Source organism: Hoplias malabaricus, chromosome Y (assembly GCF_029633855.1).
Source record: "Hoplias malabaricus isolate fHopMal1 chromosome Y, fHopMal1.hap1, whole genome shotgun sequence".
NCBI classification, from domain to species: Eukaryota; Metazoa; Chordata; class Actinopteri; order Characiformes; family Erythrinidae; genus Hoplias; species Hoplias malabaricus.
In genome coordinates this window covers 73,141,006-73,285,184 of record NC_089820.1, presented here as the reverse complement: position 1 = coordinate 73,285,184, position 144,179 = coordinate 73,141,006, and the positions used below count along the sequence as shown (strand labels likewise).

Here is a 144,179-nt window from a genome sequence, read left to right as displayed (position 1 = left end):
AGTCATTAAAGTGCAAGGCATCCCCCCTTTATCCCTTTCTCAGGGACCCCCTGAAAGAGCGGCGGATGATGTCCTGCTGTTAATGAGCGGGCAGTTTTCTCTGCCCCACCTCTCTTCACACTCTCTCCCCCTCTTTCTCTGCTCTTGGTGTTGGATTAATCCTTGTCTCTCATTCAGAATTGGATCCTGTTACATAACTCACCTGTTGACACTAGCTGATGCCATTAAAGGGTCCGTCAGTTTTTTTTTTAAGGCTGAGGGTCACCCTGCTGCGAATTGTGGGAAGGAGATGGATGTGACTTGTGCTTTTCTCAGTTCAAACTGGTTCCGACAGAAAAGTAGAGGATGTCCTCTTGGCTGCGGGACTCGGAACAAAGGGCCACAAACCAACTCCCGTAAACAAGACAACCATGCTCATCCAGGCTTGAGTCTGCAGTGTATCGGCCCTTTAATCTAAGGCGGAGGGACCTGTAAACCTGAATCCGGGTCATTAATGAAGTTAAGCCTGGTTTACACTGTGCGATACGAACAGAATTATAAGATTAGTACATGGCACACACTACTAATAAATATCTCTAAAGTGTTCATATAGTAAGTAAAGGCAATGTTTCTGTTTAAAAAAATGAGTTCTCTATAGAAACATCTGCATCCTGAACTGGGCCGGGTTAGATAGATGGTAGAGTGAGCATCACACTGAACACTCTCTCTCCTTGAAGATGATCTTGACACTAAGATGTCTTTGTGGAAACTGGGCCTTAGTTCTTCAGACTGACAGAGAATGTGTTTTAAATTTACCTTTTCCACTTTTTGAAAATGGTTATATCCATAAAATGTCTTTGGATCAGAAGTTTGCTTCTTCGAGCCGCAGGACCAGCAGGAGAAATGGGGGCGGGGGGTTAAAGGAAAGTGCTCTCTCCTCAGTAAACACACACCACCTCAGCACCTGTCAGGTACCTTGCTCAATGGGCACTTCACCCGTGGATGTGTGTGTGTGTTCACTCACCTTAATCACTAGTGTGTACATGTGCGTTTGTGTTCAACATTGAGGTTTAAAGCAGACTCCAATTTTTATTGTGCTGCTGTGTAATGAGGTTTAAATCATATTTTAATGAAAGCACACTTCACATATTATAAATGTCGGACAATATATGTTGACGTAAAGTGAACACACGCACTCCTCCACTGTGTTTCATGCTACCTTGCTTTGTTCTGGTTCAGTATTGTTTGAGACTCATGTCGTGTCAACCGTGAGACTGTGAGCCTGTGTGTGTTACACTTACTAATGATCCCATTTCCATGGATTTACGCAGAAGTATAAACCGGTTTGAACAAGTTTTCTCATTTTCTTACAATCAGACATGCTTCTTTTCAAACTTCATCATTAAAGCTCAACACACCTGGATAAGAACACCAACTGCTCAGGTCGTATATTAGCCAGCACACAGTGACTGGGAGTGATTTACACCTGTCATTACCTCTTTACATTATCATTTCCTTTATCTGATTCCCTATTTGCTGGATTATTTCTTGTTATGTAACTTTAAATTTGATCATAAATATTGGAAAGCGTATCTTTTAAATTCCTTTTCTTTTATTTCGGAAGCATCTGGAGTCAACTTGTGTGAAATGGGTCACAGGAACTACAGAAACATGTCTTGTCATTTTCACTCAGAGTAAGACAGGGTCGTCCCAGTAAAGCGTGGTCATCAGACGGAGGATAAACCCTGCAGTGCGGTGTGTTTTCTGCTCGCCTGCACTGGTTGGAGATGGATGTGGAGAACAGAGTTGAACCGGTTTGATGCAGTCTGTTCTGAAGACCTTAAATGTGTCACTGTACCGTTTTAGCGAAGACCGTGACTCCCCCTGGCGGCGGAGAGGAGAAGCGCAGCTTGTTTACTGCTCTCTCTCTTTCTCTCTCTCTCTCTCTATCATACACACACACACACACACACACACACACACGTGTTTGTTTCCATGCATCGTAAGGACATTACATTAACTTACAGTCATTAGGAGACCTCCCCTTACCTAAATCATCCACCTTAAAATGTATTAGGTCTACAATTAAGGTTTGAGGTGGTTTTGTGTAAGATATAATTGTAATTAAAACGTTCTCCCACTCGTTTGTCATTTTATGGTAACTGTTTTGTAATTAAAATTGACTATTGTCATTTTATTCAACTAATCATATGCCATATTTACAATCGCTAACATCGAAATCCCCATCTTTAATTTGTCTAAACTAAAACTCACACAAATGTTTGGACATGCTATTATTAATTAAGGTTAAATGTTGGTTAAAGGTTAAGTTTAAATGCCCTCCAGGATTAAAAGTAAGGCCGCTAGGAGCAGCCCACCTGTAATCACACATTTAGCCTAAATTCAGACAACTATTAATAGCCATGTACAGTGTGTTACAAGGCTGCCCACCTTTATCTGACACAGGCAGCCCATCTGGGTCCCATTATCAGCTCCTGTACCCACACCCCACACAGACCCTGTACACACAAGACAAGATATTTAATGTTCAATCAGATATAATGTATGTTTTTTTGGCAAATATTCACTCATTTTGAATTTGAGGCCTGCAACACGTTCCAAAAGAGCTGGGACTGGGGCAACATAAGACTGGGAGAGTTGGGGAACGCTCAAAAAGCATGTTTGGAACATTCCACAGGTGAACAGGTTAATTGGACACAGGCAAGTTTCATGATTGGGTTTAAAGGGAGCATCCTCGAAGGGCTTAGTCATTCACAAGCAAGGATGGGGTAAGGTTCACCACTTTGTGGACAACTACATGAGCAACCAGTCCAACAGTTTAAGAACAACATTTCTCAACGTACAATTGCAAGGAATTTAAGGATTTCATTATCTATAGTCAATAATATCATCAAACAATTCAAAGAATCTGAAGAAATTTCTGCAAGTAAGCAGCAAGACCGAAAACCAACATTTAATGCAAGTGACCTCCGATCCCTAAGGTGCCACTGCATTAAAAACCAGCATCATTCTCTAACCATCTCGGAGGGTATGGAGGTGTGTTAGTGCCCATGGCATGGGTAACTTGCACATCTGTGAAGGCACTATTAATGTTGAAAGGTACATACAGGTTTTGGAGCAACATATGCTGCCATCCAAGCAACGTCTTTTTCAGGGACGTCCCTGCTTATTTCAGCAAGACAATGCCAAGCCATGTTCTGCATGTGTTACAACAGCGTGGCTTCGTAGTAAAAGATTGCAGGTACTAGACTGGCCTGCCTGCAGTCCAGACCTGTCTCCCATTGAAAATGTGTGGCGCATTATGAAGCACAAAATACAACAAACGAGATCCTGGACTGAAGTTGTACATCAAGCAAGAATGGGAAAAAATTCCACCTACAAAGCTTCAACAATTAGTGTCCTCAGTTCCCAAATGCTTACTGAGTGTTGTTAAAAGGAAAGGTGATGTAACACAGTGGTGAACTTGCCCCTGTCCCACCTTTTTTGAAACGTGTTGCAGGCCTCAAATTTAAAATCAGTGAATATTTGCAAAAAAGTTTAAAGAAAGTGTATCTGTTTGAACATTAAATAACTTTTTTTTGTAGTTTATTCAATTGAATATGGGTTGAAATGATTTGTAAATCATCATATTCTGTTTTTATATATGTTTTACATACAATCCCAACTTCATTGGAATTGGGGTTGTAAAACGTGCCTGTAAATAGGAATACTGGGTAGAGTTATGAGCATTTCACTCTCTGAAATGGTAAACAAACAAGAGTGGTCCAAAAACAAACACACAATTAAAGTCTATAAACATGGACTTTGTGTTTATGATTGAGTTCTGAGCCAGACATGTAGATACAGAGCCATTGGATCTGTTTCAGGCTTAAGCTCCTCATCGATTGAGCTCAAACTTTAAAAAGACAAGGAGTGATCAATCCCGGAAAACCCATTAGCACAGCTCCAGCCAAAGAGCATCGATCAGTTAAATACAGGAACATCCTATTGATATGAAAGAGCCCCCAATATCTCCATAGGTTACACACAGCCAATAGACTTAAAATTCCTTTCATATTTTGACACCTTTAACTTGTCCATATGAGGATAATATTCTAAAATATTTTTTTAAATATATAAAACTGCAAAAATGTATCTTATTATCTCTTAAATAAATAAATAATAAATAATGTATAATATTTACATTTGATTAATTCTGCACTTTTGATTATTTTAGACATGTAATTTCATTATATCCTGCTGGGGTTTGTGTGTTCTCTTTAGAAATTTCAAATACATACATACATACATACATACATACATAAATAAATACACCTGTGTTTATTAAGCCCCCTGCTGGAGAAACATCAGACTTCTATAAGTGAGCAGACAATCATACGTTCTCCATAAAAGTAGCCTACCAGGATGGGCTCCCACGTATTTAATGCTGATTCCTCATTCTGTGCATATTAAAAATGAGCCGCTTTTCCATTTTAAATTAGGGACACACTGAGATTCAGCTAAACATGCCCAGAACATTTTATTTAATTTCATCTAAACCATTCAGATATGGTTAATAAAATGTATGGAAAATCCTGGGAAATTTCCTTACATTGTACTGCAATATCAGAAACCCACAAACTTACTAAAGCTCTGTAATATTATAGACATTATATTTAACATTAAAAGGGAAAATACAGCATGTACATGTTATTTAGGACTGTTTATCATGTTACTTTACTTTAAATTACCTTCTCTAGTTCTTTTTCAGTCCTCTTTCCCTTGCTTTTGTAGAATCAAAATGATTTGATTACTAATCAATCATTGGCAATATCTCATTATCTATCACCTGACATGAGTTTCATGAGGATGATTTAAGGTGATCTAGTGCAATAAATCAGTAATACAGTCTCCATATCCTAAAGAAAGACGTGTGTGTGTATGTGTGTGTGTGTGTGTTTGCAATCAAAATGGTATCATTTTGCATGGGTGAGTCCCTACAAGTATAGTTTACAAGCCAGTGAGCACCCCTGCTTCATATAGAAGAGAGAGAAAGGGTGATTACGCAACAGCCGGTCATTTGTGTAACTCTGTGGTCACTATAAGCTTGAGAGAGGTTAGAGGTCAGCGTGATGTTTTGTTTTGTGGTCATTTGTATTCTACTGAGTTCAGAGAAACTCACTGTGAATTTTATATAGAAACCCTGCAGACATTAGCATAAAAACAAGCCAAACATAAATGTAGTTTATAGTGTTGCGCAAACCCTTCTCACTTTTTGTTTGTTTGTTTGTTATTTTTGGACATTATTAAAATCTTTTTTTAAAAAACAACTGGTCTTTACACTGTGTTAAAGTTTATAAACTACATGTTCTTTAAAAAACAAAAACAAAAACAAATACACATTAACAACGTTTCCTTCTCCTGGAAGGACATTTTATAATTTAATATGATGTGGATCCCCATTCGTGAATTCAGAACAGCTCTGACCCGCTGAGGCATGGACTTGAGACCTCCGAAGTTGTTCTGTAGTCTCTGGCAACAAGTCATTACCAGCAGATCCTTTAAGTCCTGTAAGATATGAAGTGGATGTGGGGCTGCTATGGATTGGACTTGGTTTCCATCCCACAGACAGTGAAGCATGTTCTTAGACCCTGTTCTATTGTGGTTACGAGGGAGTTAAGTAGGGACTAATCAGTGACGTGTAAACATCAACGTCTTCACTCTACGCCACACAGTGCAGACATCCAGCACAAACTCGCCATCTGTAAAATCTACAGCCACAGCAGAGATCACATTAGTTTTTATACGATCCACAACTGCAGCTCGTAATATTACAGTGCGGCCGTTTGAAGAATTCCAATACTCCTTGAATCAGTGGCTGACGAAAGATTTCAGTGAGAGCATACTACAATTCGGAATGGAAATCCAACCCATACCAGGGACTAAACAGTAGGAAGATACATCTCCCCCATCTTGTGGTCAAAGTGTCAATGCTTTTCATGGCTTTCTGGGGTTTTAATGTTCTGGTAAACTGGTGTAGGTTTGATGCAGAGATTTATTTGAGTTGTCAGGGTAAAGAGAACTTTGATCTTTGTTTTGCAGCTGTTTTCTTCTGCTTACGATATTTCTGACGAAAGAATATCTGCACTGAGGAACATTACTACTGGAGTACATCACGCAGACAGAATACATATCTCCCTATCTCATGTTCTCTATCTCTTTCTCTCAATCACTTTTCTTTTCCACTGCCTTTCACTCTTTGCATCCCATTGCATTGTTTTACTTGCTCACTCTCCCTGTCTCTGAAATGGGCCATGGTTATGTAAGAGCTGTCTGCTTGTATAGATCTCCAGGAGCTTGTCTTCTCTTTAATCTCTTCTGCTTGATTACTCTCTCTCTCTCTCACTCACACTCTCTCTCTCTCTGTCCGGATCAGAGCGGATCTCACAGGTTTGGGTCGTTCAAGAAGGGATTTGAGACAAGAGATTCACATCATTATGATTCTGATTCTCTCTCTCTCTCTCTCTCTCTCTCTCTCTCTCTCTCTCTCTCTCACACACACACACACACACACACACACACACATATAGGAGTATGTGAACTGTGTTCTCTGGGGTGATGGAGCTCCGTCCTGTACTTGTATGACAAGTTGGAGTGATAGTTATAATCAAAACCAATCATCCAAAATCATTACCTGACCTCCCTGTTTGTTTATGTGACCCAGTGACATCAAATCAAATAAGACTTCACACTCTGTACTGAAACACTGCTGTTAAGATTTGATGACCCTCTTTTCACTTTATATCCCTCTAGTCCACACTTGGCACTGGGAATGATGATCTTAGGCTGTGAGGGTACATTGGACGAACATTAACACAGCTGCATTCACTAGTTATAAAGGGTGACATACACACATCTGGACAAAGAGTGAATTTATTAAACACAGGCTAATGCTAATTACAACTGATATAAAGTTGGCAGAGCAGAGATGGCTCAAACCAGCTTTAATTTCGAACTCCAGTGAGTTACAGCAGGCCTTTGACCGTTGACCCATGCGCGGTATGTGAGGAGTTAATTGTCGTTTTCCCGCATCCCTGCTCCCCGTGTTCAGTAAATCATTAGCAAAAGCAATGAGATGCTGTTCATAAGCCTGGCACGAGTTACACACATTTATAACACACGCCTCATTACTCCGGAGTAAATCTGTGTTTATCTGTTGGCCCTGAGCCTTGAACAGGTGAGAGCTCGGGAGCAATGGGTCTGATGTAGCCTGTGTTGTTCTTCTTCATCGGGTGTCTAACTATAGAAAGAGGATCTAGGCTACTTTCCTGGTTGAACAAACCATATTGTTTCCATGTGCATATTAATTTCTCAGGAAATGTTTCAGAGATGAGATGCAGGATAATCTCCACAAGCAGGAGAACATCAAATAAATAAATAAATAAATAAATAAATAAGAAATGAAAGAATAAGAGCCAAAAATTGCTTAAAAGTTTAAAGAAAGTGAAACTCTGGTGTCTTCACTCAACAGCTGTGCTCCTCAAATAAACAGCACATAAAGGTGACATTTACTATTATAATCAATAAACACTTTTTATAAAATTCAGAAGACGTTTCCTCAGCATTTGCTGCCCCCCAGTCAGTTTGTGTTGGAAACCAGTCTAATGTGTTTATGAAGCTTCTCTGTCTGCAAATGGCTAAAAAAACAAAGTCCAATATGCTAGGCTTTCTCCCTCTGAAAAGGCATCTGGAGTTTGTTAAAGAACAACGAGAACACCTAACACTGAAAAGCACGAACTGGGATGAGGATATTGCTCCATTCCTGTTCCAAAGGTGGGTAATATTTACTTATTTTTGCTGTTTCAGATCACTTAAGGTAGAAATGTCTCCAAATTCAGGAGACAGCTAACAGCATTATTGAAAGTGCTACAAAACTAAACAGCTTGAGTTACAAATGTGTTTCTGTGGTAATTCAAACACGGAAACACATTTGTAACATAACTTAACTTCATCCACGTACAAACAACCTTAGGGCGACCAGACGTCCTCTTTTACCCGGACATGTCCTCTTTTTTAGACTTAAAAAAATGAACTTGTGGAATTTCACAAACGTCCGGGATTTAGTTTTTCTAGAACTTACATAGAATTTCGAGAAGCGTTTGGTTCACAAACTAGTCCCGCCCTCCCCTACTCAGATTGTTTCGTTTGAGTGAGAAGGGGGAGTGGTGAAGTAGCCTAAATCTTCTGATTGCACGGACTGACTGCAGAGCTACCGTTATTGGTCGATAACCTTCTCTGTAAACATTTAATTGGTCAGTCTGCACGTCAGTAGTCCATGTTTACGTCAGGCAAAGCTCATGTACCCATCCTCATCTGGAGCAGCTATGCTGAAACGTAAATGTAAGTTCTCAGATGAATTAAAAAATAAATTCCCATGTTTTGTGTAGCAAATAAAGGTGTAAAGGACCTAAAAGCACATATAGGTTCAGCTAACGTGTCCTCTTTTTCACCATCTCAGATCTGGTCACCCTAAACAACCATCATTATTTCTCAAACACACCATTCCCCCTTAAAGACGCAGAGCTTCTGAACGTAAACAAACCAGAGAGAACAGCATTTCTCTAGATTTACAGATGCCTTTAAAGCTTTGAGAGGGAGGAGAACATTAAGCTCCACTCTTAATTCAGATCTGCATACATCCACAGCTGTCTGTCAATCCTTCCTTCTACTGTAAGAAAAAAAAAACACCCAGGATTTGGAGCTGGAGAGAAGAAGAAACTCACACTGAGAAAAGGAAAGACACAAAAGAAGAAAGTCTATCAAAGAAGCCACTGCTGTTTCTCCAAAAAGTGGACTGACCGCCCCAGAGCCCCGACTTCAACATCACTAAATACGTTTGGGAGTTACATGGATCCTGCAAACAATTTTGAAGACTCAACTGTGGAGAAATTGAAAGTGAGTCTGCTGAAGAGAATGGAAGCTGGATTTTGGTAAACAGAGACAAATTAGCATTATATTCAGTTGTAATTTTTTTAAGTTTTAATTGAAGTAAGTTGTAAGTCTGAAAAGCTGAATCTGGATCTTCAGGTAGTCTTTGTATCAGAGGAGATAAAGATAATGTGAGTGAAAGCCAATCAGATAAGTCTCAGGGGAAACTGGGATATGTTCCAAATACAGAGCACTGTGACACAGACACTTACACTTCAGATAAAAACTGATGAAATCAGCACAGATACAGAGCGGAGTATCTGCTCACATCAGTGAGAAATGTTTACATACATGAGATTTCAGCAGTCTGTATGAATTACCTCTCCACTCAGCACTTTGATAAAAATCGGCCCTCCACACAGCAGACTATAGGGTTCTATTCCCAACTTAGACAAACAGAGCGCTATTTCTACATCGACATCGGTAGCAGAGTACACACATGCAGGGGATAGTGGAGTATAAATGCTGTTTATAAGTACTTTTAAAATATGAATTAGCCTAGAGTTTATTCACCATTGTTTAATTCACCATTGTTCTTTTTTTTAAGAGTTTACTCAAATTTTTCTAGAGTTATTCTCCTTTATTCCTGTTAATTCATAATCATTCTCACATATTGTGACATTTATTTGAATTAAAAATAAATTCAAAAATAACAGTAGGTCTAACTGGACACATGTACGGCTCTAGAGAGTTAATTGGAACATCATCAACTTTGGTTAAAACATCCTGCCCCTCTGTTCTTAAGCTTGAAGCTATACAATTCCACATTAAGATTCCACCTAGTCTAACTTCTTAAAGGCAAGGCAAGTTTATTTATAGGGCACCTTTCGTACACAATGGCAGTTCAAAGTACTTTACAGAGCGATAAAGGAAAATTGCAGTAGAAGAATAAAAAAAAATAAAAGAAGGTGAAAACAATTAAGAGAAAAGTAGAATTAAAACCAAATATATATTCCAAAAATAAATAAGTAAATAAAAACCATTAAAAAGCTATTCAAGTAGAATTTAAAACCAATTAAAATATAAAAGGAAATAAAACAGAGTAATAAAAGAAAGGACGTATGAAAATAGTACTAAAAATAAAATAAATATATCTACATCTCTAATTCAATCTAATTGCAACGCTACACAAAGGCACAGGAGAGTAGGAAGGTCTTTAATCTAGATTTGAAGATTTGAAGTAACATTTGAGGCAAATCTGATGTCTCCTTGGTGTCTGCTCCAGGTGCAGACAGAATAGTGACCGAAAGCTGCCTCCTCCTGTGTGTTTCTGACCCGGGGCACCACTAGCTGACCAGTCCAGAGTGATCTGAGGGGCCTACTGGGTTCATACACTTCTAGCAGATATGAAATATATTTTGGTCCGAGGCAGTTTATTGATTTATAAATAATTAAAAGCATTTTAAAATCAATCCTGTCTTTAATTGGCAGCCAGTGCAGTAACCTGAGGACAGAAGTGATGTGCTCGGTTCTCTTGGTTCTGGTAAGAGTTCTAGCTGCTGCATTTTGGATAAGCTTCAGCTGCCTAACTGTGGACCTGGAAAATCCAGTAAGTAGGCCATTGCCGTAGTCCAGCCTGCTAGACACGTACCCTTTGAATTTTGATATGTTCTTGAGGCGGTAAAAGGCAGATTTTGTTATTGAATATATTTGGCCATTAAAGTTCAGATCTGAGTCCAGGATTACGCCAAAATTTCTGACCTGGCCTTTAGGCTTCAGAGCTCTGTTGTTAAGCTGAGCAGTGACCTCATGTCTCCTTGCTGCCAAACACAATCACCTCTGTCTTATCTTTGTTTATTTGAAAGGAGCTGTCCCTCATCCAGTTATTTACTAATTCTCTAGAGAGTGTCAATGGGACTATAGTCCCCTAGTGACAGAGCTAAATAGATCTGAGTGTCATCTGCATAACTATCAGAGGCTATTTTATTATTTTTAAGGATTTATCCAAGTGGTAACACATACAGGTTAAACAGTAGAGGCCCAAGAATGGATCCTTGTGGAACCCCGCAGGTCAACGATGTTCGTTTTGATACATAGTTACCGATAGCAATAAAATAATTTCATCATAGTTCACTTTCAACATAGTTCACTTCACTTCATCATAAGTCATCATAATAACAGTGTTCATTTAAACATTTGCTGAGCTGAATAAAATTAATTACTGCAGTTTTTACTGCTTGAGGGAAAATCCCTGACGTAAAGACCCATTTACTATTTGCAGTATGTCCTCAGATAGGCAACAGAAGACTTCCTTCATAAAGTAAAAGGCAACCCGTCTGCATGTGGATGGTTTTAGATGCTGGACAGTTTTCTCTAGAGTTTTCTGATCAATAGCAGTGAATTCAGACAGGGTACATTTCAGATTAACTCTACTGTCAAAAGACATATTGAAGATCGCTTGCCGAATGTTTAGAATTTTATTGCTGAAGAAAGCTGCAAATTCATTATATTTTTCCACAGTTCTGGATTTATCTTGGTGGTGGATTTATCAGCCTTTCAAATATTGTGAATATTGAGCAGAGCTGGCATTGTTAGAGCTTTTACTGATGATCTCAGAGAAGTGATGTTCTCAGTATAATATCTTTTCTTCACACAGAAGTGGTCGCAGATCCTTAAATCTTTCACAGCTATAGATGAAATATTCAGCCCTTTGATAATGACCAAGTCCAGTGTGTGCCCGTGTCTGTGGGTTAGGTCCATTCACATGCTGGGCCAGACCAAATACATCAAGTAAAGCATAAAGTTCCTTAGTAGTTTTGTCCAAGTCATTATCTATGTGGACATTAAAATCTCCTGAGATGACAAAGTAATCAAAGTCAGTTGCAATGACTGTTAGCAGCTCAGTAAATTCATCAATAAACATGTAGAGAATTTGGGTGGTCTATAAATAGTAAGTTTTAAAATCTGATGTGCACCTTTTAGCACAGTGCTTAGATACCAAACGCTGCATGCCTTCTTTGAAATATATTTTTAAACAGGGCGGCTATGCCACCACCTTTTCTGTTTTCTCTACCTTCACTGTTAAAATTGTAGTCTGTGGGAGCGGATTCTAAAAGGACAGCAGAATTGGTGCTGTTTTCTAGCCAGGTTTCTGTTAAAAGCAGAAAATCTAAATTGTGCGAGGTGATAAATTCACTGATTATAAATGATTTATTTGTAAGTGACATAATATTAAGAAGAGCTAGTTTTAAAGCAAAGGACTTGGGTTCCATATCTGACTGATGTCTAAGGACATACATTAGGTTGGAAACATTTACACTATCTGTTCTGTACTTCCTGTTTTTTCTGTTTCTGATAAGTACCGGAATGGGAGACATTACAGACTCACAGGGTCCAAGCTTGTTTTGAAAACATGGACTGCTGACATTATCACTGTAGCCACAATAACCCAATAAATATCCATCTGTCTGATTACTGGAGGTGGCCTCTTCACTTTCATTGGAGGAAGGTGGGTGGAGCTTCTGTTGACGATGAGATAGAGAGCGAAGTTGGTTGATGGTTTTTGGAGCTTGCCTTTTTCTTAAAATCTCCTGTAAAGAGGCCTATAATCTGTGTTAGGAGATTATTATCTAAAGTTTGAAAAAATAAATTAAAGTAAAACATGGCCTATATTGTATGTTGTTTGGTTTCATAAACATAAGCTCTAGCTTATCTGCTAGCATTAGTATATAAACCGCTAGCCACTGGCTAACCACTTCAATAACAACAGAGGGAAATCAGGAGAAATGAATAACGGTGTTTTAGTGCTGTATGGCAGTGCAGTTTTGGTTTATTTATTTTGGTTTATTATTTTTATTTGAATGTAAATTAGCATTTATGTTTTTAGACATGAGGGTTTAGCCACCTTTTAACCACAGCAAACATTTCCATGGTTTTATATGTAGTGTAGATGAGTTCACAATATAGACATATCTTTATGTGTGGAGCATTTAGAGACAGATGTCTATTCACCACCACTATCAATTATCAAGAAGCATTTCACACCAAGCCCACTCTTCGTCATTATGTTTATGTCGTAGGCATTTAATTACAAAGTGTTGAATGCCTTATTAAAGTTTAAAAACTTTCTCAAAGCTTTATAAACTGTGAAACTAGAAACTAAAGATTCAATGAAAAACAAAAGGCATTCAAATTAATGGAAAAAAAGAAAAATCACAGACAAGATGCTGCCACAACGTACATGTGCACTTTGATTCAACGCACATTAAATTAATTGTATTTTAGCTTGTTTACAATGTTAGAAAATTAGTGTTTTCTGTAAAAGTTCAGTCATGTTTAGTGGTGGGCAGTCAGGAACCTCATGTTTGATCACATTTCATTCTGGACACAGTGATATCTGTTTTATTTTTAGGCCTCTGTTTTGTTGATTTTGTGGTATGTTTGGGTTCAGGAGTGGAGAGTTCTCAGAGGAAGGCCTGGGTTTTGCTCAGAATTTCAGATTTCTGAGAAAAATTACAATTCCTCTGCGATAAAAAAAGAATGTCCAAGAAAAACAACTCAAAACATTTTACATGCTTCCCCCACTGGCATACTTAACTCTTCATTACTCACAACAGAACAATAAAACAAGAGTGTATTACTGGTAACATACAACCTCAAATGTTCTGTTCTGAACAAGAAAAAAACTGTATTCATAGAATTCACTCATTCGTTCATTTTCACACACTCACAACCTGTGGACAGTTTCACACTCTGACCCAGTCACACACTCACACCTCTGGACAAATTCACATACACACCCAGTAAGAGCAGGGGAACTGTGTTCCCTGCAACACCTTTGAGATGAGTCGTAGTGATGAGTGTAATCAACAATTAATCCCCAACATCAGCGGCTGATTTCACTATTGTCTCTTGGCTGCCAACAAATCCTCACAGCAACATGGCTGCAATAAATAAACACTGCCCAGCAGCCCTGGCTGAGGTGTTTATGCTGAAAATGAGCAGTTACTGCCCTCTCGTGGCCAAGAGATGCAATACATATAGAAAACATTAGCCCTAAACATATATAAATGTATGGCCGAATAATCATTTGATATACAATATTGTAATAGCGTGTGTGCAGCATGCAAATAAGGTTTAACGACGTTATAAAGGGTGGTGTTTCTAATCAAGTGGTCAGGGAGTTCAAGTTGAAACAAAAAATATTGAAATTAAAGGTTTTTGTTGTCCTTGCACAGCTTTAAAATTTAACACAACCCCCCACCCCCAACCACAGAGAGAGAGAGAGAGAGAGAGAGAGAGAGAGAGAGAGAGAGAGAGAGAGAGAGAGAGAGAGAGAGAGAGAGAGAGCAACCAGCATTTCTGGGTGTTAGTAATGTGGGTGAGACATGGTTTTATTTATCATAATTTCATAGGATGCTGAAAAATAGGTGTTTCAAAATACTGATGTTATTGGTTAATACAAGTGTATGTCTTTTTTATTTTGTAATGTATTTATGCACAATAAATTACAATATGGGAGTACGTAAATAAATAAAACATAATAAACTAAACAGTGCGCGGAATGTACAAAAAAGCCTGACACGAACCAGCCCCAGAACCACGCTCAATTCTCATTTTACATTGACGTTAATGTTTGCTGGTTCTAATTAAGTGGCCACTAGGTGGCAGTACAAAGTAGATATTTTCAATAAAGTAGCCAGCAATAACTAATGTGACTAAAGCAATATTAACTTATGCACCAGCCATTATATTGAAACCTAGTGGTCTGGAGGCGTCAGAAAGTCTGTACCCTCTCTGTGGAGCATACAGGGGTTCATTCAGGGACAACCAAGTAGAATCTAATAAAAGTAATAGCAATAAATAATAATTAGTAAGTAATCTCTGTTATAAATCTTTCTTACTACTTTGTGGTGATAAAGGTTACTGATTGCTCCTTTAAATTATACAATATACAAGATCAAACCTGGCCCATACATCTGAACAGGCCTTTTATAGCGCTGCCTGGTGGTGAAGATGAAGAGGATGAAGGATTCTTTTGTGAGTGATTTCTGTTTTCCTTTCCACCAAGAGACGTTTTGATTCTGGACAGATGTTGCTTTGTTATGCACAACCTTAAAGTGTGTGACATCCATAATGCATGAAGACTGAGGTAACTTCTGTCTCTGAGGATGTAACATGATATATGTCAAAAAGTTTGGGGCCAGCTCTTATACTTAGTGTAGTCACCTACTTTAAAGGGGGCATATTATGAAAAACTCGGTGCAAACTCTTATTCGGTGCATATTCACATTAATGTGTAGATCTGGACTCCACCAACCCACACACTGTGAAACAAGACCACCTAGTCAGATCTCTGTGTTAGAAAACATGGGATAAATTGAGCCGTTCTGATTCTGCCCCGCCCCCTCGCCTGAGTCCCCCTCCTGGACCTGCATTTATGTGGGAGTGCAAAGACAAGGTTAAAGGCAACAAAACAGACCCAACAAGCACAGAGAAATAAGGGCACTGAGTAAAAACTGAGAAAATGAGAAGGGAGAAGAAAGAGAACTGAAGGAAAACAGCTGAAATCCAGAGCTTCTACTCCTCGCTGCTATGCGCTTGGATTGTGGTGAACAGCGAGTGGCTCATTATCATTTAAAGGAACAGGCACTTTTAAAGGAAGAAGGCCGTTTAGACAGGGGGAGAACACTGCTGTGGGGCTTGTGCAGTTTTGAACTTGTGGAAGAAGTTATAATAAATCTCCTTTAAAGTTCATCCACTGTAGAAACACACCTTTTATAACTTTCAGAGGAAATCATGAAACAATTATGATTCTGGATGCCAAACATTGGGCTTTGTCACTTTAGAGAACACGGTTCCTGCTTCTCAGCCCAGGGATCTTATTCCCCAAGACTTGGCTTTGTGAATGGTTACCACTGATGTCGCTCTGAAAATGACGTAGCGCCTGTGTTTTTGCAACATCACTGCCTACGTTTCATGTGGTACTGTGGCAATGGAAAGGCGACCAGGGACCAGGTTTTAGAACCGTGCCGCGCCGAGTCGAGTAGAGCCGGGACACTTTTCACAATGCAACGGAAGCGTGAGCTGCATTCTGAGTGTTGCTGCAAGGGGCGCTACAGCGAGAGTCAACTGTCATGGTGGACCAACTCTCCAGAGTCAGGAGTCATTGTAGAATTGGTTCCTCATTCAAATTCCACCAAGAACGATTCAGAGAGCACACACCCCAACTTCTACTGAGTATTAATCATTGGGCGCAAGGCAGGAATACACCCTGGAGGGGGCGCCAGTCCTTCACAGGGCAGCACAGACACACATTCACTCACACCTACGGACACTTCTGAGTCGCCAATCCACCTGCAACGTGTGTTTTTGGACTGTGGGAGGAAACCGGAGCACCCGGAGGAAACTCACGCAGACACGGGGAGAACACACCAACTCCTCACAGACAGTCACCCGGAGCGGGAATCGAACCCACAACCTTCAGGTCCCTGGAGCTGTGTGACTGCGACACTAGCTGCTGCACCACCGTGCCGCCCTATTTATTTATTTATTATTTTAAAATCTAAATCTATTTTGTTTCTCTTTCTTCTTCTTTAAACGTATGAGGTGGTAATGTCCTAAGAATGTTTTCATCATTACTTTTTTGTGGTAAGAACATGTAATTGTTCCAGTGAAATTTTTCTTGTGAATTTGAGTAATGTGCATACTATGTGCATATGTATATATAAATGTATATATTGCATAGTAATGAACATTAGATATATTCAGTCCACATTTTTAGAAAGGTGTCCTTTGTCACAGTATGACAAAATGTTAATATTGCAATTATTATCGCAATCGATCATATAGAAAAACGTATCGTGATAACATTTTTGGCCATATCACCCAGCTCTAATCTCTACCCTTATACAAACTTTGCAGATTAAACACCTGTGTACCAGTGATGTAACTAATTATAAAGACTGTCTACACACATTTGGACACAGTGTAGTTCCTGCACATCTTTATCTTGTATTAAGCTGGAATCTGTGGGTGAACTGCTCTTAATACAAAACACCTTCGTAAATGTTTAGCTCTTTATTTTTCAGCAGTTTCTAGGTCAAGGCCCAGCTTTTCATCTGAAAGAAATCTGAGTATCCTCTCCCCCCAGGTCAAAATAAAAACACATTTCATCTTTTAATATTCAGCATCATGCCACGCTTTTAATTCAGTGTTGAATCATATTCTATTTTCATCATTTTTACACATGAGTAAAACTTTAAAAGCAAAGGATGTGAGCCCTTTCAACGAAAAGTACCATGTACCAGCGATTTCCAATTCTCAGCAGCCCTCCTTGATCATCCAGTCTCACCAGTGAAGATAATTTTCGTTTTGAGTAGAGGGCATTAAACCACATAATTTCAGGCTCCAGGTGTTCACACAGTGGCACACGTGATTCCTCGTTGCAAGGGCTCCATTTTACAACAGCTCTTAAACAAGTCAAACAATTTCAGTAAAACAGTATAGAGGGAAACATCTAGGGTTATTTCACTCATTCCAACAGAGCATATACTAATGAGTTATGGTCATCTGAGACTCTTTTGATGTACTCTTCATTTCATACATTTCCATATTCCATATTCCTTTCAGAAACTGCAAACTATACCCTAACATTTCAGCAGCACTGGAAAAGACTGCCCTGCATTTACTGGGTTCAGATATCTACATCATTTTCACACAAATAAAATATAGTCCACCTCATATCGCCATGTTAGGTTCATTCATTTATTAGCATTCATCCTGATCCAGGTTCCAGGGGGTCCAAAGCCTACTCAGGATCACTGGGCACAAGTCAGGGACAAACCCCCTCACCAGTCCATCACACACTCACACCAACACACACTCACCCTTTCACTCACACCCACTCAGCCAATTAAGATGTGGACATCTTAAAAAGACTGAAGCTGCCTTAATAAAATTAGGTTTAAAACAATTAAACAAAGAGTGTTTCATAGCTATCCTACTTTATTTATTTTTTAATCAACTGAATTCAACATATTATTCCTTCAGCGTGGAATTCTTCAAATCATCAAAAGCACGTGGCACTAAAAAACAACCAGAAAAGCCATGAAATAAACAAAAGTGAACAATCCAAACACACTGATCCCTCCCCACAGGACGTGGCGCAGTGGTGGACCGACATTAGAGTAGCCCTCAGTCGTTTGATCCTGAGATCACAGTCATTAAGGCAGAAACACTGATATGATGGACTGTGCAGTGGATATCCACAGCATCCAGACACAGGAAAATATCAGTCATTTTTTAACCATGGACAACAGTCCATTTCATGTCCAAATGTGCCCCAAATGCCCAGCAAATATGGGTCTAAATAAACTCCTCAGAACACCAGCACTAGGTTTAACAATTAACAATTAATATAACATTAAAGCAACACTAGGCAGTATATTTATCTTAATTATTCAGCTTCAAAAGCATTTTGAGTCACCACTGAGTTGTAATAGGGAGAACTGTAAACATACAGTTGCAAAAATACCAAATCTTACGTAGTGTTATTCTAAGGCCTCCCTGATTTTAAACTACTTTTCCATTTCATCAGCTTGTAGTTCAACAGTTAGACTGTAGTCCATCTATTGCTCTGCATACTTTGTTAGCCCCCTTTCACCCTGTTCTTCTATGAGCTGGTATTATTTGGGTCATAGATCATTCTCACTGCAGCAGTGACACTGACGTGGTGGTGTGTTAGTGTGTGTTGTGCTGGTATGAGTGGATCGAACATAGCAGTGCTGATGGAGCTTAAACCCCTCAGTGTCATTGCTGGACTGAGAAAAGTCCACCAACAAAAACATCCAGCATCCTGTGTCCACTGATGAAGGACTAGAGGACAACCAACACAAACTGTGCAGCGACAGATGAGCTACTGTCTTTGACATCATTACATCTACAAGGTGGACCACAGGTGAATAAATGTAGGATATGAGCCCTTTATTGCAGCCAATGGAATTTCATTAGTTATAAAATGGGAGCTTCTCTTTTGGTCCATTGTTTGTGAGAGGTCCATGAGTAGAGAGTTATTAGGGAACGTAACCAAATTGAGTTATGAGGTTTCTCTAACGGAGCTGATTTACTGCTGTTTTCCATTAGCCACCGAATGTGATGAATAATGGCTTTAATGAGAGGATGATATCTCTCCTCCGTGGCCTTTCCTCACAAGCTCAGCTTTCTTTATATCAGAGCGCTGAGGGGAAATATCTTCTGGATGCAATGGTGTGCGTTTGTGATTACTTTGTTGTTGAAGATGTTTGATGATGGACAGAATTCATAAAAAACAAAACAAAACTTGGAAATCGATTTAAAGCACAGAAAGAGGACACTTTGACACACAGAATACAACAGAAATGAGTAAAACACATAAGAGCTCAGTCACCATGTCTGCCTCCAGCTGTTTTTATGTTCATCTTGATAATAAGATCATAATCTAAATAGCTAATGGCTCATGTGCACACCCCTATCTTAACTGAGATCACTTTGCATTAAACTTCTATAAGACTGCCATAAGAAACAAAAGAATAACAGTCATATTTACGCTTGTATTTGATTACTTTCTCAGTTGGAAACTGAGCACTGTGCATTGGCGTCATGGCAGGAGTTTCTGCTTCAAATTTTAATACAGTTAGCAGAATGGATGGCGAGTTTAGATTGTTCAGTGAGTGCTTTTATGTAATCGTAATAGATTTTAAAAAGAAGAATGTAATTGGTTCATTCATTGCCTGTAACCACTTATCCAGTTCAGGGTCATGGTGGGTATGAAGTCCACCCGGAATCACTGGGTGCAAGGCAAGAACACACCCTGGAGGGGTTGCGAGTCCTTCACAGGGTGACACTTACACCTATGAACACTTGAGTCGCCAATCTACCTACCAACATGGGTTTTTAAACCATGGCAGGAAACCAGAGCACCCTGAGGAGACCCTACACTCCTCACAGTCATTCACCCGGAGTGGAACTTGAACCCACAACCCCAGGTCCCAGGAGCTGTGTGACATCAACAATACCTTTTGCACCACTGTGCTGCTCTAACAGAAGGATAGCAGCCATGTAAACTATATCTGATTACATTCATTCAATTCCAAATACACTATATTGCCCAAAGTATTGACTCACCCATCCTAATCATTGAATTCAGGTGTTCCACTCACTTCCATGACCAAGCACCTAGGCATACAGACTGCTTCTACAATCATTTGTGAAAAAATGGATCGCTCTCAGAAGCTCAGTGTCGTGAAATTTCCGCACTATTACATATTACACACTCAAATTTCAATGGTATTATAACTATGAGGAAGTGATTGGGAACGACAGCAACTCAGCCACAAAGTAACAGAGTTGGGTCAGTGGATGCTGAGGTGCATAGTGCACAGAGGTTGCCAACTTTCTGCAGAGTCAACCGCTACAGACCTCCAAAGTTCATGTGGCCTTCAGATTAGCTCCAGAATAGTGTGTATAAAACTTCATGGAATGGGATTCCATGCCTGAACAGCTGTTTGCAAGTCTTACATCACCAAGCGCAATGCAAAGAGTCAGATTCAGTGGTGGCATGCCGGCACTGGACTCTAGAGCAGTGGAAATGCATTCTCTGGTTTGACGAATCACACTTCTCCGTCTGGCAATCCAATGGATGAGTATGGGTTTGCCAGTTGCGAGGAGAACGGTACATGTCTGATTGTATTTTGCCAAGTGTAACATTTGGTGGAGGGGGATTAGAGTATGCTTTCTAGGAGGGGGGTTAAAGTATGCTTTCTAGGAGTTGGGCACGGCTGCTTAGATCCACACTCCTAAACTGACGCGTATGCACAAAGTACGATGCTTCAGGTGCTGACCAGAAGGAAATGTCCATCTGTTTCATACAAAGCACTTTCAGTTTTGAAATGTTGGAATGGGACCAGACTGGTGTTTTACTGCAGCGCTGTATCACAAAACCTCCCTTTTCTTTATTCCATATGAGCTCTTAAAAACTGAGTATTAATTAAAAACTGTGTAGAATATAAAACATGAATGGATGTTTCTTTCTATCCAAGTGCAAATTTCCCGTCTCTCAGGAACAAGAGGTCTCCAAAGAGAAGCAGACGAGTGCTGTTGTAATGAGCTTAACAGCTCAGTAATCCACATTTATACAGTTTCATACCAGAAATAGCAATTTAAAACTGATATAGAACTACTAAAAAATAAGCTCTTATCTTGTATGAACCCTATAAAAATCTCCACAAGTTTTATTTTCTCGTAAATGAGAGACAGGAACCTGGATTAAGGAGTTTCAGGTTTTTCGTTCTATATTGCATATAGATCGGATCTCAGTACCACATATGAAAGTGGCCCAAAACTGATTTAAAAAATTCCAGATTCAATGCGATTTGTGCTGTTCACACAGCCATACAAACAACACATTTGTATCACATATGACAAAACAGATCAGATTTGGGCCACTTTTACTTGCTGTGTGAATGTAGCCTTAGAGTGGATACTCGAGCCAGGCCTTCTCGTCCAACATCAGTGTCTGACCTCACAAATGGGCTTCTGGAAGAATGGTCAAAAGTTCCCATAAACAAACCCCTCAACTTTGTGGAAAGCCTTCACAGAAGAGGGATGCCACTCAAATTCATATGCATGCGAAGGTAGATGAGCAAATACTTTTGGCAATATAATGTATATCCCTAGTCCCACTGTCATAGCACCTGAACCTCAGAATACACCAATCCACTGCATCTAAGCAGCTCTGGGTCAGTAATTAGATGGGAGACCTCCTCTTACGGTGTTCAGTAAAGACGTCGGGAGCCAGTTCCTGGGACAGTTGAGCTTGATGTAACCCTGATGTCTTAAATCTGCCACTGTGGTCAATCTTGGTCCTCTTGATCATGCAATAAACCAGCTTGGCCCCTCCCTCTCATCTCCCTCTACCTAAAAACTGGTGTGTTTTGAGGGGATTGGAGCAGATCGGCTGCTAGAGCATCGTCCAGGTGGAGGCTGGAGGCAGGAATACGTTGTAGAAGTGAAAATATCATTAACAGATTCTCCCAGTTCCAAAATGTTTATTTCCAGCAAGATATAAGCTGTAGTTCCTGACCTCAGAAGTACATTACTGAGAGATGAGGGTGTCAAGAGGAGGGAATGGTTTGAGACAAAGACTCAACACAAACAGTTCAGTCTTAATCAATGAGGATGTATTAATTCGGATTGGCCAAAATGTAAAAAACTATGTAAACAAAGCCTTGAGGAGTCAGCAGAGTAATGCTTTTACAGTCCTTATCGATCAGGGAGCACGATCAGGGCTTTATTTGGCAGTGTTCGCTACACAGCGAGGACTTCTTTTGATTCCATTTGTCATTAACTCCTTAATAATCTCAATTTGGGAGTTATTACAAAACAGGAAAACCCATTTAACTATGATTGTAATGTCAACACAGCCTCAGTACTCTCTTTAGCTTATGTAATACATTTATAATGGATATTTAATGAGTGTTTTAGAGATGCATGCAGATAATCGCACAGACTGGAAAGAAAATTGGATTTCCAAGGGTTTTTTGCCCTTATTCAGCTACTGTGATGCTTAATAACTTCATGAGGATCACACTTTAGAAAACAGCAGTGCTTTTTACACAGTGTCACAGCTTATTTCACTGCAGGAAATAAGCTCTTATTCAGTGTAATTCAGGTATATATATGCAATATTCCTCAATCTGAATTTGTGGCAAGAATATTAAAGATTATTTAACCCATTTCTATGTTTTTTACTTGTTGTAAATGGTTTTATGCAGAGAACCACTCCAAAAAATTAGGCCTGAAACTAGCAAAAATATCTGCCCATGGAATAAGAATGTTTCCATTCATTTCATCCCAAATAAATCTTTCTAGAAACAGGTTGAATAATTTTAAGGTCCTTACAAAAATGCATAATGAGGAATATTACATGTATTAAATAGATATAAGATTTCAGCTGATGTGACAATATTTTTTGCAGTACTGAGATATAGACAAATATTATATCCAAATGAATTGGACAAATTGTTTTGAGTTTTGAAGAACATTTCATAACAGGACAATTAATTTCAACAAATACTGGTATGGCTGAAGTGAAACTGTACAAGATTATGAGCAAAAACATCCAAACCGTGTTCCTCAGATGCTGCTAATCTGCTCTGAGGCTGGGCAGTGACGCACTCCAAGGCTCTCCAGCCTATTTCTCACTCATTTTGGTCCGTGTCCAGAGCGCCATAACTGTGAATAATCTGAGTAACAGTGGCACAATGCGAACATGTGAAGCAGGCTGCGGAAATTTCACCTTCTCCAGACTCCTCCTTCTGTGATTTCAGAGCAAGGGACTTCCATAAAAAGCCTCTTTAAAATATTAGAGACTTACTCCAAAGCTGAGTTTCTGAATACAATTGATGATGGGCTTTCTTCCCTTGCAAAATGCTGTATTTACACTAATGTACTTAGCAGACCACGCACTTATCCAGGATCTAAGATTGCTAGGCAACTAGCATTAGGAATCTAGCCCGAGTATTCATGCTAGTTTAGCACTGAAGCAGAATATGTCTAAATCAACCACCTTTGCTCTGTGTTATCTGCTATGCCAGCCAAACTCAGTGTATCAGGCTCTTGTAAGTAACAGAAAGGCTTTTGATAGGCCTCCTAGCCTGAATAATTCCTGGTTTAGGCTAGGGTCTAGATATGTTACTCTGTAAGCTATTTTAACACTGCTACCAGTGCCCACATTAGCTCGCAGCAACATCCGAGGGCAGAGTTAGTCTCACAGCTCCCTCAGCTTCAGCAGAGGCTGAGAAAGTGGCTAATGCAGAATTAGGGCCATTAGCATCCATTGTGAAGAGTTTACAAGAACGTGAAGGAGTGTTATAATCTGGAGCTGGGATGTTCATATTAGCATTAGCGTTAGCATTAGCATTAACGGCTACGTCAGGACCTTCCGGACCCGGGCAGGAACCATGTGAAGAGATGCTTGGGGAGTTTGTGGGGCTCAGTTGGACAGCTGTAGTGTCCTGCATGGTGTGTTCACTGGTTTCGATCTCAAATGCTGCTGTGCCGCTACCGAGCCCAGTTCCACGGCCCATGAACGCCAAACCCCCGCCTCTAGCACCCCCCTTGGACCGGCGCGAGCCTTGGGGAGGCGGCAGACGGCTACACACACAACAAGCACCAAAGAAAGTGAAGGCCACCAGCAGCAGGATGGGTCCGATGATAATGGGAGGGTTCCCAGAGGGCATTAGGGTGCTAAAGGCAAAGGCACCCACCAGAGTGATGTTAATCCCTGCTAGCATGATGCACAGGCCACAGGCGCAGCACAGTGCTGGTGAGGGAAGACCCTGGGGGCGGGTTTTCCTCTTCCTCCGACTCTGAGGCTCCTTCTTAGGCACAGACGTGCCCGAACTTCTTTCGCTACACACCATCGAGTCACGGCAACAGAAAATCAAGGACGCAAACTCATCATGAGAACAGCTGAAGTCAAAACGAAATGGGCACTGTCATGTTGTCCCAAGAGATAACCTGCAAGAGATGAGATACATTTTAGAAATTGTATGTAATACCTAGTGTTAAATGTGCTTCTAGTTTAAAGACTATGTTCACAATTTTAATCAAAAAACACTTTTTATTAAATTCTGAGGATATTTCTTCACTATTTGCTGCTCTCCAGTTAGTTTGCACTGGAAACCGGTCTAATGTGTTTACAAAGCCCTAGTGTCTATAAATGGGCCATAACAAAGTGTCTCAGTCCAGCATGCTAGTCTGTATCTCTCTCTATGCTCATGGCAGAAAAACTGCATTTTGGATGTTTTTAGCCAATGGACTGACTCCAAATATTGAAAAGCATGAACCAAGATAAGGATGTTGCTCTATTCCTGCCCCATAGGTGGGTAAAATTGACTTATTTTTGCTGTTACAGTTACTTCCCCACAGTTGGAGACATTTTTAAAAATGTGTTCAATCACATGTTTTGTGGTTCAAAAAAGTTCTCTGACTACACACAACAAGGAGCTGAATCCTGTGGGAAAAGGCAGAGGGCATTTCCGAAAGACTACTTGCAAAAAATATACACATAAATAAAGCTTAATCATTTTCAAAATGTAATTCCTAGATTGATTTCAGTTACATAGTTTTATACAAAAGTTTATTTGACCCCTTGTCAAATAACTACGGCAGTTACCCATTATGGGTACTTGTGTGTTCTTACTTTTTAGAATAACCGGATATTGTTCCCAATCTACCCAAAATAAGAAGAATGCACTGGATTGTGAGTTGTCAACCAGAATGACCTGAAAGTCCAATGCACTGCAGCATCACAAATTTGGTCACTTCTCAAGAACATTTCTGTAGATGTCCATTATTTGTTCTTGGTAAATGGCTTATTATATTTTTGTTAATTCTCTGAGGCCACAACACTATGTAAAACCATACCATACCATTTATTACCATATCAGTATACAAATCTGTGCACATTTTACAGCACAGTGTATGTTTATTTATAAAGTATGTTCCCCCAGTATATTAATCAGATTTTTTTCAGATTAATGAACAGAATGTAGTATACAGTGTATATAAACTGTTACAATTTTGCAAAAAAATGGCATATAACTGTGTTCACTGTAGATTTATTTTCCATCAGAAAAATCAACAAAGCCTCATTTGGCCTGAGTTTCAATTTGATTTGTATTGATTCATACTGACTGGTACTGACTGGCACTGATAGGTGAATAATTCTGGATCAGCCCATCTCCTGCTCCAGTGCCATCTCCCTGAGTCAGAGAAAAGAGAAGCAGGAGACTGAACTGGTCTGAAGACTGCATTTGGACACAGAGAACACACTTCTCTCTGTTTTGTAAGAAGCAGCATGCAGCAAGGTCACGGCTTAGTCATGACGGCTAATGTAGGGACCTAGCAGATGCTGAACAATTAAACAACCAAATCTACAAATGACCAAACAACCAAATACGCAAATAACCATTCGTTCGTTGTCTGTTACTGCTTATCCAGTTCAGGATCGTAGTGGGTCCAGAGCCTACCCGGAATCAGTGGGAGCAAGGTGGGAACAGACCCTGGAGGGGGAGGAAATCAGAGCACCCGGAGGAAACCTATGCAGACATAGGAAGAACACGCTCCTCACAGACTGTCGCCAGGAGTAGGGCTCAGACGCATAACCTCAGGACCCTTGAGCTGTGTGACAGCACCACTTGATATCCTACGGCGCCTCCCTACACAAATCAACAAACTGCACACCACTTCCTGAATCACTGCTACTATTCACCTGCATGAATCCAAAACTTGCATAATAAATCTTATCAGCTCCAGATGAATCGAAATATCTATATATCGTTGATGTCCAATTAAAAACACGTATCTCCATTTTTGTGGATTTTTAGTTTACTACATAATTTGAACACAGCGGCTGTCCTTCACACTTGACATAAAAAATGTCATGATGAATTTTTACATTGACTTTTACTGAAATTTAAGGGGTTTTTTTTCCCCCTTCTCCTGTAAAGTTACTATTATGGGCGATGCATGTTTTTAATTGGACAGCGCATATATTCTTTTTCCTTATTGCAGTCTGAATTATAGATATACTGTAGTCTGGAATACTTGTCATTATTAATAGCAATCATAATACATATCATTAATGATGCAGATGTATCTGTACAGTTCAGTCCTGACTGATTGATCACAGGGGCATCAATAATGTAGCTTACATGTGATGTGCTCCAGTGAAAGACATATAGCAATTTGTTCCTAATGCATGATCATATGATAACTGTATCAGTACTGAATACTGAAATATCAGTAGTAAAAACTGAGATTTCAGTTTTAAAAACTGAATATATATTGTAGTCTAGAATCTAGACAAATACGTGGTGTGTACACTAGATATACTGTGATTTAAAATCTCAAAATAGTGTAGTTGGTACTCTAGATATATTCAGACCTAGGTGTATTGTATTCTGGATTACAGACTTTGATCTGGGATATAGATAATGCCTGGACTGGATTGTAGATACGCTGTAAATATAATGAAGTGTGATTCTGGATACGCTATAAATGTACTGCGAATAAACTGCTAGATATTTTACAGGCAGATTAGTATGGATTGTAGATATATTGTCGACAGAGTGTGTGTTCTAGATAATCTGTAGACATACTGTTTAGTGGGTTCTAGATATTGTATAGAGTAGTGTGCATTCTAAATATATGATCTAGATAATCTATATGTATTCTGCATTAAGGGTTCTATATATACTACTCGCAGTGTAGTATGGTTTCTAGATAAAATGTAGGCATACTTTATTCTAGATATTCTATAGACACAGAGTAGTGTGCATTCTAAATATATTGTAACTATACTGTAGTGTGGGATCTAGATATTCTCTATATATTCTGCATTGTGGATTCTAGATATTCTACTGACACAGTGTAACATGGTTCCTAAATAAAGTGCAATCATACTTTATTTAGAAATACAGATGTACTCTAATGTGAAATATAAATATTCCTTCTTTTTTTGTCTGAAAGATGGACTTAAGATGTGCAATTGATTTCTCCCCAGATTTCTGTCACAGATCTAGACGTACTGTATTCAAGATCTAGCTTATGGTAATCTGTCACATCTAATTTTCCTTGAATGTATTGGTAAATAAACAGATGAAAATATACCAGAAATTGGGTATCAGCATCAGCACACAATCCCCACATCGACACAGCCCTAACCTTCAGGCATTTATCAGATGGGATCATTTTTAAGGAGCAGATGAATGTCTCACCTTAAAAAAGGACAGTATGTGGACGTGTTCCATGCTGGAGGTCCAGAAGGTTGTGGACTGAGGTCTTGATGCTCCACAGCTGTAAAACACTGAGTCTCACACCAGACATGTTCTGAGATGAGGGCTCCCACATCAGTGGGAAATTAAAGAAAAAAGACAGAGAGCATGAAAGAGAGATGGAGAAAGGTTCCACTTCGTTCTTCAGGCTCTGGATCCGCAAACAGGTGATTATTTCTGTCTGACGCTGTGGCTAAATATCTATGTTCTTTTTACTGTGAACCTCCTCAGTGATGAAGAGTCTGCGAGGGTCAGCGTGACTGAGATATATATACGGCGAGGGGGAATGGGCGGGGCTTAGCGTTGCTGTGATTGGCTGCTTAGTCCCTGTTTCTTAGCTATGATTGGTTAAGCCGTAATTACTCACAAAGCAGCTCTTTGTTTTAAACTGTGATTCCATAGACTGGGTACGACTGACTCATTTTATAAACATACACTGGCGACAACATTAAAACCACTGGTCTGACCTGTCGAAGTATGGACTTCATAAAATTCAGTTTCCTCACCACGGTCTCAGTCCGTATTGGTCGGTCTCTCTCTCTCTCTCTCAGCCACGGACGAGAAACATCAACGGATAGCGTCTGGATGGTGGAGAGGCTCTGAACTTTGAAGCATGAAAAGAGATGAGAATGTTACACTATTCCTGCTCCAAAGATGGGTAATTATGGAATTCAGGAGAATGCTAACCACATTAAAGTAAACACAGACCGAAAGTACTACAAAATTAAACAGCTCGTTTTACAAATTAGTTTTCTGTGGTAATTCAAACAGTGAATTAAAACTTACAGACGAGTTAAACCTCGGCCACCAACAAGATACAATCACTTCTTACTCAAACACACCGTTCCACCTTAAACACACATTTTTGAGAAAGAACAGGGGCTTCTTTGTTTGATTTTCAATCTTTTGTGTCCTTTTCTCAGTGTGGGTCTTCATCTTCTCTCCATTTCTGCCTCCTTTCAGACCCATAATGCCGTTCACAAGGGAAGGATGCACACAGACAACTGTGGATGTACTGATCTGAAGCAATAACAGAACTTCATTTTCTCTCCCCTCTCTCAAAGAAAAAAAAACACAATTGGACACATTCTCAGTAGGTTTCAGTATGTGTTTATTTGTTTTTTATTCATGGAGAAAGAAATTGGTGAGTGAGAGTATCAGAATTGAAAGGTTAAATTAAACCATGATTTTTATAGTTAGTTCTGCTGCAGCTTTAGGAGGATGCTCATAAAATTCAAGCCTCAAAACACAGAGGCTGAAAACTCTCAGTAAACAAACACAATGCTGAATAATTCAGTACACACAAACACACACACCTGATTCATATTCAGGTACTGTGTTTGTGAGTATGCCGCTCCTTAAATGTGCTCAAACATCCTCAAATGCAATCGAGTCACTAATGTTTGACAGAGTGGATAGTGTGGTCCATGTAGACGTGTTATTGCGCAGATGTTTGTGCACCTCTGGTACAAGGACATGTTTCTGTTGATTTTCTGAGTGAAAAGAATGAAACACACCCTCTACAGAGAAGAGGCCATGGCTTTTAGTTCCAGTGTCTATTCATATGCGGAGTTTGTGGAGTAAATATCTAAAACCTGCCTGGTTTAGCTCAGGCCACGTTTGTTTTCAGTGTGTTCAATTCAGCACAAACAGTTGTTTTAAACCATGCCGAATTGTGTTCTCTGTAGAGGATGTAAAATATATAAAATCTCCAGAGTCTCGTCTCCAGGATCCATGCGTCTCCAAACTGACTGAGCTCAGGTTCAGGACTCAGGGAAGATCCGGTTCTGAGGGTTTGGGTTTGCGTCGACCCAAAATATCAGGGACATCAGAAGAAGGTCTAAAAACAAACAAGATAAACACAGTATTATATACTGAATACAGTTTACAAATGTGCTTTAAACTGTATTAGAGAGAGAGAGAGAGAGAGAGAGACAGAGAGAGAGAGAAGAAAGAATATAATGCAATGGAGATAAAAGAGAAACAGACTGGATACAGAGAAATAAGAGACAAGAAAGAAAGCAAAAAAGGGGAGAGGGAAAGAAAAAGGAAAAGAGGGAATGAGAGAATAGGAAAGAAATGGAAAAGAGAGATACATAGAAATGGGGAAAATAATAAAGAAAGAGTGGGAGAGGAAAAAAAGAAACAAACAAAAAGGAAGAGAGAAGAGAGAGACAAAGGTAAAGGAGAAAAAAAGAAAGGGAGAAAGAATATGCATGTGTGTGTTGAAGGATGCACATGCATGTGTGTGTGTGTGTGTGTATAGAACAGAAGTGTCTCAGTCTGCTCTTCATGCATCATAAATGACACTATGAATGAAAGCAGTGAGCATCTCCATGGCAACCGCATCCTCAGCATCTTCACTGAACAGAGTCCAGCAGCCGCAGCTGCATCACGCACTCACTGAGCTCTCGGCCAATCAGAATGAGCCTTTTCTGTGTCCAAATGCTGGACACTTCTTATAATGACTGAATTCAGCTTCTTCATACTGCAGCCACTGTGTACTTGTAGAGTTAATAATCTCTACAGAAATCCATGAAAATGCATTGGAGCAGCTGCACATGATCCTTCATTCACTGTACTCAACACCAGGCGTGGGCCAGAGCAGTGTAAAGCGCACAAGTACTGGTCTGTGGAGCTGTGTTGTCTGAAGTGATAGATCTCCAAAACCACTGAGATGAGCTAGAACCCAGAAAATTCACCCAATAACACATATGCTCTTGTTACTGAACCCTTGTTACTTAAACCCTCAGAGCAATGATGCTGCATCTAGTGTAAAGCCTTTCCAGAAGAGTAGAGACCGTATCTATGTTGGAATCTGGGTGGTCAGCAGTTGCTACCATCCGGAGATCACCAGGCCAATCCCAGGTCAATCCGCAGTGAATCCCTGGTTATGCCTCAACCGTTCGAGGCTGGGGGTCCTAGAGAGGGTGGGTGGGATGTCCGCCCATGCTACTGAAATCTGTAATAATGTCCCTGTGGTACCAGTGATTTTAAACATTATTTTGATGCATTTATAAATGGATTCATTTTGAAATGCAATTCCTAGTTCTCCAAACCTAAAACACAGGAAAAACTTCAAAAACACTAGTGGGACTGGACAGTATATAAAATGGCTGTATTCATGTCAAAGACATGACGATCACTGGTTCCAGTGGTGATAACCACCAATGTTCAATGTTCTCCACAATTAACCATTTTACACCAAACCATTCTGAACAACTTATCTGTTTACTCAGTAACTGAATTCAGGAGAAAGTTTGAAAAAGTAATTATATTTACCTTAAAATTATATTAAAAACCAAGCATTCACATAGCACCAGTGAGAAATGCTCCAGACCAAACATTTGGCAAATATAGTGTCTTCTAACATACATTTGTTTAACTAATTATAAGATAGAGCATAAAGTTCAGATGGAACTGTTGGCACTGAGCAAGCTTTAACGGTGCCAGTGGGGCTAGGTACAGCCTTTGTCACTAGGGAGGTCGTTGAAGGATGATAAGGCCGCAAAGCTAGCTTGGAGTTGGGTGGGTCTGTGATGCCCGAGTGTTCCCGGAGGTGTCGTGGGCTTATTTCAGCGAAACACTGATGGAGTTGTAGAAGGAGGTGCCTACTTCTACTGATCCCTCTGAAGAGCTAGCAATGCAGTGGCTGAGTTGGGTACACAAGGGCTCAGCCCAGTGAGTAAGCCAGTGTTAGGTGTAGCTTGTTGCTGATTGGATCATTAACAGCCACAGCAACCTCATTGGATTGGGTTAGGATTTAAATGGCCAAAGATTACAGGAATGTTGTGGGTGCCAGTAAAAATCATGTGTATGATTATTATTAAACATTAGTTAGTGTTTCACATTTACCAGAATGGAGATTAGCGTGTGAAACTGCAGTCCTCTCACTGAAGCTACAGCTGTGCAGTTTTAGAATTGCTCGCCCCCAAACTGAAATCTTTACACCTATAGGTCAGTGCTAAAACCAGCTCTGGAGCAGAGTTTTTTCTATTCCTAATGACCCACTTGAACAGAACCAATGTTGCGGCGTCACCCCAGTTCTTTTCAAAGTGCTGGCTCAAAGGCCTGCTTGCCCTAGTGGTCCCGGCAGCCCTGTGTCCACCCGTCTCCAACCATTACTAAAGCACGGTGCTGACCAGCCCAGGCATTTGTTGAGTGGCATGACAGGGCTGGACAGTCAGAGTTCTCCTGCAATTGTGTTAAACACTCCAATGGAGGCCTGAATAAACATCACCCACTTTCAGATCGCTCCCGGCCAACAGACAACTCTGGTACTTAGAAGTCCCGGGAGTCTCCTGTGAACTACATCCCAAGCGCATGTGGGAGTTTCTCACTCACTAGAGATGTAAACAAAACCGACATATGGCAGTGAAACCATAACCCACGCTCTGCCCTCTACAGTTGCTCCTGGATATTTGATAGGACTGGTTCAGCACAGACCTTTACTAAAGACCTCCACTGACTTCACAGTCGCCACCGCTGCTTCTACCTGCTGTTTTAAATTAAAACTCTATTGTTTATCATTTGTTTGACAAGAGGAGGAAGGTTCCTCGTGGGGTTCTTCCTCCATCTTCAAAGGAGATTTTCCTGCCACTGTCGCTTTTGGCTACCCACCTGTGGATATTCTAATTTTGTATCAATTCTCAGTTTCTTTAAAGCTGCTTTGTGACACCATCAGGTTGTAAAAAGTGTTATACAAATAAATTTTACTTGACAATCACAATGCCCCTGACAACACTGGGGAGTTACTGATGAGTAAAGACTGGATTATTGACTCTACACACTACAGGATCATCTGGGAAGATCACTGGTTACAATCAACAAGAGCTTTTGCGATGATCAGTAGGAGAAAACAGTAGTAGTGTGTACCAGGCATTACATGAGATTAAGAACAAGTTGTTTGTGGTCCCTGAATGAACCTATTTATGCTCCATAGAACGAGTTCCCATCTTTTAAATTTAATGCCCACTAGTTGTCAGTGTAATAGCTGTTTCTTGCATGAATAGGTGTCAGTGGACGGAATGGCTCATTGCACCTTTAAGATTTGTTTCTTTTGAAATGGTGATTGATGTTTTGAAGCTTGATGTTGTTAATTGGTGTTTAGATATTTCTCTGCTCCTGTGAATTCATTGGATGTGACTTTGCTGGTGCAGGTTATTTCTCTCTTCCTGAAGAAGCATGTTCCCTCAATTTTAAATGAAAGAATAAATAAAGGAGTGAATATAAATCCCTGTTTATTTTCCACTGCTCTGTGTGAGCGGCTCTGAGACGTTACGACACATGATGTAACAGCTCTGCGGCTGATTCTCTCCCAGAGGAAAATAAAAACACCAGTTTAATAAGAGTCTGAAATCTCAATCAATCTCTCAGAGAAATCACAATCACATTGCACTCAGGCCCCGGGATACTGAGGGTGGGAGTGGCAGAGAGAGATAGAGAGAGAAGGGAGAGAGAAAGAAGAGAGAAACTGAATAGAGAGTGCGAGAGAAATAGTGCAGAGAGGTGGAGCAATGGGAGAGAAAGAAAAAGGGGGTGGAGTGAGAGAAGGGAGAAATAGAGATAGGAGAAAGAGAGAATAGAGAGAAAGAGAAGGAAAAAGTGAAACAGAAAGAGAAGAAACATGAGAAACAGAATGAGTGATGAGAGAGAGAAAGGAACAAAGAAAAACAAAAGGAAGAGAGTGACAAAGAGGAGAGTTAAAGAAATAGGGTGAAAGGTGAGAGTGAAAGAAATGGGGGGGGGGGAGATAAACAGAGAGACAGATAGACAGAGTCTAACTGATCCATCTGACTGTCTCTGAGAGCTCGTACCCGTCGTCCTGTGACCCCTCCGCTGTAGCTGCAGCAGTCTCCACAAACGTATCCATCCGACTCTTACAGCGCTCCACAGTCAACTGGCCCTGGGTCCCTGAGAAATACAGAGAAACAGAGAGAGAGAGAAAGAGAGAGACAGAAAGAAAGAAAGAAAGAAAGAAAGAGTGAGAGAGAGAGGGAGGGCCAAGATGACCACACTTCAAAGTAATTTCCACAGTGGAGGAGTGATGCCTTTAATTAAACAGAAAAGCTCCTTCATTAGGCCCCCACCCCAGACCACCTCCTCATTACCAGAGTCTCTTGACCAGTCACTTCACTTTAGAGACACTGAATTGAGAGGCATCAAATCCTTAAACCTCCACTCCGGAGAACTTGAGCACTCTGGGAAAAGTGAGGGATCAGACAAAATTAAAATTACATTAGTGAGACCATGAAGAGTCTATAAATGTATAGGCTTGTAACCAACTCACATTTAGCAGTCGGAAGGTTTTCCATAAGGGGGCACTCTTAACAGTCTAATCTTGTGGTCATAATTACCTGTGTTGATCTATGTACATTATTCTACATGTATTATAACTTCTGACCAATGTGGAGTCAAGGGGTTTGGTCAGTGGTAGGCTCCAGTTAAAGAGCGGCTGAGGGTTTATAAAAGAGTGGGAGTTTATTGTTAGATTTACCTTCTGTGTGACATCATTTCAGTGTGCAGGCGTGTTAGAATCCTTATAGGCTACATGTAGGATTACCCTTAGTGACCTCACATATCAGAGGGTTCGGTGTAAAATGTACACAAGACAAACTGCATTGTGGGTAATTAAAAATTCAAACATTACATTTTTTGTAAGTTTATGGAAACTGTTGTGTAGTGTTAAAAATAACAATTGTCAATTTGTTCAACAACCCTGCGAAGGACTGGCGCCCCCTCCAGGGTGTGTTCCTGCCTTGTGCCCAGTGATTCCGGGGAGGTTCTGGACTCACCACGACCCTGAATTGGATAAGCAGTTTCAGACAATAAGTGAATGAATGAATGAATTTTGTGGAAAGTGGTGTGGAAATGTGGAGTGAAGAATTTATTGGTCACTGCATTTGTTATGAGCTCCATATATAGAAGGAAAACATGGCCATTCTTTGCATCATTACAGTCCTAAAACAAGGTTTAACACAACCACCTCCTTCACCTACTGCTACAATGGCAGAGCTGCTGAGAGCACCTGCCATATAAAGCACATAACTGATATTAAATTGACCTCTTCTCCTTTTTATTTATTTCAAAACGCTTATTGCCCATAAATTTTATGTTCTCACAAATGTATAATTGTGTTTAAAACATTCAGTTTAGGGCTAGTTGATTGTATTCTCTCTTTAGTAATTATTTTAGATAATGTTGTGTTAAGCATGCACATTTCAAGTAAATAAAAAGCAACAAAAACATGCAAAAATTCAAGCAAAATTTTGCCTTTTGCCCCGGAACAGAGGAAGATCCAGGGGCATACATGTTTATGTTGTAAAAATCATAGGTGGTACTTTGAGTGTAATTTTGAGAACCATTGGTTTAGATGATTCAAAGATGGGTATTTCAGTGTTAGAGATTGTGAAGATAGCACATTAATATTTCATTTTTAGGAAACGTATTTTAATAAAACATCAATGGAAAATTTTAATACTATGCAACTGTTCAAATTTTGTATTACAATTATACACTACACAAAAACATGTTTGTACGCCTCACATTTGTTTTTGAAACCATTTTTTGTCTCCCATATTGTCCAGCAGCGCTGATGATAAATTCCATTTATTTCCATCATAAAGAAATCCTGCGTATCCATGGAGTGCCTCATTTGGTGCCTCATGGGAGTAGCTTGGAAGGGTTTCTTCGCAGGTTCTTGTGTCAAACAGAACAGAAAGTGAACCTCATGAACTTCCCAAAGCTGAAATTAATAATTGCTCTGCCATTCATAAACCATTCAGAAACAAATCTGATGTGCAAATATACAGTGTGGCATAATATTAGATGATTAATTGCTCAGGAAATCAGCCCACGTCTCCTGGACCCAACTGTTAATCATGGAAAGTGGTCTGTTTCTTTTGAAGAGAGTCCAGTTTTCCACTGAAAGTGGAACAGAACATGTTTAACAGCATCTGTTTACTGAACATAAACGGAACCAGGCTGTTATACTTAATTAATTTTAATTAATTTGTTGGGCAGCAGAGTGGCGCTACAGGTGGCGTCACAGCTGCACTCTGGGTCCCAGGTGGGATCTTCTCCTCAGGTCACTGTCTGTGAGGTGTGTGGTGTGTTCTCCCTGTGTCTGCGTGGGTTTCCTCCAGGTGCTCTGCTTTCCTCCCACAATCCAAACACATGTTGGTAAAGTGGAGCACTTTTCCACCAACGAGGAACCGAAAAGGTTCCAGTTTGCAAACAAAATTTGGAACTGTCTTGCGCATTTCCACCAACATAAACTGGTTTGCGAACCAGAAATGTTCTTCCCAACTGGAACCAAAGAAGAGTAGAATTATTTATTTCTAATGCTTGTTTTGAGCCTCTAAGCTCTTTCTTGAAAAGTTTGTTCCCAACTGTTCCGTTTCCGGTTTTGTGTGTTTCTGGTGCTGTTACGCACGATACCATGTACGTTGGTCAGAGCCGCGGCTCTTGGTTACGTTTCTCCACTGTTCACAATCTCAGCAGAATGGCTCTGAACTCTGCAACATTTACACAGTATTATATCTCACTCTGGTCTGACTCCATGGTAAACAAAGAATAAATACTGAACCTGTCATGACTCTAACAGTTGTCCTTTTCTCAATAACTCGGCGAGTCGAATGTGGTGAGTTTGAATAACGAGTACAAACTGCCGAGGAAACTGTAGTCGTTATGTAATTGGAAAGCCAGCGTACTTGATGAGTCACCATTCCTGTAGCATTAAAAAAATGAATAGCGCTGAGGTTGGTACAAATGCATTTTGGGATATCTGACTCTCGCAAGTCTACAGAAGTCACATCCCAGTGCATCCTCAATATTATGGGCAGAGCAAAAACACAACCTTGTATTTGAACAGTACTTGGCTAGATGTGGACTTTTGAATGGAACAGTACTTGGGCTGAGGCTGATGACGTTTCCCAAGAACACGAGAACACAAGTACAGACAAGGGCTTTTTCTCAGTACAAGGTACATCAAGTTTGAACTGCCGTACTTGGTAGAACAAACTTGGCGAGTTCGACTCGTGAGTACAAACTGCTGAGGACGCGGTGGTCATTATGTAATTGGAACGCCGGTGTACTTGATGAGTCACCATCTCCGTGGCACGAAAAAAATTAATAGCATTGGCTAGATGTGGCTAGATGTGGACTTTTAAATGGAACAGTACTTGGGCTGAGACTGAAGACATTTCCCAAGAACATGAGAACACAAGTACAGACATTAACATGTATTGTGAAACGGCTACGAAATATTCCTGGTTCCCCTTTAAACGTGTAGAAATGCGGGCCGGTTCACTGGAAAAAAACAAGATTCCATAAATCAGGAATGAAACCGGTTCAAGAACCAGAGTTCTTTTGGTGGAAATGCACTATGAGTGACACTGTCCACTAAACAGCCTTTGTAGTTCTACAATTACAGACTGCAGTCTATATGTTCCTCTGTATACTTTGTGCCCCCTTTCGCTCTGTTCTTCAATGTTCTGGACCCCCACAGAGCAAGCATAATTTGGAAGATGGATCATTCTCAGCGCTGCAGTTACACTGACGTGGTGGGGGTGGGGGTGCTTTAGTATGTGTTGTGCTGGTACAAGTGGATCAGACACAGCAGTGCTGCTGGAGTTTTAAAACCCCTCAGTGTCACTGCAGGTTTCAGAATAGTCCACCAACTGAAAAACATCCAGCCGACAGTGTCCTGCGTCAACTGATGAAGAATTAGAGGACCACCAACACAAATTGTGCAGCGACTGATGAGCTGTTGTCTCTGACTTACATCTACATCTACAAGGTGGACCAACCAGGCAGGAGTGTCTCACAGAGTGGAGAGTGAGTGAACACACTGATTCAAATTTAAACCTGGCTGAGCTAAAAGGAAAAGCCCACCCACCTTCTCTTCTGATTGTGTCTGGGGGCTGCTCCGGGGCCAGAGGGTGAACACGGAAATTTCCTGAAGAGAAAACAGACAGTGGATATTATACATGTTATATGTCATGTGAAGATGCTTCACATGTTCAGTGACATCACAGCAATGTCTCTGATAATGTATCTTGAAGGTGGGAAGTTGTTTAAAGTACGAAAATTTTTATTACAGTGGTATAACGGTGGGTTTCAGACCACAACATTAATGTGAACATGCTCTGAATAAGTGACTTTTTCATAATATGTTTCCTATTAAATTGGCTCAATACAGAAATAGCAATGGTTTTATTCATTTTTGTAGCTGAAGTTACACTAAAGCTGGCTTGTTTTTTTATATTTGCCCATGGCATATTCGCTAGGTGTTACACTGCTTTTATTCATGTATTTTACAGATAGTTTACAAGATTACCACATTCTGCAATCTGACTGAAATTATATTCTGAAGAGGGTGGGGGGCCCCAAAAATATCCAGTTCATGGTCACGGTGGGGCCTCAAAACAAAAACAGATCTCTTTAATATATCTGTAGTTTCTCCAAACAATAATGAGATCAGATCAGAGATGTCTCATAAGTCAAATGTTGGCATAAGTCTCTTGTCTCTCAAATATGTCTCCAGACTGAGGGCTCAGTAATCGCTCACATCACATCTAAGCTGTAAATTTCAGTAATGTCACAAGCTGTGCTCCAATTTGTCTTTTATATCTCCTGTGTCTCATGTCTTTTTGTCTCTTCTGAATCATCATTATGTCTTTATAGTGTAACCTGGGAGAAATAAACATTCCCTCTGAGTGGCTTCAAATATTCTGTCATGACTGAGGTGAATACACAGACTTGTTCTGTTCCGATGGAGCTGTTAGCCGACTTAGTACCGAATTATGACCCTGTAGCCAATGCAAACCATATGCTGCTTAAAAATATAAAAGAAGACAAAGTGTCACTGTGATGAGAGGCATGCTGATCTCACCGATGTTGGGCAGGATATGATGGAAGTTGAACCATGCTCTGATGAAGGGGTAGACGGAGATGAGGAGACCTACAGAGCCAAGAGAAATAAATAAAAAGTTAAATCATGGTTTTAAAAATATATGTTTTTGGTTGGACCCTGCAAACACACCAAACACCAGACACACACTGGAGTGGGAGTGTGTGGAACTGTCCAAATGTGTGTGAGTGACTGGGTGAGTGTGAGATGCTGACCACAGGTGTGTATGAGTGACTGGGTGAGTGTATGAAACTGTCCACAGGTGTGTGTGTGTGTGAGTGACTGAGTGAGTGTGTGAAAGTGTCCACAGGTGTGAGTGTGTGAGTGATTGGGCGAATGTATGAAACTATCCACAGGTGTGTGTGTGAGCAACAGGGTGAGTGTGTGAAACTGGGTGAGTGTGTGAGTGACTGGGTAAGTGTGAGATGCTGACCACAGGTGTGTGTGTGTGTGTGTGTGTGTGTGTGTGTGTGTGTGTGTGTGCGACTGGCTGAGTGTGTGAAACTGTCCACAGGTGTGTGTGTGTGAGTGACTGGGTGAGTGTGTGAAACTGTCCTCAGGTATGTTAGAGTGAGTGTGTGAAACTCTCCACAAATGTGTGTGAGTGACTGGGTGAGTGTGTGAAACTGGCCACAGATGTGTGTGTGTGTGTGTGAGTGACTGGGTGAGTGTGAGATGCTGACCACAGGTGTGTGTGTGTGTGTGTGTGCGACTGGCTGAGTGTGTGAAACTGGCCACAGATGTGTGTGTGTGTGAGTGACTGGGTGAGTGTGTGAAACTGTCCAAAGGTGTGTGTGTGAGTGTGTGAAACTGTCCAAAGGTGTGTGTGTGTGTGTGTGTGTGAGTGACTGGGTGAGTGTGTGAAACTGTCCAAAGGTGTGTGTGTGTGAGTGTGTGAAACTGTCCAAAGGTGTGTGTGTGTGTGTGTGTGTGAGTGTGTGAAACTGTCCACAGGTGTGTGTGTGTGAGTGACTAGGTGAGTGTGTGAAACTGTCCTCAGGTGTGTTAGATTGAGTGTGTGAAACTCTCCACAAATGTGTGTGTGTGAGAGATGGGGTGAGTGTGTAATACTGACCACAGGTGTGTGTGAGTAACTGGGTGATGGAACTGAGGGGAGAGTGAGGCTGTGTTCTGATGCCTGTTTGTGTGGGAGGATTATGTACAGATTAACCGGTGGGTTGCCAGATCTGTATAAATTAATTTCCCCAAACAAAAAAATAACCAGTAGGAAAGTGTCCCCACCCTGCTTTAGGGAGATGCTAATCTTATTGACTGCAGCCTTATTGTGTTTCATCCCTCTCCTCAGACGGTGCTAAAGAGACACTATGCTCATGAAAATATCCAATATCACACATAAAATTACACATTAAACCCTCCTCTAGCTCAGCTCAGTTTAATCAGACTTTACTGCTGCACACAGCTTCAGCCTCAAACCAAACAAACACCAACTGCCAAACCAGCCGCTACACCTCGGCACAGGGCATTCGCTCTCTGCTCCCTTTCACTTTTCTTTATTTCTCTCTCTCTCCTACCCTTTCTTTCTGTCTTTTCCTCTCTCTCCTATTCTCCCTCTAATTCTTTCCCTCGCTTTCTATTTCTCTTCCTTTCTTCCTCTGTCACTATTTCTCTTTGCTCATTTCTCTATTTTGCTCTTTCCATTCTCCTTTCAGTTCATTTCTATCCTCACTTCTGTTTCACTCTGCTTCTGTTTTGTTTCTCCTTGTTCCTCTCTCTGTTCTTTCTGTTTTGCCTTTTTCACTCTCATTCTCTTTCCCTCTTCCCCATCTCTTTTTATCCATCTTCCAAGATTTCTTTCTCTCTCGTTTTTCCTTGTTTCTCCCTCTGTTCTTTCTCTTCCTTAATCTCTACCCTTCCTCAGCTTCCCCTTCTTTTCTGTCTCCAATTCATTCTCTTCTCTCACTCTCTCTTTGAAGAATGCTCCCTTCATTATTATAAATCAGAGTGTGTAATGAAGGGAGTTTCTGGAGAGCCAGAGATTTCCGATGGACTTGGCAACCTTGATGGTGTGAGTGAAACATTCCCAGGATGGTCCTGGGCTGATGTTTGCCTTTAGGGTGTTCACACTGGGGGGAACAGGGTGAAAAAAATGTAAAACAACGTGAGTGCATTGACGGAGAGGAGAAATTAGGAGCAGTGTTAAATATTCATGATATGCAAATCAGCTGTGTGCTGTAGAATTACACACTGCAGCGTATTGGCTGCAACACGGGGTGAATGTTTCTGAATCCTGGCCCAGGCTGAAGCACAATAATTCATATAAATAAATGATAAGGGTTCAGTTTTAATAGCCCAGAGTTTGCAGCTGTAAATATGAAGCTCAGGATGTTGTTAATTAACACAAGCGCCTGAGGAACGAGAGCGTCACTGGGGAAATGAATGACTGATTTAAAGGCTGTAAATTCATGTAAGTGAGATTAATTAAAGGAATACTTCAGTTAAAAAAAAAACAGATTTGCACAGTTCCCATTAAACTGGAGGCCACTGAGTTCACCATTACATTCAGTTCATTAACCTGCTAACCACTGGGTGGCGCTGTAGGGGGTGTCACTGCCAGGGGCCAATCCTCTCCTCAGGTCACTGTGTGTGAAAAGATGACTGGGTGAGTGTGTGAAACTATCCACAGGTGTGAGTGTGTGAGTGACTGGGTGAGTGTGAGAGGGGTGCTCTGTCCAGAGTGTATTCCTGCCCAGAGAAAAACAGGAAAGAGGCAGAACAGAGAGAAATTAAAGACAGGAACAGAGAGAGAGAGAGAGAGAGAGAGAAAGAGAGGAGAGTGCAAGAATAGAAAAAGAAATAGAAACAGAATGCTCAACATGCTTGGAGGAGAACACTAATGGCTCTAATTTGTGCACAACTTCATATACAAAATTTCTTCTGAAATGAAGGGCATTAATTGTGAGTGTGCTCCTCTTTCACTGTCTCTACCCTCCTCGGTTGACTTTACACTAAATGTTTTGGAATATAACTTGAAGGCAATCAACCACAGAAACAGAGTCAGCTACTGATGCTGAAGGCTCTGAATCCCAAATCACCACTACAGAGAAAACTGTTCCACTGGTCCACAACCTCAGGCCAGGACGTGTTAAGGCTCATGTGCAGCTGCTCCAGAGCATCCGCGCTCTCACCAAACAAACAAATTATAAACAAATTTATAAACACATTTAGAGATTGTAGCTACTCACCCAGACCCCCAGCCCCGAGGAAGATGCCCCCCACAGCATCTGCATCGCAGTCTTTGGACACACCGATAATGATGCAGCCCGCCACGATGCTCAGCAGGGCCGAGCCCACCCGAAGCCCATGGTACTCCCCAATACTCACAGCGTTCATTCAGCAGGTGGATGCTCCACCTGGCCACTCCACACACACACCCACACAAACACACACACACACACACACACACACACTAAGACAATACTCACACACTCCACAGATGCAGAGGAAACGAACCAGGGCTTTGACAGTAACTCTCACCACTGCTCCACTTTCTCCTTCATCTTCATCCATCTTTAATCACTCAGCTCCGGTTACCTGAGTCAGATTCAAACTCCCAGGGCTAATTCAGGCTTGATTGATGATGTCTAATCACTTTCAGTAACCCCTTCTAATGGACCATTCTCTGTTCTCCCTGGTCATACACATGGGGAAGGATCAGAGGTAACACGTTCCGATTCTATTTATTTAAAGCAACGCTTGGTAGCAATTTTACATTAAAATTCCAACTTCAAACTCATTGTTATGCTCCACTGAGCTGTAATAGAGACTCTGTCGTGACTACTCTGGGCTCAGCACTGCAGAAAACACTCTATGTAACTTTTGGAAGAGGGGAGGAAGCTACACTTACACTTATACACTAACTCTTAATTTAAAGACATTATGAATAACTTACACTCTGCAACTGTAGGGGGAGCCCAGGAATGAGTGGCATCATCTGAAATCTAATTATTGTCTCTAATATTTCTTCAATTTGTTATAATTATAAGATTAATAAATTGGTTTTACAATTTCACACACTCACCCAGTCAATCACACACTCACTTACACCTGTGGATAGTTTCACACATTCATCCAGTCAGTCAGACACACACACCTGTGGACAGTTTCACACACTCACCCAGTCAATCACACACTCACTCACACCTGTGGACAGTTTCACACATTCACCCAGTCACTCACACAGTCACTTATACCTGTGGACTATTTCACACACTCACCCATTCACTCACACCTGTGGACAGTTTCACACACTCACCCAGTCAATCACACCTGTGGACAGTTTCACATACTCACCCAGTCACTCACACATTCACACCTGTGGACAGTTTCACACATTCACCCAGTCACTTACACCTGGGGACAGTTTTACACACTCACCCAGTCACTCACACCTGTGGACAATTTCATACACTCACCCAGTCACTCACACCTGTGGGCAGTTTCATACACTCACCCAGTCACTTACACCTTTCACCCAGTCACTCACACACTCACTCACACCTGTGGACAGTTTCATACATTCACACACTCACTCACACCTGTGGGCAGTTTCATACACTCACACCTGGGGACAGTTTCACCCATTCACCCACTCACTCACACTTGGGGAAAGTTTCACACACTCACCCAGTCACTCACACCTGGGGACAGTTTCACACACTCACCCAGTCACTCACACACTCACACCTGTGGACAGTTTCACACCTGTGGACAGTTTCACACATTCACCCAGTCACTCACACCTGGGGACAGTTTCACACACTCACCCAGTCACTTACACCTGTGGTCAGTTTCACACATTCACCCAGTCACTCACACAGACACTTACACCTGTGGACAGTTTCACACATTCACCCAGTCACTCACACAGTCACTTACACCTGTGGACAGTTTCACACTTTCACCCAGTCACTCACACATTCACACCTGTGGACAGATTCACGCACTCACCCAATTTTACAATATTTTATTTTAAGCCACTCTTTAAGAAACTGAGATAATTGAAAGCTGTGAGTGAATAATCGAATAAGGGACAGCTTCAGTGCATTAATTACTGCGCCTCAGTGTTTTGACTCCATCAGCCAATATACAGCAACAGCACACACACATGCACACACACACACATACACACACACAAGTCTCTCCTTTGCTGTTAAATTATTCACATTACACGCTGTTCCACGGGTTCTCATTCCCTCCCGCTGATGAGGAGTGCTGAAGACTATCCGGTTACTTCTACAACTCATCTGCGAAAAAAGACACAACGACTCCATTATGTTCCGCATCTCTGCTGAGAAGGTTTTCAAATCTTGCCAACACACAGCAAACAAACACACAGATGATGCTGTTTTATGTCACTTGTTTCATCACTGTCAGAACAAAATCACTGGTTCGATCCCTGGTGATACCTCAGCATCCTGGAGAGCACCACAGGCCTCGCACTTTGGGTGGGTAGGATGGCCCTCCATCTCTCTGCTCATGGTGCTGGTTAGCATGGGCATCTGTCAGCTGATGTGACTGATCAGGGCAGTGTGTGTTCTCCTTCAGTTTTTAAGCTGGTCAGTGTTGCGTTAGCAGCTTTTCATCAATAAGCAGTGGTTTGGCTTTATGTGTTTCAGAGGAAGCACCAGTTTGTCCCCACCCTCCTGAGGCTGGGGGCATGGTGTGAGATCAGAGGAAGACTCACTGATGGAGGAGGGACGAGAGACGGCTGATAACTCTTGAAAAAATGCAGAAAAACATTACTTCATTAATATTCCATAACTATTTAATCAGGGTTGTAGTGGGTTCAGAGACTTCCTTGAATAATTGCCCACAAGGCAGTAGTACACACTGTACAGAGCACCACACCCTCACTTTGTCACTCACACACACACATGTGGAGAGTTTCACACACTCACCCAGTCACCACATTCACCCAGTCACTGTGGACAGTTTCACAGTTACTCCACAGCATGTGTTTGGACTGTGGGAGGAAAGCAGAGCTCCCGGAGGAAACCCACACAGACACAGGGAGAACATACCACATTCCTCATAGACAGTGACCTGAGGAGAGGATCCCACCCAGGACGCCAAGACGCTTCAGCGGAGGGGGCATAAACAAATATGTAACAAATATCAAGAGGTTAATAATAAAATTGGTGTATTTCCCTTGTAGATTATAAAGATAAGATTCAAACTGCCATTCAACATTCACAGGAGGACCAAGAGTGTAGAGAGCTGCAGGAAATGATGCAACTGAACCAGACGCACCACTGTTCCTCATTATGAAGCTTTGAGCCTTCAGCTGATTAAAATTTAACACAGACTAGCAGTCATTCCATTCACTGTTTATGCTCTGAGCAGAGGTTTACTGCAGGTTAGAGGTACATTATACCAATTTATTAGACTTAAAAACGTTTATGTGTGTAATGTATAATTGTAAATCAAATTCTCCTGCTCTTTTGTCATTCTATGGTAACTGTTGTGTATTATTAAAATCACAATTGTCATTTTACTGAAAACATAAATTGAGAATAAATTAATTCGTCTAAACCAAAACTCACGCATACTTTCAGATACAATATTATCCCCAAGAATAGAACAAATCCATCACATGCTTTTGCAGCTCTTTTTCCTGATGAATGCAGGGACCAATAAATTCTCCACTCGCCATTTTTCATTTTTAGGTTTTATTTTGTTGAATAAAATGACAGTTGTGAGTTTTAATACGACACAACAGTTACCATACAATGACAAAAGAGTGGGAGAATTTCTATATTCCTGATTCCCTTAGTTTGATGCTTAGTAGTCTCTTTACCAGTCTGGCTTGTTTTGTAATTAGATGTGATCCATGTGAGCACTCACCATAACAAATTCCTTGTGTGTCTAACATACCTGGTGAAATCAACTGATTCTGAATTGGGCAGCACTGTGGCGCTGCAGGTAGTGTCGCTGTCACACAGCTGCATGGCCCTGGGGTTGTGGATTTGTGCTCCCACTGTCTTTGGGGAGTTTGGTGTGTTCTCCCCGTGTCTGTGTGGGTTTCTTCCGGGTGATCTGGTTTCCTCCCATGGTCCAAAAACACACGTTGGTAGGTGGATTGGTGACTGTGAGTGTGTGTGTGTGTCGCCCTGTGAAGAACTGGTTTATTCTGAGGCAAATGGTCTCTTGTACTTCATAAAAATAATGGTAAAAAAATAAACCCCCACTTTTATGTCTCACATTTGTGGTAGTAGAAATTATTTATTGCACCTTTAAAACCAAATCTCACTGGCCAAACATGTACATTAAAGCATGTACTTAATTTTTTCACTATTATAAACTGAATAATGTTGTTCACATTAACCACACTGGGCAGATTCTCTCATCCATGTATTGTGCTACATTGTGGATGGTAAAAATGATTTACACATCATCATCATCTTTTCCACTTTTCCATTTCGGGGTCGCCGTGAAAAATTATTTACTACACCTTTAAATAAGGTTTCTTTATCCAGACTGTTGTTTAAAGATGTTTTTCTCTTGTCTCGTGGTGAAGGCCACTGCACAGTTCCTCTGGACGCCGAAGCCAAAGCTGAGGAAGGGAATGTGAGACGAGTGGTCCGTCGTCAGGGCCCAAGACAAAGGGCCCGGTTGCTATGGGGATGGCATCTCTATGGCAACGAGGGAGCCGGGGGTGAGTGGGATTAACACCAGGGAGAGTTGGATAACAGCTGAAGTTCACGAGCGCTGTGACACATTTCCTCCGGAGACCAGACGAGTTTATGAATGAAACACGGGTGTGTGAATGTGTACGAGCCCTGATACATACACAACCCTATAAAATATAAACAAGACACATATAGATTATGACATATCTTCACTGTTGGGGAGAATAACTTCATGGTAAATTAACAGGAGAAGAAAAACATGATTTAAAGGTACAATAGGTAATATTTTGACCTTAAAATTACAGCTTCAAAATCAGTGTGAAGCTCCACTGAGCTGTAATTGGGAGAATACAGCCTCTGGTGTTGGTATTCTGGCTCTGGCACTGCAGAAACTGCACCATGTAATATTTAGAGGATGGTAGGAAACCCACACTCCATCTTAATTTCAGGAAAGTGCTGTAAAAGTAAATAATACTCAAAATAACAAAAATACCCAATCTTACCTTGTGTTCCTTTAAAGCTGAAATCAATCAATTTCACCACCAGTTAGTAGCAACTGTATTTATAAAAGTGATTATTTCTTATTTTTATGCTACCTACTAAGTGCAACTCATAAGAGAGACTGAATTAGTTTATGCTCCATACAGTGGGTACCCCACAGTGGGGAGATCGTGTTAAAACAGGTTCCTGATGACACTAGGGGACACTAGGGGTCAGTAGTCACTCACATCAAAACCTCACAGTAAATTACAGTCTGTAAATCCTCCACAGAAGAGTGGAGACTGTTTATGAAGCAAAGAGGAGCGCAATACACACAATTACAGCACAGTAAGGGAGCGTTAGGATGGTGTGGGATGATCTGGTTAAAACTGGTGCCAGATATGATAAAGTCTTATGTGAAATAATCTTAAATATTTCTTAACTTATAATGAGATAATTTTATACTCTCAAAATTATCAGTCACTCTCAGTGACTGTTGTGGTACTCTCAAGGGTACATATTTATTACTTTTATTTAGAGAACATAATTATACCCTATTCTATACTAACTGTAGCTTTTTTAAATTGACATGATTTCATACGCCCCAATTCATCTCCAGGAATTTTCTTTTTGCTTTTATATTTATTTTATACAGCTTTAAAACTTACAAATATCCCACTCTCATGCTTGAGAAATGTAATGTACCTTTAAATAACACAACTAGACTTTAACACAACTGCTGCACCTTTAAAGGTACATTTACACTGTTTGTGCCTTTAGTGGACAATTATGTACGTGTACAGAACCTTTTCTCTGACAGTGTAGTGGCTAAACTTAGTTTTCTAAGGCAGGATGTTGGGGTCACTCTCAGTGATCCAGGAGGAGCCTGGAGTAGAACCGCTGCTCCTTCACATCGAGAGGAGCCAGTTGGGGTGATTTGGCATTTAATGCCTACTAGACGACTCCCACTGGAGGTACACCAGGCACGGCCAACTGGAAGGAGTCCCCGGGACACACTGGTGGGATTATATCTCCTGGGAATGCCTGGGGATCCTTCAGGAGGAGCTGGGGAAGTTGCGGGAGACAGAGTTGGCTGGGATTTTTGCTTGCACTGTTGCCACTGAATTGGACTCCCTGTGGAAAAGAAGATGATTTTTTTTATCAGTTAAAACAAGCAGAATTTTGTATAAATATTTTTTAAAGAAATCTTATATTGTTCCAACAACAGCATCAAAGATAAATAGTAGATGTTTTCACTTAATAAGAGGTGCTTCTAGCAGTGTAGAAATGTTGGCGAGGCCAGAACTGATGAGATTACAGCCCCCTGACAGTAATTAGCCGCTGTACCTGAGGAGGATAATTGTGGCATCCATTTAAAGCTAATACGCTCCAGACTCGCTGGCCTTTGTTCCCTGGTGAGCGATAAGTCCACACACACACACACACACACACACACACAGCCATCAGCTGTGAACTCAATTACCTCAGAGGCGAGGAAAACGCCTCTGGATCCATTTCACAGCTCCAGCAGCCTTTTATCCGAAGGCTACAAGTGCAAGACATTGGGATATTGTGTGTTAGCGCAGCATCTGTCCTGCTAACAACACACAGTAGACCTTTAATCACTGAAAGACATTCATGCAAATAGGGCCCAAGCTTGAGGCCAGTTTAAGGCCATTAAACCTGACCCCACAAGTGTTGTGTCTTTCTCATCAAGTCACTGCTCTCAGCAAACAATTCAGTAGTTTACACAAGACCAGTCCTCATCCACTCCATCTGCAGTCACAGTCATCATTAAAGACTTCCCCCTTCTGAGGAAATCCAGAGTTTAGTCCTGTCAGTATGTGTGTGTGTGTGGTGTAGCAAGTGTGTGAGTATGTGAAATTGCCCAAAGTGTGTGTGAGTGAATGTGTGGCACTCTTCAAATGTGTGAGTGACTGTGGGAGTATATGAAATTGTCCAAAGGCGAGTGTGTGAGTGACTGGGTGAGTGTGTGAAACACTTCACAGGTTTGAGTGTGTAAGTGACTGGGTGAGTGTATGTCACTGTCCACAGGTGTGAGTGTGTGAGTGACAGGGTGAGTGTATGTCACTGTCCACAGGTGTGAGTGTGTGAGTGACTTGGTGAGTGTATGTCACTGTCCACAGGTGTGAGTGTGTGAGTGACTTGGTGAGTGTATGTCACTGTCCACAGGTGTGAGTGTGTGAGTGACTTGGTGAGTGTATGTCACTGTCCACAGGTGTGAGTGTGTAAGTGACAGGGTGAGTGTATGTCACTGTCCACAGGTGTGAGTGTGTAAGTGACAGGGTGAGTGTATGTCACTGTCCACAGGTGTGAGTGTGTGAGTGACTTGGTGAGTGTGTGTCACTGTCCACAGGTGTGAGTGACTGGGTGAGTGTGTGAAACTCTCCACATGTGTGAGTGTGTGAGTGACTGGGTGAGTGTGTGAAACTCTCCACAGGTATGAGTGTGTGAGTGACTGGGTGAGTGTGTGTCACTGTCCACAGGTGTGAGTGACTTGGTGAGTGTGTGTCACTGTCCACAGGTGTGAGTGACTGGGTGAGTGTGTGAAAATCTCCACATGTGTGAGTGTGTGAGTGACTGGGTGAGTGTGTGAAACTCTCCACAGGTGTGTGTGAGTGAGTGACTGGGTGAGTGTGCGTCACTATCCACAGGTATGAGTGTGTGAGTGACTGGGTGAATATGTGTCACTGTCCACAGGTATGAGTGTGTGAGTGAGTGTCACTGTCCACAGGTGTGAGTGTGTGAGTGACTGGGTGAGTGTGTGTCACTGTCCACAGGTGTGAGTGACTGGGTGAGTGTGTGAAACTCTCCACATGTGTGAGTGTGTGAGTGACTGGGTGAGTGTGTGAAACTCTCCACAGGTATGAGTGTGTGAGTGACTGGGTGAGTGTGCGTCACTGTCCACAGGTATGAGTGTGTGAGTGACTGGGTGAGTGTGCGTCACTGTCCACAGGTATGAGTGTGTGAGTGACTGGGTGAATGTGTGTCACTGTCCACAGGTATGAGTGTGTGAGTGACTGGGTGAATGTGTGTCACTGTCCACAGGTATGAGTGTGTGAGTGACTGGGTGAATGTGTGAAACTCTCCACAGGTGTGTGTGAGTGAGTGACTGGGTGAGTGTGCGTCACTGTCCACAGGTATGAGTGTTTGAGTGACTGGGTGAATGTGTGTCACTGTCCACAGGTATGAGTGTGTGAGTGACTGGGTGAATGTGTGTCACTGTCCACAGGTATGAGTGTGAGAGTGACTGGGTGAGTGTGTGTCACTGTCCACAGGTGTGAGTGTGTGAGTGACTGGGTGAGTGTGTGTCACTGTCCACAGGTGTGAGTGTGTGAGTGACTGGGTGAGTGTGTGTCACTGTCCACAGGTGTGAGTGTGTGAGTGACTGGGTGAGTGTGAAAAACTTCACAGTTTTGAGTGTGTGAGTGACTGGCTGAGTGTATATTGCCCTGCCCAGTTATTGCACACATGCAGAAGAGGGATGAATGAATGAGTGAATGAATTAATTAATGAATAAATGATGCACATGCAAAACCACCAATCAGAAGCCTGCCTGCTGAAATAGGAAAATAAAAATAATGTTCACAGTATAGAGCCACAATTCAGGAGTATCTCCCTAGTCCCTAGTTACTCACACACTGGGTAACACTGAGGGATAATTGTAACCACACTGGAGTGGGTAAATAATGCAAACAAACTACATGTGACCCAATTTAGGACACACACACACGCAAAACAGCTGTTCCTTATTTTCTGCCCATTACAGCAGAGAATGAATAGACCCCCTGCTCCAGGTTCCCGTCCTTGTGACATTTAAACTCGATTTTCCCCAATTTTCCATTTTATTTTAATGGGCAAGAGTGGGAGAGAGTGCTCTCTTTTCCGGGCTGCTATAGCCTGGGCGGTTGCCATGGAAACCGCCTCCAGGAGCTGACAGAGATTCACAAGACCTCTGTGTGGCAATGTGTCGAGTTCAGCATCAGGTTCAATGGAGCCAGGCTCCATCAGCACATTCTCAATTGCAAATATAATGCATCCACTGAGCGTCTTGATAATAAACACACTGTGTTTACACTCATAGTCCGACCACAGGTCACCATTCAGTTCGGAAATGGAGAGACACTCTATTGTCCTTGTTGCCTGATGAGAACGGTGTTCCAGGTCAGATCTTTAAATACTACATAATGGTAAACAAACATTATGTTGTTGTGGGTTTTTAAATTATGCTTTGTAATTAAACTTTCACAGGGGTGTGGAGCCTTAGGAAGGCTGCAGTTATCCATCTGCTTGTCACACACTCATCCAGTCATTCACACACACACACACACACACACCATCACCCTATCACCCAGTCACGCACACTCATATTATCTGTGGACAGCAGATCTGATTTCCTTTTTTTTGCCAAATTATATACAATTTTGGTATATTAAAACAAGTGAGCACTGGCCAGCTGAAAAAGACCACATTTTAGAGCCTTTTCTCTACTTTAAAATCCAAACAGCAACACGTTTCACAACCACAGAAACCCATATATCGCACACAAGAAAAGCTGGGCCTATCTTAGTGGCCTTCGGTATGCAGATGTGATAAAAGCTATTCAAAGGCTGTGTGTGTGTGTGTGGGCGCACGCGTGTGTGTGTGTGTAGGGGGGGTATTTCCAATGGAAGAGAGATAATCTCATCCTAAAACAGAAACCTGATCTGTCCACACCTAGAACCCAAGCGCGTATGAATAAAGACATGCTGTCACAAATTGAGCGGTCTGTGTGTGAAGCACACCTCTCATACAAACACAACAGCTTAAATTCTCACTCTGTTTCTGCCAGTAGGATCGCAACCTAATCACATACAATCTCAAAATAACTACTTTAAATAATTTCCAACCAATGGCTCACTATAAAGTAATAACTTATTACATTAAACATTAAATATCAGTACATATTTCAGGTATATATATATATATATATATATAATATAAAACAGGTATGGTAAATATGGAAAAATATAGTCAAATGTAGTCAAAATAATAAGAAAGCATCTTTAATTGTAGCTTATTATCCCGTAATCATGAGATAATGTCATACTTATGATTTATTATGTCATAATAATGTTTAATTTAAGAGCATGAAGTTCTCAAAATTATCAATTAATCACTCATGATGGAAATATTTTCTTAAAGTTATGATTTAATATCTGAGTATTATGAGATAGCCAGGCATAGATATGGGATATTAAATATGCGATAATAATTCATAATTATGATGAGATAGTAAATCTTTTTAAGTGGTGAACACAGGCTTCTAGAAATACCTCATTATTTTGAAATAGCAAAAAAAATTAAATACACAGCAATCCACTCAAATTAAATAAATAAATAAATAAATAAATAAATAAATAAACCATAGCAGGAACCAGTAACACACTAGCAACGTTGTGCTGACCTGTGTGTTCTGACCCAGTTCTGTCAGAGCAGCGTTAACGTTTTCAGCAGTGTGTGCTCTAACCCGGTTCTATCAGAGCAGCATTAACTCTATCATCAGTCTGTGTTCTGACCCAGTTCTATCAGAGCGGCGTTAACTGTTTCAGCAGTCTGTGTTCTGACCCAGTTCTATCAGAGCAGTTTTAACTCTTTCAGCAGTGTGTGTTCTGACCCAGTTCTATCAGAGCAGTGTTAACTCTTTCAGCAGTGTGTGTTCTGAACAGGTTCTATCAGAGCTGTGTTAACTCTTTCAGCAGTGTGTGTTCTGACCCGGTTCTATCACAGTAGCGTTAACTCTTTCAGCAGTGTGTGTTCTGACCCGGTTCTATCAGAGCGGCGTTAACTATTTCAGCAGTCTGTGTTCTGACCTAGTTCTATCAGAGCAGTTTTAACTCTTTCAGCAGTGTGTGTTCTGACCCGGTTCTATCAGAGCGGCGTTAACTTTTTCAGCAATGTATGTTCTGAACAGGTTCTATCAGAGCTGTGTTAACTCTTACAGCATTGTGTGCTGCAGTACTACTTCTGATAATATTGGACCAGATGGACTCACATTCTCTCCTTCCTCAATCTGTGAGACTCTGCCTGACCCTGTCTTCGCTCCCCTCTTGTCCTTCCTCTGACCAACATCAGTTTTATCCAGGTCACATGTCTGTGGTTTTAATATTGTGGCTGATCCTAGCATATTATTTTATGTTAAACACTTGTTGCATTGTATTTCCCATAGGAATGCACTTCACCTTCTGTATCCCTGAGGCTGTGTGTGTGTGTGTGTGTGTGTGTGTGTGTGTGAATGTTTTCCCATTCCCCCTTCCTCCTCCTCCCAGCGTCTCTGAATTCCTCCAATGCTTCTCTGAGTCTCCTGCCCCTCCCGGCTGGACAAGTGCGAGACTCGAGGCCTTTCCTCCTAGAGGAGGCCACACCTTGTCTACAGCTCACCTGAGAAACGTGTCTGACCAGTACAGCTGGAATCCAGTGAAACTCACAGGGAGGGGTATAATCAGGCATCCTCACATCTTTTCACTGACCTGGGCTCAGGTTTACACCTTCTTCAGTCGGGCCTTAGATCCATATTCCAGTAGAATTATTCATACTGCTCAGAAATAATGAACACAGAACAGAAACACACTGCACAATGTGAAAACATCTCAAATCTGGTCAATATAACAAATATTTCTCATTATGAGATTACTGTGAAATATTATAAGATGTACTTTTTTCATTTTTTAAAATAATGTATCCAGTAAAAGTGCCTTATATCACTGCCAGCTAACTTCCAACAAGCAAAGTAAATTTCTCTAGCAAAGAAACAAAACTATTTCTCTAAAAAAAGTAAAATTGTCTTGTAATCGTATTCTTTCAACAGTCTCAAGAGAAAGAAATTGTATTTCAATGTAATACATATTTTCTCTAGTTAATTTGGGCAGTATAAATCTTGGTCCCTCTCTGGTCCTGTTCACACGTGTTATGGATGAACTGATCACAAAAGACTGCCAAATAATACAACCGTTTACACTAGGCAGTTTTAATATGGTTTGAGTAAACACTTGTGATAATATTTTGTAAATTACATGGTTTTGATTGTTACAGGAAGTTTTTCTTTGCTGTCGAGAACACATTATCATTCACATTACAAATGTGATGTGGTCTGTTTTGTTCTAGACCTTCTCTGAAGTTGATACGTGTGATCTTTGAGATGTATTTTACTGTGTTCACATTTGCTGGCCTCTTATGATCTGATCCCCCATGACACATTTTAACACCAGGTGTGAACAGTATGGCGCCAAAATATGACAATTACAAAATAAATGTCATTTTGTAATTGAGAAAACTGTCATTAATATTGAGAGTTATAAAAACAGTTTTGTAAACAGAATATATCGTTAATAAATATTTGATATAGTTTACCGGTGTTTGCCGGTCGGTCTTTTTCCAATCAGGGTAAGATTGCCGCGCTCTCGCTGACGCAGCCGGGTGTGCAGAATCAGCTGGGTGGGCGGGGCTTAACTTAAGCAGCCAATGACTGTCTAGATCCCAACCTCCGTCACAAGTTAAAAGCGAGAAACTTCTGGAGGCGAAAGTGAGACTGAGAGAAATGCAACCGAGAAAAGGTGGAATGAAAACGAAGACGTATTCTTCAAGAACATTAAAGTCAAAATAAACGATTACATACAGAAATGTTGGGTTTACAAACCTGTTTTTATAACTCTGAATATTAATCACAGTTTTCTCAATTACAAAATTACATTTATTGGTTATGGATTCTGTTTTTTGGTTCTCAGAAATTTAGAACCTATTTTGACGCCATAGAACAGTTCCTAGGTGGTTCCTCTTGCTTTGGGAGAGCTAGGTGTTAGATTTGTGGTTTAAATTTTATTTTTGAAAATGCTGTTCTTAAAAAGCACAAATACAAATAAAATAGAATTTAGTGTAATTAAAATGAATTATTTAGCAGAAGTAAACTCCATGAAAAATAGTCATACTGCATTACCGTGCCTCATATTTTCATTTTGCAATCCATCTTAAATGGTGTATTTTTAATAGCTCCATTTAAGGTGGAACGGGAATTTCCCAAAAAAATTACAACAGCACAGGAAGTAAATCTTGTTTTGGTGAATTCTTCAGATTCTAGTGGATTTTTAAACACACAAGTCCACTAGAGTCTGATGTTGTCATTTACACATATCTGAGTAAACACAGCTACGCACCTCTGGCCATAAAAGTAAAACTGATCGAGAGTCAGCATTTCCGCTCTGGTGTGTTTCATTAGCTCGAGCTAAAAGTGTTCACCTCTCCCTCTCGGCTTCCAGATGCCATTCAGAAACATGAGAACAAAGACAGGTTCATTCAGGTGAGTTCAGCAGCTGGTTTCACTCCCATTCAGCACAGCGCAACCGCCTTCTGCCTCAGAGCAATGCACAACTATACATCACACTAATACATTCAGCAAACTGCCTGGTATCTATCTATCTATATATCTATGAAATATTTTATAGTTGCATTTATTCATTCATTCATTATCTGTAACCCTTATCCAGTTCCGGGTCGCGGTGGGTCCAGAGCTTACCTGGAATCATTGGGCGCAAGGCAGGACTGTGTTTTTGGACTGTGGGAGGAAACCGGAGCACCCAGAGGAAACGCACGCGGACACGGGGAGAACACACCAACTCCTCACAGACAGTCACCCGGAGCGGGACTCGAATCTACAACCTCCAAGTCCCTGGAGCTGTGTGACTGTGACATTACCTGCTGCACCACCGTGCTGCCCCTAGTTGCATTTAATGCCAAGAAATTTCATAAAGTATAAGATATTTTTGTCCTAGTGCTCCATTTCTGATGCTAAAAAGTATGTTCTTTTTAACATATAAGTCTTTTGAAATCCAAACACAATTCAAATAGAACACGTTTTTTAGCATAGTCATTCTGTGACACTAAAGGAATTATTATATTAGTAAAATTATTATAATGATTATTATTATTATTATTAATAAGTATTATTATTATTATTATACATAAAAAAATTCTGTGATACTACAAATGAGATTTTTCTAGCATAAAATTGAATTCTCGTTCTGTCTGATGTTTATCATCAGTGGATAACATTGTAAAAAAAAACGTTTTTTAAATTGTTAGAATTTTTTAATTTTAGCAATAACAAAGAACACATAGTTACCTGGAGGTGCAGAAAAAATTTGAATAAAAAAAGAAAAAAAGCATGTAAAATCCATTACAAACACAAAATTATATTATTTAGATTTAAAATAAAATATGCTTTTGTCATAATACAGTACAATCAAATTTAGACTCTGCACACACACACATATGAGTTGCAGTTGGGGTCTTGCTCAAGGGCACTTCAGCCATGGATGGAGGAGTAGTGCTGTTCCTTCATTCCCCCTGCCCCCTATTTCCTGCAGGTCCAGGGCACCATTCATGTGACCTTTCTGTGCTAAACTCAATACTCTAGCATTGAGTCCATGACTGACTATGATTGAGTTTTGTGTCCAGTAGATGTCAATAAGAGGAATTTAAAAAACTTGTAGCTTTATTTTATCTCGAGTTTGAATTTTATTATTTCCCTTTCTCTGTTTTCTGTTTAGTTATTTGTGGTTTTTATCACTGTTTCTCATGTTTGCCCTGTGTGTGTGTGTCTGTCTCTCTCTCGCTTGTCCTCTCCTCAACTGACCGCTGGAGCCCAACAATGAGCTCTTTCAGTCCACTGTCTCTCTCTCCCACTTCTACAGAATAATACTACCACCCCAGCCATGCTCCTGAGGCCTGTGGGCGGAGCCAACTGACACAGGAGCCAATAGGAAGAGCCTGAGTGGGCGTGTCAAGGAGGCTAAAAAGCAGGGTGTGGTCAGAAACTGGTGGGTGTAGTCTCAATACTAACTGAAGCTCATTCTCTAGTGTTCAAGTTTAAAGTGTGAATAAGAAAAGTCAGGCAGTCTCTGGCCTGTCACTGCACACTGCAGCAGCTCTGCATTAGGATTGGACATTTAGGAGGGATTCACACAGCAGTGAGAGACTGGACAAAGCCCAGATCATAGAGTTTATCTCCCTTTAGCCTGGGGTGGGCCATCCACTCCTTTTGGAAGACAGTTTTGGATATTTTGAGAGAGTTTTAGAAGCTGGAGGGGCTCAGACAGTGAAGGAACCAGCTCTGGGCCTGAGGATCAACGCAACAGGTGAAAAAGCTTCTGAGAAATGTGACATTCTTTTATTTGTCTGTTTTCCGGTGTCAGTGTTTATGTGTGAGCTTTTCAGGCACTTGTTAAAGCAGGCTTTTAGAGCTCTGCCACCTTACGAGAGTTTAAGGTCGAAAATCTAAAGCTAAAGCTGTATTTCTTTCTGTTTTTCCTTTGTTGTTCTACTGCTTATCTGAGCTTTAATCTGTAGTTTTTCTATCATCTCTACCATCCTCTCTCTCTCTCTCTTTGTGATACTTCTACACATTTCACCTCACCAGTCTGACTGGCTTTGCTCTTAGTCATGATTCAATTTCATGGTCTAAAACCTAGGTTTAATCTCTAGATTTATGCTCAGGGTTTAAACTTCTGTCTAGACTCACAATTTAAGGCTTTGGGTTTAGTCATGGTCTACACAGCATTTTAAATAGTGATATTTTTTTCCCACTGAAAGGAGAGAACCCAGCCTCTGTATTTAAGCCCAGGGTTTAAATTAATGGTTTAAATTTAGGATATAATCTGATGGTATCAGCTTCAGGGTTAAGTTTATTGGCAGTGATTTACATTTACTTCACTTCAAAGTTTATGAGGGAGGCCTGAGATGGTTATTCTGGAGCCAAACCATAGAAGTACCTTTTTGTATAGGGGCACCATTATTTTGAAGTGTGTAGGTCAGGGCACCACTGATCTATCACCACACTAAATGGACATGCTTCCTTGAAGCACATTTGACACCCTTAAAACCAGGACTGTGATTTTGAACAACCATCTAAAGGCCTAAAAATGTGTTAAAATGATGTGTGTGGAGTTGAGGGTCACATTTCTGTCTCGTGTAATTTTGATTTTCCCCCCCTCTGCTCACCTCTGACCCACATGGTATGATGTAGTGGCAGTGCTATGTGGTTTTGTCAGCAGCAGGGTGTCCTGTTTAACATGTTTTAATGGATAAGCTGAGTCCTCACACATGGTTTTGGGATGGCCTCACGCCCTGTGACTAAGCACTCAAGACACACAAGGCTTTCAGCATCACTGAGTAACTTCAGTATCCAAGACAAGGCTTAATCCCTGTATTTAAAAACCATCCCTTTACCACTTAAAGTTAAAGTTAAAACCCAGAGAGAAATTTCTGGGTCTGAACTTGGAGTTTAAAGCCCTGGATCTAAACCTGGCTCTTAAAGCCTTGGGTCTGAGCCTGGAGCTAAAGGTCCTGAACTCAAGGGCATTAATCAGGAGTGTGCTCCTCTTTTACTGCTTTGAAAGCTAGATATACGGGTGCTCTAGATATACAGGTGCTGGTCATAAAATTAGAATATCATGAAAAAGTTTATTTATTTTAGTTGATTTATTAATTCCATTCAAAATGTGAAACTTATATACTCATTCATTACACACAGACTGATATATTTCAAGTGTTTATTTCTTTTAATTTGATGATTATAACTGACAACTAATGAAAATCCCAAATTCAGTATCTCAAATAATTAGAATATTACTTAAGACCAATACAAAAAAGTATTTTTAGAAATGCTGGCCAAATTAAAAGTGTGAACATGTACAGCACTCAATACTTAGTTGGGGCTCCTTTTGCCTGAATTAGTGCAGCAATGGGGCGTGGCATGGAGTCGATCTATCTGTGGCAATGCCCAGGTGTTATGAGAGCCCAGGTTGCTCTGATAGTGGCCTTCAGCTCTTCTGCATTGTTGAGTCTGGTGTATTGCATCTTCCTCTTCACAATACCCAGTAGATTTTCTACGGGGTTAAGGTGAGGTGAGTTTGCTGGCCAATTAAGAACAGGGATACCATGGTCCTTAAACCAGGTACTGGTAGCTTTGTCACTGTGTGCCAATGTGCCAAGTTCTGTTGGAAAATGAAATCTGCATCTCCATAAAGTTGGTCAGCAGCAGGAAGCATGAAGTGCTCTAAAACATCCTGGTAGACAGCTGCTTTGACCTTGGACCTCAGAAAACACAGTGGACCAACACCAGCAGATGACATGGCACCCCAAACCATCACTGACTGTGGAAACTTTACACTGGACCTCAAGCAACATGGATTCTGTGCTTCTCTCTTCCTCCAGACTCTGGGACCTTGATTACCAAAGGAAATGCAAAATTGACTTTCATCAGAAAACATAACTTTGGACCACTTAGCAGCAGTCCAGTCCTTTTTGTCTTTAGCCCAGGTGAGATGCTTCTGACACTGTCTCTTGTTCAAGAGTGGCTGGAGACAAGGAATGCGACAGCTGAAAGACATGTTTTGGATACGTCTGTGTGTGGGGGTTCTTGAAGCACCAACTCCAGTTGCAGTCCAGTCTTTGTGAATCTCCCCCACATTTTTGAATGGGTTTTGTTTCACAATCCTCTCCAGGGTGTGGTTATCCCTATTGCTTTTACACTTTTTTTTCTACCACATCTTTTCCTTCCCTTCACCTCTCTATTAATGTGCTTGGACACAGCTCTGTGAACAGCCAGCCTCTTTTGCAATGACTTTTGTGTCTTTCCCTGCTTGTGTACGGTGTCAATGGTCGTCTTTTGGACAACTGTCCATTCAGCAGTCTTCCCCATGATTGTGTAACCTACAGAACTAGACTGAGAGACCATTTAAAGCCTTTGCATGTGTTCTGAGTTATTTAGCCGATTACAGTGTGGCACCAGGTGTCTTCAATATTGAACCTTTTCACAATGTTCAGTTTTCGGAGATACTGAATTTGGCATAATGTGTGAGTGTGTGTGTGTTGCCCTGTGAAGGACTGGCGCCCCCTCCAGGGTGTATTCCTACCTTGTGCCCAATGATTCCAGGTAGGCTCTGGACCCACCGCGACCCTGAACTGGATAAGCGGTTACAGAAAATGAATGAATGAATTAATTTTAATTAGTTGTCAGTTATAATCATCAAATACAAAGAACACTTGAAATATATCAGTCTGTGTGTAATGAATGAGTATAATATACAAGTTTCACTTTTTGAATGGAATTGCTGAAATTTATCAACTTTTTCATGATATTCTAATTTTATGACCAGAACCTGTAAGCGTGTTGTGGTTGATTTGTAGAATTTCTTTCCAGTTTTGGTGAATGGAACCAGGTGTATTAATATCTATAACACAGATAAAGATGATGATGATAAAGAATAGTGAGAATCCATTTGATGACTGAGTATAATCACTTTCTGTGAGATGCATTTAGAGGCAAATATCTTGTTCCATTCACCACCACTGTGCACAATTCTCATTATTAAGTTTCTCTAGAAATGAAAATAACCATAAAGTTTTTAAGTTTTGCATTAGCTTGAGTGTTTTATCTCTCTCTCTCTCTCTCTCTAGCTTTTCAGTATTATCCTCTGCACCTGGCCAGGTGTTTCCTGTTTACTTTAATGTTTCACTGTCAGTGTTTACTCAGACATGCTGCTGTGTCCCCGATAAAATAAATCCACATCAGCCACTAAGCAGCTATAATCTGTTCACTATACACGCAGCTCTAACACATGTCCATCTGCTCTTCTGCAGGTTTATTGGCCGTCTGAACTGAAAGAAGGAAGGATGGGGGAGGTTATATCCAACATCATTGAGTTTTATGACTATCTCATCAAAAGAACAGGTGAGTGCACTGTCACAGTCCCTCCCTCTGTATCATGAACACCGCTTACAAGACACTTTCTCATAAACTAGGTCAATTTATGTGACTGTTCAGTTATTTTCAAGATCATGTCCACTGCCCTTGTTACTTACATCACCACTGAGGTTACACTGGAGTTCCATATTAGTATTTAAAACAAAAACTGGACAATGAATGGAAGAAAATTGTCTACAATTGAGTAGATGTATAAATGTAAAGGTATTTTCAAAAAATGTTATGTGAACATATTGTCGCTGTGAACATGTAACTCCATGTTTGTGGATGTTTAGTTTACTACGCCATTTCAACAAAGCAGCTGTCCTTCAAACTGTGTGAAAATTTCACAATGAATCGACCAATAGAAATGCTTCAAAGTTACTTGGAATAAAGTCATTTTATATTGACTTCTGCTGAAAGTTAAGAAGGTTTTTTTTTCACAGCGAGGATATGTTGAGTACAGAATGCACTGTTTCTAGTAAAGTGGCCAAATTATGGACAGGGTGTTTCCGATAAAGGGGCCAGTCAGTGGTCAAAGGCTGAAAGTGGCCACTGTATAAAAAAAATTAAAAAATAGACTGTTAAAAAATTAGACTGTTTCTAATAATGTGTCCAGAGTATAGGATTATAAATATATTGGTAGATAAAGCCAGACTCTAGAAGAAAAGGCCAGAGTATGAGGGCCCAAATGTTTACAATAAAGTGGCCTGAGTAGACACACTATCAGTGTATAAATAATGTTTGTTTTAAAAATAGAACAACTTAATATTTTTCCAGTAAAATGGCTGGTAAATTTTGAAAATGGTGATTGTTGAAGGCAAAAGTGTTTCTAAGGAAGTGGCCACAAGTGAAGCTTTTCCTAATGAAGTGGTCGGTGAATGTATTGAAGGAGTGTTTGTGTGTTTTTTCAGACCACAGGGTTCGGGGATACCCGTTAATGCAGAGTCCGATCCAGATGACTCTGATTCTGATTGGTTACGTGGTTTTAGTGCTGTATGTTGGGCCTCGGTATATGGCCAGTCGGAAACCGTACAACCTCCACTCCATTATGGTCATTTACAACTTCTGCATGGTGTTCTTTAATGCCTACATCGTTTATGAGGTGAGTTATTCTACTGCTTTTGGTAATATTCAGTGCTTTGTTTAATGCTCAGGTTTTATCAGATAATACAGACTAAACAAATCCTAATAATGATATAATAATAATTTAATATTTTCAGACAAAATGTCCTGAATTGGAGGGGCATTAATCAGGAGATGCTGTGACAGTCTCTACTTTTTTGGGAAAATGTTATACTAGATATAAGTGCTTTTCTGTGATGATTTGATGGCATTCAGCCTCGTAAGCCCCAGTGAGGTCAGGTTTTGGAGAATTAGATGTGGATCACAAACACCACTCCAACTCATCCCAGAAAACACAGTTCCACTGCTCCACAGCCCAATGCTGGGGTCTTTATACCTTTCTAGGCTGTGCTTAGCATTGAGCATGGTGTTCTTTTAACCTCTTGTGCAGCTGCTCCTGAGTGTCTCTTTTAGTTTAATACTTTTCCACATTGATGATGCACATTGTGTCTCATCGTACATGTTGTCTAAACTTTTGAAAATGTCTTGAAAAAGGATGGTTTAGTGAAATTTGAATTGACGTCAGCTTTAATGTTGCCTGTGTTTCTCCCTCTGTTCTTCAGTTTCTGATGTCTGGTTGGGGAACAACATATACCTGGAGATGTGACCTCATTGACCCATCCAGCAGCCCACAAGCTCTCAGAGTAAGCAGTGTCTGTGTTCTGCTATTGTTATTGTCTGTTTCTAGCAGGGGTTCTCAAATATTTTCCCACATCAACACCTTTTTTTGGGGGGAACATACAAGCCCTGCAGTCATGAGAGGATCTGCAGAAGAGAAACATCTACAGCCAATCATAAATGTACAATTACTGGTCATTGTGTAACGAAATGTGGCAGTGAACAGGCACACACCAGTGCACTAGAGGCAGTGAACAAACACCAGGAACACCAGGAGCAGTTGAGGGTTTGGTGCCACTTTCAAGGCCCCTCATCCGTGGATGTTGAGGGAGGAGACAGTGATGTTCCTTCACTCCCACCACCCCAATCCTCCTACTGGTCATGGGGATGGAACAAGCAAACCTCCAGCCCCGTTTCCACAAGTTGTCAGACACAAGCTCCCAATTTAGGAACCGTCCACAGATGACTCCTCCCACAATATCCAGCGGCACCAATCAGACACAAGCTCCCAGTTTTAGGTAGTGTTCTCTTCAGAATCAAAACCCTGATGCCTACCTACAAAGGCCAAAATAGACCTGTCCCTCTGTATATAATGGCTATGGTCAAAACCCAGTCTTGGTTTGACATGGTTTGACCCAACATATTTCAGGATGCACAGAACAGAAGAGAGGCATCCAGGCTTTTTATTTTCTGTCCTCGCTCCTAAGTGGCGGAGTGAACTCCTGTCTGTCTGAACAGTAGTCACTTGCTGTCATCAAACAGAGGCTGAAGACCCATTTCTTTCAAGAGTACTTAAATCAGCTCTGATCATATGCTTATTAAAGGCTTATGATTGAACCCATGTCTTACTTTTTTTGACATTCAGACAGACTGTAGTATGTGAGCATTGAGTGTCTGAGTACCCATAGTGACTTTTGTACTTGGCAGCATCTGGATTTGAGGTATCTTTTGAATTCCAGTTGATACAAACAAGATTAGGACATTTTCATAGTAGATGAGTGAGAATATTTGTAATTCACTCGGGATAAATGCCATGAATGTATATGTAGGAACCATCATTTGCTGACTCCTGTAACCTCTGTCAGTTTCTAAACTATAACCGATACAGATTGGTCCACACAAACTCTTCTGTTAATGGAGTACAGAGCATGTGCACAGTGGGAACCAGCAGTGCCCTCTAGAGCTGACTTCTGTCTCTCACTGGTGGAGAAATGGGTGGAGACAGTGGGTTTAGTGATGGATGATGATTGGTTGGTGCATCATCTAATCACATGCATCATGGCATGGAAGTGATTGTCATGAAATGTAGTAATGCTGCATGTTTTTGTTTCTGCAGATGGTCAGGGCGGCATACATGTTCTACTTTTCAAAATACATTGAACTTCTGGACACTGTAAGAATCTTTTGTTCTCTGTTTATTTATTTATTTATTTTATAAGAATATACACTTCATACTGTTAACATTTCCACATTGTGTGGGATAGGAGCGCAGCTCCTTCACTTTCTGGAAATCTGCATAACTTGCTTCATTTTTACCTTTAAATGACTTTGTGTACATATTATGGCTGTTAAAGATAAAATATTCTGATATTTTACAGTATTTTTTTCTGTATACTGTATATAAGTGCATTTCTGAAGTTGTAAAACATTTTGTCTGTGGCTTCTGCAAAACCAAAATTATTTCCTTTTAATTTCTTATGCTGATGGATAAGCAGTTACTGACTATGAATGAATGAATTCTTATGCTGACAGAGTATCCATAATGTGATAGGGAAAGTCGGCCTGTGGAGGGAATAACTGTACTGTAAAAAAGATACAACTATTTAAAAGCCCCAAAAATACATCTACTCTAGATGTGGACTTTAGAAGACACCACAATGAGTCTGTGGACAAAGGCCAATAAGAGAGAGACAAATTAATGTGGGGGACTTTTTTTTTTCTCTTCTTGTGTATACTAGTTGTATAGAGCTAATTTGCTGAGTGTAAGGTTGCTGTTTGTGTTGTTGTTGTTGTTATAACATAAACCAAATAGGAGAGAGCCATGCAGATGTTACCAGCTTACTGTTTATTGTTATGTCCCCCTAGGTGTTTTTCGTTTTGAGAAAGAAGCACAGCCAGGTGACGTTTCTGCACATTTTTCATCACTCCTTCATGCCCTGGTCGTGGTGGTGGGGCATCACTCTCACTCCAGGTAAGTCCTCCCTCACTCATTATCATGCTCACCCTGTCACTCACACCTGTGGATTGTTTCAAACACTCACCCAGTCACTCAAACACTCAGTGACCTGACCTACAGACTTATCTCTTTCAAATGAACTTGAAGTTGAGTTTTGCTAAATCGGTGTCATTTCCTTTGCATTAAAACTGTCTGTCCCCATTAAACCATAACAAATGCATTATGCTGTCACCAGAGCAGAGGACGAGATTCTCTCTCACACACACACACACACACACACACACTGTTCGGTCATCACTTACTGGACCTGAGAGTGGACGGAGGAAAAGAGAGGACGATGTAACCCTGTATTATATAGCGTTGAATATGTCAATAATAAAGTGACACTGCAGCAGAAAATCAAATGTGTTTTGTCTGATTCATACAACGTCTAGAGCAGCCTTGTATGGAGGGTTTTTTGTGACAATATTATATAATTAAATGAATAAATAAATAATGAATTAAAAACAGAGTTAATTAAATGTTTCATTATGCTGTTGGCTAACGCTAGGATCATTGCCTACCTATAGCTAGCACTAACTCCAGGCAGGAAATATGAATCTAACGTACGTGATCAATCTAGCCAATCAATCTGTCCAGATTGGAGTTAGGCCCGCCCACTGACGAATGATGGGTTATGTTGACAGATTTAATTATTTCATGGTGCAGGGTGCATAAAATAAATATATAAATAGTTAATTAAATGGTTTGTATAATGCAATTAAAAAATATATATTTCTAAATAAATCACATACAATTATTTAAGCTTTTATTTCAAATGTAAATTATTTAATGAATTAATTCTCCTTTTAAATTAATTATTTCTTTATTCATTTAATTATATAATATTGTCACAAAAAACCCTCCATAGCCTTGGGCTAATTCTGTTCCTCTGAAAATAACGTCAAGATCTCAGGATAAAAACTAAAGCAGTTTTCTCATGATTTCTTCCAAAATCTCAAAGTAAATGTTTTCTTGTTATTTTAAAATGAAATTCAAATTTTTTTTCAGTTTTCTTCAAATGAAAAAAAAATGGTATCTGACGATCGCAACTAAAATTTCTCATGAACCAATAAAGACAAAGTTTGTTCTCTGACGATCACTGCATAGTTTCCTTGTGATCTCCCAATATGAACACTTTATTTCAACAGAACTTTGTCTTGGTCTGTTACATATAAACATGGCCCTAGTTTGAAGGAATAGCTTTAAATAACGGCTCTGTTTCTTTAATGTGTTTAATGTTAATGGGGTCTCTCTCTCTCTCTCTCTCTCTCTCTCTCTCTCTCTCTCTCTTATTTGTGTATTGCAGAGGGAGGAATGGGTTCTTTCCATGCGATGGTGAATGCAACGGTTCATGTGATCATGTACACATACTACGGCCTCTCAGCGGCCGGACCTCGCTTCCAGAAGTTTCTCTGGTGGAAGAAATACATGACGGCAATCCAACTGGTCAGTACCTGTTTCTTTACAACAATAGCTCTCTAAAAAAGAAAACAACCCATAAAACATTAAAGCCATTTCGTCACAGTTACCTCACGGTTGAAAGCCAATCAGATACAACACATGTTCTCCCTTAATTTGTCACTGGAGCTACAAAGCTACACAGTTGTGCCTTTATGGCTCTCAACTTCTGTGAAAAGTGCAGGCTTTAGATGCCAGGGCAGGTTTGCATTAATGTCAATAGACAGAGTAGACATGGAGATATCAAATTATATCATAATTGATAAATTGACAGCATATATTATTTTTCAGTCTTCATAAAATGTGTGCATGAGGCTGATGTTGCATTTATTTTCTTATTGAGAAAAATGGATAAGAGAATCTGGGGGAGCAGGCACATAATGTTGGTGAATAGAACCAAGCATCTCCACACCTACAACACAAACCCAGCATTTTTCTCCCTCCCCACTGTCTAAAGAGCTTAAAAAGTGGTGATGTTGATGATGGAAAAAGTGTCGGCTCTTAACTGTTTTAATTGTCTTATTAAAAACATCATTCTTTAGAATGACGTCTAGTTCCATTCACCACCACTGTGTCAGAAAAATGAATCTGAGCCTTAATTAATTTGTGTGTCTCTTATTGGCCTCTGTCCACAGACTCAGTTCATTGTGGTGTCCGTCCACATCTCTCAGTATTATTTCATGGAGAAGTGCGACTACCAGGTGCCCATCTTCATCCACTTGATCTGGATCTACGGCATGTTCTTCTTCGTGCTCTTCTCCAACTTCTGGATCCAGGCTTACGTGAAGGGGAAGAGGCTCCCAGTCTCAAACGAGGAGAAAGCCAAGCAGAACGGCTTCACTAACGGAGAGGTGGTGGTCGTAGCCAACGGGAAATCCCTGGAAAATGGCTCTGTCCACTACAGCAATGGATTTGCTCAGAATGGGAAAGTGAAGGAGGTCTGAATAAGGCTTGGGACCATTTAAAAAACGTTAAAAGAAAAAAAAAAGAAAAAGAAAAAAAAAGCACTCAGAAGACTCAGTCACACGTTCACAAGCAGAACATCCTGTTCCTTATTGATGTGGACATGTCACTTGATCAGATCTTTGTTTTTGCAGCGAAATCTGATATTTCTCATTATGAGAGTGTTGTAAGAATATTATAAGAGTATTCACCTATTTCTGGATGCGTATCTTGTGCTTATGTGTCATTTTATGCAGTCAAAGTGTCTTTTACCCACTATATTGACCATAAACTGGTTCATTTGGGGACTACAACTGGTAGATGAGTCTTTCTCTGGATAAAATGACATTAAACTAATAAAATGTCCAGAAAGAGGTGAATAATATCAGAATCATCTTAGGATGAAGAAAGAGAGATATCCACTTGATTTAAGATTTTTTTTTTTTTAAACCTGCTCAGAGATCATTATTCGCAGTTTGTTGTGTGATTGCACGGGAGATGACGAAGGCACACACCATGCGGCGATCACTTCTTTATCTTTGTATTTATTGACGCTCTGGTTTTCCGACAGTCTGACTGGGGAGCACAACACATGATGAGAAGATTTCTGCTGATTTCACTGAAGTTGTTCTGGAGCATGGCTTGGTGCGCTGTAAAAATGATCTGTTCTGAAGTGAAAATGTCTTAAATATGTACTTCATCTCTGATATTCCTGGTGCTGAGAATGCTGTAAGAATGTTCTAAAGTTATTCACCTGTTTGTGAAGAGTTTTACTTGTTTAAAGTGATGTTATGCAGTGGAAGTGTCTAATACGTTTGGCAAATTTATTATTCCCCCATTTTAGGGAATAAGACTTTTTACACTGGTTCAAAGGAACTTAAACGAGCACAAAACATCTGAAATTAGGTGAAATAACTCTATAACATTCTTCCAAATCTCTCAGAATCAGAAATATCAGACACACTGACAAGATTTAAGTGGATTTTACTTGCTAAAGATTATTAATGTATTACAGTAAAAGCCTGTCTGTTATCAGACCTCCACTCACAGCTTAAAGATGACGCTCCTGATGGCTTGAAAACGGTGTATATTTCCTCACAGAGAGAATTAAATACGACTGTAAATAAATAGTGTTCAAAGTTATTTAGGTGGGATTGATTTGATGACATGTTTTTTTAATGTATGTGTAACTTAAATAAATTTTTTATGTTAAACATGAAGGCGATGCCTGTTTAAAAAGCGTTTGTTGTGAAGCTGTTGCAGTATCACTTTTATAGGAATTGTCTGGGCCTTTGAATTTATTTCAGTCCAAAAAAAAAAAAAAGAGTATGTCCAATAGGAAAAGAGCTGAGGGATTGGCCAGTCCTTAAATTGGGATTTACATCCAGATAACTCCTATATTCTACTTTGTAGAACAACTGAAACACCCCCAGCATCAGACTCTGACCAGGGCAACACTTGGCATTTGTGGACAAAATTGTATGAAACACTCCACAGGTGTGTGAGAGACTGGGTGAGTGTGTGGTGATCTGATTCCAGAGATGCTTCCAGAAACCCTAAAAATTATTGCATTTTCCTTCTAATCCTCTTCTCCATGACCTGGAAAGAAATAGAGACACCGTCTTGATGCATTATGATACTTAAAATCCCCGAAGCATCTTCCAGCCGGGGATGCACCGGAGTACACTACCCAGGAAATCGTTTACAGATTTGAGTGACATCACTGGGTGCTGCCCAGAGAGTACACAAACATGGAGAAGGCTACACACAAATGTAACCCATAATCTTGACTATGCAGCAGGTTTAAGTAGATAAAATAAGGTGTTAAATATTCAGTGACATTCATTCATTGTAACCGCTTATCCAGTTTAGGGTTACGGTGGGTCCAGGGCCTTCCTGGAATCATTGGGTGCAATGTGGCAATATACCCTGGAGGGGGCGCCAGTCCTTCATAAGGCAACACACATTCACAACACTTGAGTCACCAATCAACCTACCAATATGGGAGGAAACCCACACAGACATGGGCAGAACACACCATGCTCCTCACACTCACCCAGAGCAGGACTTGAACCCACAACCTCTGGAGCTGTGTAACTGCAACACTACCTGCTGCACCACCGTGCTGTGATTGGCTTAGGAGTACTAGGAGGACCCTCAATGACCCTGTTTTGTTAAAGGTTTTTTTTTTTTATAATTTATTGTAATAGACAGGACCTCCCCAAGACAAATGTTAATATCTACTTTATTCATTACATAAACATTTAATACAAAAAAATGACACAGAACCCTCCCAAATCAACTAAATCTCAGCAAAACATTACATTTCACTTGTCTGTAATTTTGTAAAATTATGTTATTTTAATTATGTAACTTATGGTACAGTCGGGTTTTAAAAACATTATGAATTTATTAGAAATAATTCACAATCTTTAATTTAAATTGACCACATGTGGACAGCAAACAACCCACTACATCCCAGGGAAAGGGGGAAAAAATAAAATTGAAACAACTTTAGTTCTGAAACACATTTTACATTTTTACATTGATAAAATTAAAGTCCCTGAAAGAACCAAAATATGCTCCACAGAACAGGTTCCCCACATGGAGGCAGCAATGTTTAAAATAAACGTGCATTGAGCTCAGACACTACGTGCCAGTATGAGCTTTTTCCTAAAGTGTATCAATGGAGAAAACACTGCTCCTTTAGCTGCTCTCACAAAAAGCAGGGCTGAGTTCTGAGACCGTGTTAAAGGAGTCTAAACTTAACTTTATTTCAGATTTACAAAAACACATTACTTTGCATAAATTAATCACTGACAAAGGTGCATTAAAACGGTTTTATCTGATGTGCTGCTGAATGAGACTGCTGCTGGGTTTGGGTTTTTTGGTTGGATCCTTTTCAAAACTCTTCCAGAGACGGATAGATTCGTCTGAGCTGATGGATGCCAGTGTGGTACAATCAGGACTCAAGGCCAAGTTCAAGATCCTCCCTTCATGACCTGGGGAGGGGAAAAAAAAAAAAAAAAAAAAAAAAAAAAAAAAAAAACACACACAATTGAGGGTTATGCTTGAATTGTCCTTTAGTAAATCAAAGTGGCTGATGTCTGATACCTTTAATTTTAAACCTGGAGCTACTGTAGTCAACAAGTACTGGAAGTTAATGTAGCATTGTAACTAATGCTGAGCTACAAAGCAAAAGCAGCAACTACAGACACTAAATAGGTCTTGAACTAAGGAACCATGCCTTAGTCTGGTTCTTTTCACCACTACTTTAGGAAATAAATTTGAATGACATGCAAAAGAATCAATCAAGTCTGCCATTTTGGCCTGACATGGCAGTGGCACAGAGCTAATCAAAATTCAACAGGCAGAATCCTGATGGTGGAGCTAACTTAACGCACTGGAAGTGTCAGACATTCAGAGGGCAGACTAAGCAGACACTCATTTCAGAAATCTAAAGCCTGGATGACAACTGAAATTGCATATCTAGCCACTGCTCTTGAACATGACGTTTATCGATTAGAGAGCTCTCCATTCAGCTTGGGCAGTTAAATCCCCACTGCTAACAAAGCTGAAATTAGGTCTGAACCTATAGATTAATCTGTGATGAACAAACTGGTTGCAAAATGGGCTGAATCTGCAGTGTATTCCTGGCTTTAGCGGAAATCTGAAGCCATCAAATTTACTCTAATCCTTTAAAAAAAAAAACAAAGCATTTCAGGCCTCAAAACTCTTACCTGCGAGTTCTCCGACTTTGGTAAGAGAGGGATATTTCCAGATGAATATCTTGTCATGAGAGAAGCCATGACCTGACACCAGCTCTTTGTGGTTTGGTGCAAACACCAGTGATGAGATCTAAAAGATTAAGTAAATATTAGTGGGTTTCAGATTTGTAGCATGCTCATGTTTCTATCTCAGGTGTGTTGGTTTGACCCCGACCTGAGATTGCGTGTCCCAGGCGCTGATGCACGAGCCACTGTTGACGTTCCAGATGCGAATGTGTCGGTCACTCATTCCTCCTCCAGACGCAAGAATATTGGACTGCCATTGACACCAGGCCAAGGCCTGGACAGAGCAAAGGTTTCAATACATACATCACGAAAATAGCCAAACTGCTACACACCAATAGCTGACATTTTGCAACCTTACATTATATAAAATATATTGTTAGTACTTAATGTATATTAATATTTAAATTAATTTAAAAAATAGAAAAAGCACAACAGCCCTCCTGTGACGCAGTCACTAAATATGACTTTATCCTTGAAGGCCAAGAATGATTAAACCTTCCTATATTTGGCCTATAAAACACCACTAGTTGGAACTAGTTCCAACACATGAAAGTCATTTAGATTTCCATTAGGATTGTGGAATAAAAACCACCATAGATCTGACTTGTATCACTCACTGCCTTAAATTCAGAACCTGCTCCACAAAGGGACGTTCAGAGCTTTTCAGCCCACTCGGACAAAACTGGCTTGTTACTCAGTAAGGAAATGCACCACACGGAGATCCATTTCATTCTTGCAATAAACATGCCCTCACCTTTACTGCTCCTTCGTGTTCAGCAAACCTGTGCACTGGATTGCTTGCTCCCTGAACACCTGACCAGACGTTGACAGTGTTATCATTTCCACCGCTGGCCAGGAAGCGTCCGTCTGGAGACCAGGTGAGTCCACACACCTCCTGAGCGTGTCCCCTCAGAGTGCTCACATGATGGTCAGCAACTCTGACGTCATGGTGGTGGATCAGACCTGACCGGCAACCACTGTCACAGCAGAGACATAATATTAAATTGACTGGGCAGCCGTGGCCCAAATGGTTAATAGGGTTTAGAAGTGAAAGCTGTTGTGAAGAGCATAGCCCTCCTCCCCTAAATCCATGGCTCAGATGCACTTGAGCAAATGCAACTGAACCGACAACTGCTCGCCAGGCGGCAGGATGGCTTCCCATCACTTGGTGTGTTCACAGCCCCTAGGGCACTAGTGTATTCACTGCCACAGATGGGTTAAATGCAAAAGATGTATTTTGTTTTATGTTGAACAATGACAGTTCTACATTCACATTAAATTTTCAAATTCTTCTGTAAATTACCTGTATGCAAGTCCCTGAGCAACATTTTAATGAGCAACACCAGGAAAACGCCAAACAAATTAAGCCCTACCACTGGTTTGCTTAGGGTTGAAGCTGTCTGGATTTATTTAGGGGGGGGGGCTAGGTTGAGAATCATAAGAGGTTGGGATAAAATTAAATGGGATTCACCCTTAGCGTGATGTTAAACACCTGTGACAGCATTAAAATCAGAAGCAAATTCAACACTACAGAGGAGCAGATGTCTGTTTTTCTGTACTTTGTGGACGACTGCCCTCTAGCGTACAACTTTATGCACACGTGTAGCCATGTATTAAAGTGTGCTTTCAGACATCTTTAGAGTGAGGTGGACTGCATTTACCTGGACAGTATGTGATCATTCCAGCTCAAGCAGCCAACTCTGGCTCTGTGTCCTTCCATACGTCGCAAACGCTTCTGACTAACAACGTCCCACAGCTAGAAAGAAGGCAAAAACTAAGCCATTATTTGATCATTTTTTCCCTAACATTCTCTTTTGCTTAAGTGTTAGGGACCATCACACAACATGGGTCAGTGGAGAAATTGATGGATTGCTTGGTTTAAATGAGTGCGTGAGCATGCTTGCTCTATCAAAATAAGAATCAAGAATAAAGGGCAGAACGTGCAGGTTAGCTACCTCTACTATGCAGTCGCTTGTTCCGATGGCCAGGAAGCTTCCGTCTTTGCTCCAGGAGAGGGAGCTAATGTAACCATTTTCATCCTCCATCTGCTTCAGCAGAAGAATATCTCCCTGAACAGCATCCCACACGTAAACGTTTCCTGAGAGCGCCACAGCGAGCATGTTCTCCCTTCCCCAGTCCATCAGGTTCAGGTCTGCAACAAAAAGCTGAGAATCAGCATAAACCTGATATAGTATTGTTAATAAATTATAATATTAGTTATTGCCAACTTACAGAAATCATTCCTGAGCGCCGGAGCGTCCAGAATCCTCTCTGGAACGGAGGAAATGTAGCGGCTCTTGACAGAAACGGGTGTGGAGACTTGGCTGTAGAGCACTTTAAGGTTGTTCTGGTAACCTGTGGGAGGTGAGGGGACCCATTTATTTTATGGAACTCAAACACTCGGTTACATCATGTAGTGTGATGACTAAGGCTTGCATGTCACAGGTCTAGCCCCTACTCTGCTCACAGTTACTAAAGCTGATTCCAGGTACCAGGCCCAAATTTACCTAATAGAAAAACAACAAAGCTGATCTCACCCTCAGGAGCGTTGAGTGGCTTTCCTCCTAAATGCAGGATCTTTGCCTCCTCCAGATCGTATCCATTTAGTGTCACTGACCAAGCCTTCTGATTGGCTTGCTGTGGTTATAGGAAAAATATATGCATCACTGACAGTTCTGATATCTGAACAGAAGGTTTATAAAGTGTTAGCTCTAGTGAAGATCTTACTGAAGGCTCTGAAGTGTTCTCCTCAGCAGGCTCATTCTCTTTAGAGAGAAGAAAACTTGCTACGTCCATCTGTTTAGCATTTCTCACTGGAATGAAGCGATCTCCTCCTGCCTTCGAGGGAGTGTTCTGGGTCTTACCATTTTTCCCTGTTTAAAAAGTCAAACACAGGAAAAAATAAAAAATTCAGTACAGGGCATAAACACTAAACATTCTTAACATTTAAAGCAACAGTAGGTAAGACTTTGATGATGCATTTAAGATAAAAATGCTACCTACGGTTGTTTTAAAAGACATTAAATATTTATCAACCTATATGGCACAGCTCAGCCTTATGCCCACTCTACTTTGGGTCAAGATGTTCAGACCAGCTGCTTTTAACTGTTCCTCCCAGCTGAGGTTAAAAATGTGATTGACACTTTTCAGTGACAATGCCCAAATTACAGGCCATCTTAGCGATGAAAAAAAGAAACTAAATAAAATTGCTTTTTGTGTAAACATTTTTAAAAGCATTTCATAAATCCTCTGTACCTGGAGTTTTGCTGGGGGTTTTGGATATGCTCAGGGAGCGATTGTTGCTCTTGTTTGGAGACAGAGATCCTGAGGATGTTGAAGTTGAAATGCTGGCCTTCCTCTGCCATCTAGCCATCGGAGCGTTGGTTATGGGCATGTCCAGCTTCAGGACACTGTGGATGTCACTCTCAAACCCAAAATGTGACATGGTAAGCTGAAAGAAGAAAAGGAATAAACAATCATATAAACCACTATACGCAAGTTGATTCATTAACGTCCCATGTGCTAAAACAAATAAACTCCATTATCCAGTTTTGATCTCGTATTTTCCTTATATTTAGTTCTGTGTTTTGTGATTTTATGCCTCAGAAACTATCCTCCAATCTTCAATTGTCCCTTAAGATTAAGGAGGCCTTCTAAAGATGAGATACAATGTGTTCTGTGCTGACTGGACGCCCTGGATTGCACCTCATTCAAAAACAACTCAAGCTGAAACACTTTATATGCAGAATCTTAGCAAGGCACCCTGCTGCAACAGTATAAAACCTAAATATATTAATCAAACTCTTAGCATTAAATGTGGTTTTGAGCGATAAAACATCAGAATACACAAGAAAGTAAAAACATTAGCTAACCTATATTACAACTATTTTGCCATATTTACGTTACACTATACTATCTTTGTCTTTTAAGCAAAAAGAATCTGCATAGACTTTGCGGATTTTTCTTCATATAGCAGTTACTTAACTGCAAATCCACCTTAAACTCTCACTTAAGCTATGTCTTAAACGCCTGTGTTAATTCAAATTTACAACCAATATAGAAAACTTTAGCTCTCTCTGGTTAGAAGTTACAGCAGTATTTCTAGGTCAAATAATCCTCCAAACAGCCCCGAGCTTACTTAACTGCCAAAATCTCTCATACCCAGGCGCCTGAAAAGGACTTTTTAAAACCTGAAAAAAAAACTTCCACTGTAGCGCTAAATAACTTACCCGAAACTCCGACCCTCGCTTAGATTAAGCACAGTGACCTCAGTTCAACAGCAGACGTTAATAAAACCCGTTTATTTCTCTCCGCCTTACTCTAAAATCAGTTTATAATCGGTTAAAATCAGCTCTCGTTCAGATATCTCTCTTCAACGGTCCAGTATAAACTTAGCTCCACAGCCCTCTCCCATTTTAAATGCCTGAACCGGCCACCCTCATTGGTCAATTCAAATACTTATTTTTCCAGTTTCTATGACAACCACACATAATTCCCGAATCTGATTGGAAGAGTCAGAGCTTTAGAGCAATGACGCCGGCGCCGACCTTTCTTTACCAGCGGAGTTTGGCATCCTCTAGTGGTCACGGTTAAAATTTAGCCATAAAGGGACTTTTATGTAAAATAGAAAATAATACAATTCTTGTTGTTTTGGAGTGTAATTTGGGGCAAATTTAAAACTGGTTTCTTATCGGTTTAGAAAATCAAAGCTAAACGAAATTATAACAAATAGATTGGATTTCTTTCAAATAACGTCACGTAGTAATGTTTCTTTTTTACTTTAAATTTCATTAAATAATGACAAACTGCTACATTTAGTTTAAAACTGTACTATACTGTTTACACCTTGGGCTACATAACTAAATCTAGAAGATTTCAGGGAGTAATTACTCAAAATGAGCAGAGGAAATTTGTAAAATTTAATGCCAAAATGCTGTTATGCTGTTAAACAGTTAAAATAATTTGATTGTTTAATTATTTTGTTGAAAATGTATCCAAACTAATTAAGCTAATTTTATTATTATTATTATTATTATTATTATTATTATTATTATTATTATTATTATTATTACAGTAAAAGATAATTAATGTAGATATACAATAACACATTAAAATTCTAACTATTAACAATCCAGATATTTATAACTTTAATTTATTTAATTAATTATACTTTAAAATCAGAAAAGAAAGCGTAATACCATGTGACACATGACATATTGACACGGTACAAATAATTAACAGTTTATAAGAAGCCCCCCCCCCAACCAACTATTATTCAAATAATTATTTTAAATATTATTTTACTGATAATTTGCATTAGTACTTTATTGTGCTGTGTATCATTTTCAGTCTAATTATTTTGTTATAATAACCACCTTGTCCTGTTAAAGCATTGCCACTCTATTTTTTATTTTTGCCATTGTTTCAGTGTGTTTTGTGTTGTTTACTGTAGTGTCCTATTCTGGTGTGTTTTGTGCTGCTATAATAAAACAATATTAGTTTAGTCAATGAGCTGTGTATTTTATGAGACTTTTAATGTGAAAAGCAATGCAGTGCCGTGTGTTGTTTGCGGCTGGAGGGGTGTTGGGAGGAGACTGAGCAGAAATCTGGAATAAAAGTAAGAACGAAACTCAGGTTAAAATGAATAAAAGCCAGGTTTTCGCTGCTTAAAATTCGGTTTAGATCCAGTTCCGAAATTCTGTAACCCTCTAAAGTGTGGAGTTTATAGATTTTTGTAGTTTAAAGCAGTTTAATGCGCTGGATTGTCTCCCGAATTGGAGTTAGTCCAGTGTTGTTTTGTGTCAGTTTAAGGGTACATTTTAATCTTCTTCCAGCCGTTTTAGAAATTATTATTTAATAAAATATTTAATGTTATATTCAGGATAATGGCTTCTTAAAACCTACCAACACCTTTCTTTTCTTACCTTTATCTGCATGACCTCGTTCCCTTTACAGGTGAGTGACAGCATTTAGTCATTTTCCTAAACATTCTCCAATTCTGAATATAATATTATGAATTGAGAGGTTATTTGGGATATTACCACCACCACAAAGTAATATAGGAACAGCTGTATTTGTTGTCTCAAACATTGCAGGAGGATAGATTACTTTTACCTGTAATTTTAAGTCCGAACTGTTAAATACAAGTTACTCATTAAACAGGAGATGTTTTAAGGGGGTTAGATGTAAGAAAGTCCAACTGCGCAAGCAAAAGAAGAAGCGACAGAGTAGTATGTCAAAAAACAGAAGTTGTTATGAAATTATGAAATAATACAGGACAATTAGGACCCCAGTTTAACCTGTTAACTTAAGCTCAAAGCTGAGGATGTCCAATAAGAGTGCCTCTCAGCTCCTTTCCTATTGAACACAGTTGACGTCTGGGTGTCAAAAACACGTTAATGGGTTCAGTTCCACCACAGCAGCGCCCCCCTCAGATTTCAACAGGTTCAAGCCTTTAATTATCGTGCTGATTACATATCCTATCTGTCCAGGAGACATATGTGAAATAAAGAGAATACTAGGAAATGCTGGATATTTAAAAGCTTTTTATTGCTCACTCACATTTGTCTTTAAAGTTCGACCTGTGCTCTGTATGTATTCCCTTCTTTTTCTTGCAGCTGATTTTCTTTTCCCGAACCCCTTCAATCCAGTAAAAGTGGAACACGGTGTGCCATGTTTGGGAGGAAGAATAAACAGGCGCCGAGGCCCAAAGGCCAAGGAGCTGCTGCTGCAAAACAGGTGTGGGGCACCAGAGCCCTTCTAGGAAGGTTTACTGGTAGTTATTTCCATTCATAAATATCCAGATTCCTCTCACTCTTAATGGAGAGAGTCCTTTGAAAACTCCTGAAATCAAAGCCACAGTAATGTTCCAAAACAGATATGTGTCACTTTCAAAATCAGGCAATAATGACATCATACGTTTGTAGCATTAATCTGAATAAATGCAGTAATGCATATAAATATCAGTGAGGGTCAGGTGCTGATGCTGACAATAAGTTCTGGATCACAAACACCATTCCAACTCATCCCAGAGGAACTGGATGGAGCTCCATCTCTCCAGAGAACACAGTTCCACTGCTCCATGGTCCCGTGCTGCAGGGCTTTATGCTACACTATCTGGCATTTTCTTTTGGGCATGGTGATTTTAGGCTCTAAAGTGTCCTGTTCTCTTGGTCAATACTCACATGTGGAGATTATACATAGTGAATGGCCTTGAGGTTAGAGAAGTGAGCTTGAGGCCAGAGGGTCGCTGGTTCAATTCCTGGGACCGGCAAGGTTTTCACAGCTGATGTGCCCTTGAGCAAGGTACCTAACCCCCAAATTGGAGCCACCTGCCCTGGTTGTGTGTGTGTGTGTGTGTGTGTGTGTGTGTGTGTGTGTGTTCACAGCCCCTAGTGCTTGAGAAGACGTTTGTGCTCACTAGTGTGTGTTTGTGTGTTCACTACCACGGATGGGTCAAATTTAGTGAAGTAATTTCCCTAAAGGGATTGATAAAGGTGTTGTTTCTTCTTCTTCTGAACTATGAGGGGTGTCTCTACATATTCAAATACATATTGTACAAAAGCTTTGGCTTTATTTGCCAATTTGAATCCATTGCACAATCAAAATAATTACCTCAATCTTTCTATGGCTACAGATGGGGTTGTTCCTCGATTTTAACCCAGATGAAATGATGGATATGAACCCTGATGTGAATGATCCAGATTTAGAAGCTGAGTTTGCCGCCATTGTCGGGAAGAAGCCTGCAGCTAAAGGGAAGAAAGGAGCTAAAGGTAAAGAGGATTCGGCTCAAGACATTTGAATAAATGAGGATGGGAAGAATATGGAAGAAATAAGCCGTTAGGATGCTTATTGTAGGGTACACAGTTTCAGCAGGTCACAGGTTTTTCATTAAAACCCAGAACTGTGTTCTCTTGTGGAGAAGTGGGAGAATATGTCCCTTTTTATGTAAATAATTTTATTCCTCATATTTGATTGTATAGCCCCATTACCGATGGAGGATATTGAAAAGATGACGGAGGCATGCATGAAAGACATCGATGATGACGATGATGATGACAACTTGGAGGATGATGAAGATCTCTTGGTAATCTTAAATTCTCTACAATATTGCTTCAATCAATTAATCAATTTTATAGATGGATTTATATATATTTTTAAAGAATGTGAATCTATTTTCTGTATTTCTCTGTTTGCATTGATACTGTGTTAGATGCATGGTTTTGAAAAATATCTCTAAAAATGATTTGTTTATTTTGAGGCTGAGCTGCAGGAAGTGGTGGGTGACGAGGAAGCAGAGGATTCAGGGGCAGAAATTCAAACCTCACCAAGCAATGAAGAAACACACTCACCTGCCCCAGCGAAGCAGGTAAAACACACAAGGCACCACGGCAGGGGTGTGCCTAAGCATGTTACTATGGTACTATAGGTGGTTACTATAGTGTTTGTAACAAGTTGCTATGGTATTTCAGGTGGTTGATACGGTATTCCAGGTTGTCCAAGGGTGTTGCCAAGATGGTTGCTATGGTATTGCAGGTCATTCCAAGGGTGTTATGGTAATGCAAAAATCGTTGCTGTATAATTCCAGATGATTAATACGTTGTTGCCATGGTATTCCAGGTGATTCCAGGGTTGTTGATATGGTGATGCCCCGCTGGTTTTTAATCTTCTTTGTAGTCCATGATAACCAAAGGTTGTTAATTGGCCTTCTTTAAATTTTGCTTGGAGACAACTTGGAGATATATACGCTCTGTGTTAAATCTGAAACTGAATAGCTTTTGCTTTATTACAAATAATAATGGAATTTGCATTTCTCCAAACCTCTAGCATATCTTCTATCTCTATATGGAGTTTGGTTTCCCACACCTGTCTAAGATTATTAGCATGCTAGAATATTTTCTTAAAATGTTCTAGTAAAAACCAATAGCCCAATCTAACTTTGCATAATTTAACAGAAGCTCCAAATATTTATCATCTATCACTTTGCTGTCAAACTTGAAATACAGGGACTGTGTCATTGTTCACGTTTCACCACATCGATCCCTGCCCCCTTTTTCCTGGTAGAAGTTACAGTTATGAAGCAAGAGAAAAGATGCAAGCATTCTCCAAAGACCTAGCCTTATAAAAAATACCACGTTCACATCTGCCATGAGGGCATTACTGGAGCTAAAGTTCAATGTCTTATAAAGGCTTCCTGCTCGGTTTTCACTGCAGCGAATGTTTACTCTGACAACATGTCATGGTCGTTTCAGGATCAGGATTCTGTACTTCTGTTCCTGAGGTTTTGGAACAAACTGAAACAGACAAATTGGATCAGAAAACACCTTTATTTTTATCAATAAAAGAAAATCATGCAGAAGTAAATACTCAGTAGTGCTGACTGCACGTTTATCAAAGCTTGAGGTTACTTGCGTTTAGTTTTTCACTGAAATCTGTAGCCACACCTCCAAATTAGATGTTGGTGTTAAATTTTCTGCTTTTCCTGATCCAAGGATACTTTCACGTTACCAGGCTGAAGTGACTGAAATCAAAATTTTTTATAATATTGCACAGTGCTTGGGTGTAGAAGTCATTATTTAAGGACCTACATCCTGCACCACACAGGGCTTTGGATCTCATTTGGGATGGAGCCACATAAACATATCATGGTCCGCATGTGCAGTTTCAGGGACAGATTCTTTCACATTACAGACAGATTTCAGGCACTAACATTTATGAATATGAACCGTCAAGGTCTGCCAAATCCCACCTGAACAAAAATTCAGAACATTAGAAAGGTGAATGTAGCCCAATTTAACCCCAAACACATTCAGTGATGCTGAGGTCTGAGCTTCAAACCCAGTCCACCTTTCTAAGAAACACCAGCAGCTTTTTTTTTGGGTCTATTTCATAAGAGTCCCAATTTCTCTGTACCCTTATTATTAGTGTTAGAACAATAGTTTAAGTAACTCTTTTTCCCCTTTAATTATGGATGTAGATTGTCTTTTGTCTATTTATGTATAAATAAGTCCTAAGAAGTTAAGAACTTGGACTTGACGACCATTTTCACAGGAGGTAAAATATATGCTCATCGCATCCCTGACAAGCATAACATACTGTCCGGCCATCACTTTTCAAAATATGTGTTGTGACTTCATCTGTGAAATATTATTGGTATGAGCAATGACATCAAAACGGGTTCTCAGGAAAATGTTATTGTTTAGAGATTTAGAGATATTAGCTGTTAACATTTTATCAGGTAAAACAGGTGTATTTGCATGTTGTGACGATGTCACTGAATGTTTGTGTTCACAGGAAGTGAAAGTATGTGCTGCAGTGGGTAGTGTTGAACACACTCTGGAGGAGAGAGTGCTAATGTACAAAGCAGCTATAAACAACACAAAGGCATCAGGAGAGTCCAGTAAGGCCAGGAGATACGAGAGAGGGCTGAAGGTGAGGGCTTTGTTTATGTAACGTGTTTTATTCATGAGAAAATGATAAACAGGTTTGAAGTAAGTGATTGTAAACATTTACCATTCCAAAATTTATATTAAAAGGGGAAATAATATGAAGAAATCTTTTGTTCAATGCATATTCACATTAATGTTTTGCTCTGGAGCCCACCAACCCACACACTGTAAAACAAGACCACCCAGTCAATTTTCTGTGTGCTGCCTAAGTCAGAAAATACAGAATAATATACAAGCCGTTCTGATTCTGATCTGCTTCTGACGTCAATCGCAGAGACTTTAGTATTGCCCTGGCCTCTCATCTGTGTGTACAATCACAGCGTTGGACCAGCGTTTATGTGAGAGCGCAAAGACGAGGTTAAATGCAACAAAACAAACACAAAGAGTGCAGAGAAATAGAGCAGAAACGACTAAAAACCAGAGCTTCTGCTCCTAGCTCCTCACTGCTGTGTGCTCAGTTTGGGGTGACTAGTGGCTCATTATCATTTCATTTGCACTCTCTCTTTCTCCCTCCCTCTCTCCATCCTGTAGACTCTGCAGGGAATGTTGTCATCTGTGCGGAAAGGAGGGAAGATAAACGAGGCTGAGATTCCTCCTCCTGTGGCTAGTGGAGCTCCTGCTGCCGGTAAAACACCTGAACTGGACTCACCTGAGCAGCACGTGGAGTCTGACAGTGCCTTGGAAACCTCTCCAGTTTCCATGGAGACGGCTTCCATTTCCATGGAGACAGCTTCCGTTTCCATGGAGACCGTTTCCGCGTCAGTGTCTATGGAGCCTGTGGCCAACATTGAAGAACAGCCATCAAGTGCAGCATCACCGGACGAAGAGCTAAAAAGTGGCACCCCAGAGTCTGTTGCAGGTCGGTAATGCTTCATCTTAAAGCCCTGGGAACTAACTTTGAACATTTTATTTTATTTTGTATAATATGTGTAAACTTGGGTGTTATGTGAAACGTTCAGCAAAGTTTAAATAAAAAAAACATAAAACTCTCCTCAAAAATGACCAATAATACTTTCCTCAGAACTCTCTGAGGACGGTGTGGGCATGGTCCAGTAAACTAATGATGGTACATTGACTGACAGCTCTCTATCACTGGAGAACAGAATGTTGTTTGTTACCATGGCAACACACAGCCTCTATACAGAGCAGTCATGTGTTTTTTTTTTCTGGGTATTTGCCCTGAACTGTGGTTATCAAGATACACAATAAAATAGCACAGGTGGGTAGAATTGGCATTATACAGCTATTCATGTATGATCCTACGGACGTCTTGTGTCTTTGGTGTGGTTTTGTGTGATTATTTTATTATCGTAATTGTACGAACGGCAAACCTTCTAGCGTGTCTCCAAATTGGTGCATTCCCCCGCTGTTACTCTGCTGCACTGCCGACCAAGTGTGGCTGTTATCCTCGTTGCTACTCTGCTGTACACGCTGGCCCAGTGTGGCAGCTATCTCCACTGCTACTATATATCCACTGCTGATATACACGACCGACTGAGTGTAACTGCTGCTGTACTCAGACATAATCCATTCATGCTCGTTCTGTATTGTTATGTGTTCTGTGTTTGCTGTTTGTCTTTTAATGTTTCTATGTCTTGATGAGTGTGAGTGTCTGAGTTCTTAAAAAAACTTAAACAAAAAAAGTATAAATTATTATTATTAAGATGATTCAGAATTTCCAGGAGCAAATAACTTCAAGGTTGGCGATGGACTGGTATGTTTCTTGTGTCTCCAGCAGAATTAAAAAACGACACACTTAAATACACACCTAGCTCATTGTTAGCTGATCTTACTGTTTTGGTAGGTCATAGTGTTCCAGTTTTGATGTCTTCTTGGGTGGACTGCTATGAGTTTATGAGCTTTTATAAACTCATTGGGCATTCAGCTAATTCTAAGCTTTTTTTTGAAGAACACTCCCTCCCCATAGCTTGATAAATAGCTGCATAGCTAGCTAGCTCACTCACTACGATAGCTCCTAAGCTTTAGCTCACCAGTCTCTTTGACTATGGCAGCCTTGTGATTGGTCAGGTTAATCCTGACACAAGCATTATCCATTTTCAGGACTGCCCATTCTACATCGAGAGGAGAGCAGTACTGGTCATTTTTCAGGAGATTTTAATCATATTTCTGTTTCATGGGTTTTATTTAAACTTTGCTGAACTCCCAAGTTTAGCATTATACAAGAAAACAAAAATTTCAAAATTACTTCCCAGGGGGGCGGCAAGGTGGCGCAGCAGGTAGTGTTGCAGTCACACAGCTCCAGGGACCTGGAGGTTGTGGGTTCAAGTCCCACTCCGGGTGATTGTCTGTGAGGAGTGTGGTGTGTTCTCTCTGTGGGTTTCCTCCAGGCGCTCTGGTTTCCTCCCATAGACAAAAACACACGTTGGTAGGTGGATTGGTGACTCAAAAATGTCCGTATGTGTGAGTGTATGTGTAGCCCTGTGAAGGACTGGCGCCCCCTCCAGGGTGTGTTTCTGCCTTGCACCCAGAGATTCCGGGTAGGCTCTGGACCCACCATGGCCCTGAATTGGATAAGTGGTTACATGAATGAATGGGTTCCCAGGGGCTTTAAGGTTTCTTACTTAAACTTATTAACCTTAAGTTAATGTTTCTGAGTTCAGTGTCGCTAAACCCAACAAATCTGCATGTGTGCCTAAGCTCAGCATGCCCAATGCTAAGAGTCTGTTGGCAGTGTATAAATCGACCCAGCATTTTGTTATCAACATGTCCCAACATCTTGTGTAAAGCTTTCTCAGATGGGTTGACTGCAGAAAAATAATAGCAAATTAGGGTTTGAATCCCCACTCATTGGAACATCTCACTATACCCAGCAGACTCTTGGGCAAGACTTCTAATGTTGGCCTACATCTGTAACAGGATTAAAAATGCATGTTTCTCTGGAAAGGGGAATCTTCGAAATGCCCTTATTGTAATGCAGTTTGAGTGAGAGATTCCTCAGGACGTCAGCTGAAAAGCTCCATTGTGTTGAACAGCTCCAGAGGAGGTGGTGGAGAAAGAGAGAACGAAGGAGATGCTGCTGGAGAGACAGAGGGAGTACAGAATGGCAGCTCTAAAGGCCAAACAAGCTGGAGATATAGAAAAGGCCAAACTGCATATTAAGGCCAGCAAGGTAAGATCTGCATTACTTTTTTTTTTTTGTAAAAGAGCATGAAAATCTGAAAGAAAGGTCTGTGTTTATTAACAGAGATGTAAATCCATAATAATATTAATAATATAATGTGCAATTATTTGTCATTGTACAATGTACAATGAAATGTGTCTTCCACATTTAACCCTTCAGTGCACTAAGGGCTGTGAACACACACCCAGAGCAAGGGGTAGCCATCCCTGGCACACGGGGAGTAGATGTGGGTTCAGGGGCACTTCAGCTGTGGATGTTCCCGCTGGTCCTAGAGATTGAACCGGCAACCTTCCGGTACTCTAACCATTGGGCCACAGCTATCCCTAAATACAGTTATGGATTTATAAAAAAGAAGGGATGCTCCTTACTGAACTAAAATACAGTTAACCTTGCAGCACCATTACCTTTTAAAATATTATGTAGATTTCATAGGTTTGTATATGTAAAATTGTTACATTTTGTTATAATGCACTAATTACAAACTATTCTAAAAGTGTTTTTCACTTTTTGTGAAGAACCAAATATGACTTTTAATATGAAATGTGTTTAAAATGTATACTTGAATTGAGGCATATTTTATATGAAAAGCCATGTATATGGTATAGAATGTATAGCTTTTGGGGAAAAAATGTGTTTAGTTGTTGTTATACCTGGTAACAGACATAGAGTCATTTGGTACTAGGCCACATCAATTGACAGTTAATGTAAGGGGAGATCTCTTTTCAGAAGTCTTGCTATTATTGTATTCTTTCCTAACGTATATTATTTTATACTATAGTAAAAAATACTATAATATTTTTCCTAAGGCTTAATTCCTGCATTTAAAACACTCAGAGAAATCCTTTGTGATTAGAAATGCATCTGTCTCCACATTGTTCCGCTGGAACAAGGGGTCGAGCCACTGGAGCTAAAAAGCAATAGCAGACTGAAGACTTTATTGCCATCACAACTCACTGTCTCTCTGGATTACAGTGAGGACAGAACCCCGAACCCGTGCACTGGCCCTGAAGACGCTGTGGCTTTTCCGTCCCCAAATTTGTGAAACAAAAACAAAGCTGAAGACCAAAAAACGCACTGTGCTTGGACAGTACACCACTTTAGCATCTCTCTATTATCCTCTCCATCATGTGGTCAGAGATACCTCTTTTCATTAGCTCAGTCCTACAGTGTGGTCAGCCCCTCCCCCATCCCTCCTCACAGAGACACAAACCCAGTGTAGGGCCTGATAAGATTAAGTGAGGAATGTGAGTTTTAAACAGAGTGTGTTTGTGTTGTTGTTTTTCTCTTGTTCAGGGTTTTGATGCAGTGATTGAGGCACTGGAAAAGGGGCAGAGAGTGGATTTAAACAGCCTCCCTCCATCACCATCAGCAGGTAAACACTACACTGCAGAACATAATTTCTTATTGAGGGGAATCACCTTACAGCACATTTCACCCATGTTTCTTGTTGTCGAATGTCCTCTTGCCTCTTGGAGCTAAGTTACAGGGTGCAGTGTTTAAAATCTTCCCCTACACAATGTGAAAATCATTCAAGAACTTGATAACATTATCAGAACACAAAAAAGAGCAGCGCTTTATTCCCAAGCGACTAGCGGTGCTCTGTAGCAGCTTTGCCAGTCTGCAGTGATATCAGAGGAGCTGCTGTATTTTAGTTACTTTTAGGGCCTCCTTCAAAAGAGTTCCACAATCATAAATTATCATTCTCTCCTCCTCTTCTGGGATATGGAGCTGGATTCAGATTCTTATTGTTTGTTTGGTTGACCCTTCCAGTTCAACCCACCTTAAATATTGCTGTAGCATCAAGCACCAGAATGTAATTGTTTCTTAATTTAAGGTGGAACTGTAAATTTAAATTAAAATACAGAGGCATCAACTACTACTAGTGCTGCTTTCTTCTTGTTCTGAGGTATCATAATCCACTGAAACTACATTAAACTAAGATAATACACTGGTGATCATAGAAGAAAATGCAGACTGTGGGTTTTTTGGTTGCTGTGCAGCTTCTCACTAGTGATTCACAAGGTGTCATAAACCTTCGTTTGGAGTGTGAAACTCAGTTTGAAGGGCCAGGTAGCCCTCACTCTTCATCCCACCCTTCTATCCCAACAAGAACTAAGACCCCTCCCCTAGGAAAAATGGGGTGTAGGATTAAGTGGGAAGTGGACTTGGGGGGTAAAATGGGATTGAGTGTTATTCCCATAACCACCATGTTTCTCATATGCCTTTATGTGTTCAGTTCTGAACCTAATAATCTGTGTGTTTTTCTTAAGCAGCTGCTGCTTTAGTGAAGGAGGCACCATCACCGCCTGCAGGAAAAGTACCCCCTGCAGTATCTGAGGGACAGGGTCAGTTCAGAGATTTGTGGGAGTTATTTTTCTGTTGTTTTCAAAGGAGAACACTGCAATTTCAATGCTGAAAACCACTTTAATCTATTTTGCCAGTACATACAGAAGCGACAGCTTGCTAGTACAAAATTAAATATTATATAACCTAACTAGTTTGTTGAAGTGTCATGATGAACAGAGAGAATGATTTGGTATAAAATCCTTTTATAGTAACTTCCTTTGAATTTAATAAATTCTAAGAAAAGTTGTAATTTCAGAGATTTTGTCTGATGCTATTACGATAATGATAACCCAATTTTTCTATATTATCCAACGATTCTCATGTAGTTCCTGAAGCTCCTGTGAGTCAGTCTGGTCCAGTTCAGCCCAAAACAGTCCTGGAGGCTTTGGAGCAGAGATTTGCCAAATACAAAGAAGCTTGTGTTCAGGCCAAGGCCAGCGGAGATGAGCGAAAGGCCCGAATGCATGACCGTATCGCCAAGGTACACCTTAGTTCTTATGTGTTTTTTTATGACAGTTAACAAAGTGTCTAGATCCAGATTTAGACATAACCAATAATTATATAGTGGTCTGTTGTGTATTGTGTGTGAAATCTGGGGGGTGGTAGTGTCTCTGAAGGACAATGTGGGGGGGGGAGAGTAACACAATTTTGTTAATCATGACCTGAGCATCCTGAGTGTATTCAGTTTGTCTTTCTTGTGTTTACAGCAATACCAGGGTGCCATCCGATCTCATAAAGCTGGACGGCCGGTCAACTACGATGAACTGCCTGTGCCCCCAGGTCAGTGACCATCTGTAAAAATATAAAAAAACAAATACATAGTTTAATGTTGGAGCTGTTAGCTTATATTAATTACAATATTAATAATAAAATCTTCTCTTACAGTATTGTGCTTAAGTTGGAGATCACCATTTGTTTATTCATTCATTCACTGCCTGTAACCGCTTATCCAATTGAGGGTGGTGGTGGGTCCAGAGCCTACCCGGAATCATTGGGCGCAAGGCAGGAACACACCCTGGAGGGGGCGCCAGTCCTTCACATTACACATTCACACCTATGGACACTTTCAAGCCACTAATCCACCTAACAACGTGTTTTTTTGGACCATGGGAGGAAACCGGACCACCCGCGGGAAACCAAACCAAACTCCTCACAGACACACAACCTCCAAGTCCCTGGAGCTGTATGACAGCTACACTACCTGCTGTGCAGGAGCTCCATGTCCTGCTTCAAATCATTGTGAAGCACTGAGCTGTCATAAGTAGAATAGATCCTCTGTCGTTGCTTTTTGTGGCTTACAACTGCAGAAACTGCAGAGTCATTTTTAAGCTAAAACAATTAAACACTTATGAGAACATGTTTACGTTGTGTACTCCATTTCAGCTCATTATAGATCCTCCTCAATCTTTTCGCATATTTAATGGCAGTTTTGGCTGGAAATTAAATAAAGTGTAATCTGCATTAAAAAATAAATCATTATGGGGTATATAAAGGATCAAATCATAGTAATGATTTTATTTGCAGTGCTTTTTTAAATAAATGTTGGTTTGTTTTCCCAAACAGGTTTTCCTCCCATCCCAGGCCAGCAGGCTGCTGCTCCTGAGCAGGGATTGGCTGCTGTCCTCGAAGCAGCCAATAAACTAGCTTCGAATGAAGCCGATGCTGGGGATGACGATGAGGAAGAGGAGGGGGAGAAGAAAGAGACCAAGGATGTCTGTATTTTATCAGCCCCTCCTTGTAGACTGTGTGAAAGGGGGAAATTAATTTTATTTTGTGTTGTGGGGTGGTAGGGTCTCTGAGCTTGCAGAGAAGGTGTTTTAGAAACTTTCTTAATATGTGTGTAATTTTTTTATCTCTAGACTAAGCCCCCAGATCCAGATAGCCAGAAGAAGCCAACGATGGCGGTACTTCCAACGGTTCAGCATCCGAAGAGAAGTCCTTCACCTTCTCCAGACAGAACGGCAAAGAAAGAGAATCTCTCAGCTACAGGTCAAAACAGATTCCAATGAGCGTATTTAGACATTAAATACTTCATTGGTCTGACTTGTAACAAATAAAAGAACTAACAAACTCACTAGTAAATAAAATAGCAAATACACAATAATAAACATATAAAGAAATAAAACAGCCTAGGACATCAATGAATATGTCAGACAAACTAATGAATGTACTAGAAAACTAACTAACTAAAGAATGGATTGTAGAACAAACTAATAGATGAACGTACTCACTCTTGTTTAACAGTCTGAAAACTCTCTCCACAAGGGGGTGCCAATTGCAATAAAATATTTATTTTATTTATTTAAATGTAATGCTTCAACACGGTATTGCTTCTCATCAGTGCCACTGTGTGTCTTTGTTCTTTCAACATGGAGGTCTTTAACTACAAACAATTTTCTTTTGCAAAAAAATACTAAAATATTCAGTGACTTAACTTCAGTGAAAGTTAAGAGTGTTCTGTATATTTCTGTTGTAGCTGTGCAGCAGCTGGAGTTTCTGGAGGGTCGTAAGAAGCAGTACATGAAGGCAGCACTGGCAGCGAAACAGAAGAACGACATGGAGCAAGCTAAGATTTTCCTCAGAACAGCAAAGAGCTTTGAACCCATGATCGAGGCTGCAAAGAGCGGGAAAGCTGTAGACATCAGCAAGGTCAGGAAACACCTGATACACTTGGTTTTATATGGGTGGAAGAGGAAGGATTCATCTCATATCTGTAGAATTTTAAAAGCTTATATTTGTCTCTGTATTAAAAAAAAAGTTTCTTAGATAAGACATCAAAAACAATTCAGTGTTAACAAATCCCAAATTTGAGCCAAAATAGCCTTTGACAGCACTACATCTTTATTTCACCTTATTGTTAACTTTATTTTGACCCAACACATACTTGTATTTACATTGTAATGCATACGAATTATAACTATTTATTAACTGCAACACTGAATCATTTTGATGAAACTAAAACTTTGCAATAGAATACACTTGTATGTTTGCATTTACATTTAAAGCAACATTAGGTAGTATTTTTACCTCGAAATTACAGCTTCAAAATCATTGTGATGCTCTAATGAGCTGTAATAGTGAAAATAAAGCCCCTGTCGTTGCTACTCCAGACTCAGCACTTCAGAAACTGCACTATAACTTGGCGAGGAAGGTAGGATACCCGACCCTGCTACCTCTCACTTGATTTCAGGACCACGCTGTAAAAGTGAAAAAGAAATGCAGCAGTTCAAGATATTTCACTAAGAGCAGCATTATTATAATTGCTTATTTACTGCTGAGTCTTTAGTCTGCGTTTGAGGACAGCGAGGTGAGGGACAATGAAAGACAGAGACAAAGTCCATAAAGTCCTGCGGGAGTTTGTTCCTTGATCTGAGAGTCAGAACAGAGCAGTGACTTGATGCTTGTTTCTCCCATGATTTGAGGGATGAATAAAAATGTTCCTGGAAGTTTACAGTAAACCTCTGTGTTTGTTTCAGGTGCCGTCTCCTCCTGGGGAGGAAGATGAGGACTTTGTTGTGGTTCATCACAGTGAGGTTCAGATGTCTGAGAAATCCGAGGAAGTGTACACTCAACTCAATAAAATTCTCAAGGAGCAATATGAGGTAAAGCTCCAGTCAGGACGTGTTTCTGTATTGACAGCTGGACGTTAACTGTGTAAATGTGTCCTGTGTAGAGGTTATTGCTAATTTTATGTTTAGTTAAACCCCTAAAACTCCTCTTGGTTTAGACTTGGACATGTGGGAGATATTTCCAAGATACAAATCTCCCAACATCTTATTGGAACACTAGTCTTTTTTTTATTTTTTAATTTGTGATCTTTTCTTTTCAGAAATGTATGACTTTCTCCAAGCAGTTTACTCACACAGGGAACATCGCAGAGACCACCAAGTAAGAATACACACACACACACACACACACACATGTAAATAAACTTGGACATGTATATATGTTAAGGTACAAGGAATTAAAGTTTTTTTTTTTTTTTTAAACGGTTGCTCTGGCTTCCTCCCACGGTCCAAAAACACACATTAATAGGTGGATTGGCGATTCAAAAAAATTGTCCATAGGTGTGTGTGTGACGGCCTGTGAAGGGCTGGCACCCCCTCCAGGGTGTGTTCCTGCATTGCACCCAGAGATTCCGGGTAGGCTCTGGACCCACCGTGACCCTGAACTGGATCAGCGTTTACAGACAACGAATGAATGAATGTATTTTGTGTAGTTGTATGCCTAGTGTCACACTAGGGTGTGACAAGCTTGAAAACATCACTGCCACAGATCTCAAGTCAATATCAGTAATAATAATGAAGATGATGATGATGATGATGATTATACCTTGCTCCAGGTTTGAGAAGATGGCTGAGAGGTGTAAGAAGAGTCTGGAGATCCTGAAACTGTCTCAGAACCGAGGACTAGAGCCTCCAAAGCATCACTTTGAGGAGAGAACCTATCGCACCGTCAGGTCTGTTACACCCACTGAAATAATCTGCATTTGAACACAATCAGCGCTGAAGTTGTCCAACGTTGTGATGTCATGGGATATCATCATTTTACAAAATCTCTGCTGTTAGACACACAGAAAAGTTAGATCACTTTGTGAAACAAAATATTGTCAACGTTAGCATTATTTGTTTTATCATGTTCTCTTTGAGTTGTGGTGACTTTGTTATAAGAGTTTGTATCCAGGCTTTAAGAGACACCACAGGATAACTCAGGATCATTCTATAACTCTAAATATCTAAAATTAAGTGATTGATTTTAATCTTTTGGTTCTGCATGTGTTTTGTAGAATATTTCCGGAGCTCAGCAGCACTGATATGGTGGTGACTATTGTACGAGGGATGAACCTTCCTGCTCCTCATGGTACCTTTAATATCTATACACTCACTCTTAATAGAACTACATGACTACTGATGTTCACTGTAAAGTAAATGCAGGCTATAGTCACAAATAAAACAGTAAATCAGCAAAATAATAATAATAAAATAATAATTTTTTAAAAATTTGAGAGGAAAACGTCTTCTGAGAACGGTAGGAATTCAGTACGTGTTTAATTTTTATAGAAGAACATGAAATAAAATAGGATGCTCTGTTAAAGAATCAGGTGTGACACGTGAAAGTCTGATGTGAATAAAGCCCCCATCACTGTGCTGTGGAGCATCGAACATCAGCACCCAAACTCACTGAAGTTTATGTGGCTGAATGTAATCAAATTTTCACAGCAGTGTTCCAAAATATAGTGTAAACCCCCTCCCAGAAGAGCAGAAGCTGTTACTGCGGTGAAGTGGGAACAAACTCTGGATTATTGTCCTTTATTTCAGAAGAAATGTTGGATTAACATTGGATTAGGTGTCCATTAACTTTTTTTTGGGTATCGTTCAGTATCTAATTTTGTCCTCCTCCTGTGAAGGTGTCTCCTCTAATGATCTGGACGCGTTTGTGAAGTTTGATTTCCCCTACCCCAGCTCTGTGAGTATCCCATTACGGTTGGGCTTTATGGTGAATTTATTGTGAATAATGTTACGGTGAAGTTTCTGAACATTGTTGTTCATGCACTCATAGGATCAGCCTCAGAAACACAAAACTGCAGTCATCAAAAACACCAATAGTCCAGGTGGGTGTAATTGTCAGTTCAATTACTTAACACAGTTTAACACGCTTGGAGGAGAATAATAATGACTAATTCTGTTACTTCAGTACGGGTTGAACTCAAATCTTCTAAAAGTAGAGCCAGTGCTAGAGCTTACTGTGTGTGTGTGTGTATACAGAGTATAACCAGAGCTTCACACTGAATATAAACCGTAACCACCGCGGCTTCAGGAGAGTTGTTCAGTCTAAAGGTCTTAAACTGGAAATCTTCCATAAAGGGTGAGAAAATTATTTAGGTTTATTTTAACCTAAACGTTTTATAAGACTAAAATACTTTTTTCTTAAGAATGACTCTCCTCTTTCTCTCTTTGTGTGTGTGTGTGTGTGTGTGTATGTCAGTGGCTTTCTGAGGAGTGATAAACCTGTAGGAACTGCTCTCCTGAAATTGGAGAAACTGGAGACTGAGAGTGAAGTGAGGGAGATTGTGGAGGTGAACACTGTTATTTCACTAAGACACACACATCTGCTGTTTCAAAGCTGTAAAACACAGTTGAAATGTTTGGCAAACGTTCAACTGCAACGGGGAAACTGTACAATCAGCAATACAAACATCACACAATCAGACCGAACAGTCAGGAACTGGAACAGTGTCAATATCTCAGACTGCAGGAACTCAGTTAGAGAGCACAATCAGACATAAAAATAAGAAAATGGAGGAAGAATTAATGGAAGAAGATGATAAAAAAATGCTTTGCAATGTTCAAACTTAATAAGACATTAGGACAGGTTGGATTTACTGTGCATGTGTGTATGCTTCTAAGGTGATGGATGGCCGGAAGCCCAGTGGTGGTCGTCTGGAGGTTAAGGTTCGTCTGAGAGAGCCGCTGAGTGGACAGGACGTCCAGGCGGTTACAGAGCGCTGGTTAGTGCTGGACCAATCACAGGTCAGTGTTATAACACTTGTGTAATGAAGCATTTACCGTAGTAATATTACCTCTGTATATTTTTATTTAGTATATGTGCATTTTTAAAATCTATATTTATATATATATATATATATATATATATATATATATATATATATATATATATATATATATATATATATATATATATATATATATATATATATATCCCCCCGTCCAATCAGGCTGTTGTATCTGAGTGCATGGTGTTTTCTGACAGACTGTATTCTGACTTTGTATTTTTGCCTCAGGGTGCTCTTTAATGGATACTGGGACTGAAGTTAAACAGAGAGTAAGTCCTTCTTTTAATTCATTCATTTATTCATTCATTCATCTGTAAGTTGTCAGTAAATGTTGCACACTTTCTTTGGTTCACATACATTGACTGATGGACACCCCCTCAGTTCCATGTGATTTACACTTCAGTTTTAAAGCTAAGGCATGCAGACATTAGTCTTGGTCAGTTTAAATAAAAAGCATATTAAGTGTCATTGAACCGCAACCCTGAAATGGGTTTAGCGGAAAAGATGTTGATGATGATTAAGTGGCAAAGCACAATAGCACCCCTTGTGGTATAGTTCCTAACAGTGAGTGAGGGTGTGAACTATAAGCTATTTCCTTCTCACCATAACCAAGGCATGAATGTGTTATGGTCTCCACAAATGTTATCCTTTCTCTCTCCAGGAAGTGAGGTCATCAGCCCGGCTATCCTTGGTCTGCTCTGATTGGCTATTTCTCATGCTGCTGTTGCCTAGGTTACGAAATGATTTCAGAAGAAATCTCATGTTACTGCACACGAAGAGTCACAGAGTTTCACTCACATCTTCAGAGACTTTTATCTTATCGGGTTGTCTCACAGAGCTGGGTTTAAGTTTAGCCAGATAACCTCCATCACTTTGGGCTTAAGTGATCTGGCTGTGTGAAACACCCCTGAGAATTTTGGACTGAAGGTTAACAGCCCACAGAGAAAATTTCACTTAAGGTTCGAGTTAAACCCTGGGTTTTTGGGGAAGGTCTCACAGTACATGTTCTTATTGATTTAAATGGGATTTCTTAATTTTCAGTGTCTTTGAGTGACTGTTGCTGTATGAAAGTACGAACAACGGCCTACACTGGAAATAGAAAATCTTAGCCAGTGAAATCGTCTTAAATATAGTGGATAACTCTAAATTTTCAGGTTGTTGAAAGTATTTTATGAGATTATTCAACCAGTTTCCAGAGGTTTTGCTTTGCTCCCAGTGGAATAAAGCTGCTTTAACCCAGATTTACAAAATTTGTTGGTGTAAAATACAATATAGGAAACTGGATGCATGGCTCTCAGAGTTCTGCTGTTTCTAACTTCTGCTGCCACATTGCAAACAAATCTACTCCTACAAAGGCAGAGCAGTAAATATGACTGTTACCTGGTTTCCTCCAACTCAGACAAAAGGCTAGTGTTATTGGTTTATGACCCTCCACCCACAGCTACACCCAACCACAGAGTGGCACATACCAGTACTCACTCTCTCTGGATAAAATCACCTACAAGAAGTCCAGTGGCTTAGAAATATGACTGTATTATACCTACAATAATCTCAAAAATCATTAGCTGTAGTAACTGGATTTACGATGTTTTCACTGGATAAGAGGTGAACGCTTTACGGTGTAGGCTTGTAAACATGTAAGTGTAGTTTGTCCTGTTGCTCTGAGACGCACCTATGCACTAAAACCAAAGTGATCACTTTTGCTGTTGTTCCGCTACTAAACCTGTTCCTCTCATAAAGCAGGTTGCTGCCATTTCGTTGGGATTAGGAATAATATTTACAACGGATGAATCTATGCATTGAATCCTAGAACTTTTTTTTTTAAGACACTGCAACACTTGATTGTATCTTTAAAATATGATTCACTGCACGGATAGACACGGGTTAACCCTATAATTCCCGGAACAGCTCCATTCTCATCATTTAAAGCCATACCTAATGTGGGAGAAGCTTCATTAGCTTTGCATATAGCCTGCCAGGTTCTGCCTCTCTGATTGGAACAGGCCCTTTAAGGTGCAGTTAGTCATTTTAACCACTGAACAGTTAGCAAACAATATTTATTACAGTGGTTAATTTTTATTTGTTTGTTTAACTCAAGTCATAGAGCTCAACTGGCCTTGCTCTCTGGGTGGGTGGGATGTGCTGGGGTCTGACGGGTGATGTGATGGATCTGGGCGGTGTGTGTTCTCCTCTGGTGTGTAAAGCTGTCCATTTTTGCGTTAGCAGCAGATGGCAAAGCAGAAGTTGGTCAATTTTTCATGTCACATGAACATGCTTCCCCCCCACCCACCTTAGGGCAGTTGGATCAGGGAAGACTCACTGAGGGGGGAACTGGCAGCTGTTAATAACTGGGGAGAAAAAAAATGTGGAAAAAATGGAGATGCACATCTGTTCATGCTTTACAGAGCAATGCCCCAAAATGGGCGCAGCCATGTTTAAATACAGATTATCTGACAAATTGTGGCCACTAGGTGTTAATATAATGGTGATGTCATAATATAAAGAATCAGTAGCTGGAATGATTGACTGCACATTTAAAGATTCACATCACTCAGCTGCTGTTCTTGCACTTAATTTTAAAAAGACACTTAATTTTACCTTAAAACCAATTTGTAAAACAACTGTGCGTACTATAGTAATTCTGCTCAGCTAAATGAGTTTTCCAAGTTCAAAAAAACACTCATATAAATGTGTATTTCATATTAAATGTGTAAACTGAGTGTACACTACTGAAAATACCCATAGAGAGCCAAGGTTGACCAAACACGGGAGTGTTCCTTTAAGGCTCTTGTTTACGTATTGGATTGTGGAAACTAGAGAATGGTGTATGATTATTACTGCTCTACTTATTGTCCTTTTTTAAGATAGAAGATATAATAGATCCCTAGTTGCCAAGAAAAATGATTGCCATATAAATACACTTTATTTAAAAGCACTTATCTCATTTCCAACTGATCTCATAAATATTTATAAAACAAGAAAATAAACACAGATCAGCCACAACTCAAAAAAGACTCACTCATTGTCCACTCTCTCAACTCCTGACCACACAAGAGCACTGTGTACACTGATGTGGTGGTGGTGGCGTTAGTGTGTGTTGTGCCTGCACGAGTGGATCAGACACAGCAGTGATGCTGAAGTTTTTAAATACACATTATCCACTCACTGTCCACTCTGTTAGACACTCCTCCACATTGGTCCACCTTATAGATGTAAATTTAGAGACAGTAGCTCATCGATTGCTGCTCAGTGTGTGTTGTTCATCAACTAGTCCTTCATCAGTGGATGCAGTACACTGTTGGCTGGATGTTTTTTATTGGTGGAATATTCTGAATTCAGCAGTGACACCAAGATGTTTAAAAACTTCAGCACCATTGCTGTGTCTGATCCACTCGTACCAGCACAACACACACTAACACACCACCACGTCAGTGTCACTGCAGCACCGAGTATGATCCACCACTCACATCATACCTGCTCTGTGGGGGTCCTAAGCATTGAAGTACGGGGTGAAAATGGTAACAAAAGATGCAGAGTAACAGATTGCGAATTCTCACCATTATTCTGATGCTCTATCTGTAGCTGTTCTATTCAGATCTTGGACTGGAGTTGGTTTCTGACTTTAAGGGATCCGCCTTATTTCACTACACTGCGGTTCTTCCATTTCTTAACTGTTTTAGTTTAAAGGAAAATTCCAGCATTTTACATCACCACCTCTATCTGCTGCGACTGAAGCATTTATTATAGATACCAACTATAATGATTTAAGTTCTCCTGTGGTCACTGGTTATTTTGTGCTTATTGACCATTTAACAGAAGCAGATGGAGATGAGTTTGAAAAATGCTGTATTTTCTGTAATATCTGGAATTTATTTATTTTTAAAATAATTTTTTGTTTGTTCATTTTTGGCCTGAAATTTGATGCTTTGCAGGAAAGCTAGACCAGGTTTAGAGAGATTTATCTTTTAATATTTATGTAAAATATATAATATAAATATACAGCATTTATAACTTGAACTTTTTTTTTCTGCAAAGTTTTTCATTTGTGCTGCAGTCGCAGTTTGAACAAATGTGAAATGTATCATTCAATAAATACCAAAAAGTCAGAGAACTTTTCTCTTAACATTCTTCTTTATAAAGAATTTGTAAAATATTCACATATTTAAAATACATAAAAAACAAGCTGCATTTCAGTGTTTTTTTTATTTATTTATTTAGAAGCTTTTATTTTACATATTCTACAGGTTTTGGATAAATTCTGCATTTATTGACAAAGAAAACCTGCACATGTGACTTTTTTGGCTTTTTAACCCAGGTTTGAATGTAACAGCACTTCCTCAGATCCAGACATGGTCATGAAGATTATTTTATCCAAAAAAAAAAAAAAAATAATAATAATAATTGTTTTTTAAACTTCCTCACGTCAGTTTTCATGGAAATGTTGAGCTCCTATCAGTCGTCGTTCTGCAGCGTCCAGCTTTAAAATGACACTTGAGTATAAAAGACTCATCGAGTGATTCTTTACAGAAATAAACAAAAAAAAATTGCAGCAAAATCTGTGTCCAAAAGTTTGTAGACACCTCACTCAGTGAGTCAATGCCGCTACATTTAATATGCACTTGTTGTAAACTTTTCTCTAAAGAAAATATAAAATGAAAAGAGATGCTCTAGAGCAGCTGCACACGAGTCAACAAGCCTAGGGGACCATGCCCAACACCAAGCATGGGCTAGAGGGATATAAAGACCCCCAGCACTGGACTGGAGCAGTGAAAATTTGTTCTCTGGAGCGACGGGGCTGTAGTCGGGGTGTAGAACCAAACCGGCCGACATCCGCATCTGACCTCATTAATGCTCTCATGAATGCTGATAGCCATCAGATTCTCACAGAAAATTTTCCAGCATCCAAGAGGAGTAACACCCATAGCTGGATGAGCAGGTGTCCACAAACTTTTGGCTGTAGTGTATATCAATAAAACATAACCCAACCCAGGGCCTGCTTATGAGAAGTCTATGATTAGTGTTCGGATTAGTGCACACTATAAAGCATTTCTGGTGCCCTAACAACTGTCGCTAAGTTAAAACACTTGTGGGCAGAGCCAGGATGTTAATTGCAGTTGGATTGTCAGTGTCATTCATGCATTCATTCATTATCTGTAACCGCTTATCCAGTTCAGGTGGGTCCAGAGCCTACCTGGAATCACTGGGCGCAAGGTAGAAATACACCCTGGTCCTTAACAGGACAACACACTTTTACACACTCACACACCTACAGACACTTGAGTCGCCAATCCACCTACCAACACGTTTTTGGACCGTCGGAAGAAACCGGAGCTGTCAGTGTCATAATACTCTCAATTTATTCTTTAAACCTGATTACAGCTTATTTATTTTAGTGTGTTCAGGTTAATATCAGGATTGGGCTCCCCCTGATGCCCCCCATTTTCCCCCTTCTATGATTCAGTAAACAAGAAAGTTTAAAAGGGTTTGAAAGAGTTAATCCACAGGGCAGCTCTATAAACACATCCACAGTGAGAGAAAGGAATTCCATTTAAATGTGTAGTGAACTAGATCTGCACGATATATCGTTTATAAATCAATATTGATATATTTGATTTGCAATACTGACATTTAAGGAATCAGGTGTTGGTATCCTCCTGACACAGACCCTTCACACCTCTATAATTATAATTTGAGTGAGTAAGTGTTCAGCTACTGAACCAGACTACGGATGAGGGTGTTTTCACTCCACTCTTCTCAACCAATACAAACGAGAAGAGCAGCAGTGTCCATTTCATTGGTCAAATCCTTAACACCACAGAGGCCCCATCTGCTGCCTGTGAACACACACGTGAATAGTAACATAGCCCCTTGGGGGAATAATATTCTCATAACACAGCATGAGAAACCTTAACCTAATTTGGTTTTTGAAAACTTTTTGATAAATTATTCTTTTAAATATTATTTTATTAAAAATTGCATGTCGCAATACTGATATAGTGTCAATATCGTGCAGCTCATGTTCCATCAGTGACAGGTTTTCTCCACATCGCTGCAGGAAAACAAAATTAAAGCAAAGCAAATTCCGCACCACAGTGAATCCTTGTACAAAATGAGGTGAACATGTCTGGGGAAATACAGCCGGGCGACTGCGACTGTAAAGAGGCTTTGTGCCCGAAACAAAATAAACTTTGAGGATCATTAGTTTTCAGAGGATCATAATGGACATAGGGGAAAGACATGGAATTGATTTCTACCCTCCAGACTGGAAAGGAGCAGAGTAGCTAACAAAGGGCATGGTGTGTACATCAGAAACCCACAGCTTTCTTCTGATGGACTGATTATCCAGGTTTTGTTCAAGTTCGTCTGGAAAGCTCTCAGCCGTTTTCGCAACGCTGTCCTTATGTCTTCTTTGAAATGGCTTAGTTTCCAGTGCACTGCATCGCAAATTAGAAGTCTGTTTCTCATTTTTACATAATCTCTGTTCTGAAAGGGAATTTAATGTTTTGTTTTTTGGATGAGAATTGTACAGACATGAGCTGCTCTGATGGAGATGGATGGTTCTTGATTGTATTTTTTAAAATAGGAATTTCTGGGGAACATTTTTCCAGCTGAGACGAGTCAGAAAGACTGAGTTCATCTTGCATTTGTGAAAATAACTGGATTGTTTTCACCCTTTTTGACTCTGAATCCATTTTCACTCGAGCAGACTCTGCCTTAAACAGACAGAAATCATTGTCAGGTGTTTCCTGGTTGAAATCCTGCAGAAATGTCCATCAAATATTATACGTATCCATCAGCTGGGTATTTTTGGGGCTCTTTAACAGTGTTTCTTTAGTAATCAAACGTCAACTCCATAAATAAAGAGTACATGCGCTTCACATTCCTCCCAGAATGGGTGAAAGCGGTCCATATCCAGGTCCAAATCTGATGTTTGCATTTTGAAAAGCTACAGCAATTCAGCTTTGGAGCATTTTACCTCAGTAACAAATAAAAAAACAACATACAAACAGAAAAAGAAACACAAGGTCCGTGTTCTCCACACTTGGGAAATAAAGCATCTGGTGATTTGTAAAGCTAAAAAAGGTGAGACTGAAGCTCAGGAGTTTATTTGTCGTCTCCGATCCCACAGCTGCTCCTGAACCTGAGGGAAATCCTCACAGAAAGAAATCCCTGTTGTTTCATTCTTTCACCCTGGGGCCTTCTCTGGACCGTCAGAACTGTCTTCTATAGGGCTGCATGATATATCCACTGCAATATCTGTCTCAGAAATACTGGCATCTTCAGTGTATGAAATAAAATCCTTAGTAAATTTCTTATTAAAACTCTTTAGGAGGTCACTGCTGGTGGTGGAATGTGAATAAAATGCTGGGAGTGTTTTGGAGACATTTAGGTGTCTGTTTACATTCACCACCACTGGAGATGACTCTAATGGTGCTTTTCCATTGCATGGTACCTACTTGGCTTGGCTTACCACGGCTCAACATGCCATTCGGTCCCTGGTCACTTTTCTATTGGCACAACTCCCCCTCCTGAAATGTATCCAGTGTTGTCGCAAAAAAACTCCCTCTAAGGGGAACAGCAGGCTTTGGAAACTACAACAAAGGCTGCGGTAAAGTTAAGAGTTGTTCACTCATCGTATATTGGCATGTTATTGTTTGGAACAACACAGCTCCGTCATCAGTTCAGACAGATCAGTAGAGTTTGTTTTTTCTTGTTGCAGCGTCCAGCTCTTGCTGGATTATTTCGTCAGCCACCGATCCAATGAGCATTTGAACCCCTACAAAAAGCCATGGCGTACAGTCTGATAAAAACATGATCTCTGCTGTAGGTGGAGATTTTAAAGATGGAGAGTTTGTGCTGGACATCTGCAATGTGTGGCATAGATTGACAACCTTCTGTGGACATTCAGCGCTCTGTAAGGTTTCCATGCCGCGGTATAGTCCTTACTTGGCTCGCTTAGGAACCATAAGAGTGTAGGGACTAAAAAAAGAACCCAATTCCAGGAACCAGATTTGCAGCGTAGGTACCATGCAGTGGAAAAGTGCCTTAAGTCTCTAGAAATGCCAAACACTCTCCATCATTTTGATTTCAGCTCACACACAGTACTATGGTGGAATCTGGAAATACTCCTGAAATCTCCATCCCATTCACAGATTCGGTCATGTCTGGGGCTCCAGGATGAAGCTCTGTGTGTGTTTTGATGAAGGTGTACTCCAACAAACGTAAATGACAAAACAAAGCAGGTAATATATTTAATGTGTGTGGTTAATGATTCATCACGCCACCCCCACCCCTTTTTTTTTTTATTATTTTTTTTAAATAGTCATTTATGGATACAAACCCCACCCTGCAGTCCTGTCTATATCATGCAGCCCTAGGTTTCCTCTCTGGCCAAGACCCTTGACTGTGCCGACCACTTTGAGCCCTGAAAGCCGTTGTGTGCTACAGTGAAGCTTTGGAAAAGATGGAGAAGTAATTTCTGCTCCAGTTTCTGACTCAGCATGACCTCGGGTTTGCCACAGTGAAGAGGAACAGAACAGTGAAGGAGGAGAACACTGTTCCACCTGGCACAGGAGGAGGAGATGATGTGCATAGGTGCAAAATCTGGAGGAAAAACACTGCTGCTCGGTTTTAATTCTCCCAGCACAGCTTTCAGGCTCTTAGAAGTGCAAATGAGAGCGAGAGAAGAGCAGTGGAGGGATGTGGGGGGTGGTAAAAGCAGAGTTCCAGTTAGAGGGATGAAGGGGAGAGACAAGAAGTAAAAGACAAGCAGCAGATGGATGAAATACAGAAGAAGAGAGTGTAAAAAACAGCAGCAAAAGGAGGGATGAAGTAGAGAGCAGAGAAGAGCAGCAGATGGAGGGATTAAGTACAGGGAGAGAGAGTAAAAGAAGAGCAGCAGATGTAGGGATGGAGGAGACATTCTTCTCTAGCTGATGATCTCGAGGATATAGAAGATGAGCTCCATGACGACGGGCCCCTCGCTAAGCTGACAGGTTCCACTGTGGATCACTGGGATCAGGGCACTGTCCAAATCACTCAGGTACTGCGGAAGGAGCGGCTGACCATTACTGCCCACCAGGTAGCCCACCTAAAATCAACAAAAACAAAAACTATTCGCCCTATTACAGTTTTCAGTAACGGCATTTGACAGCTGTTCTTGTCCAGTTCAGGTATGAAAGCAAGCCCTGGTCAGTCCTGACCTGATCTGAGTCCAGTGTCACTCTGAGGCCGAGCTTGGCCATGCCGTCCTCTTTCAGCAGTTTGAGGTGAGGACAGAGTGCTGTGCAGAAAGCCCTCGCCACATTCTCTGTCAGACGACTGTGATCCGCAGGGTCGCTCAGCCCACTCGATTGGTCATCACTCTGCAGGAAGAACACCTGCACACAACAAAAATGGCTGTGACCGAAATGGCTCCCTCATGCCTCAGTAGTTTGCTATGGAGTGAGGCACTATTAGATGGTGCTTTTCCACGACATGGGATCAGCTCGACTCATCTTGATTTTAGCTGGTTGCTTTTCCACTAGCACACCTCCTTGAAAAATGGAGCCGGTGAGGTTGTGAAACCCTGTCTAACGAGAGCTTTGTAAACCACAACAACGACAGCGGTAAAGTAAAGCACTGCTTATTCGTTGTGTATTTGTTTTTTGTTTTGATTTTTTAAACAGTTCTGCACCCCAGTGCTCACAGATCAGATTTCCTTGTTGCACGTTCGGCTTTAGCTGGAGATTTTCATCGGCCACTGACCCAAGAAGCATTTGAACTTCTTCAAAACGCCTTTGGGTAGTGATACGAGCTGCCATTGTGAGTCAGATTTTAAAAAAAATGTGAAAGCTGCTGTAACCTATATATATTTATAAACAGCGAGTTTTTGCTGGGGCTCTGCTTTCCGTGGTTACTGACAGGTCTTGCTGGTCAATCAGCGCACTGCAAGATTAAGTATCTAAAGTTGAATCGAGTAGGTTCCATGCTGTGAAAAAGCACCATTAGTTCACTAAGTAGACGAGAAACAAGTTAATTCTGATATTTCCATTGTCTGTTGCTTAGTAACAATAAAAACATGCAGTGAATTCTGGTCCACATTCAGCTCATGTAGTTCACTATAAATTACGACTGCATTGTGAATCAGACTTTAGGATTCAGACACTGGTGAGGCATTCAATAGTGCCCTAAAACATGAGCAGGGAGCCATTTCCATTAAATCAGACTTACAGCAGCAAAGGCTCAGGGACCAGCAGAAACACGACAAAAATGAAGCAATTCTTGGTATTTAAAGAAGCAAAGCAAATCACACATTTCCACCATTGCCTCTGTCCACACAGCCACTAATGGAGCGCAGAGCATGTGTTTTAATTTATTTTATGTGATTTAAACGTATTCACATAACGGCTCCAAAACAGAGAGACCAAAGAAAACCAGAGAACAGAACAAAGCAAGCAGCTAAAATATTTGTGATGTTCACTCTTATGCAAACAAACACGCAGTAAACATAGTGGGCAAAACTGAGCTCAGCCACCATCATTGAGGAAACGTCCATTAGTTTTATGATAACTCATTGGTTAAGGTACACAGATATCTGATTTTTCATAGCTGTGAGTTGGACTTAAACATTGTTTGCTACTGTTAACTTATAGAATGACACTGCTCTGCATCTGTAGAAGACTCAAAAAGAGAGAGTTACCTCCGTCCAGCGGATCACTTTCCCATTCGCTTTGTACTCTGAGCCATGGAAGATTTTAACGCTTGTGATGGACTCCATGGATTTTCCATCAATGGGGCTGATCACTCTGGAAACACAGATATAAAAAGTTAGAATCTCAACAGTACACACTTTATAAACTTTATATATATATAAATCTGAGCTGCTACCAACATGTAAACTATTCTATGAATACATTTTATTATCAGAAGAGTAAACACATATTTACAACAGCTAGAATTTAAACGGTAAACAGCAGGAATCCTGGGAAAATTGGTTCTTGGTGTTATATACAAGAGATTCAGTAAAAATTCTCTCAGTAAAATTCATGAAGGGCTTCTGTGCGTTAGAGGGTTTATAAACTAAAACAAATATTTAGTGTATTATAACAATACAAAAAAAAAAAAAATACACAACAACAATGGAAGCTATAATATTGGGACAGATTAGGGATTAAAGATTACTATTGGAATCACAGTTTGAGTCTGATTTTCAAATCCAAGCAGCTGCAGTTTAATTTCTAGCCTGTGTTATCCAGACATGTGTCTTTACTGATTTTAAACGGGAGTCGTTTAGCTTCTTATACGGAGTTAGACCAATTGGAGGCAGGTGGGTACTGTGCTGTGGACATGGCCACAACCCACAAACTGACAGACCACCTGCTGCTCTGCACTCAGTGCTCAGAATTACAACCAGATGTCTTGTAATTGGTCTTGTAATAAACACAGGTCTGCCCTTTCATTTATAGAAAATAATTTAAATCCTAAACAGCAGTTAGATATTTTCCCCAAAGCGGTCAGCCCTAGGGCTAATATCACAGATGTGTCCGGTGCTGAATGTGCTGGTGTTTTACCCCTTGTTGAAGTTTAAGTCGTCCTCTATCCACTGGATGTGGACGTGCTCCTGATTCTCCTCTTGATCCGCTTTTCCACAAACAATCCTGAAGTCCTTCATCTCTCTGAGAGCCTGCCGCAAAGACTCCATCGTTTCTGCCGTGATCTGCACCATCACGCCGTCTGAGACACATCAACAGCACATCAGCTGCATGAAACATATTCTCAATGAAGTACAACATACAAAATATGTTTGAACTGTAAATAAGATTAAAGTATCACTAGGTTAGATTAGGTATTATTGCTCCTGGGCACAGTCTACAGTTGCAGAGTGGAATTCACTTTTACAGCATTGTCCTATTGTGCTCAGTGGAGCATAAGAATGATTTTGAAGCTGTAATTGTGTGGTAAAAATAATATCTATAGTTGTTTTAACATGTTCTACAGGACACAAGCGGCTTATAAATATATGGCATTCCTCTGCAAAGTGCAGCATGCTGTTTCTATTTACTATATTTGTCAAATACAACGTTTGGGAAGGCCACATTTAACATGCCGTCTGAACATAGGTGGCCTAAATTAATTAATACAATTACACTGTATTCAGTGGTTAGTTTATAAAAAGCAGCAATCCTCTATAGCTCTCTCTAAAACTATTTCTGTACACCAGTATAATAATAAATAAATATAACTCATCCTGAGCCCTGGGTAAAAGGAGTTAATAGGACATGATGCTTAGTTTAGCGAATATTCCAGAGGGAAATGATGACCTATATTCTCTCGTTATGTTTCAACACTACCTTCAACGATACTGGTCTTGGCTAAGTATCCAGACGAGGTCTTCAGAGCACCGCTGAACACAAAGAACGAGGCTCCTGTAACTGGAAAATGAAAATAAACAAAGCTTAACAAGCTAATCACAACAAAGCCTGATGATTTCCTTGAACAATGTGTTTTATTTGTGAAAACTTTCTTTCCATTTCCATTTTTATCATGTATCACAGCCTCAATATAAGGCAACGTGATATAGTCCAGTGGTTCCCAAAGTAGGGGGTGTACCCGATATAGCAAATTAAAACAGATGTAATGTAAATTAATACAAGTCTCTTCTAATAATTCCACTATAAAAGTAATAATTAACAATATTTCAATAATAATATATTTTGTTCAGTTTTCTTTGAATTACAATGTTTAAAATAAATTCTAGTGGAGGTTGGAAGCAAAAGATGTGTAGGGGTGTGTAAGAGTTCAGGGTAGGACTCAAATGTATTTTCACCTACACTGGGGGTGGACTGCAGAAAAAAGTTTAGGAACCACTGATATAGTGAGTTACTGACCAATCCATTAGTCTAAACATAACACTCACTGCTCCTGTAGAAATACAACAGTGGATTCCAAAGTTTTCTTTCATTGTTTTTTTTTTTTTTAATAATAGATTTGACGGTGCCACAAAAAGCTTAAGGACCCCTGCTCTAAAGCCTCCAGGCTGGTGTCCCACCTTTCCGAGGCTGGTGGTGAATGCTGATAGCCTGTGTTTGGTAGTTTCCATCATCGTTCTGCACACAGACGAGGTGAGAGTCGGCTCTCTCGTTGAAACATGCTCCCATTGCTAACACATGTTCATTGGACTTGTTCATAGCCTTCATCAGCTGAAATGAATAAACACACACACAAATATTTTTAATCAAGAGTTAATGAATTTTAAGGCCACATTTAAAAATAAATAAATAAATAAATCCCCTGTTCAGTACATGTCCACATTAAAGATGAACCCACACACTGTGAAACAAGATCACCCAAGTCAGTTTTCTGTGTGCCGCCCAACTGAAAACATGTCTGAAAACATGGCATAAAATGATTTTGCACAGCTTCTTGCGTCAAGTGGAGAGATTTTAGAGAGGACCCACCCCCTGTCTTAATCTGTCCAATCACAGTGCTGGCCTTGAGTCTACGTGAGAGCCCAAAGACGAGGTCAAATGCAACAAAACAAACATCGAGTGCAGAGAAATAAGGGCACATTAAAAATAGAGAAAACAAGGATAGAGAAGAAAGAGAACCTGAGAAAAAACGGCTAAAACCAGAGCTGTTGCTCCTCACTGCTGTGCACTCGGAACGGGTTGAACAGTGAGGGGCTCGTTATAGTTTAAAAGGAACGTTACACCTTATATCAAATTTCCTCTGAAATATCTTATGAGATATGAATTGAGTGAATAAGGTGTACCAAGTGGCCATGGCTATGGACATGTGAAAATGACCAGAAAGTTTGTGTTTACCTCATTATAGCGATTGCTAGGAATTTTAATGCAGGTTTTCCTCACTTCCATATCCACCACCAGCCCTCGGACCACTGGCAGCGTATACTGATAATTCCGAAAATCCTATGAGGACAAGTGCACACACACATTACACACATTATATATATATATATATATATATATATATATATATATATATATAAATAAAATGCTCTTATATACAGGTTTTATGAGATACAGATCTAAAGTCTTCAAATCCAAGTTTATGCAGTGAAATGCTTTGATAAATACTCCTTCAATGAAACAGACATATGATAGAGTCTATAAAACAAACAATAAAATATATACAGAGTACAAATCAGATATATTAAAAAGAAAAAAAAAGTAATTTTTTGAGATAAATATAAATATATAAATTGCTTTACCGCCAGTAGGTTAATGATAGTGTGTCCAGTTTCTCCAAACAGAGGCTTTCTGAATCGGACACTGAACAGAGGACAGGGGTAAACTGCAAATACAACAACACAGTTTAAATTTACATATGAATAACATTCAAAGGATCAGTAAAAAAAGGTAGGAGACAATGAGCAAGTACATAAAGAAAAGTTCAAGATGGGAAAAAAAAGAAAGAGGAAAAAAGGAATGAGTAAATGAATTAAAGTATGCTTCAGATTCTCCATAAGAGGGAGCTATCAGCACTCAAAGATCTGAGGAAAGAATGGAACTTTAAGTGCTGTTTATCTGATGAGGAGTTTGGTGACACCATTGGAACAAATTTAACCACATAACTTAAGCCAGAATTCAAGCTAAACCAAGAGAAAGAGCAACAGGACATTCCTACTGAACTACTCATATCCAATTATGAGTAAATAAAATTATCTGGTTGAATCTGAAATCGTGCTTTGTAGGATTCTCCCCCAGGTCTTGTATGTTTGTTATTTGCACAAGGCTATATGTCTCGGTTTTGTGTTTATGTACATCTGTGTGTTTCACAGGGTCTCCCAATATAAATCCAACAGCAAATGCAGTGAAAAAACACTCGAGTAAAAGTAGTCCATGCTAGAAAACCTCATTCTGTCCAACAAACAGAGCAGCAGGACCATGATAGAGCCTTGGACTGTGTCATCGCAGCAGAGCTTTAATTTCACAGTTTAGGGAGCGCAGCAGGGGGCACTTTGTTAATATATTCAGCTCTTCACATGCTCTGGGATTAGCTCCAGCTTAGAGAAGAGCATCTGAGAACAAGTGAAGAGGAAGAAGAGGAGGAGGAGGAGGAGGGGAAGGTGGCAGTGAAATCTCAGAAAATAGAGCATTAAAAATGTCTCCGCTTCTATTTTATTATTATCTAAAGTCAATTGCAGTTTGTTATTAAGTGTACAAATAGGTTTTAAAGTATTTTTGTGTAGCGTATAATTGTAATTCAAATTTTAAACATATAAAAATGGTCATTTTATGTCGCTTTTATGACAGTTTTGAATCATTTTATTCAAACAAAAATAAAATAAAAATTGGGGAAAGTAGCGAAAACGGCAAGAGAAGAATTCATTAGTCGCCGCATTTCTTATGAGATCCGTGAGTGCTGCAAAAGCATGTGATGCGATTTGTTCTGTTCTTGGGGGTAATATTGTATCCAAAAGTATGTGTGAATTTTGGTATAGATGATTTAAAGATAATGATTTTGAGGTTTGCCATCAAGAACCTAGCATATTAATACTTTAATAATATTTTTTACTTTAATAAACTCACAATTGACATTTTTAATACTATGCACCAGTTACCATAAAATGACAAAAGAGCAGAAGACTGTTAGAATTTATCATCGTTTTTTTTTCACTTAATTTCAGGGTCAGGGTGGCAACAGTGTAACCCAAGAAGCCCAGGCATCTCTGTCCTCCACAACTTCCACCAGCTCCTCCTGGGGGATCCCCAGACGTTCCCAGGCCAGCCAGGAGATATAATCCCTCCAGCGTCTACCCAAGGACCTCCATCCAGTTGGACATGCATGGTATACCTACAGTGGGAGGTGTCCAGAAGGCTTAGACACCTGAACCACCTCAACTGGCTCCTCTCAACGTGAAGGAGCAGTGACTCGACTCCTTGCTCCTCCCTAATCACTGCACTCCTCACCCGATCACAGAGAGGAAAATCATTTCGGCTGCTTATATCCACAATCTCGTTCTTTCAGAGCTCATGACAATAGGTAAGAATGTGTACATAGACTGACTGGTAAATTTAGATCTTTGCTTTTAAAAAATTATTTACACACCCAATTATCAAAACAAGACTCACATCTGTACTCAGCTCCAAGGCGCAGCAGCAGCCGCAGGGGGAAGACTTTGGCCCAGGGCGTCTCCCACTTCTGCAGCAGGACCCCGAAAAGGTACGGGGCGTTGGGCAGAGGAAGGTCCTGCAGAGACTGGAATGTGGGGCTGATGTAGAGAAATCCTCCGTGCTCTTTACTCCCCAGAAAACTCTGAGTGAAGAACGAGTGACCCAGGTGACTCAACACGTTCCCTACAGAGAGAGAGAGAGAGAGAGAGAGAGATTATTAACACACAGATGCTGCTCTATTTACTGTATGGGGAGGGTACTTTGTTTTTTTTATTTTTAATTAATTTTTCTTCCATTTACAATCATGTTAATCTATTATTGTTTCAAAAATATATACTGCACCAGAACATGCTGCACTCTTTATAAAGACTATAATATTTAACTACTCACGGGAAACATACTTTGGTCAAAATCCCACAGTAAGGTTCTCCCCGCATTTGAAAAGCCCTGTTCATCATGGCTGCTTTCAGCGCCTGTTCTTTTAAATGATAATGAGCCGCTCACTGTTCACCACGAACCGAGTACACATCAGTGAGGAGCGAGGAACAGAAGATCTGTGGGTTTTTTTTTATTTTTTTTTTTTGCCATTTTCACTCAGTTCTCTTTTTTCTCTGTTATCATTTTCTCCAATTTTACTGATTGCTTTTATTTCTCCATGCTTGTTGTGTGTGTTCACCACCACTGTCCTTTAACTCCAGCCTTTGATCCTACTAAACACACACCACCACAGCTCTGAAAACACACTGATATCACTATGACCAGTTCGGGTAGACCCAGTTTCACAGTTCTGGTTCTAAACAAGTGGCCGAGCCATTTTTAAAGCTGTTGCAAAACACTCCACACGCTTCTGAACACATCTGACATGGTCTGCACTCTCCACTGTGGTTTACAGGTGTTTTACCTGTGAGAGCCTCTTGATAGAGCTGCACAAAGTGTGTGAAGATGTCTTTGGGGACGCTCTTCTCATCTGGGAGACACTGCAGCAAGACCACCAGCTCGGCCTGTCCCACCGCATGCATGCCCTTAGTCGCCACATACCAGCACTTTCTGTTCACATCTGTTAATTTAAAAGAGAGAGACAAAGAATAGAGGAGTTAAAAACAGCAGATGCTTAAAGCTGAGAGTGTTTTAAAGATTGTAGATGTGGTGTAAGTAGCAGCATTTTGATTTAAAGGAGTTTTTGAAGCATAAGTTGGCACAGAATATATGGTAATTTATATCAAATCATTTCCAATAAAATTATCTTTAAAAAAAAAAAATAATAATAATAATAATATATATAAAATAATAATATATTTAATATTATTATATTATATTTTAAAATAATAATAATAATATATATATATATATATATATATATATATATATATATTTTTTTTTTTTTTTTTTTTTTTTTTCCACTCTAAAACAAAATATTTGTATTTCAATGCAGTTTATGTCCTAAATTAAACCCATTAAAAGTTTTAACATAAGAACTATTCACAATTAATTAACTTTAACGCAGATGAAGAAACATGTTATAATACTTTGTTTTTGTTTTATTTTTTAACCCCAAAATAAATTAATCTCTAGTCTGTGCCCAAAAAAAAATTAAGACACATGGCTTTTTGCATCTGTTCATCATTGTAGATGATGTTAGCGTATTATTCACTACAAAAATCAACAAAACACACCTGGGCTGTAAAATGTAAATTTGGAGTTATGCCCCTACTTTGAACTAATAGAACCCAAAATCAACAGCAGCTCCAAAATGTTGCTTATCCCAACATTTCTGCTGAAACTTCTCCTATTATCCCCAAATTATCAATTGTCTGCAAAGCCCAGAATCTAACAGTGTGCCTCTAGCCTTGGGAGAGTGGGGGCAACCCACCAGCTCTTTTCTAAATGAGGCTAATGCAACACCCCTGAACAGTTTAACACACAGGAGGAGAAAACGCACCGCTCACATCTGAGAGAGACTGTTGAGGGGGAGGGCCATCCTACCCACCCAGAGAGTGAAGCCAACTATGCTCTGATCTCCGATCCAGGCCTCACTGATCTCTGAAATTTGGGCCAATGTTTAGACCAAACGGATTTTAAAATTTTTAAAGGCGTGTGCTTCAAAAAATACGATAAATGTTCCCACTACTTTGAATGAATGAATGAATGTCAGGTTTTCAACTTAAACCTGTTTGCGCAACAAAGCGATGAAGATCCAGAGAGAAATTAGAAAGAGAGGCACTCACAGTTGACCAGTTTGACCATCGCCAGCAGGTTAGCGTTCAGCACAAAGACCAGGGGGTCTGGACCCCCCTCCTCCAACTGCTGCAGCAACAGGATCTCTGATGGTCTCTCCTCCACTGCATAATCTACACATACAAAACACACTGCTTTTAACACCATCCCGCACTATCATCTCTCCTTGAGCCAAAGAGATCAGGAACTTTAGCATGGAGACACTCCTGAGAAAGTGAGATTGATATTTAAGCACAAACACAATGATAAATGACACAGATACAGGTATAGGCTGATCAGCCAAAACATTAAAATGACATCCTTGTGTCCACATGAACTGTCCATTTGATAAGCTCCTGCATATTTTTTTTTTAGCCACTTTCATCCAAATGACACTGACGTGGTGGCGTGTTAGTGTGTGTTGTGCTGGTACGACTGGATCAGACTCAGCAGATGCTGCTTGAGTTTTTAAACCCCTCAGTGTCACTGCTAGACTGTAAATAGTCCAGTGTCCTGTGCAGCAACAGATGGGCTACAGTCTCTGACTTTACATCTAGGTGGACACATGGTTTAAAAACTCCAGCAGCCCTGCTGTGTCTGATCCGCTAATACAGTACAACACAGAACTACTTAGAAACTGCACTACAAAGTGATCTTTTGAGCTGATAAAATAGACAAACCTTTACGGCTGGTCAGTTTTCCAAATTCAAAGGAATTTTCACTACAAATTAAATACAAAATTTAATTTGAAGGATGCTTTGGAAAGTGTGTGCTGATGTGGTTATCTGGCATATTTTATGCAAACATCTGATCATTCTGTTCATAAATATAAAAAAAACTGGAGAAGCACTGTGAGAAATACAGCATTTATTTCTTTAGGGTGAAACAAATAAATAAAATATTTCAAACCAAAACACAACACTACTTTCAAGTATAATTTAAGGTGGTTTCCCCCTCAACTTCTCGAAGGCTTTAAATAACTCAAGCGTGTGGAAAGAATGTAACTAAAATTATCTGCAATTTTAATATTAACTACTGCCCCCCACTTTTACTTCGAGATCGCAGACTGGTGTGTAGATAAACTCTCAGACAAATGTGCAGACAAATACATGTTACAATGAGTGAGAGTTTAGACGTGATTTCAAAAACTTGAGTGATATTATCGCTGTTCAACAGCTATCCTTTACATTGTGAGAAAATGGACTAACGGAAATACTCCAAAATCCTTTTACATTGACTTCCAGAAAAATTTAAGAAGGTTTTACCTTCTCCTGAAAAGTTACTTTTTTGGACATGCTTTTCTTTAGACAGCGATGATACAACAGTTTGTGACAGTGATATGGTCCTACTGCCCACCCCTCAGCACATTTACGCATACGAACGCCCAGACGAATGCAGATGAACGCAGACACACGCAGGCATGCATAAACCAGAGTGAAGAAGCTGAATGGTGAGGATGAGCAAGCACCTGAGATGTGGCCTCCCGTACCTCCTTTGACGCCAGTGGAGATGAGAATGGGAGGAAGACCGTCCTCAGGGATCAGGCTGACTGAGCAGCCAACGGGGCTGCCCACTGGACCCGCAGGGGCATGGGCTGCCTACAGGGGGCAAGAGGGGCAAAAATCAGTTATGGAAACAGACCTGAAATCTTTGCACAATCTAAAGTACAACTGTTCTGAAATGTGGCATTTTACTGAAATGGACTGTGCTGTGAGTTATTTTTCTTGGCAAACATATCCTACTGTTAATGCACTTTAATCACTGTTATTTTTAATGCAGTACTGATTTACCACACCACAGTGACACTGCACAAAAACAAACACTTCCTAGACGTCCCAGCAATGCTATGCTGCTTATCATAAGTATGGCGAGAGGTTTTCTGTCATTTAAAACAGTCAGAATACTTGCACAACATGCTGTGTCACCCAAGTTAAAGCAAGACTAGGTAAGATTTGGTATTTATGCTCCTGGGCTCCCCCTAGAGTTGCAGAGTGTAATACATATTTACAGCACTGTCCCAAAATGAAGGGGGAGGGGGAAGTATATGTTACATAGTGGAGTTTCTGATTTCCGTATAAAGTGGGCCATGATTGCTGACGCCTGGTTTTACACAGTCACTCGGGCTAACAAACAAGTGAGTCTGAACAAAGTCCTGAGTGTCCATATCACTATTTTGCATCTGTAAATTTCACTTCAGCAGAGTGATTTATGTCAAGAGTTTTCTTGGTCCCTGTTAGAAATGACTCGCACACCCTCAACAGAGGTAATTAAAACAAAGGGAACGCCATTCCTAACTGGCCGGTCTGTGCTACTTTATAAATGAATTTATTCATGTCTTGGAGATATTCTGCTCCAATAAACATGAGTCAGGTTGAGAAATATTTCTGAACCTTTGACAGTAATAAATCAATCCTGATGAAGCAGATTGTGTTGCCCTTATGTCTATAACTAACTAAATGCATGTATTTTAAAACATTATTTATTACTGTTCTTCACACCAGAGGAACACACTTTGAAAATAATAATTAAAAAAAAAGACCAATTGTGAATCCCAGCTGTGTACCAATGTTTTTATTTATTTATTTATTTATTTTTTTTTTTTTTAATACGTGGTCTAGGTCAGTTTAACCCCACCTCGTGTGTGCTGGCAGCTGTAGATTTGTTGGAGAACTGGGACACAGTGAGAGGCTGTGACTGGCTGGAGTTTGGAGCTGGTGCTTTGGAGTCCGCAGTCTCTCCGTTTGGTAAAATACCGTCTGCAAACCAGACCCTTCTCTGCTCACGAGAAAGAGAACCTGCAGACAAACACAGACCATGAACAATGACACTGCCACCAGCCTTAGAAATGTAGCACAGACAGAAAAATACAGCACACACAAAGACTACAACAAAAACATGATACATCTATCCCTTCAAAATAAAGTAAAATAAAACAGATATCAGGTCAAAAACACAAAATGAGTGAGTACCAGACTAGAGGTATAGTTTTTGTTCTGTCTAGGATGTTCTGCTCTAGTTTCAGGTTGGGGGAAGAGCCCCTGCTTAGCTTCAACTATTCTCTGCTCCGTTTTCTCAGCTCTATCAGTTATTTCTGTAGCATATAGCTTTTGGTTAAATCCTCTTCTGAAAGAGTTTCTTCTTTAATAGTGCCATAGCTTTGCTCACCTGAGTGAATCCTCATTATCTCATTAATAATATTAGCATGACTAGATTCCTTGCTCCCTTGCTAGCACTGACTGAAACCAGTGTCTTCATTCGCATTGGGTGATTTATTAACCCTCGATATCTGCTGTAGATATTTGTCATTTACTCAAATATCTAATATTTGTCATTATTATGTCATTTTGTTTCCCCTGCCCAATCTACAACAAACATTTCTACTGTGATACTCAGTAGTTACTTAGGGCAGGGGTTGAGACAGACCAAGGATTTTAGGATATTATTACTTTAGGATATTATTCACTAAAGTGGTTGTAAACCAGAGGGCTCCAAGTAGTGAGTGCTTTACCTTCGTTTCCAGGCTGTTTGAGGACTCCAACAGGCACCATGACTGTGGGAGGAGGAGAGCTCAGGGCCCCAGAAGCCTGGGCCTGCTGCAGCGGGGGGATAGTGGAGCAGTACTCCGCTGGGTTGTTGGGGTTCGGACTCTGATTAGAGGCAGCAGCTAAACTCTCCCATGACTGAGCTGAGGAGAAGAATACAGCACCAGGAAAGTTACACCGGAGAGTATAACAAAGAATTATTTCACCCAAAATAAATAAATAAATAAATAAATTAATTAAATAAATCAATGTGTTCAAAAAAACTAAATCATTTTTTTACTTTTATATAGTCCTCCAAATCTCCTAAACAGAGACAAAGGAGAAGCTTTTAAGCCAAAAGCTATGGGCTTTACTGTAAAATAATTTTTTTGAAAGGTTACTGTGGCTTTCACTTTGGAGTTTATTTGGAGTCTTTCCACAGTTAAAGACACAAGACCCTAGTTTCAAACAAATGGAAATCTCCCATTCTCCCAAGTCTCCATTACAAAGAGAAACAGTCTGTCCTGTAAGGACTCTGTCCCTCCTCATAAGAGCAAGAGTTAAAAAAAAAAAAAATGAAAAAAAATAAATAAAAATAAATAAAATATATATATAATAATAAATATATATATAAGTAGGCTAAGCAGGGAGAAACCCACCCCAATTCATCCCCCATAAAAACAGAGGGGCAATCCCACAACATCTCCACTCCCCACTGAGTCACTAACAGCCATTTACAAAATCCTGTGAAATCACTCACCATTCAGAGCGTGGTGACAGGTCACACACACCCGGGCCTCTTTCCTGTCCATGTACATCAGCCTGGACTTCAGACTACAACACGCAGCACAGAACACCTGCACACACACACAGATCATAAAACCAGTATCCAACAAGTCATCCCAAATCTCTTCTAAAACTAATGATCAGGAGCAATCATCAGTTTCTACTCCTCTATGAAGGCTTTAGACTAGATGTGAAACATTGCTGTGAGGATTTGATGGCCACTACAAGAATATCACTGAGGTACTAATGCCAGATAATTAGTTCTACATCCCAGAGTCATTGAATGAAGCGCCATCACTCCAGAAAACACAGTTCTCCAAAGCTAAGAGGGTTGATGGGTGGCATTGGAAATGGTGACATTAGGCTCATCTGGATCAACTGATCCAGAGCATCCCATTCAATACTGTTCTACAGGGATTACATGCAGTGGGGCCACATTCATGAAATCTTTGTAAAAAAAACAAGCAAACTGCACGTAATATATGAAGAAATTGACATTCCCAAAAATTTTCCACCAGATTCATGAAAGCTGCGTAAACACCAGATTTGTTTTAGTAGAACACTAGTAAACAGGGAATTTTCAAAAATGGGAAATTTACCATGGGAATTAACGGGAATAAAACAGGAATATTCAAAGCTAAAGGTGAGAAACTTACATAAAGTTGCAAATAAAAATACTGAAGCATCATCTTGGCTAAAATATTTAAACACAGTAGCAACACAGTTGAATAGCAAAGCTGCTCCTCAATCCCGTGCACATGGCACACAGAAAGGCTATTGAGACAACACCAACTGCATTGTTCATTTCTCCATCACATGTACAGCATATGTGCTGATTTCTAGAAACCTGACACTCATATTTGGATCCAAGTACTACCTTTATTGACAGTAATAGCATTTAAATATTTAAACAAGTATTAAATCAAGGCGTAATCTCACAGATGCTTGCTATCTGGTAAATCAGACTAGTAGGCTAGCAACAGGTCAGTTTACTTGGTTTCTGTAACCAAGAATTAATACTATGCATCAACTGTTACCTATTATTAACCCACAGTTATTATTTGTATTGTTATGCTTTCATGTCTGCAGTTGACAAAAAAAATTGATGAGAGTGTATGATATACTTCCTTTAAATTATCCAATATTTTCTATTAATTCCAATAAATTCCCAATGTTCCCAAAATTTCCACAGAAAGTTTACATTTCTGAATATTTCCAAAGTTCTCAAGCTAAAGTTCCCAAGGAAAGTTACTGGTAATTTACTGGATATTTATCTGAAAATTTTCCATCGCTTTGCAACCCTATTAGTGAATGCCAAATGTTCACAAAATGGGTGTACGTGCATGTTACTTTGCAATTAACATGCTATTACCATAATCCCCTCCCATGAATTTCAAATGACAGCCTTATAAGAAAGCGCTCGGAATGAGAAGCCACTACAAAAGCCTTAAAATCTCTACAGTAACGAACAGTTACAACAAGTCACAAACAAAACAAATGTTCTGAGCGGAAATCAATGTTATTGAAGTGCATTCAAATCTGCTCTTTTTAGATTCATTCTATGTACATTTTTTGCTCACTTATGGGAAAGTATAGCAAGGCATTAGAAGGATTATGCTGTCTAAAAATTACATAGTACTGTGCAAATTTTTTTAGGCTGAGAAAATTTGAGAAGCTGTTATCTGAACAGTACGAAATTGTGCGCTGAAATAAAACAAAAAACATTTTTAAAGTAAGTGTGATATTCTGTGTGTTATCATCTCTGCTTGTGGCAGTGCAGTTTTATTTGAGGTTATTATAGTTCATTATGCTAAATAAAGTGTGCTGTTGATTTCACAAATCCATACAAACAAGAAAATCTGGAAATATATTTTCACACTGGCTCACAACACAAGTTTAGAAAAGAATATCCTATTTTGTATTTATAATTATTATATAAATGTAAAAACATTTACTTAGAAGATACATTATTTTAAATAATGATAATTTTAGAGGTCTAACACTTTTGCACACTACTGCACGACCACTGAAGTTACCCTGCACAATTCTGCTTAAGGTGGGGGAATCTGCAAGGAAGCTAAAGGTGTTTATTTTTGACACAAGCTCCTTCTATGACTTTTGGCCCATTTGACCCTCTCTGTAGTCTCTGACAGAGGGTTAAATGCCTGTGCATTTGTTCCTGATTTGCAAGAGTTGCTTTAAATATGTTTCAATGAAGCATGTTATAAAACGTCAGAGGTGCATGACAGCACGCAGAGTAAACGCACGAGACTTAAATATTGTGATTGTATAATTTTGTATCAGTTACAGTGTGTCAAGTATAACATAGCTTAAAATTCCTGGGATGATGCTTGGATGAGGGCTTAAAAATGAATGCTTTAAACCTTCCAGGGTCCAATGAGCCAAACGCGGACAGTCCATGCACAGGTTTGGGGTTCTAAAATATTGCACAAATAAAAAAGAATGGATCTTGGTAGTGAGCTGAGCTCAGCTAATAAACCAGTATCATCTCCAAAGACGTTAAAGTTCTCTGTGCAGAGCTTTCTGTTAATCAGCAGCAGCACAACATCAGCTATTGGCACAGGTTACAGACCAAAAACCCGTTTATATTGCAGTGATCCCCATGAAGTAACTGACTACACGAGTAACAAAATAATTCAGCAAGCCATTGCTTTTTAGCTACTGGAAATTGCTCTTAACAGGCTGTATTAGTTTGATTATTCATTAACTGATTGTTTACCAATTTAGCTGTTGTATTTTAATTCATTTTATTAACTTTACACATTTTCAGGAGCAGGTGTAAATTTCTTTGGACCTATGAACATGAATGAATCTGGATATTTACGAAAAAAGTGATTTATGAATGATTTACGTGCAAATTCATTCTACTCACGTTTCATGAATGAGGCCGTGTGTGCAATTTTTGTTAGCCACACTGCTCCAGTGTGAAACAGTAGACCCCAGACATGGTCTTACTCACCATCACAAACCACACAAACGCTAAGATAGAACAAAGGAGAACATGTCATAATTTTACACATCCGCCCCTCCTCCAGACAGACATGTGGCCTTTAACAGAGATGCCGTGGAGGTCCCTCCACACCTTCGTCTCAGTTTCATTTTCACTTCTCTCCCGTCGATTGTTTCTGTCCGAGTCCCTGACAGGGCCAGCGGCCGTTTGTTTATCGCCAGGGGAAATTACCGCCAGCTTCCAGCAGCAGTGAAGCTATTTTAAAGTGCATCATCAGCAGCCCTTCCTTTCCCCAAAGACCTTCGACAATTTCAGACGTCCTCAGCCACAAAGCAATTACCTACACATCCTTTAAAAGAAGCAGTCAGTCCTTTTTTTTTTTTAAACCAAAGCAAAGCTGCAAACAGTACGGACGAACGCGATTATTCAATATCTTCACGTTTCTGTTCTGTAAGATCTAACTCAGAGGAACAGACCCTAGTAATGGCTTATGCTTAACACTGAATATGTAATACCTCCAAGCCACTAGATGTCAGTATAATAGTGAAGAAGAATCATTGGTCATAACTGCTGAATCTTTCCAGTTCTCCTTAACAGTGTTGTTACAATGTTTGTAAACATTCTATGTAAAATAATATCAATAAGCTGACAGTTAATTAAGACTGGTTTACACTTCTGAGAACAGTGGAGAAAGAGAGACTCAATCCCCCGGAGCGATATCACACTTCTCTTCTGACACAGACCCTACAACCACTCCGCTGTGTTTTTGTGCTAGTTCGGGATGTTCACGTTCAGTATTGTTTTTGGTCCGACAGATCAGCATCAATCATAGATCATTAGAGTATTTATTCATAGATAATTAAAACAAGCAGAGACATTAGCAGAAATAAAGATAAATATGACAGATGTGTATACATCCATTAGCAGCCCTTACATCAGTGTCGCTGCGGTGCTGGGGATGGTACACCACTCAAATCATACCTGCTCTGTGAGAGTACTGAGCACTGAAGAACAGAGTGAGAGGGAACTAACAGTATGCAGAGCAACAGAAGGACTAGTGTTTAATGTTATAACTACAAAGTGCTCCTCTATGGTTATAGAAGGACAAGGAGTCTAGAAACAAGGAGGCAGCTTTAATGTTACAGCCAATTATTGTATAATTAAATTCATGGCAAAGCAAGTAAGTTTCATTTGAACAGTGCAGAAAAATAAGGGTTAATATTGTGAAGCACATCAAAGTCCAGATGTTCTTACCTTGCCGCAGGCTCGGCAGTGGTGCCTCCTCTTGGTGAAGGTGAACTTGACCTCACACTTCATGCAGAAGGGCGCTTGGGAGTCTGGCACCCACACAGGAGCCACTTCCCCCAGGGAACTGTAGGGTTTCCTTGAAAGTGCCCCCTGCTGTCCTGCCTGGAGGTCATTGTCAGGGTTCTCTGATGAAATGTGCAAGCCTGAGGAACCCTCAACACTTTCTCCATTCATTCTCCCAGCCTCAGAGTCTGTACTCCCACAAGAAGATTCAAGACTACCAGCTCTGCACTGCGCCTCCAGGTTCTTGTTCCTGCCAGTGGAACCCAGTTCGTTTTGGACTTGTCCCGAGAGAGGACGAGGAATCTGCAGCTTGAGGCCAACAGGTTGCTTGGGCCTTGCGCCCCCATAGGGAACACTGACGAGCTGATGGCGACTGTTGTTGAGTTTGCCGCCGCCTCCTCCTCCGTTAATCTCAGACCCTCGTCCAGGTTCGCAGCATTCCTGCTTGCTCTCTTCCATCTCCTTCTCTTCTGTGACAGAGTCCTCTTTGGAAGGAGCTGAAAGTTGGGTAGATCTTACTCCATCATGTCCATCGATCACACCATTGGACTGGGACCTCTCGCTCTCTGACGATTCAACTACAGAAGACTCGTCCGGAAGGTTTCTTTCATCCCTTTCCTTATGCACATCCCAGTTAACCTCCTCACTTTCAGTCTTGTCCATGCGCCCATTCTGAAAGGCACCTATCGGACACTCTTGGTCAGCAACAAGTTCTTGAGTGCCACTAGAAGTCTCTGCAGAACTGCCACCTTCCGGAAGCACAAAATTACATTCCTCTTTTCTGGATTCCTTGACACCAGCATCCTCTCTTTTGCCTGATTCTAAAGCTTCCATCTCAGATGGTGAAGAACCATTCTTCAAAACCAGCCCCTGATGCCCAAGTCCTTCCTCGGGAAAGGAGAAGTGAGCATCGAGGTAGGAGCAGTCCCTTTCCACGAGGGCATCCTTCTGATCCCTAAGGGAACCAAGACCCGATCCAACAGGACCGGGTTCATCTGTGGCAGGAAGATCTGGATCATCACTGAGCTGAGAAACCTCTGTAACTCCGTTGCAATTCGTAACAGACAGCCCACCGTTCCCATAGAAAGTGGGAGAGTCCAAAGCTTGACCGTCAGCACTTACCAGTTTGCCGATGTTGGGCTGAAGCAAAGGGGGACTGTGGACGTCCGCTGGACGTTCTTCACTCCAAACCTCTGGTTTCACATCTGGCACGGTAACCTCCGACAGAGAGGAGTCGCCAGAGCTTGGAGCCTCCAAAAGAGGCTTGAAGTTAATAGGGCTGTCCCTCGGGCTGAGGTCAGCATGGGTCAAGGCAGGGTTCAGGGAGAGGAGGTGAGCTGGTGGAGCCAGGATCTGGGTCCACTTAGCGTCCGAAAGAGTGGGGGTGTCCGTCTCATCTGTAAGTGACAATGACAATGAAGGAAAGTCATTAGAAGGGAAGAGAAAGAAAGAGAAGAGACAATGATGAGAAGGAAACAAAGACGTTAAATAAATAAATACATTTATTTGTACATACATACATTAAAAGTATAAATACATACATTTATACTTTTACAAGGAGAAAGAGTAAGTAGACATAAGAAGGAGAAAAAGAAGGAGGAGTAGAAGTGCTCTGGACAATAGGGAAGAAGAACAAAAAGAAAAATTAGAAGAAGGAGAAGAATAAGATGCTCTGGAGGACTTTTGAGAAGAATGAAACAAGTGGCGAACAAATTAGGAAACAGGGTCAGAGCAGATTGGGAATTTTTTTTTCCCCAAAAGTGGGCCAATTTACGTCCTCGCCTTGGGATCTGTCTTTCAAGCTGACACATGAATGCTTTGAAATGTGGGGGTGGGAATTACCCAGTAACTTACAAAGGGCAACACAAGCACAATCTCATTTTTTTATACCATAAACAGACAGACAGAGAGAGACAAAAGCCTTCTCTCTTCTCTTTGAGCTGTTCTACAGTTTCAGTTCACCCTTATTAATCTTCAAAGATCAATGTCAAAGAAGGCACTCTTTCATTCCAGTTTTCAATAGAAATGCCAAGAGCTGGAGTGTGTATATCTTTAGTGTGTGAGTATGTGTGTGTGTAGGATTAGCCTTCCACTCTTCTTTATAGCATTAAGTACTATGTTAAAGTCATTGCACCCTGCTGATACACAGTAAGTCTATAACACAGCTGCATGCAACCTTCATATCACAACAAGCTGATGCTTGTGTAAATAATAAGGTCACTATCTAAAAAGTCACAAAACCATATAATAAAAACAACGCACTCTGTAATGTGCACAAATACAAATTAACCTTATCCTGGTAAAAATCGCATGGACTTGGCTGTATGACACCAATTAAAATCTCCAAGAAAAACAGACAGAGTCAGGAGTCCTGTGGGAAATGCTAATTCAATTAGCCCCGTTTAGACTGCAGGCTGCAGCAGACTCGCTTTTACCAAGCTAAACATAACGCAGCCTCCCATCTGTTCAGCTCAGATTTAGAGGACGGTACCAGTGTGTTTTTATTCTGCTCGAATTCACTCGTCACCTGGGGTGATATCTAGACCTCAGATAAACTGTAGAGCAAAACATGTAAGCTTTAAAACTCTTTAAAATGGCTCATAAAATCTAAAAAGTATAAGCCAGCCCTGTAAATCCTTAACTGCTTTCTTTGTGAAACAGATATTCATTTACAAAAGTGCATTCGAACAACATCTGAATTTGCAGCGCAGTGTGTGACAATGCAGCCACTACATTTCCTCATCCATGCACCCCTTGCTCTGGTGTACGGAGGCTAAGCCAGGCTGGTAAATCCTTATTGTAATTAAATAACAGAGGTCACGCACCTTCATTCTGCTCGAATTCGTCCAGCACCTTGTCCAGGTTAAAGGCCTCAGCCTGAAAGTAATTCTCCATGGGTCAGGAAGCTCCACTCTGCCGAGTGCAGTGTGAACCTGCAGAAGAAATAGTGAGGCATCAGGCCTCAGTGACATGCTCAGTGAACCCAGGGGGCGCTCCTCACCACTGCGACAGTTAGTCAAACTCAATGAATACAGAAAACATGGTCAGCACACTGACTCTCAAAAGTGAGGTCAGAACAGCTCTAGCACCTCTGTTTGGCTGGGTGTGATTTGTCAAATTTGCGTTGTGTGTGTCTCATTACAAGACCAATTTCCATTCATGCGCATTTAAGAGTTGTGAGTTTAGTGCTGAGTTTGGGTTAAAAGAGAGGAATGAAGCTGAAAACAGAAAAAATACTCAGAAGTCCCTTCACTCGACTTTGTGCACATAGAAATGAGACTTTATCTCTAAATGTGCGTTTGAGCCTCACTTTACTAAAATAAAATAAAAATAAATAAAAAATAAAAAAGAAATCATCTGCTGTGCTTTGCTAAACAACAAGTGCCTGTGTGGCCAGCTGTGCTTCAAACAGTGTATAACCATCTTGACTTTTCTTAAATTTGCCCTTTCAGAAACACAATGAACTGCACAGCGACCAAAACCTTTCACTCCACCCACACTCATAGATATGAGGCTCATGCAGGCTGACAACGCACACCCCCTGTCCTCACCTCCAGTCCACAGTAATAGCATATACATAATATTTTGACGACTGTATGACGGTATGGATAATGGGGATATCGCCCATCACAAATGGACAGCATACTGTTCCTCAAAAGTGGGCTCAGAACAGCTTTAGCATCTCTGGTGGCAGTATGCACCATATTCCCCATATAAAATCATTTTTCCCCATCTTTTTCTCTCCAGGGTCTAATTGCAGTTTCCTTGTGCAAATATTGGTACATATTCTTTTCCTGAGGAGTCAATTTTTAAAACATTACTTTTAAAACATTAAAACATTATTAGCATATCATAAGAAGGTGGTGCTACATTAAGCAATTAAGTGACTGACAGCCTCCACTTCTCACAGATCGTTCTGTTCATTCGCCCACAGACACCAGTTAATTGATTTCATTCATTCATTGTCTGTAAACGCTTACCCAGTTCAGGGTGGCTGTGTGTCCAGAGCCTACCTGGAATCTCTGGGTGCAATGCTGGAACACACCCTGGAGGGGGTGCCAGCCTTTCACAGGGCAACACACACTCACACACCTATGGACACGTTTTTGAGTCGCCAATCCACCTACCAATGTGTGTTTTTGGACATTGGGTGGAAGCCGGAGCACCCGGAGGAAACCCACGGAGACATGAGGAGAACAACCATATTCCTCACATACAGTCACCCGGAGCAGGACTTGAATCCTGGAGCTGTGTGACTGCGACACTACCTGCTGCACCACCATGCTGCAGTTAATTCATTTATTATAATCTTTAAATTAAGAGATTAGAAGATTTTGACAGTCATGTCATGTTCTGCTGCTGGTTCCAATAACAAAAATGCTGTACTGTGCTGTGAGTCAAGTTGCAACGACTGGATGATGACTCCCATCCACATTAAAATAATTTCTAGGGAACCACACACACCCACACAAATCAATAATCTGCTCCTCACCTGCACAGAGGTCCTCTTCAGCAGCAGCAGAGAAACACATAAAACCTATAGAAGCCAATCAGAATCCTCGATTCAGCCCGTCTCTCACACACACCAAAAGCCCAAACCTGAAATAAAAAAAGGGATAAACATAAAATAAAGCAGCAGAGAGGTCCACATGGGCCTGGTTGTATTAGTATCAGTGCTGCTGTAAAAATACGTACTTTGGCAAATAACACAATATTTTGTTTTCCTAAAGGTCTGATGAAATTAAACAAACAACAAATACATTGTACGTCAGGAAACATGATGCCGCGAGTTGTGTCATTATTCTGCAATTGCACCATCTGCATTTTCCAGGTCAGAGCTGGATTTCATGGACAAAAGTGAACTGGACTTTGAAGCTTCAAAACCTACACCGCTTCCCTCAAATAAATCACTCTATCCTCAGAATTACAATGACTAAAAATATACGATGGGTGTTCAATAAGCTCTCAGTTTAGGTATGAAGGAAAACACATGAACAAATATATACATTTCAAATTTACTGTAAAAATAATAATTTTCTCTTTCCAGAAAAAGAGAAAAACTGCTTGGGGCTGAGTTAGGGCTGTAGGGTGAAGACTAATGTCCTGGAGTTCACCGTCTCACACAACGCCAGGCTCAAGTTTCCTCAACACACTTGTGTTACTCAGAATGGTTTGGTTTTCACAGAGATTCAACAAAATTAATGCTGGAAATGAGCCGATGTTTTCTTTATATCACTCTGAAAATGTCACCATCTAGAAAAGCTATAAAATTACATGCAGGGTTAGGAGATTATATCCACATCCAGAACTTACTGAACAGCATTGATATTGTGGACTGGACACCACCTGAAAATCCCCCACACAGCTCTTGTCTACAATTTTAAAGTCTAAAGTGCTGTTGGTGTATAACAATGGTGAAATTTAATAGCAGACACATCCATATTTGACTCCTCCAGAGCAGTGGCGTTCAGCAGAAAAATGCACAAAGTGCAAATGATTTGTTTGCAACTTCTTTTTCTTTATTTCTGGTCAGGATAGCAACAATTTCATAAATTCTCATTCATTTGAGTCAGAAGCTGCGATCAGAACTGTGGCCCAGTCTCAACACAGTGCACGATACTGAAGCTCCATTTTGTAAAGATGTACATAAGAACAGAAATGTCACAATACCAAAAATGTCTGGACCAATACCACTAAAATTCCACAATTCTCAATACAAATCGATTCCACAACAAAAAAATAAACCAATGAAACTATTGCATGTCATTCCTGTTTATTATGTTTACTGCTGTTTCTAACTCAGTACTCTGCCAGACGTTGGAAGGTGGGCACTTCACCCTGATTGGCTGTTGAGCAAGGCAATCTCCCTCAAACCCCACCTGTATTTAAATTGTCTCAGTGGGAGAAAGGCAAGTGAAGGAAATCTAAGCTTTGAAAACATTTATTGCCTTGATTATTGTTTGTTGAGCTTGTGGCTGCCAAATAACACTGTGTCATCTCTCGCACTGTGTGGGTTCATCAGGTGCTGAAACCGAATGCACCCTGCTGAACTATGGGTGTGTTTGTCCCTTCTACTTGGTTGCACTTCACCATAACTTGGCCCCTGATTGGTCTAGACTTGATTGACGTGTTGTTGGAACACGTCATGGGGATAATATTTTAATTGCTTTTAGATTTTTTTTTCTACTTTCTCTAAACCTTTATTTCCACAAACATGTGGATAACTAATGAAGGGTTTGACAGAAAGACTCAAATTTGGTCTCATTTTGAAGGGGACAGTCTAAGGTAAGTGCTGGAATGCTTTGTGGGCGAGTCATTTCTGGACTTTTCAGGCTTCATTATGCAGCATTTTTCTCAGCTTATTAGCATGTAGGTTTATTATGGTGATCACGTGTGGTCTGGGAGATCTGTGAAGCCTTCGGGACATCCAGTACCACAGGAAAGAACACCCGTATTGTTTTCAGAATATTGGTATTGACTTGGTACAGATGCATCGGTTCTTGTGACATCTCTAAATAAAAATATATTCAGTGCAGACAGCAATAAGCAGTGGACATAATGCTTACACTAGTGAACACAATACTCACACAACTTCTCTGAAGCGATAATCTACTGTGGCACAGGGATGAACAAAACTGTACAAGTTAACATCCCAAATCAGTCACATCCTTCATTAACACTACTCCCTATGATAGTGCACTATATAGTGATCTAGATTTTCCAATGCAGGGAACAGTGAAGAGGGCAGGTTTAGACTCGAGCTAAGACTGGGAATTCCTTCAGTGTGGAAGATGATGGACCTAGGCAGGAGGGCCACTAAGAGAGATGATAATTAAAAAAAATGAATGTTGGAAGATGTTCTTAGTGAGTTGATGACCTCCACCCGCACACACTCCTACAGACTGTCACATACAATGCATCACTGACAAAGTGGATATTACAGAGCGCTGGTCACACACGAGGATGGGTGTTACGATAGATACAGCAGAGAGCAGAGAATCCGCCAGGCAGTGGCTCTGCGAACACGCCGATTCAACACATTTTCCAGTTAGTTAAAGATGCAAGCTTCGCTTCAGTGTCAGCACAAAGTGGAGAAGGTACTGAGAGATGAGGGGAAGAAATCAACAGAACCCCAAAGAGTTTAGACCTCAACAAACACATAATAAATAATTATACCTCCAGAAAACAAAGTTGAACATACCAAAACTTGCCACTCCGATGTTTTGTGGTGTATCTGTTCTCTCTTTATTTATGTATTCTTTACATAATTAAAGGTGGCACATCCCACCCCTCCCACCTTCTTCTCCACAGTGGAACACAGTTCCGGTTCTTAATGAAACATCTGTGATCTGCTTTGGTCAAAAATCCACAAGCCCAACAACAGAGTCATCCCTCTTTCTAAACAGCCCTGTTCAGAACACTCACTTTCTGTTCCTTTAAATAAGTGGTTCCCAAAATGGGGGGCGTGGCAATGCAAATGAGCTACACGCGTTTAAGCACTAGCAAAAGACGGACAAGTTTGTGAGAGCCAATGTGCGGGTTTTAGGCTTTAGAGGCATGGGAGAAAAAGTCTGGGAACCACTGCTTTAAATGATAAGGAGCTGCTCGCCGTTTACTCCGACCCAAGTGCACAGTAGTGAGGCTTTTTTCGCTCAGTTCTCTTTCTTCTACGTTCTCGTTTTCTCCGGTTGTACTCTTTGCTCTTATTGCTCCATGCTCGTTGTGTCTGTATTGCTGCGTTTAACCTAATCTTTGTCTTTATCCCATGTTTCCTGACATGAAAACACATCAGCGAATCATTTCTGGCTTTGGACTGAAATTAAGAAAGTAACTTATTCTGAACATAAATTAGAAAATACAAACAGAACCCATTCATTTGTGTGCCACAACCACACTGTTCAGTAAAAACACACTAAGGCCACAGCTCCTCATGCTGAGCTGATGCTGGATTTCATTCCAACTCAGTGGGAGTTAATTCAGCTCTGGTTATTTCTGCTGCCCCCCCACAATGACAGGGACCAAACCTGATTAAGATTTAATTACCCTGTGGATTCCTTGAATTATATATTCTCTAGTCACAGTAAACCAAGGTGGTGTATTTTTAGACCTGTAAACCTCCTGGAGAAGTAAGGCAATTTTCAACACAAACATTTAAAAACACTCCAACAAAAACATAATAAAACCTGCGCTTTGAGTTTAACGTTTCCTGATGTTGTACACAAGGAGGAGTCCATTTACAAAGTCAGGTTGTGTTCAGTTATTTTTTTTTTAATTGTCTACTCAACCACAGATGTGATAACACTTTTTCCCTTCCGATACCAATATTTCCTGTTCAAGTATCTGCCAATACCGAGTACCGCTACCAACTCTATCTATCTTAACTACTAAATAGGTGCCTATAGATATTTATATTGCTATGCTTACAGATTTTTTGTTAAAGCAGTGTTCTCTATCACTAATAAGATATAATAAGCTTAAATTAACAATATTTACTTCTTTATTAACTGCACTTAAAAAAACCGTCAAGTTTTAGAGCCGTGAAAAAAATAAATATTTCCAAAAGTAAATAATGCTGTAACAAGTACAAATAGGAAGACATAGTATAGCCTGACTGAACAGCTTTTTACACTGTCATGAGGATATTTGTCACGACTGTGAAATGCACTCTAAGGACTGCTGCTGACCTGTGTTAGTGTGCTTCTTTGTGATTGCTTGAATGAAGTCAGTGTTCTTTGGCATGCCTTAAGCTGGGGTTACACTACACTACCTTTAGCCCGACTTTAAATACTTTTGCCTCGAAATCGCATTTCTGACTAGTTGCAGCATATCAAACGTTTGATGTTTTCTACACCAACTCAAAGCTGAATGAACCCCTTCAACAGCCAATGAGAACAGAAATTAAACACAGGCATGTGCAGTGGAGCTCTACAATTGAGGACAGATTAACCGGTAAATCTATGAAAAACTACAATATATGCTGGATGCACATGTCCCCAAATAACATGTATTACCTGTAAGAGAACACGGTGCACCACACAACATGCTGTTACAACTTTTATTCTAATTCTCCATTCTACGTTAAATGATGCAACACTGGCACGTGCTACAGCTAGCGCTGTTTCTGAACGATTTAAGGTGGAACGCAGCCGCAAACAAGTCCTATTCCACTAAGCTCCAGCTCTTGCTGTAGCATGTAGAGACCGTGCTGACTATGTTTTCCCATCCATTACCCAAAGACATTTTTACATGATTTTTTTTTTTCTTTGTGGATCTACACAAAGTTCTTGATTTTTGCTTCATGTTTGGTTGGGGAGTTTGGGGTCATGTAGTGTGTTATCCCCAGTCGTGTAGGGTGTGTGATATATTTCCAGTCTTGGTAAAAATCGACAATGTAGTGTGAAATACCCAGTCTGCTCCAACTTTAAATTTGAGCTGCATCTAGTGCCGCACATGTGCATCAGTATCTGCTTCATTGGGTGTGCCCCAAAATGAGCCCTGTGTAATAAATGAAGGGAATAGTGAGTAGCAGGCCTTTTCCAACACACCTATGGAATCGATGATGTCTGTATCCGATATGATACCGTGTTTAAGTGCCAGTAATAAATAAAATCAATATAAATGTAATGCTAACTTATGACTTTTTCTATAGTGACATAGAATCTATAAAGGAAAAATAGTGATCCATGTATCTATTCTCTTTCCAACACCAACACAAGCTCACGCTCAGTGTATTCTGGTTTAAGGCAGCAAGTGGAATGCTGTAAGGCATCAGCCACTCTAAGATCTCATACAACCTCAGTTCCTGTTTTTGTTCACTGCTCTGAATTCATATCTGCTCCGGACAGCCTAGTGTTGACAGGAAGTACACTTTCATCAAGTTTGTCAAGTGTTCTAGGAAAACTGAACTTCCACTTTCTTATCCAAAAAGTGACCGGAGAAACCAAATTGAGACATTCCTCACGTGGCACAGAGTTTCACTTCTTTAATTCACAGACAATCACACTTGCTTTACAGCTTTCAGTTCCACCAGGGTTTGTATAATGAACCAATTTAGAAGTAAACACAGTGACAGAATGCGGGGTCAAGAGAAACGTAGTCAGAGCTGTTGACAGAGGTGGTGTATGAAACCAGAGGTCCTCCTCTAAATCCTCCTCAAAGTTATACCATGATTCTCAAAAAAAAATAGCTGCTAATGGTCGAGAAGTGATAAAATGATGCGTATTATAGACATGAGATGTCTGGTTACATTCATAAACAGTAAAAAAAAAAATCTGACTCAATAGGGGACGTTCACAATTGTAATATTAATTTTTTTTTTAATTTAGAAGATTTTTTCTCAACATTTGCTGGGGTGGGCTGGCTAACTCTCTCTCTCCCCCAATGGAGAAAGTTGAAAATCATGAACCAAAATGAGAATATTTCTGTATTGCTGCTCCATATGTGGGTAATATTGGCATTTTTTGATTTTTCAGATCAAATGTGGAATTGATGTGGAAATGCCTCCAAACTCGGGAGACAGCTAAATGCATTGCCAAAAGTGCTACAAAACTAAACAACTCTAGATACAAATGAGTTTCTGTGGTATTTCTAACAGTGAACAAAAACATGAACAAGTTCCAATGTCAGCCACGTACAAACAGTCATCCCTAACCCTCCCCCCAACCCAAACACACTGTTTCAACTTAAAAACACAGAGCTGCTGAAAGTAAACAACCTGAGAGAACTGCATTTCCCCAGAATTGTAAAAATTCTCCATCACGTTGTTTACATTGCAAATAAAAGCTCAGTATATTTCCTTCCGAAGCGCTGAAATTTCCTGGAGACCAGAAGTTCTGAATCAAGGAGAATTACAAGTCTACTACACCATCTTGGAACATCAGCAAAGACAGAGATTTGATTTCCAGCACTTTGATCCGAAGCTGAATATAAACGAAGGAGGAAAAAGCCACTGTTCTCTCATCACAAGTGATGTAATACACTTCAGCATCACAGGAGGTCAGACATCTACATGGCTGAGGCAACAGGCAGCGGCTCAGAAGAATAAAGGTGTGTTCTGGGTCTCAAACAGGTTAAGTGCTTCTTTTACATCTCCACCGCTGCTGAAGATTAATATTAAGAAAAGATTCTTTTATTTAAAAAGATTTAAAAGGCAGAAAAATTCAGCATTTGACATTATACAATGGATAGTATTTCCCTATTGGAGAGAAAATTACAAAAAGCCTGTCTGTATGATCAAGTAAACACCAGTGTTAATGGAATATTTTATGAAAACCTCACTGATTCAGTACATGTGTACATTGATGTAGGGATCTGTAGCCCACCAACACTCACACGGTGAAACAAGACCACCCAGTCAGTATGTTGTGTGTTGCCTAAGCCAGAAAACATGGTATAAAATTAGCTGTTCTGATTCTGCCCCGCTTCACATTATTATTGTCATTATTATTAAGAACCAGAACTCTGTAGAGGAGGAAAGATACATCCACATTAAACGAGAGAACATAACCAGAATTTAAAGATGCCAATATTTTAATTGACATTTAAGCAACATTAAAACCGCACTCAATATTAAAACCAGCCTCGTGTCTGTGTTTTTGTTGTTCACCTGCTTGACCACTGGAGGTCTCTCTGACTTATGCTAGCCTTGCACCAAAAGAACTCAAGCGTTTTTACTGACGCTGATTTATCTCCAATATCTGAATTAAATCATGCTAGTTCTGCAGAAGGTTTTTTGTGCTCCCATCATCTCAACTGCTTAACGTGAGGTGCTCAGTATTGCTAGCGGCCTTCCAATTAAATCATACACATTGAAAATCCATTTCAGCTTTAACTTGTGTATAGACTGACACTGCAAAACACTTGTCTTTGCAAAACCAGTCTGTGACAAGAATCAACTTCTGTGCAAAGTCTTTTAGATTGTTTAACACAATGCATGTGTGCACTGGCCAGGATGTGCGACCTTTGGAGGCTAAGTACCTGAAGTACAACAACACATAGGAGCTCCAGTGAAAATGTTTAGTGCACCTTTAAATACTGCAGCATATAGACAAATACTACTTTCACAATAGCTGTTCATTTGAGTGTTAGTTATCTTCAAGATTTTTAGTGACAAATATAAACCAACAAAAAGAAATTTGATAATAAAATATGTTACAATTGAATAAAACCATCCCAAAATAAACTTGGATATTTAGTCCGGGTTTGTCACGCTATTATCCGTTCCACCTTAAATAGTGCAGCAGTGAATGTTAGTGTGACATTTGTGTCTCAGATTAAATTATACTTTGAGACTTTCATTATCAAAATCAGCTTTAACTGTTGAATCTTTGTACAAAAACAGCTTGAACGAATATAACAATCCAACAAATCAACACAACTTCGGCTGTGTTATAATGTTAACTGCTGCAGCATTTAAGGTGGTACGGAGTGCAAATCTCTCCAAATTAACGTTAACTGATGCAGGAAATGAGGTAGAACGGAGTTAAAATCTTTCAAATATTAACGTTAACTGCTGCAGGATTTAAGATGGTATAGAGTTATGACTTCTTAAGAATTAATGTTAACTGCTGCAGGATTTAAGGTGGAACGATGTTACGACTCCTCAAAAATGTGAGCAACAAACCAACTTCAGCTTTATGACTTATTTTACTCCCAAAATAACATTTTTGTGTTGTGTCTCTGTTCTTAAAACGCTCACCTTTAGAGTAACAACAAACAGGCAACAGATCCACACAACTAGTTCTCCATTAACGTTAACGACAACTGCTGCAGCATTTAAGGTGGAACGGAAAATTCGAGTAAGAAGTCAACTTTAGCTTCATGGTGAATGATTACATAGTTAACACACACCTTTGTTTCTCTTTATTTTAACTCACCACCACAGTGTCCATCTTCTCCACTAGTCTCCTCCGGTTCCTCCGGATCCGTCAGCGGGGCACTGTGGACGGCGTGGCCGCTCAAGGTGCACTCTGCGGTGGGTATGTTGTTGAATACTCCGTGGGTCTCCAGATCTCCGCTAAAGGCCCATGAGCTGTAAAGATGGCCTCTAAACTACAGCGACTCAACACCGCTACACCACAGCATCAGGCGGGGGCGGGACTTGAATCGTTAGCTGCTATTACGTACCAACGCTGATGAACATAGACCACGCCCATTTATCAATTGACATGGGCGGGGCAAATAGGCGTTACTGCTGTGACGGTTTATTATTTTTGAACATTGGTAAAACAGTAAGTAAAATCGGAATAGAGACGCCTCTCATCCAATCACAATCCACGTATGACAGAGTTCCTCAAAACAAACCTGCAGTGATGCTGTTTTCAAGTGAATGTCTGGTGGTGGATTCCTCCGTGGTCCAACCCTTTGGACATGATCGTGTTCGTGTGTTTTTTGTTGGCGGTTAAAAAAACATGGATGCTGATTTTAGCCTTCCTACTGGTGTTTTTGAACATAAATATAGCAACAAAACATGGACTTAAGTACAAATATACATACATAATGATTTGATAATTTACTTTTGATGGACTGTTCCATCGTGCTGAAAAGTGTTTATGTTGTGGCTCGGGCAGTTCGAGCTGCAGTGAAAATTTCGATGTGTCCAACTTCAGCTTCTGACTTCAGAGCGTGTTCATGTGCTGCCTCCTGGTGGGAAATTAGTTTTTCCGATAAAACCAACACTATTTGTATGCGGCATGAGACGATCATTTTTATAAAAATGTAGTTGTCAAGATAGTAACCAAGTCTGAGTAAAGACAGACTTATAAACCGAGCTGAGCCTAGTTTTCTCAGCATGTTAAGGAAAGGCTGTTTTGTGGGAGGGGCTTAAACGAGATAGGCATCGGATGATTGGCTCTTAAAATGTAACGTTCGCGACTTTAATCAAAAAACACTTTTTATAAAATTCTTAGGGTGTTTCCTCGCCATTTGCTGCTCTCCAATCGGTTTGCACTGGAAACAGGTATAATGTGTTTACGAAACCCCAGTGTTTGTAAAAGGGTAAAATAACAAAATGGCTCAGTCCGGTATGCTAGGCTTTCTTTCTCTCTGCTAACAGCATGTAAGCTACAAAACTAAACAGAGTTACAAATGAGTTCCTCTGGTAATTCAAACAGTGAGTTAAAATGTACAACAGTGTTTTTTTTTCTTAAACACACAGTTCCACCTTAAAAGACGTGGAAATTCTAAACGTAAACAAATCAGAGAAGTGTTTCCCCACAATCATAGACATTGCCTTTAAGCCTTTTGCTGCTAAAAAGTTATTCTGCAACACAACATTTTTAGAGTTGAGTAAATAGAACAATTCCTATATTTTAAAAAATGTGTAATATAGTAGCTATAACACACCTTGACCACATGAATTCACAGTTCTCCAATTATTTATACTGGTAAATCGTATACTTTTTATGAGAATAATAAGAGGCCATGCACATTCTGTTCCTGATTTAGCAATGAAATATAAACCTTAACTAGGCTAAAAGGTTTGCAACCGCACAGAAACATATGGAAACTCCTTAGGAACCATTTGGCCCTGCAGTGGAAAAGAGGCCATAGATCAGAATGTAAGTCAAGACAGACAGAGATACATCAAATCAAAACCAAAACAATGACCAAACTTATACAATCTAAGATAAGACCTGGAAACGGTACAAATCAAGTTGAGACTGAGACCTCAAGGTTTTAAACCCTCTCTGTGTCACTGCTGGACTGAGAATAATCCAGCAACCATAAACATCCAGCTGATAGTGTCCTGTGTCCACTGATGGACTAGAGGATGACCAACACAAACTATACAGCAATAGATGAACTACTGTCTCTGACTTTACATTACAAAGTGGACCAACGAGGCAGGAGTGTCTAACAGAGTGGACAGTGAGTGGACACCGGGTTTAAAAACTCCAGCAGCACCTGCTGTGTCTGATCGACTTGTACCAGCACAACACACACTAACACACCACCACCACCACTTCAGTGTCACTGCTGTGGGTTTATGTTTTAAACCAGTGATTGTATGAATTCACTCCACTAGTAGGTTGCCACATCTGCTGGGAGGTTAAACAGATGCTCTCTCTCTCTCTCTCTCTCTCTCTCTCTCTCTCTCTCTCTCTCTCTCTCTCTCTCTCTCTCTCTCTCTCTCTCTCTCTCTCTCTCTCTCTCTCTCTCTCTCTCTCTCTCTCCCCCCTAACAGTAATTTATAATAAACAAAACAATTCAAGTTGTTTTACGTATGTTTTAATTGTAGATGGACATAGTTTCATTTGTAAACTTTGTCGTCACCTAGTGTCCAAAGCAATAACAACAGTCCAAATCACCATGGCTCAAAAGCAGCTGAATGTTGTTCTTCCACAGCTTGGCTTTTCTTATTCACATTTAGCTCCCTATCCCCTTCTCTGACTGTGGAGTGATGGTGTGTGCTGCGGTGCTGATTTCTGATTATGTCACAGCACTGACTCTGGAGAAAGAAAAAGAGACTTCAGATCTTAGAGCTTATTTATTCTAATTTTCCATTCCATTATAAGCTCTCCATTTTATAAAAATTTCCCTTAACTCATTTATCAATCTTTGTGCCTGTCTATCATTTACTGTACACAAACTCTTCACTAGCTTGAGTTTGAAACTCAGATTAGAAGTCTCCAGATTGAAACCTGCGGACCTGGTAGACACACACATACACTAATGCTCAGCCCCGCTGGCTAAAATGATAAAATCACAGCCCACTGATTTTTTTATTAAGATATGTCCCCTTTAATGCAACAATATTTATTTAACGGAAATTGAAAGCCCAGGCATTCTGTTTACACTCCTCCCGAAATGGTCGCCTCATCTCTGTGTAATCAGCTGTTCCTCTGAGCTGCTCCATGACTCATCTGTGACTCAGTCTGAGCTCCTTCCTCCAGAAGATGGCGCTGTGTCTCTATTTATTACTTTAAAGTCTCAGCAGACTGAGGCCTCACCATTTTCTTTAAGGTGGCTTCAGGCTGGTGGGGAAAATCCCATCTGCGAAACTTACAGAGGAACGCGTCTAGAAGAAGATGGAAAGGTTGAATCGTGTTTGTGTTCAACCAAAGCCCGTTATACCCACTTGTACAAGACCAGGCTCGGGTCTCTCTAAAATGAGAGATACCCATAAACACAAACCAAACCTCGTATGCCCCTCTTTGTGGCTCTTCATGTTTAATCATTATTAAAAACAACACCTGCTCTTTCTCACCAAATGTAAAGATGGAGTATATAAGTTAGTAGCGAGTGTGAAATAGTCTTTTAAAATATCCAAACAAAAAACCCCACCTACTTTTTTCAGCCCTTTTTAAAGCCACTCGCCCTCATGGAGACGTACTGCCTATGGAACGACGTTTTAACATTAAACCATGCGACTGGATTTACATTACAGATATCTGCAATTCATTTACGACTAGACACAACTCTAAATTAAGATATCTCTAATTATGTTTTTACTAGGCGAAAAAACAAAAACTTCTTTTACATGGTGCAAAAATGTGCTATGTAATTCATGTACGTTTTGACTACTCAAAATAATTTAATATATCTACAATCACATTCTAACTAGTCAGAATTATCATCTAAGATATCAGAAAAACAAAATTATTATTAGCTCAACATATCTGTAATTTATTTGAAGATGTCTTAAAAGGAATTCTGACTAGTCAAAAAAAAAAATTTTGTATATCTCTAACTTAGTTTTGACTAGTCATTACTTTCACTCAAGATATATAGAATTTAATTTCAGATATCTAAAATTTAGTTTCAGATATCTTTAAATATATATTTCAGATATCTTTAATTGGAATTGTGACTAGTGGCAAGCGCTTTTCGCTTTTAGTAATTGTTTTCTTGATATCAAGAATTCAGTTTGCACATGTGAAGATTCAATTGTTACTAGTAAAAACGCTATTTTACTGGTAAGAATTTAAGTCTTAGTAAGCTTTCATTTGTCATTAGTGAAAATTGAATTTTCACTAGAATGCAATTACTGCACCATTTAAGGTGGAACAGAAAATCCGAATAAGAAGCGTTGTAGATTGTTCTGTATTTCCCCCAGTCCTTAACATGTAAATAAACTTATGAACATTTCTCATTGATGGAGCATTGGCTGGTGTTATTACGATTAGTTTTTATGGAAGTGGGGAAAGGTAGGAGGGAAAACGCAACCTGCAACTAATATTTGTAATAGACATACAGAAAAAAAGCCCAGAATCAGTTAAAATGAACACACCTAGCAACTTTGGCAGCACATTGGGTGACTAATGCACACAATGACTACGATTCAGATATCTGAAAATGTAATTTTGACTAGTCAAATTCGAATTTGAGATCTCTGTAATACTAATTCAGGATACATGACTCACCATATGACAACTTTGCTGAAATTGTTAGAGATATCTTAAAAGACATTTAGGCTCAAAATATAAGTAGATATCTTAAATTACTGTTCTTACTAGTAAATGCAGATATCTTAAATGGTCATTCTGGCTAGTTCATAATTGTTACTAGTCAAAACTCTGTTGTAGATATCCAGTATTTAATTAAAGATAGTCAGACGAAAACTATTTAATATTCAAACAGCTTTCCAAATATTGCCAGACTACTGCTTGTAGAATCCCAGAAAGAGAGCGTGCGAGAGAGATAGAGATCTTGGAAGAAAGTAATGCTGTGTCATTCTCAGCTTCTTTCATTTCTCTCTCTGTTCAGTAGTGTGAGCTCTTAAAGGGAGCGGTGGAAAGTTCTCTGTCATTCTAGTGCAGCTAGTTTGCTATCATTCAGCAGTGTGTGTATAGAAGCCATGTAGACATCATGTGCAATCATTTGATTATTGGATCCACATGAAATGATTTGATGAGGTGTTTACAGTCCTGTGGCTCCACAGAAATCAACTGTTTTAAACAATTCAAAGACTATTAAAAACATGAGAGAAACAATGCTTCTAAAATAAATAACTCACTCCAGCTTTAAGATTTTTTTTCCCACTTCTTTTTAAGGGTGTGTTCAGACTTGTCATTCAGTTCCCCTGGTCCAGTCCAAACCAGAAAATGAAATATTGATATATTTCAGACCTAGTTAAGTAAGAAAAATGCGACATATGACATGCTTATTACTTTTATTTTGCGAGCCAATTGTCAGCTGTGTTTAATGCACTGGTCTGTGTGTGTTTACCTGGGAGTCATTTTACTAACTAGAAACATGGTGAGAGCTGATAAAATGAATAGAGAGTAGAATAGATGAAAGGAGTCAAAACAGCGCTAGATATTCTTCTACTGGAATATCTTCCACTATAATATGGCTTCACTTTAGAGAGAGACGTTAGGAGTCTGTCCTGAGCTCACTGTTTTTAACACACTGTTCCCTCACCATGCAATTATTGTCACTTCTTGGGATGTCACACCCTGAGTTTGGTTCAGATTTGGTTCGTACTGTGTTCACACTCAAAACAAACCACACCAGGTTATTTAAACACAGCTCGGTTCGTCTGTTTGGTGCACACCAGAGTTCAAAAAGGAGCATTCACACTTACTCTAACGAGCTGCACTAACAGAGCATTCACACCAGGGTTTGATTTATTTGAAATGAAGTGGACAATTCTGAACACATCCTTATAGTCAACAGTTTGGAGATAGGAGGTTTTGATCTGACAGTGCCGTATATTTGACATCACAGGAAAAAACTTTTATATAAATAATTTTGGGGAGAAGATGTCTTCTTTTTGTGCCTAGAGTATCTCCATGGATAGAGGACTCTTGACTTGATCTGACTGGTTGTTTATTTTGAAGCGTGGGACCTTGCTCTGTAAACCGACACCTGAGCTTTCCCCTTCATATTTTAACCAGAGGCGTGTCTACCCTCCTTTATGAAGTCTCTGGTCTAACACTCCTGAGCCATGTCCGCAATCAGCCATTCCAGTTTTCCAGAGATCAGTCGTCCGAAATGTCTCAGAATAAACCCCATATCCTGAGAGTCTGGACCAGTACAAACCAGAGATGGAGAGCTCTCGGACGCCCCCTGCTGGAGCAAACACAAACAGGCATTGCTGTAATAAGTTCAGGTTAGGGTTAGTGTTTCCTGGGTCTAGTATGAAAAAATATACACTTTAAAATATACTGTAAACCAATCATCCCTCTTTTCTTCTAATCAACAGCCTTAAGGTTTTATCATTTATTAGTTTTTCAGAGACACTTCTGAGGATGTTAAACTTAAGATAAACCACATGCATCAAGAAATAGAAAATCATACGTTCATTCATTGTCTGTAACCATTTATCCAATTCAGGGTCACGGTGGGTCCAGAGCCTACCTGTAATCATTGGGTGCAATGATGACCCTGGAGACAGGGTCAGTCCTTTGCAGGGCAACACACACTCACACATTCACTCACACACTCACAACTATGGACACTTTTGAGTAGCCAATCCAACCAACAATGTCTGTTTTTGGACTGTGGGAGGAAACCGGATAAAAAAAACACATAGAATGAATTTCAAAAATTATTAAAACCATGGGAAATAAATTTGTGAAATGTTGGAAATAAATAAAAACTTAAAAATACAAACATGCAAAATGGTCCACATTAGATAAGCAGCATTTCTTAAACAGTATTTACTGAATTTAACATACTGGGAAAAAAAGAATAAAACATATCACCTGTGAAAAAGTTATGGTAATCATCAAGGACATCTAAAAAAATTTGCAAGCCTGTATAGTCAAACCTCGTGGCCACTCATTGTGTCATTGAATATGATCAGAGTCAGCAAAAAGTGTTTGAATAATTGGAAACTCTTGATGAGCGTCACAGGCTGAAATGTGATTAAATAAGCTAGAATAAGCCGCTGCACTCTTCCCATTCCAGAGTGCATATTTAGCTGGAAGTGTGAGAGCCAGCATGTATATTTAATCAGGAGAGCAGGGCAGTGCTGTCCCTCGGAGCAAAGCCTCGTTTCCATCCCAGAAACACCACCTCTTATCTCCGTCTTTCCTGGGAAGGAAGCCAAAGGTCGGGCAGTGTCAGGGGATGGGACCAATCCAAGATTATTCCGAGAAGGCCGGAAACTTTGTTGGAAAAGTGAAAGACGTGTGATTCCTGTCTCCAAAGTGAGGCAAGCGGGGATACAATGAAATATTACAGTATTGATTTTTCATGTCTGTTTTACAGCAGGCCGCATGTCTTATGTAAAACCTTGTATCTGATCTGACGGCTGCTGTGGTGTCAGCGTTATGAGGGATGTATGAATATATTGACCCCTCAGCTGGACTTTTCCTTTGTTTGCACAAAGTAAATGCCCTTCAGGTGCAGCCTTTACTCCAGCTCACTGTATATTCCTCTGTTCTGCTCTGGATGAAACAGAATGCATCTTAAAACAGCCTCAACAGAGAATGCTTGTCCACTGCTCTGCAGCACAATGCTGGAGGTCTTTAGACCCCTTTATGGCACATAGAGGTCGCTTTCCTTGTGCTTTGTTAAAGGATGCACCCTATTCATTATATAGTGCATTATTTTAGACTACTGCTAGTTTGTAGTCGTGTGCGAAAACAGTGCAGACTTTTCAGTGCACTCACACATTTCCACAGTGCACCACAAAAGATGTGTACAACCCATATACACTCACTGTGCAATGTATAGTGAGTAATGTATGGAATAGTGAAAAAAGAGTGATTTCTGACACAGCATTGCTTTTCTATTGAGATTATACTGTGGGTGTGAGACTGACCACCAGTATCAGGAAGGAGTGAACTAGATAGCTGAGTTTAATCAGTATGAGGGCTGTCTGCAAGGTTTTGGAAATACTCTATGTGGCACACCTGGTAAATGCAGTGCCGTCTGAGGGATGGAAGGTCACTTTTTTGGGGTTTAAGTCTTGCCTTTAACAAAAAAGTACACTAGGTCTCAATTATCCCATGTTTATAGTCTTAGCTCATGCAAATACGGACACTGCAAGATCCGCAGTCTTTGCAAAAGAAGTCTGAGAGGGTATCAGACTTTAGTCTTTTAAAAAGTCTTTTCAAAGATTCTGACATTCCCAGATATTTTCTTAGTTCATATCAGTTTTTAGGTAATCAGTTCACTAACGAGTACCAATTATTAGTGTCCAGATACATGATGGTTTATTTAGGGGCTAAAGAATATTCAGTAGTTTAATCAGTCAGTAGTTTAATCAAACTTGTGATTCATTGTTATATGAATACAGCTGCAAACAAGTCTGTAGTTTAAAAATATGTGATGAATCTGATGTAGACTTAATAGGACTTTCCTCAAGGAAAAAATATAAGAAAAATTCTTTGGAAGATATTGGCAAATGAGGCACATCTCATCCTCGCTCAGAAAGCCTTCCTGGACTTCCTGGATCTTTTTATGCCAGACCATGACAAAAAGAACAGAAGGCTTTTGTGAAGACTTTGTGTGTGTGTGTGTGTGTGTGTGTGTGTGTGTGTGTATGTGTGTTACCTGCTTGTCTAGTTGTCTTAGTATGTGGATGTAGTTATTGATGCTGTGCTCTAAACGCTCCAGAAGGTTTTCTCCACACTTCGACTGAACCAGAGTCTGCATGCTCCTCATATTCTTCAGCAGAGAACCCAACGACTGCAGCATCTCAGCTACACGATCAGCATTCTGCCACACACACACACACACACACACACACACGTGTAGGTGTATGTGTTTTTTCTTCTTCACTTATAAAGCACTTTAAAACATTAGGGTCAACCTGAAAATCTATTGGCTGCACTTTAGTCAACAATAACAACACCACAAACAACTACAGTCAAAATGCCCACTATCCCATGTGATGACACTCATCACAGAAGCATGTGCTGATTTTAATGCAGTCCTGTCTGAGGGATAAATGGTCCATTACGTGTTTCAGTCTTGCACTTATTATTATATTGTATTTCTATTATAAATTCCAATTTCATGTTCTAACTATTTAGAAATGACTGTAAAATATGAAAAAAAAAACCACAGGATTAACCACTTATTTTTTCAACAACATTATCTCAAGTGAGTTCAGGGACAGAGCATCTGTCTGTGTTGTTGTAGTTCATCTGCTTGGCCACGGGATATAAATTGACCTTAAATATTGTTCAATAGAATTTAGGATGTGCGACCCCTGATGCCTGAAATACAATAACAGACTGGTGCCCTGGTGAAATTGCTTATTGCATCTTTAATAAATAAAGTGAAAGAGTGAATGTGATTTCTTCCTCATGAATCAAAACTCCACAGACACTGCTTTAATTACTGAACTGTTGCTTTAATGACTCACAGAAGTCTTTGTCCATGTGGCCTTATGTACTTTGATGCAGGGTAAACGTACAGGAGCCGGGAGAGTTGCCACAGAGCTGCAGTCCACCTTAAACAGAGGAGAGCATCAAAGGAAGGAAAAGCAGGCCATGAAGTAACATCTGAAATATTGAGTTCAGCTGCTTAAAGAAATTAGTAGAAATAATATATTCACAAATAACTGATAAGGTTCTCACCAGTTTCTCCTCCAGATGTTTCACTTTGTTCAGGACCTGCCGAGCCTCAGCGTTACAAACAAAATCCAGAGCTTTAGACTGGACTTGATCCAGCAGCATCAACCACAACACACACAGCAGCTCTACAACAGACAAACAAACAAACAAACAAGCAATCCAGCATCCACCAAAACACACACAGCAGCTCTACAACATACAATCAAGCATCCACTACAACACACACAGCAGCCCTACAACAAACAAACAAACAATCCAGCATCCACCACAACACACAGAGCAGCTCAACAACAAACAAACAAACAATCCAGCACACACAGCAGCTCTACAACAAACAAAATATCAAACAACATCCAGCATCTACAACAACACACACAACAGCACCATTGTAACAAAAAATCCAGCACCCACCACAACACACACAGCAGCTCTACAACAAATCAGCATACAATCAAGCATCAACCACAACACACAGCAGCAGCTCTACAACAAACAAAATATCAAACAACATCCAGCATCCACAACAACACACACAACAGCTCTACAACATCAAGCATCCACCACAACACACAGCACCTCTATAACAAACAATCCAGCACCCACCAGAACACACAGCAGCTCTGCAAAAATAAACAAACAATCTAGCATCAAACACAACACTCACAGCAGCTCTACAACAAATAAACAAACAATCCAGCATCCACCACAACACACACAGCAGCTCTACAACAAATAAACAAACAATCCAGCATCCACCACGACACACACAGCAGCTCTACAACAAATAAACAAACAATCCAGCATCCACCACAACACACACAGCAGCTCTACAACAAATAAACAAACAATCCAGCATCCACCACAACACACACAACAGCTCTACAACAAACAATCCAGCACCCACCACAACACACACAGTCACTCACCTAACAGCAAGTTTAGAACCTACAATCTAGAACAACAACATTCACAGAATTGCCAGAATCATGCACTAGACAGTAAATGGTTAAACCAGAGTAAGAGACTCACTGCTGAAACCCATGCCCTGACACCCTCTCACATCCCTCTCTGGTCCATCTCCAACAGAACGTGAGGAGCAGGCGTCCTCAGCCTGCTGATGTCCATCAGTCGTGTCCAGCACATCGTTCAATCCCTCTGTCTTTATCTGCCTCTGTCCTTCCTGTCTCTCTCTCTCTCCTGCTCTCTCTCTTTCTCATCCTGAGACACTGGACAACACGCACACACAGATACACACACACACATTTAAACCAGACTCATGCATTTCAAACAGAAACTAAAACCTGGATAAAGGACAACTCCACCAATGTTTTGAAATTCTCTGCATGATTAAGGTAATGTTAACAGGCGAGAACCTCTTGGACAGTGAAGGTGAATGGAACCAGATGTCCTTTCCTAAAAGCCCCTCATAGAAAATGAGGATAGTAAACAGTGGGGGACACAAAGCTGATGTCTGATCATAGTTTGGAGAAGGTG

At 40.2% G+C, this 144,179-nt stretch overlaps 6 protein-coding genes and 1 long non-coding RNA gene across 11 annotated transcripts; 2 read left to right on the top strand and 5 right to left on the bottom strand.

Annotated features, from left to right (window-relative positions):
* Window positions 1-23,437: 23,437 nt before the first annotated feature.
* LOC136677596 (transmembrane protein 275-like) lies at window positions 23,438-27,959 on the bottom strand. The gene is made up of 2 exons (XM_066655159.1): window positions 27,729-27,959; window positions 23,438-24,465 (listed from the first exon to the last, which is right to left on the bottom strand). Exon 2 carries the CDS (start codon window positions 24,366-24,368, stop codon window positions 23,679-23,681), a length of 690 nt encoding a protein of 229 aa, XP_066511256.1. The 5' UTR covers window positions 24,369-24,465; window positions 27,729-27,959; the 3' UTR covers window positions 23,438-23,678.
* Window positions 27,960-28,994: 1,035 nt separating this feature from the next.
* On the bottom strand, window positions 28,995-42,048 carry LOC136679608 (kinocilin-like). The gene is made up of 5 exons (XM_066658238.1): window positions 41,901-42,048; window positions 38,680-38,748; window positions 37,684-37,743; window positions 33,602-33,698; window positions 28,995-29,625 (listed from the first exon to the last, which is right to left on the bottom strand). Exons 1-5 carry the CDS (start codon window positions 42,046-42,048, stop codon window positions 29,556-29,558), a joined length of 444 nt encoding a protein of 147 aa, XP_066514335.1. The 3' UTR covers window positions 28,995-29,555.
* A 3,741-nt stretch (window positions 42,049-45,789) lies between these two features.
* Window positions 45,790-53,423, bottom strand: LOC136679609 (uncharacterized). Its single transcript, XR_010796560.1, has 3 exons — window positions 53,357-53,423; window positions 47,633-47,960; window positions 45,790-46,513 (listed from the first exon to the last, which is right to left on the bottom strand). It is a non-coding gene; the product is annotated as an uncharacterized lncRNA (long non-coding RNA).
* A 3,301-nt stretch (window positions 53,424-56,724) lies between these two features.
* Window positions 56,725-68,245, top strand: LOC136678136 (very long chain fatty acid elongase 1-like). The gene is made up of 8 exons (XM_066656015.1): window positions 56,725-57,016; window positions 60,522-60,612; window positions 61,539-61,729; window positions 62,313-62,393; window positions 63,704-63,760; window positions 64,453-64,558; window positions 65,892-66,031; window positions 66,679-68,245. The coding sequence occupies exons 2-8, from the start codon at window positions 60,555-60,557 to the stop codon at window positions 66,985-66,987; spliced, it is 942 nt and encodes a 313-aa protein (XP_066512112.1). The 5' UTR covers window positions 56,725-57,016; window positions 60,522-60,554; the 3' UTR covers window positions 66,988-68,245.
* A 1,051-nt stretch (window positions 68,246-69,296) lies between these two features.
* LOC136679055 (cell division cycle protein 20 homolog) lies at window positions 69,297-75,167 on the bottom strand. The gene is made up of 11 exons (XM_066657332.1): window positions 75,009-75,167; window positions 74,035-74,230; window positions 73,507-73,652; window positions 73,317-73,416; window positions 73,012-73,134; window positions 72,735-72,931; window positions 72,441-72,535; window positions 71,534-71,756; window positions 70,928-71,053; window positions 70,726-70,843; window positions 69,297-69,987 (listed from the first exon to the last, which is right to left on the bottom strand). The coding sequence occupies exons 2-11, from the start codon at window positions 74,222-74,224 to the stop codon at window positions 69,827-69,829; spliced, it is 1,479 nt and encodes a 492-aa protein (XP_066513429.1). The 5' UTR covers window positions 74,225-74,230; window positions 75,009-75,167; the 3' UTR covers window positions 69,297-69,826.
* Window positions 75,168-76,335: 1,168 nt separating this feature from the next.
* LOC136678702 (coiled-coil and C2 domain-containing protein 1B-like) lies at window positions 76,336-97,380 on the top strand. Of its 3 annotated transcripts, none has more exons than XM_066656804.1 (26): window positions 76,336-76,396; window positions 77,397-77,517; window positions 78,416-78,551; window positions 78,762-78,865; window positions 79,040-79,147; window positions 81,073-81,210; window positions 81,759-82,086; window positions 84,221-84,357; window positions 85,663-85,741; window positions 86,640-86,714; window positions 87,042-87,196; window positions 87,423-87,495; window positions 88,279-88,427; window positions 88,575-88,704; window positions 89,192-89,364; window positions 90,192-90,317; window positions 90,545-90,603; window positions 91,058-91,174; window positions 91,502-91,575; window positions 92,123-92,181; window positions 92,275-92,326; window positions 92,481-92,580; window positions 92,701-92,791; window positions 93,123-93,245; window positions 93,518-93,558; window positions 93,951-97,380. In XM_066656804.1, the coding sequence occupies exons 2-25, from the start codon at window positions 77,452-77,454 to the stop codon at window positions 93,527-93,529; spliced, it is 2,664 nt and encodes an 887-aa protein (XP_066512901.1). In that variant the 5' UTR covers window positions 76,336-76,396; window positions 77,397-77,451; the 3' UTR covers window positions 93,530-93,558; window positions 93,951-97,380. The 3 variants fall into 3 exon arrangements, with proteins under 3 accessions (XP_066512901.1, XP_066512900.1, XP_066512902.1); XM_066656803.1 differs by lacking the exon at window positions 76,336-76,396 and adding an exon at window positions 76,406-76,734; XM_066656805.1 differs by lacking the exon at window positions 76,336-76,396 and adding an exon at window positions 76,407-76,734 and having other exon boundaries at window positions 86,643-86,714.
* Window positions 97,381-97,511: 131 nt separating this feature from the next.
* Window positions 97,512-133,314, bottom strand: LOC136678144 (zinc finger FYVE domain-containing protein 9-like). 3 transcript variants are annotated; one of them, XM_066656031.1, is made up of 19 exons: window positions 133,060-133,314; window positions 124,703-124,809; window positions 123,036-123,143; window positions 120,154-121,607; window positions 115,903-115,999; window positions 115,130-115,306; window positions 114,256-114,416; window positions 113,090-113,219; window positions 111,633-111,755; window positions 110,309-110,464; window positions 109,366-109,590; window positions 107,502-107,584; window positions 107,095-107,199; window positions 106,320-106,470; window positions 105,622-105,702; window positions 104,842-105,004; window positions 103,971-104,076; window positions 102,493-102,669; window positions 97,512-102,380 (listed from the first exon to the last, which is right to left on the bottom strand). In XM_066656031.1, exons 3-19 carry the CDS (start codon window positions 123,103-123,105, stop codon window positions 102,219-102,221), a joined length of 3,621 nt encoding a protein of 1,206 aa, XP_066512128.1. In that variant the 5' UTR covers window positions 123,106-123,143; window positions 124,703-124,809; window positions 133,060-133,314; the 3' UTR covers window positions 97,512-102,218. The 3 variants fall into 3 exon arrangements, with proteins under 3 accessions (XP_066512128.1, XP_066512130.1, XP_066512129.1); XM_066656033.1 differs by having other exon boundaries at window positions 113,111-113,219; XM_066656032.1 differs by having other exon boundaries at window positions 133,086-133,314.
* Between the last annotated feature and the right edge of the window lie 10,865 nt (window positions 133,315-144,179).

What these genes read in the sequence shown, in the direction of transcription:
- LOC136677596 (XM_066655159.1), bottom strand. Translation starts at nt 24,368, where the DNA reads ATGGTGTGTAGCGAAAGAAGTTCGGGCACGTCTGTGCCTAAGAAGGAG.
- LOC136679608 (XM_066658238.1), bottom strand. Translation starts at nt 42,048, where the DNA reads ATGAACGCTGTGAGTATTGGGGAGTACCATGGGCTTCGGGTGGGCTCG. An exon ending in AGACACAATCAGAAGAGAAG is followed by an intron (nt 33,699 to 37,683) that starts GTGGGTGGGCTT and finishes TGTATTTCTCAG; the next exon opens with GGACCCAGGGCCAGTTGACT. An exon ending in GAGGGGTCACAGGACGACGG is followed by an intron (nt 29,626 to 33,601) that starts GTACGAGCTCTC and finishes GTTTGTTTTTAG; the next exon opens with ACCTTCTTCTGATGTCCCTG.
- LOC136678136 (XM_066656015.1), top strand. Translation starts at nt 60,555, where the DNA reads ATGGGGGAGGTTATATCCAACATCATTGAGTTTTATGACTATCTCATC. An exon ending in ATGCCTACATCGTTTATGAG is followed by an intron (nt 61,730 to 62,312) that starts GTGAGTTATTCT and finishes TCTGTTCTTCAG; the next exon opens with TTTCTGATGTCTGGTTGGGG. An exon ending in GGGCATCACTCTCACTCCAG is followed by an intron (nt 64,559 to 65,891) that starts GTAAGTCCTCCC and finishes TGTGTATTGCAG; the next exon opens with AGGGAGGAATGGGTTCTTTC.
- LOC136679055 (XM_066657332.1), bottom strand. Translation starts at nt 74,224, where the DNA reads ATGTCACATTTTGGGTTTGAGAGTGACATCCACAGTGTCCTGAAGCTG. An exon ending in AACCCCCAGCAAAACTCCAG is followed by an intron (nt 73,653 to 74,034) that starts GTACAGAGGATT and finishes CTTTTTAAACAG; the next exon opens with GGAAAAATGGTAAGACCCAG. An exon ending in GGCGCTCAGGAATGATTTCT is followed by an intron (nt 72,932 to 73,011) that starts GTAAGTTGGCAA and finishes TTTTTGTTGCAG; the next exon opens with ACCTGAACCTGATGGACTGG.
- LOC136678702 (XM_066656804.1), top strand. Translation starts at nt 77,452, where the DNA reads ATGTTTGGGAGGAAGAATAAACAGGCGCCGAGGCCCAAAGGCCAAGGA. An exon ending in GAGCTGCTGCTGCAAAACAG is followed by an intron (nt 77,518 to 78,415) that starts GTGTGGGGCACC and finishes CTATGGCTACAG; the next exon opens with ATGGGGTTGTTCCTCGATTT. An exon ending in TGCATATTAAGGCCAGCAAG is followed by an intron (nt 84,358 to 85,662) that starts GTAAGATCTGCA and finishes TCTCTTGTTCAG; the next exon opens with GGTTTTGATGCAGTGATTGA.
- LOC136678144 (XM_066656031.1), bottom strand. Translation starts at nt 123,105, where the DNA reads ATGGAGAATTACTTTCAGGCTGAGGCCTTTAACCTGGACAAGGTGCTG. An exon ending in TACGGGAGGCCACATCTCAG is followed by an intron (nt 111,756 to 113,089) that starts GTGCTTGCTCAT and finishes TTGTATGTGTAG; the next exon opens with ATTATGCAGTGGAGGAGAGA. An exon ending in GACTTAAACTTCAACAAGGG is followed by an intron (nt 104,077 to 104,841) that starts GTAAAACACCAG and finishes CTGTGTTTCCAG; the next exon opens with AGTGATCAGCCCCATTGATG.